Here is a 144,179-nt window from a genome sequence, read left to right as displayed (position 1 = left end):
AAGAGAATAAAATTGAAATGCGTCGGTCAGGCCCTATGACCTGTTCCACTAAGTGATGTTTGTGCTACGACTGTCATATGTTTATGTGTGGGAGTACATCGTCGTGCAAACATGAGGTTGTGGAACCAGGCCAAGGGACCCCTGGAGATCCGGATGAATAACAGGTCTTCAGTAACCCATGCTTGCGGTAAGAGGCAACTACTCGACTTGTGCTTTCAGACTCATCAGACAGTTGAGCCTTCAGCTGGAGTTGCTCCTATTTCTAAAGGACTTTTGAAGAATGGCCACTGGTCTATATGCTTGTCATAAGAGGCGACTTGCGACTGACAGCATCGGATGGTCAGGTTCTCGGACTTGGTTGATGCATGTCATTGTATCCCAGTTGTGTAGAACAATACTCATAATGTCAATCACAGGATTGTCCGTTCCAGACTTGATTATTTACAGACTGCCTCCCTATGGCTGGAATATTGCGAGTATTGCGTAAAACAACACACAAAACCTAGCCATGGCTGACGAGCCATTGTACCGACCACATGGATGACCAGTGGTTGTTAACCTGTGATGTAGCTGGAATATCGCAGACTGTGACCCTAAACAACACTCACTTAAGAATATTAAATAGCATATAATAAATCATGTGTTTTCTGAAACTCACACCCAGTTACAAAATGAAATAGCACAAAACCAATGTTATACATTTTTACAATTTATTTGAAGCAAAATGTGTTGACAAGATATGTAAAATAGCAAATACATCATTATATCTGATAACAGAAAAGCTTTGCATAATATATATGCATGCACTGCTAGAAGTGTTTGACTTACTCTGTGGTCCAGTGGCTAGAGCCTCATTCTGAAACGGAAGGTTGGTGTTTCTATTCCCTGGCCACCTCATACCAAAATATGTTTAAAGATTGCACTTCTTGTTACCCTGCCTGGTGCTCATTATCAAGAGGAAAAAAACAATGGATGGTAGGCTCGGCGTTGGTACATTGTCAGTATGGTATCCACGTTAAACTGCAGCAGGTATCTCAGTTGGCTAGCACCATAAAACTGGTGTAATCCTGGACAAATACAAGCAGCCACAAACACACACGTTGATATATAAGTGAAATAATCTTGAACACAACATGAAATCCCATTTCACCTCACTTGTAGAAATGTTACGTGTTTCAAATTATTATTATCACCTGCATGGTGACAAAATGATGAACATCACCAGCAGTTCTACCAGTGCATGCATACATATTGAATCAATGTCATAATACTGAAAATATTGCTGAAGTTGATGGACACTGAAAATACTTTATGGACATTTATTAGCAAGTTGATATTGATTGAATTACCATAATCACTGTCGAAAGACTTCTTATTAAGCTGCTTACCCTTATTTAGTATTGTGTATTTGCTTGTTGGAATGAACATATGCTTATTTCACAACACAGATTGCTGATCACTATCTTCTACGATATCCATATCATCATGTGTCAAAACATTACACAACACATACACTGAAGTTCCCATTCTTGAATGTTCAACGCAGATAATCTCCTGAACAGACACAGAAAATTGAATACACTCCAGTGAAAAAGAGACATTTTTTACTTCCAAACAGTTCTTTTAGGCTAGACGTTCTCATTGTTATGAAATCAGTAAAAAGAAATTAAAAACTTCTAGAAACAGCAATTCTGTAATGACCCTAAGAAAGTCTTGGGTCAATTCCTCTTGTCAGAATTGCGTAGTCAAGTAACGATCCCTATGAAAGTTGTATGGCCTTATTGTACATGTATTCAGCTTGGTTTACAGATCAGCCGACTTTCAAAATAAAAACTACAGGAAAAACATAAAATCAGAATGCTTTTTTTAAATGTATCACCAACGGTAAAGATCACTTTGACAAAACCAAAAATTCAAGGGAATTTTATATGACCAAAACAGAAAAACAATATATGTGTCATTACAAGTCCTACTTTAGATTTATTACATTTATAAAAACCAAAAAAAAGGCCAAAACATTTTTATCACCTACTGCCCCCAATCAAATTTTGAGACAAAAAACATCCTGTGCAATGCATTATATTTATTCATTTATTTCAATCTACAACCAAAGTTTTCACTATCAAAATCTGTAAACCCACTAAAACATATACAACTGACAGTTTTTAAATCTGGATAAAATTAGAATTTAGTTAAACTTATAATTAATATCAATGGAGAAAATGATTAAATAATGTCATGATACTACCAAATTACCTAAATATGAAAAGATTGACAATCCCCAAAAGACTAAAATCAGGTATACGTTTATGAAAAGAAATATCAGGAACATGTAATTCTTTCATATAGATTTAACTTACCATAACATTATATGTATGATTCTTAATTCTATTATTACTATTATCATTTATTCAGTTATGAATCAGATATTATATAAATGTTATAACACCCACCATTCAGTGTGTAGACAAGTATGCAATTACAAAAATATTCAATAACGTGTGCAATTAAGTGGAGTCGATCATAGCTTCAAAGGATACTGACAATAATTTATACATGTCTACAACATCAAAATTGTTTCGGAATGTACAATAATGAAAACATTTTCCATGATTACAAAAAAAGGATAAAAAAGTAACCAGTTCTTTAAGAGACCAAAAAGTCTTTGATAGGCATTTAGAAGTTGGTAGAACATGAATATATTCTACTTTCCATGGATAACAACTTAACTTGTTATCAATAAAAACTTAAAATAATCAGTAATAATATTTTGAAAGCAACATGGCTTTCAGTGAAATAGATTTGAGATGACAATTCCTGTGGAGACAAAGTTAATCATGAGCACTGAAACATCTTCCAAGTCATCCACATCAAACTCATGAAATTTGTCTCCACAGGAATAACACTTCGCTCTCTCCACCATTTCCAAGATATTTGTTTTAGGGGCCTCACTTGACAATTCAAAACACCTCAGACATCACCTTCACGATACAAGGATAGTGAAGTAATATTAAAATTGATCATAATCTAGGCATGGCTATAAAGACGATTATCATCCTTGTTTCAGAGCTGTTCATTAGTATGCTAATACCTTGCATAACTGCCTAGTGGAATCTTCTCAAACTGTTCCGGTATTCGCCATACTAAGTGCCCTACTCCAACAACCCCCATCTAACCAACTTCTGGACCTGTCTATAAATATTCTTTATAAGTGTCCCTTAAGACCTAAAATTTACCTGACAGTTCTTGTGTGTAACAGTTCTTTTTCAGAAAATAGCAGCATACCGCAAAGCATATTGCAGGTACTGTAAATCTGGAAATTAATGCGTCTCCAAATTAATACGACTGCTGACCCCTTGCCAAAAATGCGACACAATATCAATGCGACTCAATATCAATGCAACTATACTGATCAATCTCTGAAAACTTATTTAAATTGTTGTGGTGGTTTTAATACGCACCCCTCTTTCTCAATATTAGCATCCAGGGCACTTATTATGGCGATTATGGTAAGTCTTTTCAGGCATCACATTAACAATACAATGCCAGCCAAGTGATATGGTGTTTGAAAATAGTGTTAGAATTGCTTTAAGAGGATAAGTCAGGGATTTATCCAGAATTCCAGACTGTCCATGACAGTAAAAAAATGGTTATTTAGTTAATATTTTCTTCAAATCTGAGGTATTTTATTCTAACTCACAAGAATTCCATAATGCATAACAAGGCATTAATACATGTTCCTCCTTATTGGCCCTGTTATCAGTGAAGTATCACTACAAAACAGAAATTTAGAAATGTTTAATTTGGGAATTTGAACTGACCTATGCTGCTAACTGTCATCGTTTGAGCACATCTAGAAAAATCCCTGTCATAACCTTTGTTTCAAAGCTGTACATTAGGCTCCTAACACCTTACACAACCGTGTTGCAGAATCATCACCAAGTGTTACCTAATACCTGAAGACTGGTTTGACTGGTGTCACATAGATCAGGGACACTTAATGGAGGAGGATTCAAGAAAAACAAGACAAGAAAGACAAAATAAACAGACAGGCACACTGTTATGTTCACAGTACTGGCTTTGGCATTGACAAAATATATGTACAGATTGGTTTTTCTAGACTGATGAAAATCACAATGGTTTGTTAAAAATTCCAACACCCCAAGCACTGACCAGCATATATACCTCATGTAACCATAGCAACATCCATAAATGATATCACATTGTTCTGGAATTGCTCAACATTTATTAAGTCATTCTCAAAAGCAAGTTAAGTAAAATGTCCTGTACATACAACCCTTGAAGTAATAAATAATTCTCATCTTTCCTCCAGGGCAATGCAAGGTTGACACTATTTTCAAAGGGACCACAATGCCAAATAATGCCACATTATTTTCCACCTAAAAACAAAACGATATATATAGCATTTGGGTAAAACCATTATACACTTGTAGAGTTTAAAATAATCACATCCTGGAAGAACATTTTGTGATGTTTTCCTCATAGTTAACCCTTGTTGATCCAGAAAGTGCTGTACCTGTAAACTGTCCCTTCCTCTAAAGGATTGCTAGAGTTACATCCCTTTAATAACATACAGCCATTCCCAAGAGTAACATAGAACCTATAATCAGGCTTCACAACAGATTTATTACTATTTCTTAACCATTTCCTTTTGTAAGGCAGACCCATGAAAAATATAAAAAAAAAAAGTGTGGCTGATTTGGAAACTAGGCGCAGATGTGTACATTCGGCATTTCCTGAATACATGAAGTATAAACCTGATTGCAGACTTGTCCATCAAACCCATCTTAAAAACCAGTGCTTACAATTCTCATCAAACCAACGCCAATAACATAAGCAGAACTTGATGTCATCCATGACCAACCACGAGATCCAACCGTGATCAAGAGTGAAGAAACTGTGACGAGATCCGAGGGAAACAACTCAAGGTAAAAGAGATGTAAAAACAGTAACATGTACGTCAACAATACTGTATATATATAAAAACAGTTATGCTCAGGAGAACTAAATCTGCTTACGTTGATTCACAAATGTTAACAGTTTGAAAATAAAATCTCCGTGAGAACATTACCTTGAATCACCAAAATAATGCTATCATAATCTAACATTGAGCACCATCCAGCCAATCACCTAATCTTGATTATGATCGAGATTACAGGACTATGTACAAGTTCCTTCCCACAATAGTAAAGAAATACTGAAAAACAGGTTTGTCCATCACCTTAACCATTTATACTTAAGCCGATGGCTAAGTTTCTAAAGTCTACATCTACCACCAAGGGCAGAAATTACAAATTTAAGTTGATTACGAATGATTCGTTAGACTACTTTTTCTAGTGATTATTGCACTGATTACAAATTATACATTTCTCTACATGGCAAGAGGTTTGCACTGACAATAGTGGTTGCAAGGCCAGGTTTCCTGCATGTTTTACATGAGATTGCTAATAACTTTCAGATCTTGTTAGAATCCGGCAGCGATGTATCGGTGTGATCAAAGTTCATTCTGGCCCTAAAGAAGCATTGTGGTTCCCAATCCCTGACTTGTATTTGGTTTTAAACATCATCAAACATTGTTTTGAGGTTCAAATGTGTAAACACTTTCGACAAAACATAACCGTCAGAAATGCAATTTTTTTTTAAAGAAATTATTTGTCAGTTAAGTTTCAATAGCTGTTCAATAAACATAGAAACCCTTTCTGCAAGCAAGAGAGCTTCTAAGTTCTCTTTAATTGGATGTCTAACCCATGTCTAACATTAGTCGACAAATTTCATTATTGTTTTTCAACTACCAAATCAAAATCAACAAGATCTTTCATTAATAATTGTCCTCATTGAATAATGCAAGAATCAAATAGATAGTGAAACACTAACGAACAGGCTATACAAGAAAACTGCTTCTTTGTCTTATACCTGAAGACTCAGGGCTCCACATTTATTGTGTCTGAATTTAGAAAAAAAGAAAAAATTCTTTTAAGCACTTTTAATTTTAGGTAGATGGCAACTCTGTAGCAGATCATTCTTATGGGCTAACCCTGAGATTATACTTATTAAAGTGTAGTGCAAACATATGTTGTCTACACTCTTCTCACTCATAAAAATCAGTTAATGGAACCACAATGTTATCCAAGTCTTGTTGTCGAGATATCAAACACCTTATATTACAAACATACCAACTATAGCCTCCATGACTGCTCTCAAATTTTCAAGAAAATCATTCCTTCTACGCCAGAATCCTATCCTTAACAAGTGGACACTCTGTAGACAAGGGAGTCTATTTCCTCCATGAAAACAGTAGAATTAAGACACAAGTAGAGAACACGACACCAATTCGTTGTTATTTTTTTTTTCAAGGAAGCTTTGCAAAAATGACCGGGATACAGATCAACTTATTACACTGATACCCAAGCAGTTGTAATTCAATGCCGTCACTGGAGTTTCCAAGGACCATACTGCTATTACAACCGAACAGATGAACACTATGCTTTCATCTTCATCCTTAATCATTGACCAGTTAACCTTTGCTTGTTACACCTCGACTAATGATTGTTTTAACATGTAAGCAAATCAGGTTCATACTTCAGTACTGGTTTTGGTTGTAACCATAGCTTCCTTGACCCTGATTTGGCGGCATTTGACCCGGCATAGGTCCACCTTGCATTTGCCCTTGAGGCATATTTCCACTCATTTGTCCCTGAGGGGGCATGGACTGTATCTGACCCCCCATCCCCTGGCCCTGGGAGGACATCTGCCCACTCATCTGGCTATTCATTGGGCTCCCCTGCATTGGAGAGTTGGGGGCCATGTTACCCTGGGGTCTGTTGAAAGGATTATAACGCTGCTGGGGTGGTCCCTGACCCTGGTAGTTGGCATATTGTCCCTGTGGGGGCATGTTGGGGGCCTGGGAGTAGCCTGGCTGTTGAGGGAAGGATTGTTGTCCCTGGGGCTGGGAGTAAGGCTGCTGACCACTGAACGGTTGTTGGGGGTAACCCCCCTGGCCCGGTGGCTGGCTGTACTGCTGGCCTGTGAAAGAAGAGAGATACAACATAAGACATACTTAAAGTCATGTGGTGCTGATATCTGTGAGTAGAAAATATTATCACACATGTAAGAATTATTATGAAACATTTTCATTGAATAAAATATTCTGAAAAAAAAGATCATCCAAGGCTCTTTATGAAACTGAAATAAAATGATCAACTCATGAAATATTAAACACACCATTCAGAAAAAAAATTACTGCATTAATTAGTTGTAGATTAATTCAACATTCAAGGGAACATCTTTGGATAAGATTTACTGCAAACATGTCCAGCTGGGATGAAATGAACAAGACATGTACATGTCAATGACGATAAGAGCATAAAATCTACAACTAATCAATACAGGCATAGTAGGAAATATACATCCTCAACAGCGCTACTAACATCAGCATAACAAGGTTTGAATAAGCAACCACAACATGTCAAGACAGTCTGCAACAACCCACAATGATTAAATGTCAACATTAAAAAAATGATAAACCCTCAGGCTGTGAATCAAATTTTTAAAAACAAACCAAATAGAACTGCCATTCTCGTGATATCTTCACTGTTGTCAGCACTAATTTGACCTACTACTGAAATTGTAGTTATTATTTGTCAAATTAATTGACATTTTATTCACAGAAGTTGTTTCCTAACTTAAAACTCCATGCTATTTATGGGACCTGTCACTAATTACACAGGGATGCGAATGTTAGAAAAAACTATATGACGATGAGTACATTGTAATAGCATGTATTGCAATGGTGACCCTTGATGTAATGAAATCAGCAGAATTCAGCAGAGTTCTCACCCCTGATTATAGGTCGTGGGTTGCCTTGAGAGTATGTGACAGGGGTACCTTATTTTGCTTTCATGAGCTCTAGTGTTCATTCTTGACACTTGACTGCAAAGGTTAGGGCCATTCAGAGAATCTGAAGAATCATTCAGTTGATTTCTGATTACATTTGTACATGAAACCTTTCACAGTGAGTTGGGTTTGATTTAAAGCCACTCTGACAGTTTTTCAGTATCACATGTCAGTATTATGCGGGAGGATAGCCTGAAGTGATGCAGGTAAGGTTTACTATTTTGGTAAAGCCTATGAGCACAGGTATTGCACTGACAAACTTGTATCAGGGCAAACCGCGATTCGAACCCACAAACAACTGTGCACTGTGAGTTCTGGCGCCTAAAGACGACTGTGCCACCACAGGTATTTTAACATGGCTTTGTAAAAACCCTTCTGTATTGTTCCTGTCATAAATCAAATACACGTCAACCCTGCAGTCATTGTATCAGTCATAACAATGATAGCATGAATTCAGAAATTTCATGTTCAATTTTTGAATTTGTTTCAGAGGTAGATTTAACAACAAATATGTATATATCCAGCGAGGCTTGTTACTTTAAAATTACTGTCCCTTCTCCAAACTAGTTGGCCTACAACTAAATGGTGGAACCTGAGGTCTTGTAGCCACCTTGCGGGGCTCTGGAAAGTTAAGAACTCTCACCCCCAAAACACCTCTTCCTGCACTGGGATTAAAGTGTTGTTGCACACAACATAAAAAAATGGCGGCCAGTTGTCATTCTACCAAGATGATCAACATGTATCTTTCTTTAAGTTAACCATACACATGACCTCATCCCTCCTACAGATTTTCCCATTGAAATTACATGATTCACAAGCAGTGTCCCATAAATACAATTAAACATACACAGTGAAGGGGTGAAGTTCTGACTAGCCAGATGGGTCATCTACTTTACATTTCAGCAAGCCCTTTGTAACTTTAACTGGCCATGGGCCAATGGGCCAGCACTTAAATCAACCCCTGTTGTTACTCACATTCACCGAGACTCAAGGCCACAGTAAGTATCTTGAATGTGTTCCTTTTTTCAAAAATACAAGCAGAAATGGTGCAATGGCAGAGTTCATAATGAACTCAGATACTCAAAAGTACATTCATCTTCCCATGCCATTCCATTTTAGAGTCTACCATGACATGGTAGAACCCTGCATTCTGATTGGTCTGTCATTGCAATGAATAAGCATTAGACTACCACATCAGCAGTTTAAATATAGTACCAATTTACCAAACAGATGTTACGAAATAGTGTGTTGTTGGGTTGTGGGCCCTTGACTATTTATGGCAAGTGTGGCGATATATTTTTACAAGACCTTATTACCTGTAAAGTTTTCATATTCAAAGCCACACAATAAGTTATCTGCTGAATAAATGAATGATTAAAAGTTTAAAAATTCATTTCTTCACAACTGTAATTATGTGTTTAAAGTAAAGTTTAAGGACGGGTAGAACAGTATTTTAGTTCCAAAAACTAATTATGTGTTAAAGGTAAAGTTAAATGACGAGTAGAACAGTATTTCAGTTCTATCATGGTGTGACATCTGGATGTGAGAGGAAAGGACCAGCTTATGCAGGCCTCAGACGTTTACAGATTTGATGAAACCATCACACATGGGTCCTGTACTGAGAAACAAACAAAAATGATTGGGAGAAATTAGGATTCAAACCCATGCTCATAGGTTATGGCACACCTCTGTGATGCAACTCTGCACAGAGAAGTAGATGACTGGGCCACTCAGGACCCCCTTTTTCTGTTACTAAGGATAATCCTACCTTGCTGTGTAATAATGATGTGCACCATGGAAATAGCCAAGTTATATTTTCCTCATTTAGACAATGATCCTGAAATATATCATTTGTGCTATGTCTTCAAAAAAATGCAATTCTGTTTGAATTCATGCAGTACTAACAGGAAAATATCCCCACGAAGACAGTCTTTTTTTTTTACCAACCAAAAAAAATAAATTAAAAATTTAACACCAGGTTGGCATATTTTTCATACAATGAAAAAAACGGCCACCAACCAATGCCAAATTTTCATATTCATAGCCAGAGTTTTTAATTGTCTACATTATACCAATGTAACCATATTAATGTACACTGACACAATGAACTGTTACCATGGTTATCTGGGATAATGAACCTGAACCAAACTGCACTTTGCACAACACCATGAATACAGGGGAGAGAAGAAAAGCTGTCCCAGTATGACCATAGACTAGAATCTGACTTCAGGACACAACACCAAGGCGGACCAGAGAGGAAAGACTGGTCAGCCATTCACGAGTACATTCAACACTCAATCAGAAATATATACAGAGAAAAGTCAACTCAAAAGGAATATCAATATTGTCAGACACCAGGATCAAAAGGGTCTACACGGGTTGAGAGTTCAACACACAAAAACCAAAAATCTGGACTGTTTCCAAGATTATTCATTCACAAATAGATACTAATTCATGGCTATGCATACAATGGGCATCTTGTAGATGTAGAATAATGTCACACAGAAAATGAATAAAATCATGCAGGTTTCTCACAGACACAGAGTAGGGGAGGAACCAAATTGGAAATTTTGGTACAAGGTGGGAAATGGTCAATTTACATCAGCTCATTTGATACAAACGCTTTTCTATTGTGAGAGTACCACCACTGGAAAGAATACTAATGTGAAGTGATTGTAAGACAAGAGAATGTGATGCATGATCGTTAATAGAATACATCTGGTATTAATTCTGTTAATACAAAATAGCCCTCAATTTTAAGAAGGAATTCAGAATTTGTAGCATACCCATCTGCATTTCCCACTGAACATTATTATCTGAAATACAATACCTTGCTTTAGAGATTCTGTAATTTCAAAGAACAGAGGACAACCAGCATGACCAGTGAATAGAAAGGTACAAAATGTTAGCATGTCTAAAACAGCATCATCTGATAACAAGATTAAAGGACATTCAAATAGACTTTAGGGATGTTTTGACAGTTTGGTTCAGTGAATGATCAACACCTTTTCAACTGAATGAGATGGATTCTGAAAGAAAAGCAGTTTTGTACAACATGATGTGGTCAATCAACACATACTACCAATACAAACACTGGAACCTTGAAATCTTTGTCAAACAGTTTTTCGTAATTTGTAAGCTACAACAAAACCTGAGAATACCTTTGTCTCACCCAAATCCTGATCAGTTTCAAATTAATGGTTGCGATCCATGGTCCGAGTTTTATCCTGGTTGTAAACTATGTATATTCCACTGGGACTCAGGCAATGACTTTGAAAAAGGGATAACAGAAGCTTAACGTTCAGTAAGAAAATTAGTCGTTGTTTTTTCTAAACCAGAAATTGAATTCTTTAGTTTATTGCAGATAATCAATGCCTGAGAACCAAGTACGTATTTTAACCCTATGCCCGGTTGATGAATGGGTTTAAAAGATATTTAGGATGGGGGTGTATATTTGAGTTACAAGTCAGTGTTCGAAACTAAGGGGATCCAAAGTTTTGCCTCATAAACAGGGTTATGACAAGTGCCCTTTGAATTTAATTTGATTAATTTCGAACACTGTGAGTAAAGGAGCATTTAACATGGATAAAACTCAGATGCAGAATCTCTGCTCTGTGAGTGGACATGGCGATCTCAGGTTTCCACTGAATCTACTTTGTCTAGAACTATCTTGTTGCCAGATGAGCATGCCTCAGTCAGACTAACACAGACCCAAACTGCACCAGCGTTGGAGGGAGGGGAAGTCCGCCACTACATGCCAGCCCGCCAGCTATCTGACTGACTGACCGACGCTTAGTACAGTTAGGGCAGAGATGATTAGTTAGCTCTTTAGAGAACAAATACACCAGAATCAGACAGTCATGTCCCAAGCATGATTAGTCTTGTTGGAAAAGGATTAATAGAAATCGGCGAGGTCCCATGTTCTTTGGTCGGCATGCTCAGTTGCAGTGAGCAGTAAGAGAGCAGTTCAAGTCTGCCTTAGTGAGACTGGGCAGGCCTCGTGGACAAAGAAAACACTTGCCCGACAGTAAACACTGGCTGTGACTGGATGGGAGGAGGACAGGGGGCTATGGGTTGGGTCCATGTGGCCACACGTTCCACACGCTCACTGGATGACTTAGTCACGGCTACCGGCACAGCAGATTCGCCATTGGTAGTGGTAGTAGTGGTAGTAGGGTTACTGGAACTCTTGGCTGTGGTGCCCCCACTGCTGGGTTCTTTGGTAGTATTGCTACGAGAGGCCTTATCAGCCGCTTTCCTTTCCCTGCGCCGACGAGACTGCTCTTGGCGGCCCCGCATGTCCTCCCAACGCTCGGGGGACCAACCGCGACAGATGTCACAAGTGTTTGACTGTGTGCAAGTCAGACAGGTGGGACACTCGTCATGCTCGTCCTCCGGGCTAAGAAAATGGCCACGAGAGTCTCGTCTAACTGGGGGGGAGGAGTTAGTGTTGGAAACTGAAACTAGAAAACATGCTGAAACATTTTCAAAAGAACACTGTCTGCATTGCCCACTTTCTTGTTACAATGATCGTTTTGGTTACTATGTTAGCTGCGATAACCCACCAACATTAATGATTAGCAATATCCTGGCATGGTTAAGAGTAGGTTAAAGTTATGTATCTACAGGTAAACCCTCAACCTGATTAATTGAAAGAAGTAATATGAAAAGTGGTTCAACCATGACAGAGTTCCTTCGAGTGGAATTGGAAATAAAAAATCCCCCGAAACGAGATCAAACATTTATAAATAACATTTCCCCCGAATACTTAGCATTCTGAAAAGTGCAACCGTAAATAAGCCATAACTTGACCCTTTTGATCCATGTCTTCAACCTCAATGAACACCAAACAAACAAACATCAAAACAAACAAACTGCCATGCTACCAGACAAGAAAATTTCACAAACCATGAATGCAAACAGCCCTATACAGTGCATCCTCTAAATCTGAATCTATATGAGCCTAGGGTACACTACGTAAGGAGGGCATTGTCACTGACCATGCAAACTACAGTAGTCATAATACCGAAGTAATTTGATGCAAGGCATTTGCAGTCATCAAAGTATAAATACTGATTCAACGGGCAGCTAGATCTATGAACTATTCAATAGCAGACACAAAAAGGACATGATAAATAGTTGAGGATGCACTGTCGGCTTAATGTGAAGTTGATAATCACCTTGCGGAGACCGCCGGTAGGATGATGGAGGCATCTGGCCCCTTGGTCCGCCCATAATGGAATTACTCTGAATCCCACTCTGGTTGTTCATCATCATCTGGCTGCTGCTGCTCTGTGACATCAGCGGCTGTTGTCCCTGGGACATCATCGGCTGTTGTTGGGACATCATCGGTTGTTGCTGGGACATCATAGGCTGAGGCTGCGTCATCATCGGCTGAGGTTGAGACATCATGGGCTGTTGCTGGGACATCATGGGCTGTTGCTGACTGGGGTAGCCACCAGGAGGTTGTTGCTGTTGCTGGGGAGGCAGTGTGTACGTCTGGTTGCCCATGCTCCCATTCTGATTAGTCATCCCCTGACCTTGAAAAAAAAGGGTCAACTTTACATTAATAACAATAATAATAATAATCATCCATTTATATGGGGCTGTACTCCTTGCATAAAGATGCACAAAGTGCTTAGACATTATTACTCCTTCTTGGAATAATGGAATAACTGCCCTTCTCAAGGTTCTTCTCTCATAACAGGCGTCTTGATTTACATCAGGATCGATTAGTTCAAATGTGTTAGAAAGTATGCTTTTCAAACGAAATGCACTGCAATATTTTTTTCTATGTTCGGGTATAATGGGTAAAAAGATATAACAAGTTTCGTTATTATTTGCATTGTTTAACCTAACATAGACACAGAAATTCATTCACAAAGTATGTTTCCCTTCAAAATTGATTACCAAAAAAGCAGATATGCAGAAGCAATTTCACTATCACTTTGTTATCTCCCCTGCATTCATGGCTACAAAATGGCAGTGACTGACCATGCTGACTGGTTGCTATAGGATCTGCAGACAATCAGTGTCAATCACAGTCAAACACTTTAGCTCCTAGTATATCCAGCGTTAGAAATTGGCGCTAGTCCTGTAGTCCTTGCCAAACTGCCCAATAGTTAAGGTATCATAAGGACTAGTAGAAATTTGCCATTTTTAAGGGTTTTGCTAAATGTTATCATTATAAGGACTAGTGGACTAAATATGTTAGTTTCTACCCCTGATATTGCAATACAGATACCTATATCGCAATATATTGCAATACAATTGTTTTGCCAATACACAGCCCTAGCTAATGGTCATTACCTTGAGGCAACATGTTGCCCTTGGCTTGCTGCTGAGCTGATTGTTGCGGACCCATCTGAGGCCGGGGGAATCCGGAGGTGCCACCAGATTGCTGGGAATTTCCCATAGGAGCAGAGAAGCCGGCCTGACTGCTGACTGGGGGCATGCCTGGCCCTGCCTGGCTCATCTGGTTACCGCCTTGCATTGAACCGGCTAAAATAAGACACATCAATGAGGAAGATGTTACTCCATCTTTTGTAATATTCTAGTTAACACTAGGGGAACACCGAAATGGGCCTCATGGGGACAGCAAAAGCCATTCTTTCTTTTAGTTGAAGCTGGTGCAATTCTAGAGGGACCAGTTGTTTTCTTCCAAAATCTGTTTTTTAATACACAAACCACTTGTGTGAAATGAGCTACAACTAGTGGGGTATGACCTAAGGAGTCTATTCCAGGGTCTGCTTTACACATAACAATTGTACAAGCATGTGTGTACAACTTGAAGAATTTCTACAACAGACTTTGTTTCAGCCCATGAATGGCTGGTCTTATTCAAACACGACAGAGCTCTTTACCTTGTGTCATGGGGTTGGGCATATTCCCCGGGGCCCTCATCTGCGTCATCTGGGGGGTCGGCTGAGGCATGGAGCCAGGGGCCTGACTTCCCTGACCAGGGGCCTGCAAAATTAGCGAGGTTCACCATTCCATATCAACATGATCAAAACTATACATGAAATGATGGAGATATGACACTTTTAATGTTATAAACACTACTTGTCGCTGTAATCTTGCTAATTTTATAAACACAACACATAATTTAAGTAATTCTAATGAAAAGGTGGGCACACAAAACCTCATATAACCTGCAACATATTGATAACTCATAAATATACCACTGACACATCACACACAAGCTGCTCACACTGAAGGTGTTTGTGGTTCACACGTCATTATTTATATTGTGTTCCCTGTAATAATCATAAAATATCTAGGGATGAGAATAGATATTTTCCTTTTACGCTGAAATGTCTTTTCAATGGAGCGCGGTCCATAATTTGGGGGTGTTTATAGGAGGTTATCAAAATTTAACAAATTTGTGTTCAAGATTCTCATCCATGAATATCAAAGAAGGCCACTTATAAACACCACACACAACTAGCTAAAATTGTAGCCATCTATCAGAAGTAATAAAGAAACTTCAAACGCCAGTGAATCTAAAACCTTCTAAAAACAGTAATATACCCCATTCTGAGCTGCTCTTTTCTGGGAAAACAACTATAATACACCCAATAAAATATAGACTAGCATGTACAATTTTGGTGTTAGTAGGAGGCACTCATAAAGAGTACATAGAGACTGGTCTAGAAGTTGGTCAGGGGCCCTTATAGGAACAGAGCGTTCAATACAGCAAATATGGTAAATCATTTAATCTGGTGTCTTTCCATGGAATTAAAAGCAAATATATTTCCTTATGAATGCCGTATTCGACGTAACAAGCGCCCCGCTCTAATAAGCGCCCACAGCGATATTTGCTAATATATTGGCTAGTAAACAATCCCAATTAGCACCCTTTCGATTGATCAATGCACACAGGACTTATTTATTCGTGTATAATACGCACTTGTGTGTCATATGCCCCTAATTACGGGCAATTAAATTCTGGAAAAATATATCTGTCGTGTGTAATAAGCACAGACTTTTCTTTTGTATCATTTCAGGCTGTCAGCATAAAGCACGAAATTTACAATCTCTCAACACTTTCACCAAAATTATATTCAAATAAGAGCCCCCTATTTCTAATTTTGAGAGCGCACTGGGCGCTTATTACGTCGAATACAGTATCTTGTAGTCCGAAAAATGGGTAACAGGGGTGGGCGGTTATACGTATAGTTGGATGTTTACTCAGTCATAATCCCAAACTAAATGAACGTAGGAAACAAGACAAATAGGGAGGGTTGAGCATGTCGGGGGAACTGGTGAGGCTTAACGTCACGTTAAAGAATATTTCACTTATATAGTAACATGTATGCATGTGTATGTGTGGCTGATTGTACTAATCTGGACTAATGTCCATTTTATTGTGCTTAATACCAGTTTCATAGTGCCAGCCCACTGAGATAACATGGATACCCTACTCAGATGTTCATAACAGAATCGTCCGAAAATTAGAATTTCTGTATTAACAGGGTCCAGACTAAAAAGGTTTCACTGTATCCTTTATGTCTCCCTAAAAGGACAACAAGCACTCACTGGCAGCAATGCGTGCACATTCTGATTAGCATCTGCAATTGTAGCCAAATAGACCAAGTTCCGGTGCAGTATCTGTTGGTATCTGAAACAGAAATATTCATTGTCAAGTCTTGGTAACTTCGGAAGGTATTACTATTACATAAAAAAAAAAAAAAAAAATGTTTCTACTAGCCCTTAGGATAAAAAAGGTATCTTAAGGGCTAGTTGAAACATATTATTTTGAACAATAACAAAACTGGTCTGGGCTCAAGCTAATTTATACCCCTTATTTCTGATGAATGTCTAATGCTGTGTTTTTGTTATAAAGATTCATATGAAAAATCTCATTGTTGTACTCTCAATTCTTGAATTGCCCAACATTCTTAACATATCTTTGGAGTACATGTACCGGGTATATGGCAACTCATATCAAGACAATCAAACATGTGCTTCCTTTCGTATTTCCTTCTTCTTAACATCTGAATGATAATCTTAGCAAAGCAGTCCTTGTTCCCTGGACTTTGTTGGCATACTCATTATTTCAGTCGATAGATCTTAAGAGCAACAATCACGGCCATGTTGCTTTAAAGATATCTTTGTCATTTTCAGAGTACAGAAGTAACGATACAGTGGGGTCGCAATACGATACGTATCCCGATACTAGGGGTGCGATAAGAGGTATCCCAATATAGTTGTTTTACTTCACAAGTTGATATTCATTCTTTTTTGCAAGTGAATCACGCCCCTAAAACACTTGGTAACAAATTTCAGAGATCAGTTACTGTAGGGCAGAAATATATTGGCTAAAGGGCACTGTGAATGTTGTGCTTTTTATGTCCAATTATGAAATTCTACAGAATCTGCATAAGCTGGAGGTTGAACAGTTTCTCTTCTTATTCCCAAGTTTGTACACCAACATAACTTCCCATGAAATGTATTGTATGTATCGAGATGCAGGGTCAATAAATTGATGTACATATGTCTCGTAACACAATACAACAATGTATCACTATACCGTTACACAACTATTTCAGTGATAATGCTACCAACGGTGCATTAACAAATTGATACAATACCCTCACACACTGTTTACTGAAATTTCAATTGACTGGTAATTGTATATTCAGTACCAACCACACTACCACAAATGTCTTATCTCAATCCTATTGTTAGGGATGTTCATATTACAACATCAATGTCTCAAGCTAGAAAACATTGAGGAGTGGGGGGAAGAGATTAATGGGTGACCTTGTTAACAAATGAGCAACAGAGCTCCGGATAACTTTGAGGCCTGACCTGGGCGAAAAACATAACAGGTCCCAAGTAACAAGAATTCTGACTGTGGCTTTAAACTTTCACCCACTCATGAGAAAATTAAAAAATGTGACAATTATGTATTGTAGTATGCAAGCAAGAATACTGCAGACATGAGAACCTTCTCTAACAGTTCTGTAGAGTGAGTGAGTTGGGTTTAACGCCGCTTTTAACAGTATTACGGATATATCGTGGCATGTCGGCTTAATATTGGAGGAAAGTCCAAAGTGATGCAGGTCTCGGACGTTTACCACTTCGGTGAAACCCACGAGCATGGGTATGGTGCTGACAACCTAGAAACATAATTGGGGCGAACCGGGACTCGAACCCACAATCATAGGTTTCTGGCGTGCCCAAGGGATGCAACAATGCACAGCAAATTGCAGCGCCTTAGACTACTGGGCCACCAGTGCCCCAAAAATTCTTTAGAGAGTAAGTGTGGATTTATGCTGCATTTAGCAATATTCCATCAATATCACGACAGGGAACGCCAGAAATGGTCTACACACATTGTACCCAGGTGCAAAATCGAAACCTGGGTTTTTGGGGGGGTGTGACAGGCGAACACTTTAACCATAAGGCTACCCCCACCACCTCTTGTGCACAAAACAGGGCAGTGATTAATTGTCATCATGGTCAGGTCAAGTTCCCTTTCACCAGCAAAAAATCATGCCTGTCCTCAGCGTTCAACACTTAGTCGGTTACACTAGGAAAAGATAACTTACTGCATACATTCTTGAGCTTTCCCACTGTTTTGATAATCAATTATTGTCTGTATTAGTTGATTGTTTTCATCCAACATCTGCAATGGAAGAGAAAAAAATCATTAGAGATTGGTACTTGGAGTTGGATCACAAGTACATATAATATGTTTTTTCCCAATGTTTGTATGAGCTATGAAACACCATATTTATCAGTCGTTGTGTTCAAAAGAAACAGGGTTTTGTGTCTTGTTGACCAACTCAAGGCAATCGGTGCACAGGTCAGTCTGAAAACAAAGCTTCGGTCTCATGCACTACAAATATTAGGTTCCCTTGTCAATTCCCTCAATCTGTATGAATGAGGTCGGCTGGCGAGCTGACCTTACAACGGTCTACTATCAACGGCGTGACTATGTACACAGTTCGTATTGGACATTTGCCTAATCAAATAATGTCGACCCAAGGGGAGATCCGGTCATCTGACATAATAATGCATTATTCCTGATTTATATGAAAGTATAGCAAGGAGTTTATGGCAAGTAGAGACCGATGACAGCCACGATCTAAGAATCTCTGTTGAACAAAGGATGGGTTCTTCGTTGCCGTATGTTTGCAGAAACCCACATTCCTCTTGCAAACCCGAGGCAACCATATTTGATCGATAACTTACTTTCTGAATCGTGGTTTGATTTGGAGGTTGCCCTTTTTGCTTCTGTTGGGGTGGCACGAACGCGAGTGACATCTTGGTAGTTGATCACTGCGAAGTCCCAAACCGAATGATAATATCGGCAAAATGTGATGTGGGAGAGCGAGAGACAAAGGCCTGTCTCTCCAGTCCGCGCACTCGTTCGTCTGCAGTCAAATTTGATCGAGACCTAATTGGATGGAAGCATGCATAAATATATAATGTTTCTATAAGACAAAATAAATGTTAATAATTCAGAATTTTTAAAAATGCGTACAATATGCAGGATGAATATGCAGAAAAATAAAAGCACATTTGTTTTAGAAAAAAAAAATATTCAGTGCGAGCTGAAATTCACCTACTTCCTGTGAAACAGCAAAACTGAAAAACTAAGCATGTCGTCGAGATACGATAGAGCCATTACCGTTTTCTCACCCGATGGACATTTGTTTCAAGTAGAATATGCCCAAGAAGCAGTAAAGAAGGGCTCTACAGCGGTATTTTTCTTTATGTTTTGCTGTTTTTGTCGTGAAATTGTTATTTTAGGCGTATGTGTTCATAAAGCGCAATGAGAAGGCGATGACAAATCATAATGATTATCACGATCGCATTTTTTTTCATATTGTTTTCAACTGACGGAATCATTCATATATGGTTTTGGACTTACTTAAGCATAACATTTAACAACCGTTTTCACAGCAAAATTGTGTGTTTTCAGGTTGGTGTTCGGGGTAAGAACATCGTTGTTCTTGGTGTTGAGAAGAAAGCGGTTGCAAAATTACAGGAGGAACGGACAGTGAGAAAGATAGCATTGTTGGATGATCATGTCGCACTGGCATTTGCAGGTTGGTTGATACTCAACATGAGATTGCCTCTTGGTTTGCATAGGGCGCAGTCGCCTGTCATCTTGCTTGAAACAAAGGTATAACTTTGATATTAATTCAATATTCACTAATTTCCCAAAACATGCAGTCTGTGCGAAAAACTTTTGAGTCTACTAGCTTCATCTGTACCCATTGAGATTCTTAACCTCAGAAAATGGCTAACTCATAGCGAAAATTCCTCTCTGATTCAAACCTGATTTGGAGCATTCATACTTCATTTGGATGACAAGTACACAAATTTGGATTGCCTGTACACACATTTGGAGGATTCATAGCCATTTCATTTCATATTTGTTGCAATTGTAACAAGTCAGGCACATCCCTAACTTCACATATATATACCATGTATACCAGTTTACAGTTTGGGCACTTTTAATTCACTACACTCTTATAGACACTTTCATAGCAATCATTATGTATTCATAGCACTATTTTCACAAATACAAACATTTTGAGCACTTCAATAATCCCCATACAGTCATTCATTATACATTTCAAACATTCAATCACTCATGATGTTGATTGGGATAATTGGAGATTATCCCCAGAATAAGAGCCAATTAACACATTCATTGTCTCTCACAAGCAGTTCACACGTACTGACCGGTGGTCTTAGTCCTCTTTCTATGGCCTTGTTATCCGAGTCACTGCTTATTGCGACATTGTAGATAAACATATGTATGCTAATCCCTCAACCTGCAAATTATGACCTGGTTACGTGTTTCCCTTCCGCAGGTCTCACAGCAGATGCAAGGATACTGATCAATCGTGCAAGGATCGAGTGTCAGAGTCACAAGCTGACAGTAGAGGACCCAGTCACATGTGAATACATCACACGGCATATTGCACAACTGAAACAGGCAAGTTTCCCCCTCTTGTCAGACAGGATTCCATTCTAGAATATGTCCCCAACAACCTAGGCTTGTTAACAGACTAAATGGATCGGTGGTCATGTTTAGTGACTTGGTTGATTGTGTGTGTCATTGTACCCCAATGATGTGGGACGTTGTTCATGTAAGTCTTTGGTTTTTCCTGTCCAGATTATGTTATTTACAGGCCGAAGTGATATAGCTGGAATCTTGCTGAGTGTCATGTTAAACAACAAACAATCAAACCAGAAGAACTTTGCAGACCAAATGTTTGACATACTGAAAACTTTATCTCGAACTTACTGTGTTTGAAAAAAAACTTAGCTATGATCGAAATTTCTTTCGTTATGACTGTTAAATTGTCAACGTCATTGTGTTATTTTTGCAGAAATATACACAGAGCAATGGCAGAAGACCATTTGGTTTGTCAGCACTGATTATTGGCTTTGACTATGATGGGACTGCCCATCTTTACCAGACAGATCCATCAGGAACATATCATGAATGGAAGGTATGTACTAGCAGATTCTATAATGAAGATTATATCTATCTGTATTATTTATTGCATTGCCATTGAAATTGTTGGAATATTGCTACCCACTCTCCTACTCTTCGCCTGCATCAGAAAAATTATGACGGTTTGGAGATGTTCTGACTGTCTAGACTGGCACCGCCCTCCCTCACCTACTTCATGGAAACACCGGACTCTATCATTAGTGTCAGTTCAACCTGTTGCTCAAGACAATTGCCATCTTATTAATGTTCAAGATCTGGAATATTACCCCACTCGAAATGGACATTATCAAGGGAATGAAGATCGACTGGATCGTGGGCCAAATTGTTCCCAATGCGATCGACAGAGATTTGACGATTTAGTCATTTTCTGACTTATTTACATGCAACAGATATCCCGAAGATTATCTTGCTGATGCACTTGTCACGTCAGGCATTCTACAAGCATCTGACTGCCTCTACTCGATTATTCTTCGGAACTCGCATCACCGCTTCATGCGTCTACCATACAGTTCAAGCTGGATTGTCATGTGATGGGTTTTGTGTGTGTGGAGCTTTTTGACCATGTGTTCGGCAATACTGCAGTATTTCCTGGCCCTGCACAAGGGTGATTAACATACCACGCGCCAAGATTTCTCTGCTTTTGTAAACAAAACCGATTATGCTGGAATTGGAACAGATGAATCTAATGCGAGCCGTGAGGTGCATTTATAGTCATATTTTTCGATGGCTGCTCGTTAAGTCATTTACACATACGAACCTCCCTTTGTCATTGCCTCAATTGAAGATCGGGAGTTGGTGTATATAGTCACTTTGATTTGGCATGTGTTCCTGATCTAATCACCCGCCTGGTCCCAATCACCCTTCTTCGTATGATCATTCAATCAGAGAATTATATATAATCAGCCTCGATCTTGAAGATACAGCTTTGACTTTATAATACTTGACCAACGATCGAGAGCGCACTTATTAGATCTATTGGGCGTCGATCTGCAGACTAATGCATCTCCACATCAACAACTAGAAAATTAAAAAAAGTGGTGTTATACAGGCCCGAGATCCTTCATGCTTTACTGCTCATGATCCAGTCAGACAATCTCTCAGTCGTCTGGTACATCAACAAGATTGGCTCCTCCAAGTCGACGTCCACATTGTTACTGACCCTCAACTTCTTCCTCTGGTTGATCGACTGCCTGAACATAAAGGTCTGAGCAGGGCAATTTCCCGGGATCCACATTGTCGCCAAATGTTATCTCAGTGGGCTAGGACTGTAAAATCGGCATAAGTCCCAGTACAAGGTGAGAGAGGGAGAGAGTGAAACACATGCAGGCACGCACGCCGGCACACACACACGTCGCTATATAAGTGCAATAATCTTGAAAGTGACATTAAACCCTATTCCACCTAACCTTACCTTTTATGGTCTTGTTATATTGCTGAGTGAAACATTAATGAATATTCAGTCATTCTCATTTTTCTTGATTCCAGGCCAACACAATTGGAAGGAGTGCTAAAACCGTGAGAGAATTCCTCGAGAAACACTACACAGACGAGCTGACACAAAATGAAGATGAATGTATCAAGTTGACACTCAAGGCTCTGTTGGAGGTGGTTCAGTCAGGTGGCAAGAACATGGAGGTGGCAGTCATGAGGCGGGGCCAACCACTCAAGGTACAACCACACTGACCATTTTTTATCTAGTTTCAGCCGTAAATGTGACAGTCAGAAACAGACGAGGAAATGAATACTGTAAATTATGAAATTAATGAGTCACCAAATTATTGTGAGTGTCAACCCCTGGTCTAAAATTCATGAAATTAATGCGAGTAGCCCTACCATTGAACTTTTAAATAGTAACACCAAGACTGTAGTCTTAGAATTCCAATCTGCAGTGGCTATGAATGACAGCTGTTTGTTTGTTTGTTTGTTTGTTTGTTTGTTTGTTGTAACACCCCACTCGGCAATATTCAAGCTATGTGACAGTGGTCTGTAAATGATCAAGTCTGGACCAGACTATCCAGTGATTGACATCATGAGCATCGATCTATGCAATTGGGATACGATGACCTGCATCAACCAAGTCAGGGAGCCTGACCACCCGATCCAATAGTAGCCTCTTACGACAAGCATAGACCCTTTTTACAGCAAGCATGGGTTGCTGAAGACCTATTCCAAAACAGATCTTCAAGGGTGAATGATAGCTGACGAACGTTGAGACTTACGAAAGAAAGAGCTTGTGCACTTTCCTTACCCATATGGCAGGAAGGTTTCAGTAAAATGCATTCTTACAAAGTGTAGCTTGAAATGTTGGCCTCATATTTGTTGAACTCTTTTCAGATGCTAGATTCTGAGGAAATAGAGAAGTATATAACAGAGATTGAGAAGGAAAAAGAGGAAGAAGCAGAAAAGAAGAAGCAGAAGAAATAAACAGATGTTTATTAAATAAATTCGCATTCCCATACTCTGGCCAGATGATCCATTCTTCACACATTTGTTACAGCTGACAAGAGTGGTAGGAGGAACAAAGGCTATAATACCGAGCAAATAAAACCTGCATGTTGCAATGACCAAAATTGTCCCAGCCTTAGCAGTTAGTAGGGATGTCACGATACATATCGCAATACTTAATTTACGGCAGTGTTGCGTGAATTTTACATTTCAGATGGCATAAACACTAGTAAGAAGGCTTGAAATAGCAGAAGTTGCTCAAACAAAAAGAGCTTCAATACTCACGTTTCAGTGATTGTGATGCTGCTTTAAATTTTCCTTGTGTGAAAACAATACAGGATTAAAATATGATCCATGTGAGTATGCATCGTGTATCATAACAGCTGAGAATATTATCAGTGCATTGGTGAATCGTGACATCCCTATTAGTTAGTGACATTTCAGTTTATGAATAGTGTGCACTACTTCACAGGTTTGTGAACTCTACGTACCTCCATCACCTGTGAATATGTAAACTGCTTTGTGTTGTGGTAGTGGCACGTAAAGCCTACAGTTGCCTGATACAAGAGCATTGAAAGAGCATATGACCGCAAGGCTATGGCACATGGTGAACGAGAAGTATGGCTGTATGTTCGATGTAATCTGGGCATTCACTGGTCTGAGGACGTTCTGGTTTCCCAGGCCCTGTCGTGATTCCTTAGTTAAAAATAGCAACTACTTTACAACTTACTTTACATTATGTAACCACAGGTGATAGAGAAACCTGTGAAGTATGGACGACAAGTTTCATAAGCAAGGCTCTTTTCATGTAAGAAGATAAGTTATTTTAATTGGGCCATGTTCTTTAGCTTAAGGAGTCAGCAATGTTGTGTAAGTCACCTGAAACTGTACAAGAAGTGGAGGCCATTGTCTTGTTGTAGCGGAAGTGTGAAAGAGTGAGTTCAGTCTATCTGATATGCTTGGCTAAGGGTGTGGCGATGGATAGGGATCTGCATCAAATGTGCTCTAACATTTCACATTTTCACAATGAACATCAATTTGTTGTATTATACTTAAAGCAAAAATAAAGCATTCATTGAAAATAGAACTTGGTATGTTGTAATTGTTTGGGTTTTTTTATCTTATACACCGAATGTAAAGAACCCTTCTTCACCAACTTATGTGATTTTGCTGAATCCACAGAATCCTGTGCTTGTCAAGAGCAAACTAAATTCAGGATGTGAAAGTTGCAGGACTGACTCGCTTTGCAATATTTCTTAGCAGACCTACATCACTCGAAAAATATCAATTTTGATAACACCTTTTGGTGAGAAAAACAGTGCATTTGACTGGTGCTGATTTATCCAGCCAGTCTTAGAGACTGATGTTCAGCCCTTAGTAATATGAAATGTTTGTGAAAGTTCCCAAATTTTATTTCCAAATTACAAAGCATGTGAACAGCCAAATAGCCGTCGACAGATATTTTCTACGTCTTTTTAGGTGTTTATTCAAAGTGCTAAAGTGGTTTGATGCAGTTTGCAAGGTAAGTTGGTTGGATGGTTTGTTGTTTAACGCCGCACTCAGCAATATTACAGCTACGGTATTTGACGGCGGTCTGTAAATAATCGAGTCTGGACCAGACAATCTAGTGATTAATATCATGAGCATCGATCCACGAAATTGGGATAGATGACATGCATCAATCAAGTCAGTGAGCCTGACCACCCGATCCCGTTATTTGCCTCTTATGACAAGCATAATCGCCTTTTACGGCAAGCTTGGGTTGCTGAAGACCTATTCTACCCCAGATCTTCACTGGTCAAAACTGAAAAGGATTGTCAGTAGAGGGAAAGTTAAGACTTAAAGTAAGACTCTTGTTGTTACAATATAGATCTTTAGTATCAATCAGATCATCTTGACTGGGTGCCACCATTTTGTTTGAGGCAAATGCAGAGATGTGAGAGGTTGAATCTGATTGGTCAATAGGAGGGACATGGAAGGGATATAACTTATTATAGCCACTGGTGGAACTCTGATTGAGCCACAAAATTCCAGCCTATTTCGGCAAGGGTGGAAACTGGACTTTCATCTTGTTAACTCCCTTACCTAGGGAAGACGTTTTTCAAAGAATCAGCTATGAATGGAACTCAAAACGATAATGATACCAAAAATGTAAGGAGGAATATTTCTTCTATTTACTGCCACACTTTGTCAATGAAACAGTTGCATAATTAAATCAATAGTCTCCGCATCCTTTTTTCTTAATTACACTGTCACTCAGTGTCAATAGTCTGATCAGGATGGTTCACTGACCTGCCACATTTCATCAATTAGCTTACAGTAGTCCAGACATATGCCAGCCAGTCTATACTGTTTGATAAACACGCTACTCCAACCTCCCTTGTCAACTACAGCAACACTCCAGCTTCCTGCGTGGCAATCTCAGGGAAGTTTACAGGGCAAAAATACATTTTGAGAGAATTTAAGAACATGGCGAAAAGTCAAAGCTTGACACAAGGTCAAAATTCATGATATGGCAAAAAAAACATGAAATGCATCTCACTACTAGACTGAACCAATCATACCATTTTTCATTACATTTTGAATAAAAAATAGCTGAAAAATGGCCTTAAATAGAATTTTCAATATAGTTCCTGTAGCAGTCATTTTGATAATATGTGGTCAGATTCAAACCTCTTGAACAAATCGGAGTGTCATCATTGGTGGGAAGAGGCCTTCAAGGTTCAGCGTCATCAGGCCAGTGGTTTCTGAGATGTTTATGCCAGACATGAAAAAGGGCCACATGACTTTCAGTAAGGTCCTTTGGCCAGTGGTTACTGAAATGTTTATGCCAGACATGAAAAAGGGACGATTGACTTTCAGTAAGGTCCTTTGGCCAGTGGTTTCTGAGGTGTTTATGCCAGCCATGATTAAGGGCCACATGACTTTCAGTAAGGTCCTTTGGCCAGTGGTTACTGAAATGTTTTTGCCAGACATGAAAAAGGGACGATTGACTTTCAGTAAGGTCCTTTGGCCAGTGGTTTCTGAGGTGTTTATGCCAGCCATGATTAAGGGCCATATGACTTTCAGTAAGGTCCTTAGGCCAGTGTTTCTGAAATGTTTATGCCAGACATAAAAATGGGCCACATGACTTTCAGTAAGGTCCTTTGGCCAGTGTTTCTGAAATGTCTATGCCAGACATGATCAAGGACCTCATGACTTTCAGTAAGGTCCTTTGGCCAGTGTTTCTGAAATGTCTATGCCAGACATGATCAAGGACCTCATGACTTTCATTAAGGTCCTTTGGCCAGTGGTTTCTGAGATGTTTATGCCAGACATGATCAAGGGCCACATGACTTTCAGTAAGGTCCTTTGGCCAGTGTTTCTGAAATGTCTATGCCAGACATGATCAAGGACCTCATGACTTTCAGTAAGGTCCTTTGGCCAGTGGTTTCTGAGATGTTTATGCCAGACATGATCAAGGACCTCATGACTTTCAGTAAGGTCCTTTGGCCAGTGGTTTCTGAGATGTTTATGCCAGACATGATCAAGGACCTCATGACTTTCAGTAAGGTCCTTTGGCCAGTGGTTTCTGAGGTGTTTATGCCAGACATGATCAAGGGCCACATGACTTTCAGTAAGGTCCTTTGGCCAGTGTTTTCTGAGATGTTTATGCCAGCCATGATCAAGGGCCACATGACTTTCAGTAAGGTCTTTTGGCCAGTGTTTCTGAAATGTCTATGCCAGACATGAAAAAGGGCCTGAGATTCATGGGTTGTGTGTAATGGGGGACCCAAAGCGATGTTTGTGTGACAAGTGACCAAAGGCTGTGTGTGTGATGGGTAATCTAAAGCTGTATAATTGCAATGACTGACCCACAGGTGTGTATGTGTGATATTAAAGTGAGCTAAATCTGTGTATATGTGACATTAAAGTGACCAAAAGATGTGTATGTGATATTAGAGTGACCAAAAGCTGTGTATGTGATATTAAAGTGACCAAAAGCTGTGTAACAGTGTTTGTATGATATTAAAGTGAGCTAAAGCTGTGTATGTATGATATTAACGTGACTAATAGTTGAGTATGTGATATTAAAGTGAGCTCAATCTCTGTATGCGTGATATTAAAGTGAGCTAAATCTGTGTATGTGTGATATTAAAGTGAGCTAATTATGTGTATGTGTGATATTAAAGTGAGATAAAGCTGTGTATGTGATATTAGAGTGAGCTAAAGCTGTGTATGTGATATTAAAGTGATCTAAATCTGTGTATGTGTGATATTAAAGTGAGCTAAATCTGTGTATGTGTGATATTAAAGTGAGCTAATTATGTGTATGTGTGATATTAAAGTGACCTAATGCTGAGTATGTGTGATATTAAAGTGACCTAATGCTGTGTATGTGATATTAAAGTGGGCTAAATCTGTGTATGTGTGATATTAAAAGTGACCAAAAGCTGAGTATGTGATATTAAAGTGAGCTAAATCTGTGTATGTGTGATATTAAAGTGAGCTAAATCTGTGTATGTGTGATATTAAAGTGAGCTAAATCTGTGTATGTGTGATATTAAAGTGACCTAATGCTGTGTATGTGATATTAAAGTGAGCTAAAGCTGTGTGTGTGATATTAAAGCGACCCATAACTGTGTATGTGAATTTTGTTTGCCACAGTCATCTATATTCCATCTGTCACAGCTGCCTGCATACATAATCATTCTTGATATGTGACATGTTAGACTCATGTGGATTGTGATGGTGTTGAAATAGGGTCTGACATCATGTGGATGGCTGGGATTTTGTACTACAGTTACAATACTATATATTTTTAAAATTAAAACTACGATCCTGATATAAAAAAAAGAAAAACACCTTGCAACAACATCACATTTTGGGCGGGCAATTTATTTTCTTTTTCAAAAGAATTTGAAGGGATAAATCTGTTTTGAGAGATAAACCCCCGAATATCCCTAATACCAGTTATACCCCACTCAGACATAGTATACGGACTATGAGCCAACCAGTCCTTGTTTTATCCCCTTTATGCCAAACGCCAGGCAGGGTAACAAGTACCATCTATTAAAGGCTTTTAGTGTGACACAGCCAGGGGATGGAACCACCAACCTTCCCCTCACTGGGCAGACGCTCTATCCACTACACCATGGAGGTTGTGAGGGGATGGAACCACCAACCGTTCCCTCTCTGGGCAGACATTCTATCCACTACACCATGGAGGTTGTCAGGGGATGGAACCACCAACCTTCCCCTCTCAGGGCAGACACTCTATCCACTACACCATGGAGGTTGTCGGGATGGAACCACCAACCTTCCCCTCTCTGGGCAGACGCTCTATCCGCTACACCATGGAGGTTGTCAGGGGATGGAACCACCAACCTTCCCCTCTCTGGGCAGACGCTCTATCCGCTACACCATGGAGGTTGTCAGGGGATGGAACCACCATCCTTCCCCTCTCTGGGCAGACGCTCTATCCGCTACACCATGGAGGTTGTCAGGGGATGGAACCACCAACCTTCCCCTCTCTGGGCAGACGCTCTATCCGCTACACCATGGAGGTTGTCAGGAGATGGAACCACCAACCTTCCCCTCTCTGGGCAGACGCTCTATCCACTATACCATGGAGGTTGTCAGGTGATGGAACCACCAACCTTCCCCTCTCTGGGCAGACGCTCTATCCACTACACCATGAAGGTTGTCAGGGGATGGAACCACCAACCTTCCCCTCTCTGGGCAGACGCTCTATCCATAACACCATGGAGTTGGTCTACACCAAATATATCTCCCCCCAGTCTGGTGCAATTCAGAAATGGAGTTTGGCTACTTCTGGTTCACTGCCATTGGATGGATACATTCAGTTCAGTGAAGAAAGAATTTATGCTGGTCAGTATTTTTCAAAATCCCAAATCATCAAAAGGCACCAGTTCACCACTAGACTGATATGTATAGCAAGTTTCATCCAGAAATATTTAAAAGTTTTGGAGTTCTGCTCTGGAAACAAGCACTACCCTCAGTTTCAGTGTTTCAGTCAATAAAAAAAAGCACTAAAAAAATCCAAATCATAAAAAAAAAACAGTTCCCAACTAGACTGATCTATATAGCAAGTTTCAACACTAAGTTCTTAACTGTTTTAGATTTCTGCTCCAGGAAGGAAACAGATGGCTGACAGACGGGCGGTTGGCAAAACATCACACTCAGTAAAAATATACATAATAGCAGAAATAAGAACTTGGGAAATAAGTAATATACTCAAAGAAAGATATTGATGTCAAAATGATGTCCATGAAACATGAATTCATCACGACAGTGTCAACACATGTCCTCTGTAAACGTCATCTCTGAAAGTTGCGTGGGGTCAATTGTCAGTTCACAAGTCAGTATCAGGTATGAAAACCATTAACAGTGACTCAAGTTTGTCAAATGATTTGTTTGTTTGTTGTTTAACACCGCACTCAGCCATATACCAGCTATATGACCGCGGTCCATAAATAATCGAGTCTGGACCAAACAATCCAGTGATTGACATCATGAGCATCGATCCACGCAGTTGGGATACAATGACATGCATCAACCAAGTCAGCGAGGCCGGACCACCCGATCCCGTAAGTCGCCTCTTGTGACAAGCAGTCACCTTTTATTTGCCTCATTGACACAAGATGGTTGTGGGGGGTTGTGGGATGTTATTCCAGATCTGGACCAATGCCTGTCACATTCGGACTAACGATGATTCAGAAGTCAACGTAAATGATCGTTTCATCCCACACATGTTGGATGGGCAACAGATCTGTGGCCACACTTGAAACGTGAGGGCATGCATTGTCCTGCTGTTAAGGGCTGTATGAAGGAATGGGAGGATGGATAACTTGGTGATGGTACCGTACACCTCTCAAATTGCCATCAATGACCACAAGAGTGGTCTTGTGATGTGCAGTGATGTGTCCCAACACAATTACGCTCCCACACCCGAATGCAGAACATTTAACACAAGAGCTGAAACCTGATCTCATCTGTGAAGTGGACCAACTTGAACCTCAGATGCTGCCTTGACCATGCCAGACTTCGATTTCGATGGCGTGGCAGCAAAATTGGACCTACAGCTTGACGTCATTGTTGTACGTTATGCTCTCATAATCAATTTCGCAGGTGAACCAGATAGATATGATTATGTCATCGATGTGATGTTACTCGTGGTTGGTCACTTGTGTTGCCAGTCAGTTGGTACAGACCCCAGAGTGACAGTATGGCGTTACTATGAACACCAGAATTCCTAGCAAGGTTTTGTGTAATTCTGGCTTCAGTCATTCCAAATGTACACAACTGCTTCTTTTTCAGATGGGAGTGGCATAACATTTGTGAGTTTGGAAGTCCACAAAGTTGCTTTTCACGAAGGTTTACTGTTTGAATTGACTCACTCCCTCGTTTACTGTGAATGTCTAATTTCTAATGCCGATTTTTAGTGCTAGCCCACTGAGATACCATGCCTTGGTTTAACATGAATATCCCACTCAGACACACAGTATACTGACTCCGAGCCGGCCAGTCTTTGTTTTAGCCCCTTAATACCAAGCTCCAGGCAAGGCAACAACAAGTACAATCTTTTACCATCTTTTGGTGTGATGCCTCTGGGGATTAAACCCCCAACCTTCCACTCTCCAGGTGGACGCTCTACCAGTAGGCCACGGAGGCGGTCTATTAAGAAAAGTGAGTGAGTGAGTTTATGCTTTACGTCACATCGGCAATATTTCAGTCATATTGTGACGATATTAAGAAAAGAGGACTGGAAATCACAACATTAACGCATATGAAAAACAGATCAAGGTTTATTCGTAAGCACTGTATAACACTGAAGATTACGCGTGGACACCAGCACTGGACAACAGCCAAAGGATCGGCTACCCACCCAGCCTCCTGTGCGAACTTTCCTTCATCTGTCCCAAGGCAGGGATGAACAGGCAGAAGGACCAATTAAACTTAAAGAGGGACTATGCTCTGTCAATCGGAAGTCCCAGTTCAATTCAAATCACCACACACTTTATGAAATAGTATGTAACATTTAACAATGACCAAAAATCAACAATGTTTCAGTTTTACACAATGGCACTAGTACAACATCTAGACCTGGTCTGGGGATGGGAACAGACTGCGGAGCAAAGTCCCCCTTTAATAGTTCTGACACTCAGTGGTTTGTCAGCCTATGGTTCTACGTTCTTAGTATTCAATGTTTTTACGGCCTGTCACCCAAATCATGTTTTGCAAAAGGCTCATTATATTCATACTTCAATGGTGGAGGTATGATTTGATATACACTGCAGCTTGGTTTGTATTATCCCTAGGGAGCTGAGAATGAAATTTGAGTGCAGACTGATCCATTGGTCAGGTGATAATAATATAGTGCCACAGGCATTCAGTTTGAGAATGGAATTTGGCACATAATAAATGGACAGAATTTAATCGTTAATTAGTCTGGTGAATTTAATCGTCTTCTCTGTCACTTTCCTTAACCAATTCATGATTTATGCTGCCTTATTAGAGGAAAGCAAATTTTGGTTCAATCTGTGAAACAGAAATCACAACAAAAACTTCCTATTATATATGTGTCACTTGCTCAGCTTGTAAACTAAATACTAAGGAGTCTGGGAGTCTGAACAGTTTTATCTAATGGCTATGATCATGATGAAATACAGATAAGATTCAAACATGATAATAATCATAAGTTCAAAATTTAAGGATTAATTTCAAAAAGATTAGAAAAGAACCTGAACACACAAGCAGTGAAATCTATCATGAACAATGTATTTTACATCATAGAAAACAAAACTATGTGGCAAAATTTCTTGTGGTGTGCATGAAATTGTCCAGACAAGACATAATTGAACAAAGATGGAAGGTGGAAACCTATGATTGTAAATTAGATAAATGAAATTCAGTCTAAATTGCTTTTGTACTGAACCAATTGTGAAAAGAAAAAATGATTCAAATTCAATATATAACGAGCAAAGATTTTATCAATATAATCTGTTGTGTATTTTCATGGTCAGTTCTGAAAACAAGAACCCCTTTATCCTTTTCTCCGTGTCATCTTTGGGAAAGATGAGACATTAACATAACTTCTTCATCAAGAATATTCAATGGAGCTGGTGTATCAATGTCACACAATCTAACTAACAAAAACAATTAATCTTATGAATATATATTTTGTTATATTCTTAAACTTGATCCACTCTTTTATATTTCACCTCTCTCCATATATCTGGTCTCCATTACTTCTGACATGAAATAGAGGAGCAACATTATCCAGGTCTTACTACTATTGTAATCCCAACAAAATCATATATTTCGCCTGCATTACACTATTATGTGGCGGGAAGTGCTACAAGAAGATAGTGGAATCAACTGTATATGATACTTTTTAAATGATTATGTACGGAAATTTATTAAAAACAAAGAACAAACAGGTCAGGCCTCAACAGGAAATTAATGCATATCCAAGTAAATCTGACTTGACCCACATTTGCTTTCAAAAGAAGCAATGAACATATACCCAATAATACAGAGGCAGATGCGCAGTAGATGTGCAAGATTGACAGTGACAAGCAGATTGATACAACAAACTCCATACAGAGCCGCTGAAAACACCCATGAACTGCCCTTGCCACACTCATAAGACTAAACATAAAAAACAAAACAAATTACATCACGTTTCCATGGTGATGGTACAGAGATACAGACATTATATTTTGAATTCCTGGATACAGAAGCTGGAGGCTGTAGATGTAGAGGAGGCTGTAGATGTAGAGGAGGATGTAGAGGTTGCTGGCTGTCACTGTCCTGTCCATCAGAAGTGGGCAAATCACAATCGGGACGTTTCAAAGTTTTGTACACATTTACATATCACGCCGGTTGCAGCGCGTATGTGTTATTGTCAGTTTCTGGATACATCAACATCATCAAAGAGTTATAGATCGTGAAGAACTAATCGGAATATTTCCTTAGCGATAAAAATACGGCTTTCCTTCTGTGCCAGAACAAATGAATGCACAAATCCTAGTGGGGGGTCTTGATCAACCTGAAACAAAGGACAAGACATATGTAATATTTATCAACCCAGATCAACCTAGAATTCCTTCAGAAGCATGGCATTTTGAATGAGATATGAAGGGCAGTATACATGATATTGTGCAGTTGTAACTTTTTAGTATTTAACTTTACAACAAAATTTCCTTTCCATTCTACATTATTTGGCTTTATGTTACTGCAACTAAACTTTCAAACATACATTTTTTCGCATTTTCAGTTTATATAACAAAATATTTTATATTTGTGGGTAAATAAACGAAATACAATGTACCAACATCTACATTACATGAAGCAGCAGGCTCTGGAAAATATCACCTGGCAATCAGACATTCCATGGACCATTTCTCACTCAATTTCTCACATCTATGTTTTGTTTGTTTGTTTGTTGTTCAACGCCGCACTCAGCAATATTCCAGCTATGTGAGGGGGGCCAGACAATTCAGTGACTGACATCATGAGCATTGATCCACAGAATTGAGATACGATGACATGCATCAACCAAGTCAGCAAGCCTGAACCTGACCCTGTTAGTTGCCTCTTACGACAAGCATAGTTGCCTTTAATGGCAAGCATAGGTTGCTGAAGACCTATTCTAACCCGGATCTATTATCCTTAATATTAACATAATTCTCCAAAGAAGTTAATAGGTGCCAAAAATAAACATCAAATAGCAGGTAACTAGTATATAATAAGTATATCAAAACAATATAACTGCCACAATGTGGTGATTGAAAATTAAACTTTCTTTTACTTCGTGTTTTATTTTTTACATCAACTTAACAGCAGGGAATGTCCATGTATCGATCATGACGACTAACAATCCCGCCACGCCCATGTGATTTTTTTCTTATGGATATGCAAAGCTGAGAGTTTTAGAAGGCCTAGTACGGCCAGGGTGGAAATTCCCTGTGCAGAGTGGCGTCCCTAGGCCACGCCAGAACCCTATGATTATGGGTTCGAATCCCGGTTCACTATCTTATTATTATTATGTATCTTGGTTTGTCAGGTGCATAACTTTGGGCTTTCCTCACACATTAAGCTGACATGCCATGACATATCTGGAATACTGTTCAAAGTGGCGTTAATCCCAACTTACTCACTCACTCTAAACACTATCTCCAAAAGGTTATCGTTGTGATACTTTTCTAAAAAAAATTGTATGAATTACGGAAGAAATCATATTTTCATATGATATACTGAACAAACAATGTCAGGGACCATGAATATTGTTGCAGATATTTTTATGAAACTGTGTGCTCAGTCTTCACAACTAAAAAATATCCCCAAAAATATTCATGATCCCTAACTTTTTCTCTTCAGTATAGTTGCAAATTCGTACCAAGTATGAAAACTTCAGGACAGTTGGCAGCTATGTGAAACCAATCAATCATTCGATACATTTAATAAATTGGAACAACCCTGTTTGACTACACAAGTTCTTGTAACCCAGGTGGATGTAGGGAATGTTCGAGGCCACACCCAGGACAGCAACACTCACCTTCTGCTGGCCCATGATGTTCACCAGGAGGTAGCCATTCTCTATAATGAGGGCATCCACGGCAGAACACATTCTTGCCATGTTACCTGGCAGGATCTGAAATTGCAGTTGTAAGTAACATTAAATTCCTCAATACAACACATATCTCAGAATTTAAGAATCTCATTCAAATCAGATCTTTTATTCCGATACGATATGTCTCTGCGTCAAGATCTGAGGACATGTAAGGTCGCGTCAGGTTGGTTGGTTTGTTGTTTAACACCGCACTCAGCAATATTCCAGATATATGACGGCGGTCTGTGAATAATCGTGTCTGGACCAGACAATCAAGTGATTAATATCATGAGCATCGATCCACGCTATTGGGATCGATGACATGCATCAACCAAGGCAGTGAGCCTGACCACCCGATTCCCGTAAGTCACCTCTTACGACAAGCACAGCCGCCTTTTACGGCAAGCATGGGTTGTTGAAGACCCTGTTCTACCCTGAATCTTCACGGGTCTCGCGTCAGGTGAACTAATCTAACTAAAGCATGCATCGTTTCTTGAGCAATTCGAATGTCAGCTTTCAAAACGATTCAGCTTCTTTATCACTGATTCGCAAATTTCAATCTACGCTCTTTTCATGTAGATGCCATGGCACTCAGAAACGACAGAATGTATACAATATCCCCCCAAAAATGTCTTAATCCTTTTGCTATTGGAATTCCCAAATTATATTCATTTTTTGAGATATAGAAATCAGATATACTTGTCTGAATGATTCACTCACTCATACTGACAAAAGAAGCCTCAACAGTGATTGGCTGATCAGAAAGTTTACCCCGACGCGACCATCTATGGACGTGTCCTCAGATCTTCACGAGATATAGATTCGAGTTAAAGATCTGATTTTAACAAGAATGATAATTTAACAAATTTGGATTATCCGCTACAAAGTTGCCATGTAGCTAATGGAAAAAGTGGTAGTCCACAAGGAAACATCACTAGTCCTTCCGTAATCATATTCATTATACTTGTCACTAACAAGTCATTTCTTACCCTGCAACATGTGCAAATGATATCTATTATCATGGCTAGCTATTACAGTTCACTGCAGTTAAAAATCTTATTCATCACTTATGCTAGATTATGATGGATACAAATTACATTTTAATGATTTATAAACCCATATTAGACATACCAAATGCTGTTTCTCACTAATACCGGTTTTAAAGCACTAGCCCACGGAGATATCTTGCTGCAGTTTAACATGGACAACCTAGGCTACTCAGACACAGCATACTTGCTCGGTCAAGCAGTCCTTGTTTGACCCATTAATGAAAACCTGATTAAACATGACCTTGTACAAAGCAACATGCAAATATAAACTGCATTTTGAGCAGAGACGTCTGGACAAGTGCAGTATATAAATATAACAACATGTATTCAGATTACCATTAATTTCTCCATGACAGCTTGTTTTCCTGTGTACAATTGTCCTTCATACATCATCTGGGTTTCATCCTGAAAACAAATTTGTTCTCAAACACATCAACACTTCACGGGTTCGTATACACTACATTCCTTCATTACCTATATGGCCACAATGCAGTGCAATGTGTCTACTTTAGGCTAGTTGGCTACAGAAAGGCTGTTCATGTTCATTGACTGAGGCTGCATTCAGCAATTTTCTAGCTATATGACGGCAGCCTGTAAATCATCAAGTCCTGGACAGACATCCAATGATACCATTAGCAACGATCAAAACTGTCTAAAATAATTAGCAAACACTTCTCCATAGGCACTATCACAAATAAATAGTGCTCTTGCACCAAGTGATCAGCACCCATTTGTTTACCTTGTTGCTCATACACGGTTGCCATATTTCTCTGTTAAAAGGCAAAACTTGATTTTTAAAAAATGAAGAATTTCCTCAAATTACAGGGTAAGAAATTGGCACTAGTCCTGTAGTCCTTGCCAAACTGCCCAATAGTTAAGGTATCATAAGGACTAGTAGAAATTTGCCATTTTAAAGGGTTTTGCTATATGTTATCATTATAAGGACTATTGGTCCAAAAATGTTAGTTTCTACCGCTGAATTACATTAGATCATTTGTAAAAATAGTTACACAAATACCCTAATTCATAACTATCCCTAAGGAGGTACACATGCATTATACCGGACACCAATCCGCCATGTTAATTTGTTTGAGGATACTAATAATGTATTGTGTATCTACTTTGGTAATTAAAGATTTCACAAAAGCATTTAATTCAAGCTTGAATGGGGGGCAAGCCCCCCTAACCCCCTGTTAGCGGGGCGACAGAAATGGCACCTGAAATACAGAAACAGTTACTAAGGAATGAGCTTGTGCACATCCTTACCAAAATGGCGGAAGGTGTCCGGTATACAGCATTCTTATTCCTAAGGATTGTAAGAGGGTACCTGACCCTAAGGATTGTAAAAGATGTTTGGGTGTCTAACCCTCAGGATTGTGGAGGGTGTTTCTAGAAAGCGGTACCTAAACCTTATGATCTTAAAGGGGGTCAAAGGATAGAGTTTAGGGTTAACCTGCCCTAACCCTGCGGACTGCAGCTGGAACCACACTGGCACTATAAGATGCACTCTGTAAACCGCAGTCCTGCCTTAGTTCTAAAGTTGTAACATAGCATTGGGGGGAAATGGGGAGACAAATATTATGGCAAAACTACCAATCACATCCAGCAATCTGACGAGGGAGTTAGGATTTAGTAACATCGACAGTACTTCATCCATATCGTGACTAAACAATCTGACGAGACTCAACTGACATTTAACTGTCAACATATTCATTTGGCCAAAAGTTGATAGAGAAAGTGAATGGCAAGTATTCATGTGAACAATGATGTAGGTCAAGACATCGACAATGAATAACACCTTTAGGCTTTTATTCTAACAAATCCCTGTATGCTATAAACCCACGTCATTTCAAAACATGCATCACCTAAAACAAGTAACCGGCAATATTTAATGACTTGAGTTCGCCTAAAGTGGACCTCTGCAATGGAGACGGGACTGCAGTGCGAATGTTTCGCCGTTGTTTGACATACCGTGTAAACATGAGTCAGATTTTGTCGTAGTCCGATCTTATCTAATGTTTCATAGTAGTTTTGAACGAACTGGTGGGCAATGACTTTACATTGTTCCATTTCCCCCATTTTGCGATCGTGAGCACCTTGCGGTGATTTTCGAAATGCACGTTTGCCAGTCTCGTGAACTACATTCGGAGCAGCTCGGCTTAAGACGATCCGGTACGCAATTCAGTTTTGGTGAAGTACAATGCGAATGTTCCGATTGCAATGATGGCGCGATTTAGCGAGATTGGGTTCTACCATCTTAAGGATTCTGTAAAAGAACGAATCTGTACACGTTAAACGTTTCTAAAAAGACTGTTCAGAAAATAGCATTTTTATATTGGTATGAAAACAAAATGAGAAGCCTTTTCGGCGGTAGATAACAGAATTCGTCTACATTTTAAAACAAAATTAACCTAATTCCGGATTAACTGTAAACACGGTTTTAACATAAATCCGGAAAGCAAATTTACAGGCGGTATTTTCAAGATGTTATGATTGTAAAAAGGTATATTACATATTCTCAGATGAAATCTAATTTCTTACAGGTTCATAGAGTATAATTTACATGGCGTACGCTAACTGGTTCATTGGTCTACTATCTTTAGTCATGGAAGTGTGTCCCTGGAAGAAAGATGTGGCAAGGGTGATTTTGTTGGCTACCAAAGTTTTCTTGGTAATTTCGTAGACTGTTATTGTGTATGACTATGAGTAAGTCAATAAACACATAGACGGCCCAAAGGGTGGCATTTTAACGACACTAAAGTCAGTATTGACTTAGTTGATGCATGTCACATTGAATGAACATTCAAAACCAACAAGTCAAAACTCATTAACACAATATATATATTCAATCTGACTGTTTGATTAAACTCAGTTGGACGGTGTAAGTTTATGTTATGGAATAGAAGTTTCTAAAAATTGGAAATTCTTCAAACAATTAACTGCACAACATTCTTAGTAAACTGTAAGGGGACAACTCGATAAATATATCATTTTCATAATGTTCATGAATACTATGAATATATGGCTGATGGGTGTGAGTTTCATTTGATCTCGACAAAACCATATCTCCTATGAAAGCCAATTTTGATTAATTTCAATAGCAGCTAAAATGTGCACTATTCTGATATTGGACAAAATGTGCACTATTCTGATATTGTCTAGTTATCACGATATGAGACATATGGCGGTCATACTTTTTTGAAGTGATGTTCCAATTTCATATGTGAAACTTTGCATGCTTAAATACCAGTAATCAATATAGATATCTCACACATTGGTAAGTTCTGGAAATATAAAATACAGCAGAAATAATGAATTTAATATGTTTTTTATTTATAAGGAAAATGTCGTCAAAACACACTCCGCGAAACTTGATCCAACAATATGCTGACAATGTGGCGACAGAGAAAAGCACGCATCCAGCACGGAAGAGAAGGCCTGTATCTCAATCACCAACAGTTGGCTCATCTTCCAAACCTGTATCAAAGAGACAGAGAGCTGCCATTGAAGAGGACTTGACACCAAGACACCTTGTATGTTAAAGGGTTTTGAAATTGAACACAAATACTTTATGTAACAATCTTTCATGCACCTCACACCCACTCACACCCTATAATGAATTACCAGTCCATAATGATGTTAGTAATTAATGCATGTCTTTATAAGGTCATGTATATGAAAAGTCGACCCGCGAAGATCCGGGTTAGAATCGGTCTTCAGCAACCCATGCTTGTCGTAAAAGGCAACTATGCTTGTTGTGAGAGGCGACTAACAGGATCGGGTGATGAGGCTTGCTGACGTTGTTGATGCATGTCATCTATCCCAATCCAGACTCGATTATTTACAGACCTCCGTCATATATGGAATATTGCTGAGTGCAACTTTAAACAGCAAACAATTATTGTTCAGAATTCAGTACACATTTTTACAAGAACTATGATAGTGAGGGGCGGTCAGGTAGCCTAGTGGTTAAAGCGTTAGCTAGTCACGCCGAAGACCTGGTTTCGATTCCCGACATGGGTACAATGTGTGAAGCCCATTTCTGGTGTCCTCCGCCGTGATATTGCTGGAATATTGCTAAAAGCGGCGTAAAACCTCACTCACTCACTCACTCACTATGATAGTGAAGCTGAAATGAAACATACATTTGCAGACAGGTTTTCCAACAATATTTCAGATACAAGGTTTTATTGATACACAAGACACTGCCATTCCATCGACACGAAAGAGCAAGAGAGTTGGAGAGTTACCTCCTCCTTCTTCCACCAAGGTTAAAAAGTCACGACGGCGATCCTCTCTCGGGATTCCATCTATGGAGAAAGTTGTTAATCAGTTTACACCCAGAACAATGATCACTGGCTTGTTGGATCAAGGTGGGTGTTGTTGCTTTTCTTTGGAGTGTACTGTGAAATTAGGTTACTCATTGTTTCATATTTTTAAGGAACAATATCTTGACAGCTTCAACTGCACCATTTTGTAAGATGAAAAAATAATAATCAGTATCTGAAATAATTCTTCCTCCTAGAAAGGCAGCTGGACTGGTGACTCATAAATGTAACTAGCCTGTCTTAAAAGTTGCAGGCCTGCTTTTGTAAATACTCTGAGTTGGTAATCGGCTGCAGAAAATTAGATGTCCAGTTCAGCTGAAGCTTCCTGTCTCGTCAATGTTTGTTGTGATCATGATCTCGCTCTTTCTTTTCCTTCTCATTGCCTCTGTTGTCTTTGTCATAAATTGTGAAAACAGTCTAAAACAGGGACCTAGCAAAATCATGCTTAAAAAAATAACAGTGACTGCCATATCAATATTTTGTTAGAGGGAATTCATCGATTGTACAGTGATTTTTACTCAAAAAGCTGTATATGTCAATGATTTGGACCCAAGAAATAATAAGTCCATGGCAAAAAAGTCAAGTCAACAAAAATGGTGGATGAACCGTAACAACGAATCATTGCAAAACCGTTCAGCAGAGATAATACACTAAATATTACACTTGATATACATGTCAAAGATTATACAATTGACATAATCAGCAAAGATAGTACACTAAAGATTACACTTGATAGATTCAGCAAGGATAATACACTTGATATATTCAGCAAGGATATTACACTTTGGTATATTCAGCAAGGATCATACACCTGATATATGCAGCAAAGATAAAACACTTGATATATTCGTCAAAGATGATATACTTGATATATTCGTCAAAGATAATACACTTGCCATAATACACCTGATATATGCAGCAAAGATAAAACATTTTATATATTCGTCAAAGATAATATACTTGCCATATTCGTCAAAGATATTAATATACTTGATATTTTCAGCAAAGATAATATACACATATGTTCGTCAACGATAGTAAATTGATATATTCGTCAAAGATAGTACACTTGATATATTCATCAAAGATAGTACACTTGATATATTCGTCAAAGATAGTACACTTGATATATTCGTCAAAGATAGTACACTTTATATATTCGTCAAAGATAGTACACTTTATATATTCGTCAAAGATAGTACACTTGATATATTCGTCAAAGATAGTACACTTGATATATTCGTCAAAGATGGTACACTTGATTTATTCGTCAAAGATAGTACACTTGATATATTCGTCAAAGATGGTACACTTGATATATTCGTCAAAGATGGTACACTTGATATATTCGTCAAAGATAGTACACTTGATATATTCAGCAATGACACTTTTAATTGTAGGTGTGGAGCAAACACCAGAATTTCGAGCTGCCAAGGGAGATAAATCTGTTGCACGTTCTAGTTTGGGAGATCTTCCCAATAATGAAATCAGCTTCCAACCTGTTGAAGCCAGGTAACTACCAGAGACATCTAAGTTAACTAAGTATACAGTGTTAGACATTAACTCGGATTGGACTAGTCCTTATGTATTATGGAGGACATAGGTTACTATTTGGTAGCACAGTCTTCTAAGGTGTCCCAATTTTACTGTGCAGAGTTGCTTTCTTTAGTCATGCCAGAATCTGATGATGTTGGGTTCAAATGGCATCCTCACTTGTCCAGGCTATGATACCTCCATTTTATTATGATATATTCCCTGGACCCATAGCTTCGTCTTGGAAATAACATCACCATTTCAAAATTTCATATCACAAACTTATATCCAAATTTCTCTCATTCCCTCCAAACGGGGGCTGCTGATTGTGTTTGCTCAATTGCAGTTCATCCATTGCTTATGACAGACTTCATGCCCGATATACCTCCTATGTGCCCGGCCGGTGAAGACCGGGGTAGAATAGGTCTTCAGCAACCCATGCTTGCCGTAAAAGGCGACTATGCTTGTTGTAAGAGGCGACTAAAAGGATCGGATGGTCAGGCTCGCTGACTTGGTTGATGCATGTCATCTATCCCAATTACGTGGATCGATGCTCATGATATTAATCACTGGATTGTCTGGTCCAGACCCGATTATTTACAGACCGCCGTCACATAGCTGTAATATTGCTGAGTGCGGCGTTAAACAACAAACAAACAAACCTATGTACCCTGGGGCAGTTTTCTGACACATGGTTAATGACCTGGAAGGTCAAGGTTGCTTTGAAGGTCATTATTCATGAAATGTCTTGTAAATAGTCTTATTCAGGAAATATTGTTTGTAGGGTTTGGAGACTTATTATTTGTAACACAACCACAGTTTGCAACAAGTCGTGTTCATACATGTGATTCGATCATGTTGAAGGTCAAGGTCAGTCATGAAGTAGACATTCCGAAAACCTTCTGTATGCACAATAACTATTTGTTATTGTAGTTTGTTGAAACATTACATAAGTGATCTTTAAGCAGTTCATAGCTAAGATTGAAGGTCAAGGTCATTAATCAGGAAGTGCTTGTAACTTTGTTATATACTCAACAACAAAAGTTTCTGTGACACCAATATTTTAGTGTATTTTTCAAACAAGTAAAGTTTGGTTTTCAATATTGTAGTACAAACACAACTGCTACAGAAAAACGTGCATTCCATGCAAAAGTTGACTTTCATGCAAGCCCCATGCATTTCACTACCCAAAAATGGGTGTAAAAACATGTGCGTTAACGGGATTCCATATGCATTGTTTAGCATCGTGCTGACAACAACCACTCCGAAAAATAACAAAATTATGCAATTATTCAACATTACGAAATGCCACGCCTGTCTGAAAAAGAGCGTATGCGAGCCATTGGTATGCTTGAAGCAGGATCGAGTCAATGTGATGTTGCAAGACAATTTAACGTCCACAGAAACACCATTAGGTATTTATGGCAACGTTGACAACAGACGAATGCAGTCAGAGACCATCCTCGGAGTGGCAGGCCTTGCGTAACCAATAATCGACAAGACAACTGGATTCGAACAACACACCAGCCAGCAACAGTGACTGCAAGAAACATCCCTGGCCTTTGACGAATATCTTCACAAACCGTACTTCGTCGCCTCAGATGTGCAGGGATTGTTGCCAGAAGACCTGCCAGACGTCCCATTTTGACAGGAAACCATCGTCAAGCACATTTACAGTGGTGCAGAACGCTGGACGGCCATGCAGTGGGGACAAGTTCTATTCACTGACGAGTCTCGTTTTCACCTCAGCCACAGCGATGGACGGTTTGAGTGTACCGACGTCGAGATGAACATTACGTCAATCATTGTGTCATGGAAGAAGATCGGTTCGGGGGCGGCAGCATTATGGTATGGGGTAGGATTACAGCAAGACAGACGACCCGTTTGATAGTGGTAGAGGGAAATCTCAATGGACAGCGCTACCGCGACAACATCATCGGCCCTGTTGTTCTACCGTTTTTGCGTCGTCATGGCCCAGGCATTACCTTTAAACATGACAACGCCCGGCCTCATATTGCTCGACTTGTTCAGGATTCCCTTCAACAAAACAACGTGAAGTCATCCCCTGGCCGGCTCGCTGCCCTGATCTCTCACCAATTGAGCACATGTGGGATGAGATTGATCGGCACCTTCGACGTCAACCATGTGTTCTACAGACACTCCAGGAACTTCAAAGCATGCTCCAATAGATATGGACAGATATCCCACAGGACTCTGTGCGATGCCTGGTCCATTCCATGAGACAAAGATGTGTTGCTTGCATCGCAACCCGAGGTGGACACACACGCTATTGATTTGTAAATTGACATTTTGGCATGTTCATGGTTTTTTTGAAATCACACATTTTCTGAAGTCAGTATGGTAAATTAAACTATTTGAACACTAATAGGAGTCTTTTATCTGTTGCAAACCGAATTGTTTCAGATTTGGTAAAAAACATAACTTTGCATTAAATCTTATTCAATGTCACAGGAACTTTTGTTGTTCAGTATATTAGTAGCTACAGGTAGAGGAATTTCTGTTTCAAAGTTGAACTGCATTGGGCATGTGTTTTCCCAAACGGGATGTGATATTATTAGCCCAGAAGTGCTTATAACCTTATTTATGAAGTGGCTAGAGGCATAAGACTTTCTGTTTCAAAGCTCTACTGAATTGGTCATGTATTTTTAAAGACCAGAAGTGATGCTATTAAACAAAAAATGCAATGTGAGGAACATACTTGGGATATAATGAACAAATAAAAAAAACACCTTGTAGTTCATTATGACCCTGTTTTCTTAATTCCAGTTTCCATGAGAATAAGCTGACCAAGCAAAGTCAGAAGACCCGTGGTGGCAGGCAGAGGCTGCCTATCAACATCGTTCGCCGTAGAAGTGATAAACTCGCCAAACAGCAGAGGACAGGGAAAGAGTTGGAATTCTCAACTGATGAAGAAGAGGAGTATAGTGCAGAGGAACAGGTATATCATGATAAGATCCAACACTAAATCTTGCTGTTTTTATCATTCCAATAAGGATGTCAAGACATTGTTTTTTGGAAGTTTGCCTAATTTCTCCAGAAGGAGGAGTGTGGACTTAAAATTCTTCATGCATGGAAATGGGCGGTCGGGCAGCCTAGTGGTTAAAGCGTTCGCTCGTCATGCCGAGGACCCGGGTTAGATTCCTGACATTGGTACAATGTGTGAAGCCAAATTTCTGGTGTCCCCAGCCGTGATATTGCTGGAATATTGCTAAAAGCGGCGTAAAACCAAACTCACTCACTCACTCACTCACTCACTCACTCACTCACTCACTCACTCACTCACTCACTCACTCACTCACTCACTCACTCACTCACTCACTCACTCACTCATGCATGGATATGACATTTAAGTGTTCTGGCCTCAGTGCTGTAAGTAACAGGATGAATGAGTAATTGTTTGAATCAAGTCCTTTAAATATCCAATATTATGATGTTCATCAATCAAGCAGTCAATGATTACTTTTGTACCCAGAGATAATGCTCAGTTTGGCATAAACTCTCACTCACTCACTCACTTACACATTCATTTTTTTGAAAACTATGTGATTTGTTTCTCGATCCAATGAATGTCCTTTTTGACAGAGTGAGTTATATAATTGCGAGGGTTTATCCAGGATTTAAATTCAGGGCCCATTGTGGGCAAATTGAGATAAAACGATTTTGAAATGTTTTTAAGGTTCATATATTTTTACATTTAAATAGTTCAGAGGTATCTTAGAATTACATTCAGTTCTATAATGTTAATCTCTGTCACATATTCCAGGCAAAAAGACATTAAGTTAGAATGTATGGTAACCTGAATTGGAATATCTATGATTCCAATATGTTGGATTATCCCTGTTTGATCTTGCTTCTTGTTGCATATTTACAGACTGCCGTCATATAGCTGGAATAATGCTAAGTGCGACATTTAACAACAAACAGATAAAACAAAGCATTCAGCATCACCAGTGCTATTCACAGCAACTGCCCAGTGTATAAGCACATTCATTTCTAAATATTGTCACCGCCAAAAGAAACGCGAACCATTGATACATATAGAGAACTATTTACATTAAGAAGAGTTTCCAATGTGTAGCACTTAATGACAAAACTAACAATCAGCAAAGTGTTACCACAGTGTCCTTATTCTTATTGCGATATGCTGCACGTGATTTCCAAACTTTACATGCTAATCCTGCACGAGACAAGTCGTGCATCTAGAGTTATAGGTCTTTGTGATGCGTTCATGAGCGTTGGTTCATGAAACACAATAGTATGGTCATTTGTGGATCGAACCAATCTAATATCTCTTGAATGTGAGTAATTCTTAACATATTAACCAACATGTATGGTATTCGCATTTCTTTTGGCGGTGAGTATAGTATGTGAAGCATTGCTCTTCTTCAATGTTCAGACCGTGGAGATAGGCAGAGATGCTAACAGATCAAGGAGAAAGAGTGCGCACAGTTCATTACAAGATGTTTCCGACACATCGGCCAAGGATGACACATCTGCTGCGGAATCACCAAGAAAGTCACTGTCCCGAAGCAGAGTCACACCATCCAAAAGACTGTCCATGGCTTCTTTGAAGAATGCTTCTCGTGTTACACCCAGTAGGAGTTTGTCCATGTCTCGTGTTTCTGACGCTCACCTCTCTCCAGGTAGGATTCCTAAGTTGAGGACACCTAGGACGACCAGATCACCAAGGACAGGCACTCCGAGAAGCAACAGACGATCAGGCAATGTGTCTCTGTCTCCCCGACCCACAGTCAGTAAAAGCAAAGTCAAAAGTGCAAATGCCACAGAGCGAGCAGGAGGGGACATGATAGCAGATGTAGAGGAGGATATAGACTCTGTGGATGAAGGATCTTTTGTTGCTGAAGACAGAAGCGCATCCAAATCGAAATCACGAATAGACGATGATGTGCAATTGGACTCGGCTGATGCGCCGTATCCAACCGATTCCAAGTTGAGAAGAGATGATTCGTTGGACAGTGCTTCAAGCAAACATGATGAAAGTAGTAGGCCAGCTTCAAGGGCAAGCTTCTCAAGATCAAGGTCAAGAGTTGAAGAGGAGGGTCATTCGTCTCCAAGTCGAGGTGATGCATCTGTTTCCGGATTGGGTTCCAATTCAAAATCTAATTTGAGTGTAAAGGAAAGACCAACTCCCAAGTCTAGGTCAATGTCAAAATCAAAGTTGGCCAAAGGATCAGATAATGAAGATGGAGGTAAGTTATTTCTATATTTATTTTCAGGTTATAATTTATGCCTGAAAGATGAAACGTCTTACTTTCTGATACTCTATTGTTCCTTTCACCACTTGTCAGATCTCTGATGATGGGATTTCTGTCAAGAAACCATACTTAGTCAGCTGGTGAGGATTGGGTGGTTACAGCTAGTGTATGACCTAGATGGTTGTATGCCAGTGGTTATTTGGGTATTTTACCCAGGGGTTTGATTTTATTGGGTATCCACAATTTTTTGAGGGTATTCAAATTTTTTACCCACCTGTTTCTCATGTTTTTTGACATTTGGTTATTTTAACTTAAAACCTGTTTCCCTGTAAAACCCTGTAAATCTTTTAAGACTATGCCTGTCTCCAGGAAGCCATTTTTGTTTGCAAAACCTAGCATTGTAGGAAAGGCGATATTTCTTGAATCACCAATCAGCAACTGATTAAGAAACTACATGTACATTAACTGGGCACAATGTGCTTTTAAGTATCAGTATGTTTGTCGGACAAGCTTTTCCGAATGTAACTGTTGGTATGTGAATTTTGTGATCGGCTGATACACAATAATTTTATCTAACAGTTGTAGTATACATGGTATACGCAATGGTTTTATCTAATAGGTGTTATATGCATACATTTTATTTCAATAACGTATTTATAGTTTTTTCTGCATATTTGATACGCTTGTATTTGATTTGTCTCCATATTTCAGTTTATTTAATGCATATGGTCAAGCTCTGGTACCCCAACATAGGGATTTTTGCTTATTGAATCAACTTGTCATTTGTCTACCAGGACTCAGTTATTTACAGGTCGCCATGATAAAGTTGGTATATTGTTGACACTTGTTCGTTACTTGTGTGATGTTGTGTAGTTTGCCTGTTGGGCTTGTAGCCAGAGTACTGTCTCCTTCTTAGAGAAGTTCAACTGAATTATGTCAGAAACTATACATGCTATGGTTCACACTGTGTCACCAATTGATCTGTCCTTCATTGGTAGCACAGTGACCTTGGAAGTGTCTGCTTGCAGTGCAGAGTTGCTTCCCTTTACCTTGCCAGGATCAGCAGGTCATGGGTTTGAATTCCATAGTTGCCTGATGATAATCCTTTGTTTATCAGAAGCATTCCGGGATTATCTGGGATGTTTATTTTGGGAGTCCAAGTGACTCAAAGACATTAATTGTTGGGGGTCCCAAGCTACAAAATGGGGGTCCATAATAAATACAATGCTCTATCTTACGTGACGTCAGTTGGTTAAACATAGATATGAAGTACCCCAAGTGAAACAAACCTGGCAGCTCTAGAAAGAAAATCATGAAGCATTCATGTTCTGTTGATTTTACCTTACCTGATGCTACATAGTACTTTAGCTTCCCTACCTTTACAAACAGACAGTACTTGAACAGAGAGATAGTTGAACAAACAATAGCACGGGCCCCGATACCCAGGAGTAATCTACCTTTGCCCGTACTCCCTCGTATTCTTCTGTCTGCCTACTCGACAGACGTTCTTACACTACAGTGAACTGAGATTTACTTCCGATACTTCTAAGTCGATTCCTCACGGGTGTATGGTGGTTTTCGATGAGTATGTCCTTTCTCTGACATATATTCCGCTTCTATGCAGTATATTTCTACTTTCTGCTGTGTTTTTGTTTTCGCAAAAACTGGTTACCAAGAACTTGAGCACTTTTTCACACCAAGGTCACTAATTTGTATATCGAAAAGCCAATCTTGTGGCTTGCATTGAACACTCTATTCGTGTTTTTGCTATAGTTTTCAGGAACTAATAGTAGTTCTCTCATTTATTTTCTTGTAAATGACTTTTTGTTCACATATTTCCTATTATATAGGTGGAGTATGATTGTTGCCTGGTTTGCACTCTCCAGACTGAGGCGGTGTTTGGGTGCATGGTTCCACAAGCTGAGACATTGTTACCGTTTTTGCAGTATTTGACTGGTAATATCAACCAAGTCAGGGAACGACCCCCATCGACCTTTTCATCACTGCAGTCCTCTATGTAGTTTTGACACTAGATGTCTTGTATATTCTACCTTATCTATAAAGGATTTTGCCAGGAACCAAATGGGCAAGGTTGCCAGCGGCAAGGATCATTTCATCGCCTGTGCTTCTTCTGAGACGTCCTCCCACCAGTCTACTGGATTCCATCACTGATCGAGATAGCCTGGATGGTCGCCCTGTCATCTGTCAGTAGAGCCATCACCAGCAGTCGCCTGATGGTCACCAGTGCAGAGACACCTGCACCACACCTCCTCCACCACTTGCACCCTGGCGTCAGGAACCTCAGACCCGCCTTGCTCATCCAGAGCGCCAGAGACGACCTCGCCACTAGTCATGAGCCACCGTAATTGCTGCCACTCTGATGATGAACCGGGGTTGCTGATCATCTGCTCTGCGCTTCGCCAAGGCGTCTTCCCACAGTGACTTCAGTGATGTTTCTCCTGCCACGCAACCCATTGGTCGCCGACATCTTGTACTCCTTAGGTGACGCTTTTGCTATTCTTTTTCTGTTGGACTATCCCATCGCAGACGCCTCTCCAGCTGATGATGACATTGTGTGTTTGCTGGTTGTGACTTCCAAGCCATTGTCATCTATCCCAATGTCAGACTCTCATATCTTCTGCATGGTCTCTACTCTCTGCCAGTCTCTCCACCCATTATCAGTGGCCGCATTCGCCTACTTGGCTATCCAGGATTTCATGGACATGAATCCTTCGTACGCCAATCAGCAGCACCAGTTACTTAACCTCGCCATCTATATCCAGTCACTCAAATCACCATGATGCCAAAAATTGGGAGGCAATTATGCAGCAGTTTCCACTCCTCAACAATATGGAGTATCTGTTTTCGTCAGCACTCTTCCAGGACAGGAATCCTACTTCGGCAAGAGACCAAGCTTTGCCGGACATGGTTCTTCATTTTGCTCATGGCGCCAATCCCCCGGGAAGATACGGAACCCCAAGCGGGAAGAGTGCTCCCATTTGAAATTCTTGGCGCCGGTGGTTACTGTAAATCTGGAAAGTTATACATCATGAAATTATTGCCAGTGTCTAGCTCTAACCTTAACTGTGTCTGGAAATTTTGCGATGCCCTCATGATGTGATTACTGAAGATCAAAGCTATACTTTTGCACATGCTACTTTTTATAAGTAGGAAGCTGTGTGATGAAAACTCAGTGTCAGTCAGTGATTTAACTATAGATGTATATGTTGTAGTTGACAACGAAGGTTGGAGGGGCATGTTTATCTAACAGGAGTTTTATACGGCTGGTGTACATCTAGACTACGCAGTGGTATGTAAGCAATTTGACCAGATGTGACAGATTGGTGAACATTCATGATTAGGCTATTGACACTTGAGTGACAATGTGTAATTAAGGAAACAGGATGAGAAGGATTCTATATTTAATTATACACTAGCTGGCTGACAATGTGTGGAAGTGACTAAAAGAAATATGCCTCCTTCTGCTTTTTGTTCCTTGTTTGTCTGCAAAAATATCTGCATCATGATACTATTGTGAGTGTTTTTGCACTCCTTTCCAGATTTACAGTTTTCAACGCATAACCCAGTTTCTTACACCGGAGAGTGATTTGTTTAGATGCCTTCATAGCTACTACATCCTCATCCATTGTGTTCCACAGGCCCTGTCTCTTCAGAGGGGCTCGACCTTCTCCTCCATCATCTGGGCTGGATAATCAACTAAGAGGAATCCAATCACCTTTCTACCATATCATCTTCACTGGTGGCCTTTTTTCATGACTGTGTCACTGTAGAAGTGACCCGCAACAAGAGATTCCAGTTGGCATCCTTCGTGATTATCATCAAGCTGGCTCACTACCCATATGAGATTCGAGCCCTGTCGTCAGCGATGGCCTTTCATGCCAACATCTCTGCCCAGACCATCATAGAAGGATGCTTCTGGTTGTCACAAATGTCTTCACCAGCCATTACCTCCACCAGATCTCTGTAGAAAACATCGAGGGCACACACAGCTTTTGGCCCCTGGTCCTGGCCCTGCAGCTGTCCAACCCCTGATGTCTACAATCGTGCCCTGACAGAGGAACAGTGACGCCTACTGAACCGTGCAGGCGGCCTCTAACAAGGTCAGGAAACACCTTGTTATCCCCCGCCGGGCCAGAATGGCCGAAGGGGGATTATGTCGTGGCGCAGTCCGTCCGTCCATCCCACAGAGAGTACTTGTGAAATCAACTCCTCCTACAGTTTCCAGAGAATATCCCTGAAACTCTACACACAAGATGTCAACATGTTGATGATACTCATATCGGAGTCCCTTTTCGTTTCGACTAATCTTGACAGAGGTACTGCCCCTATTTTACGGAGTTTCATTTGCCTTATTGTGAGAGAGGGTACTAAGCTTGTGAAATCAACTCCTACAGTTTCCAGAGAATATCCCTGACACTCTACACACAAGATGTTGACATGTTGATGATACTCATATTGCAGTCCCTTTTCATTTCGACTAATTTTGACAGAGTTACTGCCCCTGTTTTACGGAGCTTCATTTGCCTAATTGTGAGAGAGGGTACTAAGCTTGTGAAATCAACTCCTCCTACAGTTTCCAAAGAATATCCCTGACACTCTACACACAAGATGTTGACATGTTGATGATACGCATATCGCAGTCCCGTTTCATTTTGACTAATTTTGACAGAGTTACTGCCCCTATTTTACGGAGCTTCATTTGCCTTATTGTGAGAGAGGGTACTAAGCTTGTGAAATCAACTCCTACAGTTTCCAGAGAATATCCCTGAAACTCTACACACAAGATGTCGACATGTTGATTATATGCATATCGCAGTCCCGTTTCATTTCGGATAATTTTGACAGAGTTACTGCCCTTGTTTTACGGAGCTTCATTTGACTCGTTAAATGCGGGGGATGTTGTGCTCTCAGAGCACTCTTGTGTTAGTTGTCTTTGAACATTCTGGGATGCTGAGAACTATTCCGTCAGAACCCCTTAAGGTACAGGTATGGTCATCTCCCTCTCATGAGCTGGATGTGAAACGCCTTGCTCGAGCCCACTGTCAAGCAAGGATCTATCTTCGTTAGCTCTTGCCCTGACCAGAGAGAACTCATCCCCAGTTTCTGACATGAATGGTGATGCTGCTGCATAGCTGTTAACTGATGGGAACCTTGCCTGACACTTTTGCTGTTCTTCCTCAGCATAACTTATCATGTAAGCCGGACTTCCATGTCAGTCAAATAAGGCAGTGTGTAGTGTCAGGTTAGGTAAAACATGAGCATTTCGGGATAAATGCAATGTTTTTATACATACATGACACTAGACCTGTAGTCCTACCCGGACTTTTTCGCCTCCACCGCCTGTCCAAACTGTGCCTGCCGCCATACACTGAAGAATATGAGGGAGTACAGGGGGAAGTGGATTGCTTGTGGGTATCGGGGCACAGGCTATAATGTGTCAACTGTCTCTCTGTTCCATTACTGTCTGTTTTATAAAGGTAGGAAAGCTAATGCACTGTGTAGTGTATAAAACCCTGGCATTTATCCCGAAATACTTACTTTTTGTATGATTGCGTACAGAAATTAATTTTAAGTGTTAACTAATTATCAAATATGCAGCAATTATTCCCTTACATGCATACAAATTTTCTGCATCCAAGAGGGTGTACTCTGTATTGTTTTACATCTGTTTCAATTTGTATGCATACTGGATGCAGGATGTCACTTCCAGTGTATGCCTGTGCATACACATGCTCCCGAGTTTCACCAAAGTGATAAACATATGTGACCATCGTTTGGGCCTGTACTCCTACCAGCGGTAGAAACTAAGTTTCAGTCCACTAGTCCTTATAATGATAGCATATAGCAGAACCTTTAAAAATGTCAAAATTCTACTAGTCCTTAGGATACCTTTACTATTGGGCAGTTTGGCAAGGACTATAGGACTAGTGCCAATTTCTAACCCTGCCTACGTTTTGCTAACATGATGTCCTATAACTGAAACAATGTTTTAAACAGTGTTGACCCTAGCCAACTCACGTACAACTGCTTACACTTAAGATACAGAGAATGATGACCAGTCGTCACACATGGCAGAGGACACTGGCTATGCTCCGTATGCCCCGACCCAAGACGAGCCTCGTAGTGGCCGGTCCTCTCCCAGATACACAACAGGACTTGTGGACAATGTCTACGACTTTCATGATGATAGTCCATCCAAGAGGATCATTGGAAAATTAGTGCAGACTTTGCAACAGTCTGCATCAGCAGGTAAGCAGCGTTAGAAATTAAAAGGAGTCGTGGGGTCTTTGACGTTTGCACCTACAGTATTCAAATGGGGAACCCCCAATATCTTTATCTTTTAGTGTGCCTATGACAAGGAACCCTTGACTTTCATTCTTAATTTCAGACATAGGATAAACCAGAGATATAAATATATGTTGAAAGTTCATTGTTTTCTAAACGTTAATATCCTTATAATGTATTGGCAAACACATCTGTTTTTTCTGACGAGAGTTTGAAACTTAAGGTAGCCAATTGAATGAATGTGACCTCCAAATATGCTTTCCTACCTTAAACCTTTCAGAAAGATTATGTTATATTGTCTTATGTGTAGTCAGTTTCTGCTATGCACACTTTTTGTCATCAAGAGTAAGTTTGTTCTATTAATTTGAACTACACGTCTATTTTATGGCATATTTAAGTTTTGATATCTGAAGAAATCTTGCAGAAACATTGATTTTTAATTTTACAAATACTATTTTTATTTTCATAGACTACAAAACTGCCATTCATGATCTATTTGCTGATAAGAAATGTAGGTAACATGTCACCTTGCCTGTCTGCACCTGTCAGGTGACCGTGGTCAAGCCGGGGAGGAGGATATCTCTGACCAGGAGGAAGAGTCTCGCCAGGCACGGGACCACCATGCAGGGACTTACCACAACGTGGAGGAGGTACTGTCGTACAGCCCTTCAGCTGGCCCCCATTTCACACCTAATTGTGTGTTTGATGACTGACTTATCATGGAATCTCCTAGAACTGTATTCATTTCATACATACCTCTTGATAAACATTGCCTTGCAACTGAAGAAATCTAGACTTGCCAAAGCATTGTAGATATTTTGTCTCCATGTTTGTTTGTTGGTTTGTCATCTCATGATCACTGGATTGTCTGGTCCAGACTTGTTTATTTAGAATCGCCTTCATATAGCTGGAATATTGCTGAGTGCAGTGTTAAACAAAACAAACAAACACTATGACTCACAACCTTTTCTCGATGCTTATAGGGAGGAATATTGGATAATGTCAGTTATTTTTTTACTATGTTGTTTTATGATTTTGATTCTATTTGTAGTCTGATGATGAATATGATGATGATGACTTTCATGGTGAGCCGGAGGAGAGCATTATCCCTGCAGCAGATGGGTAGGTCATAGGACACAAACCTGATATGCTGTGGGTTTAGATCTGATGACCTTTGGAGATGTGGGGTCACTCAGAGGTCAAATTAGAAATTACAGGTTGATCCTGAAGAATATTCGATTTTCCTTCATGAGAGAACAAACCATTCTTCATTCAGTGAACATAAACTATACTCTTTCCCTGTTATCTATCTGAAATGTGTCAAAGGTCAAGGTCGGTATTTAGTGCCGGGTAGACATATGTTTGTTATTAAGTTATCTGGAGGCATTGTATGTTCTAATTTTCAATCTTACTGCAGTATGCATGTCAGCATTTCCTTTCTCCAGTATCTATCAGATATAGATCAGTAAAAGATGGCTTGGAGCGGTACATTCAAGGATTGTCAGTGCCTTTGTTCAGTAGAAATATGGTATACCTTTTGACACTTGACCCTTCAGTATACTCTCAGCTGTTAGTATTTATTATGAAAGTAAAATAAACATGCTGGGATTTCTCTTAAAAAAATAAACATCATTCATAAAGGTATATAATATGGCCATTGGTCACTTTGCTTCCATTGGGGTAGTTTATCTGAGGTCAAACACTATGCCGACATCAGACTCGGCTACCAGTGGACACGATTGTTGAGCATGGCTACTGTCAGTGTTTATTTTGGCACTATTTGAGAAGGACATGCCATCCTGATTGCTGTATTTCATGTGTATCCTTTGTATTTAGATCAGACTTGAAGAGACAAAAGTCAGGTTAGCTAGCTTTTACCAAATGTGGTTGTGATACTTCTTAAAGGAAGAATGTGTTTTTAACATTAAATGTCCAAAGTCATATATCATGAGTTTGTGGTCATTAAGAAAACATGTCAAAGGGCCTGTTCCCATTTTTCCTTTTCCTTTTTTGATCAGTGTTATAAATGTTGGAGTTTTTTCCCCGGCAGAGAAACTCATGAATACTACACCCCACTGCGAACTCCCCACTTGAAGAAGAAACAGAGCTCAAGGAAGCCATTGCCTGTAGTCACTTCAACACCTAAACCTGGGTCTGTGCAGCAAGGTGAACAAGCGAAGTAAGGCCACACATAGATTAAAATTAGTGAAGTTCTTGGGCTATATTACCGTATTCGACGTAATAAGAGCCCGCTCTAACAAGCGCCCATATTTGCTAATATTTTAGCCCGGGAACAATCCCAATTAGCACCCCTTCCGATTGATCAATGTAAACAAGATTGTATGATATGCACTCCTGTGTTATATGCACCCTTAATTATGGTCAATTAAATTATGGAAAAATATATCTGTCGTATATATAAACATTTCAGCATAAACCACGAAATTTACGATCTTTCACCAGAATAATATTCTAATAAGAGCCCCTATTTCTAATTTTGAGATTACCCTGGGTGCTTATTATGCTGAATACGGTATGTTGTTGAATTAGTTTTATTGATTCCAAAACGAATTCCTTTTGCATCTAACAGGACTCTCAGTTCTCTGTATTTGGTTCTTTATTCTTATTTGTTGAACGCAGTAGAACACAATACCTTTTTTACCCTGCATGTTTGTTATTTGTTTGTTGTTTAACGTCGCACTCAGCAGTATTTCAGCTATATGACTGCAATCAGTAAATAATCAAGTCTGGAACAGATAATTCAGATTGTCATCACGAACATCGATCTTCACAATTGGGATACGATGACATGCATCAATCGAGTCAGAGTCTGACCACCCAAAATAGCATGTCGTCCTGTTTCGCTATGATGACACAGATTGTACATTATAAGTTGTTAACCGATCTCGAGGGGCATATGGTGTCATGTACCCTGTTTGTGAGCCTATGTACCCTGAGCCGTCTTTCTGACATTCATTCATGCAGGATATATACTCTGCAAAATAAGAAATGCAATAGTAGTAAAATCATAAATATCTTACAAAGTGTTGCTGACATCCATACAAAATTAATACCAAAAAGAAATTGGTCATTTCTGTATGAATTGGGATTGATTTGTGTCAAAAGAATGAGGTACTGCAGAAATTTGGTGAAAAGATGGAAAAATCGCAAAAACATGTGAGAGCCAAGCGCTGAAACACGAAAAACAGGAGAATCATCTTCAGCTGGAACCAGATTTTTTCCACATAGCACAAAGCACCATTACAAGACTGTGGAACCGTTATAAGACACATGAGACAACACGTGACTTTCCCAGATCAGGTTGACTATGTATCACTACTAGAGCAGAGGACAGATTCATACGGCTACGCCACTTACGTGAAAGATCCACCACGGCCACCTCTACAACTGTGGCAATACCATGATTGCATAGAATATCAGCCCTGACAGTAAGGAAATGCTGAACCAGTTCAGGTGTCATTTGGACAGACCTGGGTCGTCGGCTGCGACGTCAATGGTGTCAAGGTCACAGAGGTCACACGGAGACAAGTTTGGTTTAGTGATGAGTCACGTTTTATGCTTTGTCGTGTTGATGGTAGACATCGTGTTTACAGGCATCACAGGGAATATGATTTGGTGGTGGTGGTGGTGTGATGATGTGGGCAGTCATCTCCTACACTGGTAGAACAGACTTGGTGCAAGTCCTGGGGAATTTAACGGCACAACGTTACGCGGATGAGATTCTTTGGCCACACATCCTTCCCATTATGCAACAAGCAAATGTCATTTTCCAGCAAGACAACACCCGACCTCACACGGCAAGACTGACAACAGCCTTTTTCAGAAATCACAACATCCAGGTCTCCAGGATTTAAATTCAATCGAACATTTATGGGATGCACTGGATCAACTACTGCAAGCACGTCAGCAACAACCACAGCACCTCTGACAGGCAGATTGTGTGAACATTTGGGATCTCATTGCTTCCATGGGATGACAATGCCATTTAGTTTTGGACTCTAATGGTGGCCATACAAGATATTGAGAACAGATGGCCTTCACCTTGAAAATCTACTTTTCAATGTGTGTCATATGGACTCTGGGTCAATGACAATGATTACCAGCTGTTTGTTATTTATATGATATTAAAAATATACTTCTAAAATCACTTTTTCGTTTCTTTCCTTGTAGAGTATGTGTCCTCAGTTTCACTGAATCGGCAAAACTTGTAGCAGAAGATGCAAAAAAACTGAGTTACTTCCCTTTACCCAATGCATTCGGATAAACATCAGTTCATTTCAACTCAATACTTATTCGAGATATGCAAGTTACCTACAAGGTGTTCCGATTGATTTCTCAGCAGGTTGCATGAGCTGGCTACTTGAGCGAGCTACTTAAGCAGGCTACATGGAAAATAACTGCCCGCTCCTTAACCAATCAGAAGCTAGTATTTTAATGTAGCATGATGTCCTGTAGTAACATGTTGACACTGGTTGTACATAGCATTATGACAAGCATGGGTTGCTGAAGACCTTCTCTAACCCGCACCTTTATGGGGCACCCTGTATGTAATACCACTGTTACAGTAGTTAAAATGACCCAACAATTCAAGCCCAAAACCTTTCTTGTAGGCAGAAGGGCAGAAAGAAGCCTGCCCAGCAGAAGAAACTGAGCAGTAGCTACATGCCAACTAGTGTGGTTAAAGGACTCTTTTCTCACTTTTGTCCAGCCAAAGTCTCCAAAGATGCCATTGCTGAAGTGGAAAAGGCGTAAGTCGTATTACGTTCACCTTATTAATATCGACATAGGAAATCAAAATCGTACCTGTCATATTAAATGTTTGGTAAATCAGTGTATTTATGATTGAAATACATTTTATTGGGGGAGTGTTTGCCACAATGTGATTGGTTGAACAAATGTTGGGGATTTGAAACCGTGTTTCAAATGAAATTTCCAGTGTATACTCAATAACATGTGTAATTCAGGAAAAAGTAAAATTTCTTAGGGGTGAAATGATGAATGAATCGTAAGTTTTCATTTGATGATACGATACACTATACATTTTTTGTGTCGATCCAAGACAATACACTTTCTAAAATAAATTATGTTGCCATTGCAAGAATGCCGGTAGTGTTTCATTGTTACAAATGTTTGTTTGTGCCAGAATCTAATTTGTGTAAGAAGGACATTGATGTGAGGGCTAAATAGTGAGTTATGTCTTTAGCTTATCTTGGTCTCGATATGAGATGTTTGTGGCATTAGAGGATTCCCAATCTGATGACATAATCCCAGTTATTGGGAGATTTTCACTCTGTACTTGTGTTTTTCATCTGAGGGGTAGATGTCTAAGACCTGCGTCACTTAAGCTTTCCTTCAACATGGTGCTTGCATATTGTGATATCAATAATTGAAATGCTAACACTCAACACCCTCATTATAATCCTTGAAGTCTGTTGTCAATTCATAGTAGATTTTGTGAGTTTGTGGTGTTTTTTGCAATCGCTAAATTTTGTCGTGTACAATAGGTAGATAGACATTATGATTACCATGATCGCATGTAATAAAAAGTCAAATGTTGAAAAAATTGATTATTCAACAGATCTGCTCAGTTTTGGGAAAATGCAGCCAAAGACTTGGAGTCCTATGCTCTTCATGCACACCGCAAGACTATTGAAGAAGCTGATGTAGAACTGCTGATGAAGAGGTAGTTTCAGTTTGTTAATTTTTCAATATCATTATCAGTGTATTAGTTTGATAACTAAGTTCATTCTTGAGACCATCTTGAAATTATAAGGGTGCACAACCTTGCAATAAGATATCAAATTATTTCCTATCCTGATACACGTTGGAAGACAAATTCCCTCCTCCCTACCTCGCCTGGAATACCTCACTGTGCTTCTGATAGAGGGTAATTGCATGTGTAGTTTCACCAAAGTGGTAAACGTCTAAGACCTGCATAACTTCAGGCTTTCCTCCCATGTCAAGCTGGCACTCCATGATACAACTAGAATACTATACAAAAGTGGGGTTACTCCCAATTACTACCATAAATTTGGAAAATACTTGCTAACACCAAAGAGTTCACATTTTATTTTATCCTGGTAGAATGGAGATAAAACGCTAATTTTCACATTTTAAACCTCACGTTGCACTTTCGGGTCCAAATTCAATTTAGCAGGGTTAAATCTACAGGTAACCTAGCTTTACATTGAAAACACAGTGTGTTTATCTCCAAACTCATTCACTCACTGTAAGTCTGTGAAGCCGATTTCATTATTCGTTTTCCTTTTTCCTCATTTGTTGAATGTAATAGTACCATATCTAGGATGCTCATTTTATAAAAGTACAGCTGAAACAGGAGATATTGAATTTTTTTAGTTCATTAATTTAAAATGCCAAGTTAAAACAATATTTCTTTTTTGTGTGTAGAAAATGGTAAATTGGTCAAGAGTTTGATCAATCTCATTAAAATCAGATCTCAGTTCTCGCTACAGCTAAACAAAGATCTGAGGACATCCCATTACGGGTCCATCAGACCAACCTTGCGCGAACATTGACCAACCAATGGAATGACCAATCAGAAGGCCGCTTTCTCATGCTTTACGGCACTAATTTCAAATTGGCAACCACGGTTCGAAACATATTTTGGCAAATTCTTGATTACAAATTTGAAACCTGAACAAAAGAACATTCTGGAATGGCTAACAGATGGTCTAGATTGTATGGATTCAGTCGTTAAACTCGTAACTATCGTTCAGGGTTAGAGTTTTCGAGGTTGCATGATTAGAAATCACATTCCGCCTGTCACTTTCATAATCTGGTAAGCGATGCTCTGATTGGTCGGATGAAAGGTTGTTCTGACGTGACCCCTAATGGGATGTCCTCAGATCTTTGTTTGAGGTCTGATTTTAATGAGATTGGAGTTTGATCTGTTGGTAAATACTGGGCCTACCTTTAGAATACAGTACCACAAACTTTTCAAACACGTGACAATACCCTATGACATAATTTGTAGTATTCTTTTTCCAGTCACACCGGCGAAACAATGCCCTGTGACGTCAGGGGTCATCGAGTGTGCATAAGCTCCTCCCAGTGATCTATCATCTCTACACAAAATGTCATTGAATACGCCAAGCGCTGTGGAGAGTTTTGAATATTTGTTTACTGAATATAGCCTGCGGTGGCGCATTTTATAGCAAGCGCTAGTTTACGAAATCACTTTTATTTTTTATATATTTATTTCGTTTTTCCCGTAATTCAAGTGGCTAAAAGGGTTATAAATGGGAACTAATATACATATATTTTTTTTTCGGTGCATTAATTTCCATTATTATGCACAAGAATGCAGTTTATTAGGGATATTATATTGGCGCTGAACACATCCTTAGCCCTTGGATCCCCTTTACGATCAATCATCCCTTTACGATCAATCATCCCTTTATGATCAATAGAGTTAGGTACCCGTTTAGTGGCTATTAGATTACCCGAACTCTGTCCTTAGCCCTTGGATCCCCTTTACGATTAATCATCCCTTCACGATCATTAGGGTTCGGTAAATCTACCCGTTTAGTTTCTATTATAGATTCTATAGCGGCTCCCAATATTCTTCACACAAAAACATCGAGTAAAAAGAATTAAATGGTTTTGTGTCGAATACTTTGGCTACTGGAAACTGTCCTGGAACATTCACACAAGCCACTTTCACCGGCTACATTTTTTCAGTACTGATTCAAAAGCGAACTCACCGTTGTGTCGTCACTAGCCATGCACATGCCTCCCTTGTTCCTTAATATTATCCACATCATCGTTACAGTGTTCCCTACCACCCTTTTCTGTCACAAAATCCACCCAACGAATTATTAAATAACACGTCATTCATGAGTACTCGCGAGTTCGACGTCTGACGTCTGACGCCTCGAGCCGTTTTCAGTTCGCGCCATATCAGATCATTCCTCGCCACTCGGTATCTTGTAGATTACGGAATGGGATGAGTGTGCCAAATGGCATCGGGATCATTCGTAAGTGTCGATAGTCTAAAGTCACGAGACACCATGCCTACCCGTAACCTTCATAAGGGTCCGTCACCTATTCGACCTTTTTCGTTCAGTTCCGTAACGTCGTAGGCATGACTAGGTAAATTTTCACTTTGTTTCACAGTGTGGACGTAGCTCAGTCTGTTAGCTGTCTGGCTAACAATCTGAAGGTCGCGTCAGACGGATTCTCACAAAAACTGGTTGCTTGTCTTTGAGACATGTGACCTACGGCAGAGACCGTCCTCACGAGAGGTTGTGGTACTGTATCCTAAAGGTGCTCCAAATACTGCTAGTCATGAGATAGGTTGACGTTCTTCAATGAACTTTTATCGTCACTGTGCTATGATATGACTCAATCACATCCTCCCTTACTAAAGAGTTAGGTATTTTCACAATTTCCATATCACCCTGCACAGTGATGAAGTCTTATTATTTATATTAAAACCTGTATTTGTGTCCATATGTGAAGCTTTGTAATATAGTAATATCAACGAGCCTCTGTTATTTTTTGCAGGCAGAAGTTTGTCACCCCAAAGGAGTCCCTGTATTGTCTGGTGGAAAAATATCTTCCTTTGGAGCTGAGACAGGAGATAATCCCCATATCTCGATCAGGCAATAAGCTGGAGCTGAAATAAGTTACCACGAGGACATCTTCCTTTGAAGAAGACTTGCAAAATAAACATGTGAAGTTGTGCGCTAAACTGCTTTCACTTTACTGTATCCGGCACCCATGACTTGGAAGTCAAACTGATAGGGTATCAAGTGTCCTATGCTTTTTCTATGTTAGAAAATTATTTTCTATCTACTTGATATATGGGGGAGATGTGGTAGCCTAGTTATAGCATTCAATCGACATGCTGAAGGCCCAGGCTGCAGGTTTGATTCCCCACATGGATACAATATGTGAAGCCCATTTCTGGTGTCCCCTCCATGATATTTGTGAAATATTGCTGAAAGCAGCATTAAACCGACACCGTACCCTCTCACTGTTTGATTTCTTGATCTGTAAATTTGAAATTATGATTCAATGATTTCCGTTTTCCCACAGTGAGTTAATATCCTACAAAGTGGATCATTACAGGAAGAGAAGTCAGTGTTTTTAAGGTTTCATTCCCTTCAAATAGTAACTTTCTCTTTCTCTCTTCTGACAATACTTTTCAGTTTTGACCCGTGAAGATCTGGGGTAGAATAGGTCTTCAGCAACCCATGCTTGCCGTAAAAGGTGACTATGCTTGTCGTAAGAGGCAACTAACAGGATTGAGTGGTCAGGCTCGCTGACTGGGTTGATGCATATCATCTATCCCAATTGCGTGGATCGATGCTCATGATGTATATCACTGGATTGTCTGGTTCAGACTCGATTATTTACAGACTTTGTCATATAGCTGGAATATTGCTGAGTGCAACAAAGGAACAAACTTTTAAGTTTTAATCAAGAAGAAAAGTATGTTTGGCATTTGTATTGATTTTTTAACATTGACATCGCACTCATGCTCATGCTTGTGTACGTCTCACGGTTGTAGCCTTAGGCTAGGGTGTCTGCACCCCACCATCCAACCATGGGACAAATGCATAGTGGGAGATAGTTTAAGTTTTAAAATATTTATATTTTACATCAAATTGTAGATTTACAAAACTTAGCCCATCTCACAGGCCCTCCCAATCATCCCTGCATCACAGATCCTCTAGCCTATTTGCTCTAAGAAAGAGTATGATTTGAGCTTGTGCCTGGCCCTATTGTTTGGGTGGTGACCATGGGATGTGTTCAGGTGAATTTGTTTTAGAAGCTGGAAAGAACCTAAAGATGAAAGAAATGCATAGTGTGAGATAGGAAAAGTACTATAAATATGTAATTTTACAATTACATAAAGGTCTTATGGCTGTTGAATAAATATAAAATTAGAGTTGGCTACAGAAATGGAGATAATCAGATACATATAATCCCAACCTTAATTTGTGCTTTCATTATGTAGGGAGGTCATCTCATTGTAGTGACTTGTAATTTAAGATCGCATTGGCAATATATAATCATATAGGGATATTACATTGTAAATAATGTCATAACAATATAGGTGCCAAGTATGCAATAAATTTATTATGTATTTATTTCTGTAAATATTTCTTCATTGATTCGTTAATAGCGTGTATGGACCTCTGGCAGTTGGACTTTTACAATTTAAAACTGGCAGATTAAGTATTCCAAGGGGTCAAGGTGTTAGCTCACCATACCAAAGACCCAGTGTTATTCCTCACATGATGACAGTGTGTGAAGCTCCTTGGTAATGCTGGGCAATATTACTGAAGTTTTGCTACAAGTCAGAAAAGTGTAAACCCTGCTCAGTCAATTCAATGAATTGGTGTTGTGGTCAATGTTGTCACGTACATCCACTCATTTAGGAAAAGGAGAGGTTCTCATTACTTTGTTTCCTTGCATACAATTCACACTTTTTAAGACACGTGAAGATCCTTTTAGAATAGGTCTTCAGCAACCCATGCTTGCCATAAAAGGCAACAATGCTTGTTGTAGGAGGCGACTATCAAGTTTGGGTGGTTCTAATTGCTGATTTGGTTGATGCATGTCATCGTATCCATGTTGCGTGAATAGATACTCATGATGTCAATCACTGGATTGTCTGATCCAGACTCGATTATTTACAGACCGCTGTCATATATATTGAATATTGCTGAATGAGGTGTTAAACATGTTCAACAACAAATGACCAAACAAACACACATTTTAAAGAGACCTGTACCCTAGAATGGGTGTGTGAGTGAGTTGGGTTTAATGCCGCTTTTAACAGTATTCCAGTTATATTGTGGCTCCCTAGAATGGGTGTTGTACTTAAGTGTGTATTATACAGTAACTTATCCTTGTTGCAATGTTGATTTTGGGGGCACAAAGTTTCTGAGTTTGGCCAGTTTTACAGGTGTTCTCACCATCTCCTTATTTTACAGGCTGTTGTGATTGTCAGTTTGCAGAATGCTTTTGGCAGAACAAAACAATGGTCTATGGATTGTTAAGGGGCGGTGGGGTAGCCTAGTGGCTAAAGCTTTTTGCTCGTCACACCGAAGACCCGGGTTCGATTCCCCACATGGGTAGTGTGTGAAGCACATTTCTGGTGTCTCCGGCTGTGATACTGATGGAATGTTGCTGAAAGCGGCGTAAAACCATTCTCACTTAAGATTGTTGCCAAATGTATTAAAATACATTAATTAATACATTTATGTTGAATTCAAAATGTTCTGTTCAATGTAGCAAGTACATATGTGATAAAACTCTGTTTGTGTATGTTGTTACCAGTTATGTTAATTTTTATGTATACACATGATATATGCATTGTTTGAAATGAAGCATATAAATCAAGGTCATTGTCATAGCCCCAATGGTAAAAGTTCAAGATGTCTGGGGTCCCTACATTCAAATACTAAATGGACAACCTCAAGGACCGTGAGATTCCTGTTCATTTCCAACACTGTATGTGTATGGCAACTTTCCTCTTTTCAGTGTAACTCCTTACACTCACAACATGAAAGATATTTATGAAACAGCAGTACTTTTTAAGTTGTTACTAATGTGCAACACCAATAAACATATATATATGATCAGTATCAGTGACAGTTTGTCTGCGTTCCCTTGCTGATAGGTCAGTGTTGGCCAGGATTTAGACTTGTGACCGATGACTGGTCAGTTTGTATGTGTGTTCATACGTATGTACATGTAAGGTGGATGATGCTGGGGTCAGTGACCATCTGTGAGGACCCCTTATCCAGACACTGTGACTGTCCCCTGGTGAGATTCAGACGCAGAGCTGGTTCCTAGCATCCTATGCTTGTTGTAGGAGCCACCTCTTTAAGATTTGGTGGTTACTATGTGACATACAAATAACTACTCTTGACGAGGTCAATATGCGAAAACACGACCCCGAGGACAGGACCCGACCTCTGAGGTGGACTGACTGGATTAACCAATGGAATTGCAACAGTCCTAACAGAGGTATAACCATAGGTATTGTTATATCTCTATTAAGAATAGAGCAACGTACCATGTGACCAAACAATACATTTCAATGTAGACCCTCAAATCATGTGACTGACACTGACCTGTCACGTGATGAATATTGACTCGTCTTCGGTCTGACCACCTCAGGGGTCGGTTCCTCTGGTCTTTGTTTCTGCATATTGACCTTGTCAAGAGTAATTATATGTATATATTGTGCGTCGTATGTCCCAGAGATGTGGGGTGTTGTTCATGCTGTCAACACAGGGTGACCTGAGCCTGACTTGATGTTCCAACTAAATGTGGGAGGAAAGGCCAATACACTTCAGTGAAACCCACAAGCATGGGTTGGTGCTAATAAATCAAGAATAAAAATTTAGAAATGGAACCCATTGTCATGATAACCTGACATGGCAATCCTACGGCCGCTATAGAACACTGAGCCACATCCAGCTCTGCACACGGTCAAGACATGCTTAAGTGTTAGAAGATAGTACCGGTAGTTGCTTTTGTAATGTAAGTGTTTCTAAAGGGCATGGTGTGGCTAAGTAAGTCACTGAGAGTGCATGAGCAAGTTTAATTATATCACAGCATGTCCACTTAATGTTGGATGATAATGCTGAAATGCTGGTGAAACCCACGAGCACGAGCACACGTATGGGGTTTACAAATCAAGATAATCAAAGCAAGTCTAGGATTCGAAACCATGATCATAACATTCTGGCACTCCAAAATGACACTTTTACACAGCAAATTGTGGTGCCTTAGACAGAGTGGTCCTGACTTGCCCTAATAGAATACAGGCATGTGATAGTACAAAAAATGTTTGTTTGGGCTTAAAAAATATAATAATTGGTTCTCAGGCAATGGCTTTAGAAAATATAGTGTTTTTTTTTTTTCTTAGTTCAAACTAGTATATAAGCAAATAAAAAGTTGTGTAACCAAATACAATCAACCTGGGAAAGGACCTCCCTACATAAATGTATTCTTTGATGAGTAAAATACTGAAATACAGTATTTGACTACCGTTGGACTTGGAAAATTTAAGGATTTTATTGGGATTTTTTTTAATGGAAATAAAAATGAAACGTGCGGCTAACTTTATGATGATGCGGGCGGTGCCTGAGAACCAAGACTATTATTTTCTTTAGCCTTTGATTGAGATATTTTAATAGCTGTTATAGCCAAAGTAGTTTAAATATTTCAGAATAACCCCTAATTACCATACAGATTCTCTGTACCGGGTACATGTGTCTGAAGTATGTCCATGTATTTCTGGTTCATGTATAGAGTAGTCAACATAAGGTTTTATATCATTATTTTCAGAATTGTTTTATTCATTATTTTGATTGTATTCTCATATTATCTGATTTGATACACACAACAATATGAACATTCTCGTGTTTGATATTTCACAATATTGTAAGCAATTAATTTCCAAATTAATAATCTACTTTATATATAAAACCGCAGAAAAATCTGAAAACATGAGCACTCGTTTTATCTATCAGTGGTATCATCATCAGAGTCAGTTAAATCATCATCAGAATCATCATCTCTTGTACCACCTCTTTCTGTATTGTCACCAAAATCATGAAACGCTTCATAACGATAATAATCAGGAACCGTGTAATCAATTTTTGTTATTTTGGCTTTTTTCTTCAACATATTCTTTGTTCTCAAAAACTTTTCATAGTCAGGTGCTTGCACTGGTTTGACAGTGCCTTCACTTTTTGATTCAATTCCAAGTGTCCTTTCCGAACTTCGATGCTTTGTCTTGTGTTTTTTAAGAAGCAGTCTGTTCATTATTTCCTCATGGTTTAGTCCATACAAATCACTTCGGAAATTTAAATCAGGCACAGGATCCTTTTCATCTTCCATCATCTTGCTGACATCCTCAGGAACAAGATCAGTCTTCTCATCCACAGCAATAATATGTCTGCCATGTTTGGTATCCACAAAGTCCAGAGAAAGCTTCTGAAGCTGCTCAGATATGTCTGCATCTGAGGGTGTAGTCTCTGCCTGGGGCAGGGTTCGAATACTGCTTCCCAGGGGACCAGGTATGAAATCAGGGCCAAAATCGGCTATTCTCAGTAATTTCTCGACTTCTGCATACCGACCTGCCGTCTTGTCTTGTACAAACGTAACTTGGGGAATAGTTCCGACAATACGGTAGGATATAAGTATAGACCTGTGTGAAACAAAGACAAAAATATGAATACCACTCACATCAACACCCATAGCCATGCACCGATCCTTGTTTGTCCAGTGCATCTATCTCCATTCTATTATGATATACTTTAAATCATGAAACTAATGTGTCACCAAATTATTCTGAGTGTCAAAACCTGGCCTAAAATACATCATAAACTAAATGTGTACTCGTAGCCGTGCCTTTGAACTATAAAAATTTGAAATTTCATGTTATAGTATTTGGAAATAGCAGTTCGATTGAATGATATCATTTGTTATGTTCACAAACTTCACTTCACCTGGTTGATACGAAATATAAGCAGGAGATTCCAATAGCGCAAATTAAAAGGAGAAAGGTCGGGTCACCAACAAAGATTGTACAGACCTCAATTACATTGTTTATAATGGGAGTTGTTTCTAATATATGTCATTGTTTCCGGCCATGTGCATTGAACCTGATAAGACAATATACTTCAATATGTCCAGATAAAATTGTGAGCAAGGGTCCTTGTGTTAATTTCTTGCTCACATTGATTTCAAGATTTGCAGTATACCCTGGGCCCATTAGCCACGATTGGTTCTCAAAGTGGCATCACCAGCTCCATTTCTCTATCTCCCGAGTGGGCAAGCGGTGAGAGCCAGGTGCCGAGATCCCACTAGTGATCAGGTTGTTATTCAACCTTGGGACCAACGTTTCCGTTTCTTTACAGTGTTGTCACTACACCTAGTGTACAGTACATTCACCCTGTGCACTCAAAAGACCCCCTCGTCTGTTGGTAGATGACCAGATGGTGGCTACATGAATACGTACAGACCCCAAAAACATAAGGTCCAAACTTGTGGTGTCACCCTGGGCAAGTGACTGTTCACATAGCAGGGAATGAGTATGAGTGGTGACCCATAGATTACTGGCGCCTTTATACCCCTGCCCCAGCTTGTATTTGTCCTTGCCAGAGCATGGTGAACTGTTACCTGAGTTTAGCTTCATGTTTCTTCAGCTCAATTTCAAGTTCATCATCTTTCTCCAAGCCATGACTCAGCCAGTAGATGTTCACTGCACTGAAGTCTGGGGTCACCTTCACCTGCATACAAAATAGTATTACATGACCGATGCTATTACCGGAAGATCCAGGGTAGAATAGGTCTTCAGCAACCCATGCATGCCCTATGAGGCGACTAACGGGATTGGGTGGTTAGGCTTGCTGACTTTGTTGATTGCGTGGATCGATGCTCATGATATCAATGACTGGAGTGTCTGGTCCAGACTCGATTATTTACAGACCGCCGTCATAAAGCTGGAATATTGCTGAGTGCGGCGTTAAACAAACAAAAACAAAACCTACATAAAAAGCAGATTTCACTTGAAGATTCAATTTAAGAGTTGTGTACCTACCAAGTTCTCAAACACCTAGACAGGACTGGAAAAACCAAAATATTTGGCTCCACATAACGATGAAGAACGCCAATCTGCGCTAGGGACCAACAACGGAAAAAAATGCAAGGCCACAGTTGGCAATATTCCAGCTATATGATGAAGAACCTGTAACTAATCAGGCCTGGACCAATCAAACCAGTGATTAATATCATGAGCAACATCACACTCTGTTGGGTTATGATGACATTTAATCAAGCAAGTCACCAAGTCTGATGACATGGTCGCCTTGTAGGACCAACAGTTGCTGAGGACCTATTCTAACCTGGAACCCCCTAGGGGAATCAGAACTGACAAGTTGGAGAAAGACGATTGTGTCACATACCCGGTTGATGTCGACTGCCATGTCAGCTAGTGTTGGTGAGAGCTCTCCAGAGTCTATGATGCTTGTGATGTAGTTGTATAGCACTGTGCTCACCTGTTCTGCACGTCTACGCTGTCCATCACTCACACCCCTACTTGTAGTCGTTGATGTCGTCATCTTGGAGAAATAAGGAATTTTTGAAGAGTAAGGGAGGAGATGTTATGTTATTGGTTTAGACGTTCAGCACATCCTAAAAAAATGAGAGAAAAAATCCAATATTTCTTTTTTTTCCCACCTAATGCAAACCTCAGACTTCACCACAAAATAAAAACTGCAAAAAATGCATTAAACCATGAAAACTGCAAGACAATTTGAGAAACAAAGTGACGAGCACTGCACATATTGCAACATATTCAAATACATGTCACTTTTTGAAGAACTAAACAAATGTCTGAAATATATACATATATTTTTTCCCACGTACTGACCATTAAGCCAACTAAAAGTCTGGCCTGACATAAAGGCAAGTTCACACACCAAATTGTACAAGTTTTTGCTCCATGCATCAAGCAGTTCTGGAGGAGCCTGAACAAAGGGGCAGCTTCTCCCAGCCATTCGGGACCAACTCGTGTTATTCCGGGACAAGCCGAAGAATGACTCATGCCCATCTCGCGCAAATGGGCATTGCTAAAAGAACTGTCAACTCGTTGCATAATGATTCACGTATATTTTCCCCATATATCATACATATTTCGGACACTATTGAATCCACATCCAAACTTATAGTATTATTTAGTATGATTGACACATTGAACTGTATCTTGGGTATATTTTTAAATGCAAGACATGTAAAATCAATAATTATTCCTGAGGCATTCTTTGACCGAAGTACTTGAAGTCGTATGCACATTCTGATTGGTTTGTGGTATTTTCACACATAACATTCACCGATAAGAGGAACAGTCTTCTTGCAGGTTACGGAAAGGGGCGACTAGTGACTAATAACTCTGAGCATGCTTTCACAATGCTATTTGTGATACTAAGATTGGAACACCATTTCATAACATAGTCATAACAGCAAGTTACATTTAACCACATAACATAACCTTGAAAGCATATCGGTACTGTAAATGTGACAGAAAACAAAAGTGATGCAGATCTTCGATGTGAACCATGTGCAACCAGTGAGCGCTGGCTTGGTGCCAACAGACCAAAGATCATGAAGAGTGTGCATCAGGGTTCGAACCCATGAGTATGTGATGTGTGCATTGTGTGAAATAGTCTCAAAATCTTTTGAGCCCAGGTGGGCTAGCTGGCATTAAATGTTACTAGCCAGTTTCAATTTTCACAAGTTTACAAATGTGACTTGTTTGACATGGGTAGTCAAAGTTTGTTATGTAACACAGCTTGTGATTGGTTAAACTACAAATTACAACCAATCAAAACATGTTTGTTATGCATACTGTTACAGTGACAAACAAAATAAAGGAGGATAACTCTAATCTTGCAACAATTTGCTCTGGATATTAATTTGATTAATTTTGATTATTGATAGTTGTATCGATCTACAGGAATAGGAGAATTTTCAAAAATTTAAATCATCTATGAGGTGTGCATAAAAAGATCCCTATTATAATTTCCACAGCCATTTCCTTTAGCCCAACCATATTTTTGCTATCCACGGTCTAGCAGTCAGATGGCTATGTTACACACAGGATTAGTGGCATATAGTAAGAGATAGTGTATGCAACTCGATACTAGGGATCCAGGCAGGGTTGGGCTTTGACACAAGGCCTTCTATGTTGTTTTTCAGTTGTTTTATGCCACGGTCAGCAATATTCAAGCTGAATGATGGCGGCCCTTATACCATGTATAACACTGGGCCATCTGTGACCCCTTTTTCATTTAGACTAATGTGACAGAAATACTGTTGAGTCGATCCCTGTCATATTTCTCTCAATGCAAACATATTCATGTTATTTCGAAGGTAAATGTCAAATGTCAACATACCGCTGGATTTTTGTGCCACTTCTTTCTGCAAAAAGAAAGAACATTAATCAAAATCAGTACACAAAACATTCACAGGCAACTTCAATTTCCGAGGTATTGAGATCAGATGGTACATCCTTTGGAAAATATAGAGTTCGCCAATGAGTGTTCTGATAATGGAACCCTGACTGGCACTTGGCATTACATCTTCCTGAGACAAGGGAGTTAACTCGAAACTCGACTTTTATAATCAGTTAACATGGTTAACTCCCTTGCCTCAGGAAAATGTTGGCATAAGGGATTAAAACAAGATTATCGCATTGGAATCAATAGACACACACAGACAGACACATCAAGAACACATCAAATGTGTTTACTGGCTGTTTCTTAAAATATTAAGAGTGTCCAAATCATTAAACTTGACTCTTTGGTATTTACAGGTTCATAACTATTGCATTACTACTTATATTTTCACTTGGGATAATTGGTGTATTTTAAAGATGGCTTTGCAACTAGGGGTATTAACAATTCCACAATATGCTTGAATATTGTAATCTGACTGCTTGTAAAGGTCCCTGTAAAATCAGCAGTGGACTTTATTAGAGTGAGTGAGTGAGTTAAAATTTAACGTCGCATCGACGTTATTTCTGCCATATAGCGACGAAAATAACTGATGAATTAATTGCAGCTGTGAGTATCCATAGATATCAGAGCGTAAAAGTGGTGCAGTACATGTACATACAGCTACGATTTTGTACCAGTGATAAAGCCTGTCCACACGATCCCCATTTTAGTCAGCTTATACCACAAGCATTGAGGTCCTTGAAACTTGTTCTGACCTAGAAATCCAAATTTGTGTTGTTTGCAAGTCAACAAGTCAAAGAAGCACAGGATGACGCATAGCTTTCAACATGTTCAAATTCAATGTCAGTGTGCACTATGTACACTGATATCTATCAACTGGATTTTCCACATATTTAGCAATGCATACTTAAACAGGCCCATTTTTAATTTAAGTCATTTTTTCTCTTCTAAATTCTAGGTTCATCAATTAGATCTAACTTACTTTGGACTTCTATCAACTAACTTCTTGAGTTGTTTGACCATTTTGATTTTACTTGCTTCTCTTCTCTGTAGCACACATACTGTGTTACAATTATTCCCAAATAACATTCGGCTCGCGAGACGAATCATATTATGTCAGATGTAGTTATTCCAATAATCATGTGAAATTCGTGGAGGCAGCCATATTGTAATTCTGCACAAAATTTCAACAAACCTCTTGTTTGATAAACTCGATAGATCCGTTCCACGTTTTTCAAAACGTGCATGAAATATTTAAAAACTAGTTGGGCTCTATCTTGAATTTGTTTTACAGCGGAGAATTTGTTTCTCGCAATATAGACTCTAGTACCGGAGTTAATGTATCTTCACTTCCGGTTGTGAAAGCAGACAGCTTTCGTCGTGGAAACTTATGCTTTCGAAAACCTGTGGTTAAAAGTTAATTGTTTCGTTGTATCATGTCAAGCAGAGCTTTAAGGAGACTTCAGGGCGACGGCGATATACTCAGTGCCGTCCCAGTCGAACTCATAGTCGACTCTGATTCCGCCGATGAAGCTGAATTTCAAGAAGTGAAAAGCAAAAAGAAACATAAACGAAGGAAACCTGCCTTTAACCCCTTTGAACTGGTATGTCTTTGGTCATAGGTTGAACATGCGTAAACAACTCACATCATATATATCGTTGATGATATCCATGTTCGTTTCCAAATATTGTACAAGGAAAGTATTTAGTATTTCCGTTCTGTAAAGGACAAAAAATAACTGCTATAAAACTGTATTGCTCTCACAAGCAGCTCAGAGTAATATGGCGGAAAATATATACCGTTGTTGAATCCATTTATATACCTTGCAATTTCACATTGTCATTAATGCCATGGAGATTCAAGGTTAGAAAAGGTCCCCAACATACTATGCTGGTCTGTAAGAGGCAACCAAATTGATCGGGTGGTCAGACTTGGTAACTTTGTTGATTGCGTATCCCAACGTACGCTGATGTCATTATACTGCGATGTCATGGATTGTTGCTCAATTGTTATCAATCACTGGATTGTCTGTTTCAGGCATTAAACAAGACAACAACAAAATAACACCATTCAGCGGTAGAAACTAACAGTTTCCGTCCACTAGTCCTTATAATAACACATAGCAAAACCTTTAAAAATGCCAAATTTCTACTAGTCCTTAGGATACCTTTACTATTGGGCAGTTTGGCAAGGACTATAGGACTAGTGCCAATTTCTAACCCTGCTATTGTCCTAAATGAAAATAAAACAGACCCAAAATTGATAGTGTATGAATATATGTTGTTGGAAATTGAAATACAAGTAGCACAGTTTGTGAGAATCTATCTCCATGTCAAAAATGACTATTTTTGACTTTCAATTTCAGCTGAATGAGGATGTAGAGGAGTCTGAGCCGATCATAGTTGCACCTGTTAAACCAGCAGAGGCTAATGACGAAGTCGATGTGAAACAAGATAAAGAGAATGAGGATAAACAGAAAAATGAAAATCCTGTGGAAGAGGGCGAGGAAAATTCCCCAAAAGCTGTCACAAAAAAGAAGAAAAAGAAAAAAAAGAAAAAGGGAAAAGAAAATGATAACAACACAGCTGTACAGACTGGAGATGTAAGGTTCTTTCAATTATTAGTTGGAAGTGCCCCCTCCATTAGAGTTTGCTGCAGCATGCCATTAAGGTCATTTATGAAAGCGGGGTGTTGAGATTAAGGGGGCATCATGAAAAAGGCGTCATAAAAAAATGACCGGTGAAGATCCGGGGTAGAATAGGTCATCAGCAACCCATGCTTGCCGTAAAAGGCAACTATGCTTGTCGTAAGAGGTGACTAACGGGATCAGGTGGTCAGGCTCGCTGACTTGGTTGATGCATGTCATTGATTCCAATAGCATGGATCGATGCTCATGATATCAATCACTGGATTATCTGGTCCGGTCTCGATTATTTACAGACCGCCATCATATAGCTGGAATACTGCTGAGTGCGGTGTTAAACAACCAACTAACCAACCAATCATGACAAAATGACACAGCAAAGGAGGGGTAGATCGCCAAAATTTATCACAACCATACACAACTCAGGTAAAGTTTTGACCCAATGTTTTTGTCAACTGATGTGATTGATGCATTTTGACAGATGGAAATTAACCAAAGAAAGTGTCTGACTTATCTTTCAGAACTGAGGTTATCTCCTGCACTATTTGAATCAAGGGACCCCCTGAATCTTTAACATTTAACATAGGGGTTTGACAAGGGCACTTGACTTTCATGTTTAATTTCAAATAAAAATATCACCTGATTTCTTTGTTAATTGATCAGTAGAGACTGTTTAGTGTATTGGAAAGACTATCACAGTACATTTTGAGGTGATAGACATGACCACTAGTCCGTAAGTCTGAGACTAGTGATGGTTTAGAGGGACTAGTTGTCTTCTCCCCAAATCTAGTTATGTTACATAAGCTACGGTACTTGTCCAAAATAACAAGATTCTTAGCATCATTTGAGGTAGAATTTTCTGTTATTGTATATACTATTATTAGCTCAGCAAGTTTGACGAAACACATTTTTACTAGACTTGGGCTTTGGGCTAGTGGCGAATGTCTTAGACTGGTTAGATGTTGTTTTCTTTCTCTGATGTTTCACCGTTTGACTGCAGGGTGAAGATGAGATTGATGCAGGTATACGAGAGGTGAATCGTATCCTGGGTATAACGGACCAGACAGCAGGGGGTGGCATGGTGGTAGACACAATAACCAGCGACATGCGGGCACTGCTGAATGTGGAACACAGGTAAAGAGACATTTAGGACATGTGGGACAACGTGTGGATTCCAGGGCGGAATAGGCCCATCGCATCCCATGTTTGTCAAGATGGCCGATCAGAGCAATGACAGGGTGGTGCCAATGTGTAATCTGGCTGATGAAATCATTTTCAGACAGATGGATTGTTGCTGATGCTATCAGTCACTGGTTTGCCAGGCCCAGACTTGATTGTGTTCAGACTGTTGTGTTATTGGTTGAATGCCGGTACTGAGATATCAAATGACATTCACTCACTCAGGGCTTCACATTCTAGAAAAGAAAATGCCCTGTGAAGATTTGGGTTAGAATAGGTCCTCAGCAACCCATACTTGTTGTAAGAGGCGACTATGCTTGTCGTAAGAGGCAACTAATGGGATCCGGGTGTCAAGATCGCTGACTTGTTGATGCATGTCATTGTGTCCCAATGGTGTGATTAGTTGCTCATGACATCAATCATTGGATTGTCTGGCCCAGATATGATTATTTACAGACCGCTGTCATAACGCTGGAATATTGCTGAGTGAGGCGTTTAACAACAAACTTTTCAGTTTTAATTAAGAAGAAAAGTATGTTTGGCATTTCTAGAAATAAGATACTAGCCAATATGTCTTGTACACAAAGAAACTGCTGGCAAAGTTTGAATATCACTAACCCAATGCACAAAATATTTCAGTTGTCAGATAAAGCATGTGCACTAATTTACATGGTTACCCGTGCGGATTCTGGGTAAGCTTGTAGGTCCCCAGCAACCTATGCTTGTTGTAAGAGACGACTAAATGGATCGGGTGGTAAGGCTCAGTGACTTGGTTGATCGCATGTCATTGTATCCCAATTATGTTGATTGATGCTCATGATGGTCTGTAACTCATATAATTGTACCAGCAATCCAGTGATTGGCATCATTAGCATCGATCTACGCAATTGGAATATGATGACATGCATGAGCCAGTCACCGAGCCTGACCATCCAATCCTGTTAGTCGCCTCTTATGACAAGCATGGGTTGCTGAAGATTAATTCTAATCCGGATTTTCATGGGACTTGTTACAGAGATATCTCCTAGAGTTTTGGATGATAAATATATAGTTTGTTCCCTGTCCAGTAGATCCGTATGCATTCAAGTTATCATTCTCAACTCCCTTGGAAGTATACTTCTATATGTCCAAGGCGCCGCATTCACTGTGCAGAGTTGCGTCCCTTGGGCACACCAGAAACCTATGATTGTGGTTTCAAATCCTGGTTCGCCCCGATTATGTTTCTAGGTTTGTCAGCACCATACCCGTGCTTGTGGGTTTCACCGAAGTGGTAAACGTCTGAGACCTGCATCACTTCAGGCTTTCCTCCCAATTTAAACTGACACGCTGTAAAAGAACTGGAATACTGTTAAAAGCAGCGTTTAACACAACTCACTCACTCACTCGCTCACTCACTACATATACACATATAAATAATATGATGTGATATAACCTCATTGACTGAATATAATTATCATTGATTGTGCTTTTTTCTTTTGTCAATAGGAATCTAAATCCTGACAATGAAATGAGGAGGATATTTGGTTCCAGGGTAGTCCAACAAGAAACTAAGTGAGTCAAATAGTTTTATCTGGTATTCATATACCATGAGAAAAACCCTCACCTCAAACAGAATAGTTTTCATTTCTTTTGCAAACTAATAACCTCAATTTTCTCAAAAATGTACATAGATGCTTGTGAACACAGGAGATTTAAATGATATTAATATTATTTTTGTGTCTCTCTTCAATTTTAAGTCGGCACAGAGGACGACATAGAACTTTCCATCGAGGAACGAAGCTTGTTCAGCCTCGGGACAACTGGCCAGCGATTGGAAGAACTGGTAAATATGACTGGACAATGAAGTAATGCTTCACAGTAACAACTTACAGCGGTACCCTTGGCCATTGAAGATGCATTAGTTTGTGAAAAATGCATTCCTATCAGTTTTGAACTTGATCAATTAGTATCCAGTTAAAACAATAATGAGTTACTCACTCTATATTAAAACTGCTTGGTTCTATTAGCTTGAAGTACACCTCTTAAGTAGGTGTTTGTCTTAACATATTGTTTATCGTAAGTTGACCTTACTTGAGCAAAACATATTTTAGGGATTTCTATTTTAACAAAGGAAAACCAACACAGAAGACCAATATTTTATTCTATTGTACTCCCTTTTTTATGTAGATTTCATGACGCTCAGGGTGTCTTAATATCCACAACAATATGATAATGTGGCCTTTATTCTTTAAATTAGGAACTGGCCATATAACTTTGTATTTGAGATCAGAAAGCAGACTTTTATGCGGGTCTCTATGCCCACTCGTACCTGGAATTTAGAAGCCTAAATGCTGAGTGGCTGATTAGAAAGTTCACTTCATGCAACCTTGAGGAGTTGTCAGATCTTTGCATGTCATGAGGTGTCGTATCGACATGAAAGATCTGATTTTTTATGATATTCGGTAAAGACATGGGCTGTGGTCCCACATAAGAATATCTATGATGGTATGCTAGGGCAAACTGCCCTGGATTGCTCCAGTTACTGTATGGTGGGTCATAAATGTCTGTGTATTACCATACAGCGGTAGAAACTAACAGTTGTAGCCCTTATCATGCTAAAAATATTAACATATAGCAAAACCCCTAAGAAGGGCAAATTTCTACTAGTCCTTAGGATACCTTAGCTATTGGGCAGTTTGGTAAGGACTACAGGACTAGTGCTCATTTCTAACGCTGCCATATGATATGAATCGACTGTCCGTAATACGCTCAAATCCGCCCACGTCATATATCAGAACCAGAGGGCCACTACAGGATTTGAGCGTGATTGCATTCCCCACAATGCAGTCATAACAAGGTGATAGACTGTGACATCATTTACTGTAATATTTGGAAACATGTAGTTTAGGTTGTCAATTAATTCATATGCCATAAAATTGGTGTGTTGGGCCACTATAATATGTTTCGACCTATAACAAGGCCAACATGAAGACACCCATTTAATGACATAATGATATTGTTATCTGTTTTCAGGTTTGTCAATGTCACTTCTTGACAATCGTCCAAACTGTCAGATGTTTACATTTGAACATAATCATCAGTACCAACAGACAGAGTTCAAGTTCCTGGAAGCAGTGGAATCTCTCAACCCACAGAACATTGCTGTAAGTCAGCAGGCATCATGGTGGTGAGGGGGAGAGAGAATGGAGGTGGTCAATTGACAGTGTTCAAAACTAGGCATGAAAGTCAAGGGGTCCTTTTCATTACCCTCATGTTAAAAGTTATTAGTTCATGGGTCCCTAGATTCAAGAATGAACGGAGAAGCTTCAAGAACACAGGGCTCCCTTAATCTTGAACAGTGTAGGACCTTGTTAGTCTATTACCCGCACCTTCCTGGTTATAAGGAGCCGGAATGAGACTTTGACTTTGACTGTATCATGATTGTCTGAATGGCTGAGTTTTTGTACTACTGGTACCCCGATTCAGCCCTTCATCATTTGGAGGAAAAAACTAAGTTGATCATCGTAGCGCTAAGATCGGTTTGTGAAACGGGGCTTAGGTTATATTTTGGTCCCTTCATATGATGACCACAGTTACTGTCATGGCTTCTGGAAGAAACTACCATGAATTGCATTTCGTTTTGATAGTAACTTTCAACCTGTCACTCTCCCAAATAGATTTTTGTATATGTCATTGTTCTTTTGACAGGAATCCAGGTCAGATAGATGATTTTCCAAGGGGGTCCATGTTTAAGAATTTCACTGATCTGAATATATCGGGCCGGTCATAGATTGACTTATTTCCTTTATAAAAGGGTGTCAAGGTGTCACTAAGGCTTCATTTCTAAAGTGGACAATCCAAGTATTTGCTTCAAATATGTTACAGTACATTATGTTAGTCACTCAGTAGTTGTCTCAGTATAATCACTGCTCATTGAGAAAGTGAATGTGAGATGGATGTTTTTGTTTGTTCAGAATTTGCTGCAGATGCACCCCTATCACATCAATGGACTCATTCAGCTAAGTGATGTCTTTAAGATGAGTGAAGATATGCAGATGGCCGCTGAACTTGTTGGTAAGATAATTCAAGTTATTAAGTAATGTAGGTTTGTTGTTTGTTTTACATAGTCAGCAATATTTTAATTTCATGTATATCACAGTGGTCTGTAATGATGTGCATTATTTTGACACTTTACTGTTCATTACAGAGAGAACCCTCTATGCATTTGAACACACATTCCATCCGTCCTTCAGTATGACAACAGGCACCTGCAGGCTTGACTACAGGAGACAGGAGAACAGGTACCACAAATAAGACTCACACTTAGAATGTCTTTATAAAGCCAGAATTTGCTTTCAAACATTTGTATGTATGTACTGACATCCTAAACGACTGTATATGGTGTTTGTATGTCTATGAAGTGATCTGTATGATGTATGTCAACTGAACCATATGTGTGAACATATATATACTGAACAAGCTGTGATGTGATATTTGTATGTCTACTGAACAAGGTATGTGATATTTGTATGTCTACTGAACAAGGTATGTCATGTTTGTATTCTACTGAACAAGGTATGTGATATTTGTATGTCTACTGAACAAGGTATGTGATGTTTGTATGTCTACTGAACAAGCTATAGCATGTTTGTATGTCTACTCTACTGAACAAGCTATAGCATGTTTGTGTGACTACCGACCAAGCTATAGGCGTTTGATTGTCTACTGAACGATCTATATGATGTTTGTATATCTACTAAACAAGCTAGAAGATGTTTGATTGTCTACTGAAAAAGCTATAGGGTGCTTGATTGCCTATTGAACGATCTATATGATGTTTGTATGTCTACTTAACAAGCTAGAAGATGTTTGTCTCCTGAACAAGCTATAGGGTGTTTGATTATCTATTGAACAAGCTATATGATGTTTGTATGTCTACTGAATGGGCTGTATGGTGTTTGCCAGTCTACTGAACAAGCTATGTGATGTGTATATGTTTGTATGTCTACAGGGCAATGTACCTGTGCCTGTTCCGACATCTGTCATCAGTTGGACAGAGGGGATGCTACAGGACTGCTCTGGAGTTCTGTAAACTTCTACTCAGGTAGGTGTTGCTCTGAGTCAGAAAGGGTTCTTATCAGATATGAACAGGCACCATTGAAGCACCCAGATTTTTTTACCATGATGTATATTGCACACACAAAGTACTGCAAGATTGTGCTTTTTTGCACTTAGTTGAACATCAAATGCTTTGTGTTATACAAATGCAACACAATGATTTTTTGTTGTAAATATTAAGGCTGTTTTGTAGGTAGGACATTTATCAATTAAACTTAAAAGATTTCTGTAAAGTTGTATACATTGCCCCTTATATTATATAGGATTTGATATGTATTTGTATTATGTACCTTGCTCCCGTGGGGATTCCAGGTTAGAATTGGTCCTGAGCTATCCATGCTTGTCATACAAGGAACCTTAAAGGATTGGTTGGTCAGGCTGTGTGACATTGTTCATAGTATGTCAACATACCCGACAGTGTGGATTGTTTGCTCATAATATGAGGCTTAATGTCATTAGATATTTTGTCTTCTCTAGACTCCATTATTTACAAGCCGCTCTTATGTAGCTGGAAAATGGCTGAGAGCAGCATTAAACAACCAAACAAATTTACCTTGAAAAATAAAACTAATATGTGTTTTTTAATTAAGATTCTTTTTCTTTCACTGTTAATTGAAAGATGGTACACATGATATTCCAGCTTGGACCCCGATGGTGACCCCATGTGTGTGCTGCTGATGATTGACTTCTATGCACTACGAGCTGAACAGTTCAGCTTCCTCATCAGGATGTACCACGAATGGGAGGTGAGATCAGGCAGGACATCCTATGATGTAATATGTTTAAGGAGGCCGGAAACAAACTGGATTGTTTTCTGAATAGGTTTCATCATTTCAATTTGTTAAAGACCAGTTGATTTCGCTCAAGTTTCACACAGTTTTCTAATGAAGATGACCGTTTAATTTTATTTTTTAAAAATGTCCTTTAATGTAATTTGATAACTGTTATAACTATCAATAACTGTACTTAATTTTGATTTATTACTTTAGTAAATAACACTTGTAGACACGATTACGAGTGCCCCCCCACCCCCCATCTCTGGTGTTTGACATAATTTTTTATTTATTTTTTATTTTTATTTATTTATTTTTTTTATTTTTTTTTATTCAGGGTTCAGAATACATTGTACACGATATAATGCACATTAATGCATTAACTGTTTGCACATCATTTGTAATGTGATGATTGATATTACTAGTGATAATAAATGATTTAATGCATAATATATATGTATCACATGATGGAAACTCCTTTTTTTATCATAAAAACAACAGCCATTCACACTTCTCCTACAAACACCATTTACACGCTTTCACACAGGGACACATACATACACACATACATATCCTAAAATTCAAAAAGGTTATTGAACATCATCCAGTCTTTGTTAAATCCAAACCTCTGTTTGTGGACAAAAAACATCTTTTCTCTATCTTATAGCGAAATTTGAGTTCACTCTTTAAAAACTATATTCAGTAGTATATTTTGAACTCTACATCTGTAGATAAAGTATTTTGTGAACAGTATGATAAAATCAAACACTTTATCAGTAATAAGATTTTTTTAAAGCCAAAAATAATAAATTCTGCTGAAAGATTTAGATTATAAATGTGTCCACATTTGTCATTTATCCAGCTCATAAACTGTTTCCAAAAATTCTGTACAATATCACACTCCCACAAGAGATGGACGATCGTCTCTCTATCATCACTGCAAAAAGTACATCGATCACTGTCCACATTCTTGATATAAAATAGAAATGAGTTTGTTGTAAGTATCCTATGAATTATCACCGAAGCTTTGTATCTTTGGTTATTTTGAAAGGTTTTATAAAAATGGATTTCCAGTTTAATTCACCAAAAATAAATTCCCATTTCTGTCTGGCTTTCCAACTCACCAAAGGTCCCAAAAGTGTATAGTAGGCATGTTTGGAAACTTTCTTTAATGAGAAAAGTTTAGTCAATAATAAACTGTAATCTAAAGGTCTTATGGTGTTCTCCATTTTTATGTTTGCCTTCTTAATATAGTTTGAAACTGCAGAAACTATACTATTAAACTGCATGATTGGCAGTGTGAACTCATGTTTTCTACAAAAGTCATTGTATGACAAAAAACAACCGTTTATATCTAATAAATCGCAAATTCTATACACTCTTGCATCAACCCACTGTTTCCAAAAAAGAGTTTGTTTGTCAATCTTGATATCCGGATTATAAAATAGAGGTGTGCTTACCAGTGCATCAAAAGTGTCAATTGTAGCCTTATTAGAGAGTTCATAAAAAGCCTCCAAACAGTCTTTCCAAAAAGGATTGAGAGTTTGATTACTCAATTTCTGGATAAAAGAGGACCCTTATTTGTGCATAGTGGATAGTTTTGGATGACAAGACAATTTGACATAATATTAATAAGCACCCAGGGGGCTCCCAAAATTGAGTTGAAAAATTGTAAACTTTGTGGTTTATCCTGAAGTTATACTAAAGAAAAGTCGGTGTTGACTGCAACTTTTGTTCATGGATGTCTTTGTTGACATTTCAAGATACCCAGGTGAGCTACAGTGCCATGGCATTATTGTGGAATGTGTGATTTACAGGCACACCGGAACCTCACACAGTTGCCCAACTTTGCATTCTCTGTTCCACTGGCAATGTTCCATCTGGCCAATCAGAACCAAGAAAGTACTGATGCTGCAGATAATCTGGTGAGTGATGTACAGTGGGATAGGAATAATCTACACAGCATTTACATTTTTCTCTATATTTGTGAGTATTAGAGATCCAAGGCATGAGTGAGTGAGTGAGTATGGTTTTATGCCGCTTCTAGCAATATTCCAGCAATATCATGGCGGGGGACACCAGAAATGAGCTTCACACATTGTACCCATGTCGGGAATCAAACCCGGGTCTTCGGCGTGACGAGCGAACGCTTTAACCACTAGGCTACCTGATCGCCCCAGATCCAAGGCATGAATGTGGTTGGATGTGGTAGCAGGTGGTCCTGTCTACGTACAGTGCACAAGCCACCAATCAGGTGAAGCTCTACATTGATTACGGAGAGTACCGGGTAATTTGATGGCTGACCGTTTTCATCAGCTTGACCCCTGAGAGCTTCTAGAGCTTCATAAATGAACAAAAATCAAAGCTGTACTTTAAGAGTAAGCGGTTTCAAAAGCTCAAAATGTCGTGATTTTTCGATTCTGAGCAAAATCCCTGCTCAGAAATTGTACCTCTAACTTACCGATTTTTTTGCATATTGGATCATGTACACAAACACCATGCACCAAACACGCTGAATCTATGGATTTGGGGGGTCAGACTCACTGACTTGGTTGATGCATGTCATCGATCCCAATTGCGTGGATGATGCTCATGATATCAATCACTGGATATTTCGATTATTTACAGACCGCTGTCATATAGCTGGAATATTGCTGAGTGCGACATTAAACAACAAATCAACCAACCAACTAAACATCTTAATGAGTCAGTATACTGTGTCTGAGTTGGGTATCCATGTTGAATTTGATCAAATTGTATACCATGATACAGTGATTTACATTGGTCTGTATACTAGTATATGCTGGTCCTTCGGACTCTCAGTAACAAATGGCTGGGGTCACAGGTGTTATGATTCAGGCCCTAGGATTACCACTTTCTACAGGAAATAAAATACAAAGTATGTGTGGTGCTGTGTGCTTATTATAGATTGAGTGTAGAATATTTGATATGGACTGTCAGAAATATGTGATAAATCTTACATACATGATTCAATTTTAAGCGGTTCAATCATTACAGCATCAATACTCTTTGCATCCAGCGGGACCAGAAGTGGATATTATTTACATCCATTCCTCCATTTTTTGTGTGTATACAATATTATGCGTCTGGTAATACCCTGAGTGGTTTTATACTTTTTATCAAGATGTTTAGAAATATAGAAATGTGTGGTTGTCTGCAGCTCCAGTCCAGCCTGATCATGTTCCCCGGGACGTTGATGCCGCTGCTGGACAAGTGCAGTGTCAGTCCAGATGCTGCTGTCACATCACATCCATTCTTCGGACCCGCTTCACAGAACAGGTGAGTAGTTCATGGCAGGTACTGTATAAAGCAGGTACTGCATGAGGCAGGTACTGCATGAGGCAGGCACTGTATGAGGCAGGTACTGTATGAGGCAGGTACTGTACGAGGCAGGTACTCTACGAGGTAGGTACTCTACAAGGCAGGCACTCTAGGAGGCAGGCACTGTTTTACAAGGTTCATTCAGGCTTGGAAAAGTTCTTGAAAATTTCCAAAATAGCTTGAAAACCCTTGAATTTGAACAAAATGAAATATACTTGTTAGCAGGGGCCCGGAAAAAATAAAATCCCAATCAGACATTTGCATTTAGGCCACGCCCCCTCAAATAGCGTATTTTCGTACGACTTTTCACACACATTACAAGTTGTTATTGAGTGCTTCGGTTATAGCGAAGTAAAGCATGGCTCCCAAAATTTACTAACATTTTTAGTAAACTCAAGTTTTCCAATGACACGATGTTTTCCCACGTCTCAGAAAACATTATCAGCTGATCACCGCGATCACGTAACACCGGAAATACAAGATAACAAATCGGAACTGAAGAACGCAATTTAAGGCCGAATTTAATCCTATCATTACAATATCTGGTAATAAAAAAAATTGTTCACTGTTTATCTGGACTAGAGTTTGCAATATATTTGATTAAAATTATTCAATATTTCATTCAATAATTATTATAATGTTTACAATAATTTCGGCGAAATCGTATTCGAAGTGATCGGTAGATCTCACAACTCACCGTTAGTTACAGCAACCACGGTCAGATTACTGCTATTGACGCCTTGAAACAATCTTTAGTTGCAAAAGAATGGATACACATATCTTAAATGCAGTACCATGACTCGCTAAAAGTCAGATTTGAGGCAGTATGACTATTAAATGTCAACATAACGTTTTCTCAATCGAAATGCATGTAGCGCGAGAAGTCCCTACGGTGACTGGTCAAAATCGTCCATACGTCAAAAAATATATCCTGCATACGATCTGTACCAAAGTGCTACGCTTATGGTTCTTATAATTTTAAGTATTTATGGTGGAAGCTGCAACTAAAATAACACGATATTGGAATATATTCTTCCTGATAAAATAATAATTTCAGATACAATTTCTTCCCACCATTGCATCAAAATCCTTTAAAGTGGTATCACTGGGTACGTTTTATCTGAATCACCGGTAGATTGGGAGCTGATTGCTATTTCCGGCTTAGTTTCGGTAATCGTAATCTCTGCATATAAAACAATGCCTTGGAGAGCAGGAAATACATTTTAAATGGTAAAATCATCATGTCTAGTGATGTTTTATATCAAATTTCATACTTTTATTGACCAAGTTTGTTATGCCAGTTTATTCACCTGAAGTTGAAGGGATACGATAACGCTCATCAATAATTTGGACCCTGAAGGTAGCGTTGTTTGTTTTTTAAAATGTCCGGACAAAAAAATTTAAATGTCCGGTAAGCAATATTTTAAACCGGACATTTGAGATTCCCAATCTGACATGTCCGGGGCATATGACCGTTTCCTGACCCCTGCTTGTTGTTTTTAGCTCTTACAACTCATTCATTGTATATTGGATTGAAAACAACATTGACAGACTAACGCTAATAACCCAACTAAACAAGCCTTGAAAATGGCAATTGAAAGCCTTGAAAAGGCCTTGAAGTTTAGTGTTCCATATCTGTATGAACCTTGAACAAACTTACAAAGATGCCAGACAATAGCGTAGATGGGGAACATGTATGTCCCCGCGATCCAGTGAGTCACCGAGTACAAGAAAAATTCTAGTACGGACTCCCATTGGGGATGATATATCTGAGATAGACATAACAATGATTATCCTTCTATTTGACAGTCAGACGGAGGCGCTGAAGCAGCTGATAGCTCTGTACATTGGGCGCAGCTTTCCCTGCTGGAAGGAGCCTGATGCGATGGCCTGGTTGGAGAAGAACGTGAAGGAGGTGCTGGCTAGGGTGGACAGGAAGGACCCACTTGTTGAGGATGCCAGGCAAAAGTAAGCCATTGCTTCATGTAAGAAATAAGCAGCAAGGGGGAGTAGGGAGAATAAACCATGAGGGGCATGCAGCCTTGTTCTTCACTGTTATTTATCGAGTAGCTGGGGTCAACAGTATTGGAGCAGTACTGCAGTGACCGTACCCAGTATTCGCTATATTAAGCTACCTTGGAGCTTTGAAAATTGACATTGGGGGTCACTTGGAGCTTAGAAAATTGACATTGGGGGTCACGTGGAGCTTAGGAAATAGACATTGGGGGTCACTTGGAGCTTAGAAAATTTACATTGGGGGTCACTTAAACCTTAAATGAGTAAAATTTAGTTTCAGAGAACCAGCGAGAGTGGACAAACAGTTCAAAAGTCAATGAAGCTAAAACTTTAGACGAATACTTAGTCTCTGAAAATATATAATTTTGATAGAAACAAATAACTCAATTTAAATTGAAAAGGAACCCCAGTGAGATGAATGATTTGAACCTGAGGAAAACATAGACTTGCTCCATTTAGGGCTTTTACATTAAGGAAAAGGGTGGGCGGAAGGGGAAATAATATGGTTCAGGGACTGTGAGACAGACTTATACTCCTTCTATGTTTCTGTTTCTGTAAAAGATTGCTTACAGATGGGTCTGGAAGTGGGTCAGGGGGTGCTTACTGGAGCAGGGCGCTTACCGGTAATATGATGAATACGGTATGTCATGGCATAATGGGGTAGGAAGGCCCAAGGTGATGTTTGTCCTAGTAGGATTACTACCTTAAACTTAAGAGTATAGAGGTACAGTGCTGACAAACCAAGAATCATAGTCAGAGTGAAATCTTGGATTCAAACCCGCAGTCATAGGATTCTGATATGCCTAAGGGATGCAACTCTGCTCAATGAATTGCAGCACCTTATCTCAACCCCCTGTTATATTATTACGGGCATTGCTATATATAAGCAACCATGGCAACCACAACTCCACTGCTTGTGTGATGTGTGTTCTTCAATTTCACTTGTGATCAATGAAAATTACCTTTGATGAAATATTTATTTCTGAAAAGTAAATCAGAATGATAATTGAAAGGTATGAATAGTTATATATAAATTAGACTGAAATGTAATACACTTCTAAAATTACCCAAACAATAAAAGCAACTGGTGTTTTGTTTCAAAAATATTATTCATGCATTCAAAAATGCATGTATTCCAAGAAATAATTTATAGTATTTAGATATAATTTGAAAGCCAAGTATGTTTGCAGTTGTATTAATTAAATGTCAAAAGTCACCATTCTGTTCAAAGATACTTGTAAAAATATCATGTTAAAAAAAAAAAAATTCAGCCCCCAGTGAGGATCGAACTCACGACCCCTGGTTTACAAGACCAGTGCTCTATCCACTGAGCTATGGAGGCTTGCATTAGTTTGTCAAGATGTTTCTGTAGTCATGACAAGCCTTTCCGAGAGTCAGGAGACCTGGTAAACAAACACAATACCTGTATTGATTATTTGTGAAACTGGCAACACCTGTCCCAGTGCTGTTCACACTGACTCTAACACAAACTGATCCAGGAACTGGTATCAATAACTGTTGTACCATCTGTGTATGAATAATCTACAGTGTATTGTAGAGGGTAGGAGTGTTGTGGGAATGCTATTATTATAAAAGGGCAGGGGTATAAATAGTTATAACAAGGAATTCTGTCTGTCCGTCCATCCGTCCTTCCAAGGACATTTTTGTGTTCAACCTATAACTTGAAAACAACTGCACAGATTTTAAACTTGGGGAACCCTTTTTATACCTATTGGAGAGGTGCAGTGCAAAGTTTGATTCAGTATTTGGATCTTCTGAACAAATACAGCTATTTTTCATTTTTTTTACTTAGAATTCTTTTACTGCAACATTTGTGCGACCTATTACTTGATAACTTGAAAAGTACTTCATGGATTCTTTTCCAATTGGGGTTACAGTTTCTATATCAATAGGAGAGGTGCAGTGCAAAGTTTGTTTTCAATACTTAAATTTCCTGAAAAAATACAGCTATTTTGCAATTAAAAGTTTTTTACTGAAACATTTGCGCAACCTGTAACTAGAAAACTACTTCATGGATTCTTTTCAAATTTAGAGAATAGTTTCCATAATAACAGAAGAGGTGCAGTGCAAAATTTAATTTTGATATGTGTATTTTCTGAAAAAAATAGGATTTTTTCATGTTTTGACTATTTTTTCACTGTAGTTTGTTTGACTTTTGAAATCTGTGAAAGATTGTCTCTTAGATCCAAGCAAAACCAGCAAGTTAAACAACCCTGTGTGGTTGTGGTTACCTTCTTGACACGTTTGTCATTCCAATTACGCCCACTCAGTTTTTGTATGAACATGATTAAGTACATGTATCTGCGATTGAAAACCTGTTTTGGTCAGCACCATTGAGTGTGTAGAGATTGAACAGGACCAGTAGATACTTGCATGTGCTGTTCCGTTGGACCACTGGCAAATTTTAGTCAGGGTCAAACACTGTATAAAGATAATATCTAATATTATGATCAACAGGCGAAGTATCCGGTACCAAGGCACACCACGCAACATCTTCCGTCACATCATTGTGTCTGAGATCAAGGATGCCACAGCTGCACTACCACCGGTAAGTTCTTTCAGTGGACCGAGAGACAGAGAAGGGTGTCCTCCCACATGTCACACCTAAGTATTATAGTTGACTAACTGCCTGTCTGTCACCTTTTTGTACATGGCCTGTCCATATACTGTTTGACCACAGTGGATTATGGGTCAGCACTGTTCTCCAGCAACCCATACTGGTTGTAAGAGGCTACGGAATGGGTCAGGCTTAGTGACTTGGTGATTGAATGACTTCGTACCTATTTGGCATGGATCGTTGGTCATAATATCAATCACTGGATTGTCTGGTATGGACTTGATTATTTACAGGTTTCCATTCATTCATTCATTCATTCATTCATTCATTCATTCATTCATTCATTCATTCATTCATTTGTGGAGTTAAAACTTGAATCACTTATAGTGATGTAGACATGGAATTTATATATAAAACATTTTTTATTGAGGGTCTATATCACTTTTGGAAGATATAATAATAATAATAATAGTAATTATTTTTAATTTCCCTCTTTCCTGACTGCTTTTCAATAGGGGCAGGAGGCCCGTGAATCGAAAAATAAAAATGTGTGGCCTGAAGGTACCAGTAGTAAGCCAGGCCAAGGTACACGACAATATGAAGCTGAAAAGTATTATAATAATCATCAACAAAGTAAATTTCCCCTATGGTCATTTCATCCTATAGTAATATTGTTGATAGAAAACTGCCTACTCAAACAATTAATAGGTTGTTTCATTATGGAAGCTGGGTACAGGCTCTCCTCATTCAAGGGGGAGGGACACAGGAGGTAGGAGCTCCCGGTGCTGAGATCGTATTCCGCTAGGAACCAGGTTGTTATTCAGCCTATGGAGTATGCTTACAGGTCTTTATGGGGTTGTCACTACCTTTAGTGTATAGTACTTTCACCTTGTGTACTCAAAAGAACCCACTCATCCGATTGTAGATGATGAGATGGAAACATGAATACACCCGAAACCGAATTATCAAAACGTGTGGTGTCACCCTGGGCAAGTGACTTAGTCCCATCAGGGAATGTGTACCTGATGTGTAGGATTGATGTAAAAACCCTCCAGCGCCCATAGGCATGGGTTGTATACTCCCCAAGGAGTTGAGAATGATACCTGGAATGCATATAAATCCACTGGTCAGAGAACAGCTGACATCACAACTGATGTCTTCCAATGTCTTAATTACATAGCCATGTGATGTCATTGTTTCAGTAGGGCCGACCTTGAATATCATAGGGCAGAAAGGGGACATTGGCAATTCATTTTCACAGGGCTTTACTTCATTCCAAGTGTATTAAAAATTGATTCATCTCCATGTTTGCAGGAGCTGACGACATCTCCAATTCTAAGTTACGACCCCCTGCCTCCTCATGATGCTGTAGCAACCTATGACCGCCCAGTCAGGTGAGCTAACAACTTATCATGTCAAGTACGGTACACATTATTATTATATAATATAATTCGGATGACTATAGAGTTGGAACTGTAAGTACGGTAGAGCTAATGTGGCTGTGTTTTCAGTTGGTGACATAAGGACAAGGGACATTTATTTCCAATGTTGTCTGATGTTAGTATCATTACATGCTTTTAACAGTTTAAGCATTTAAAGATTTGATACTGATTTACCACAAATTCCGTTTTGGTGTAGCATACTGGTAAACTGTTTTGACTCATCTCTTGAACTTGTCATGAGTCGGTGACTTACAGAGTATACAACTTTTTCCTACTCTGTGGCAGTCATACCAAGCATTCCCATGTTGTATGTATGTTTTAGAGCCTGACATTAACAGTATTAGGACCGACCACATTACTCCACAAGAGCATACACTGTTTGCAGCTCTAAAGTGGCTTAAGATAGACATTGAATAGATAACAGAATTGCAACATGGTTGTAAAATTATGACAGGTTTGGGTGAGAAGCATGAAAAGCATTATACACCCTTTGCATTCTTTGAGGAAAGTTAGATTTAACTGTTGAAAGTTTTTTTGTATTTGTATAAGTGCTTAAACTGTGAACAGATATTTTCTGAGAATTAACCTCAGTGATGGAAAAGTATTCCTACCTGTTTCAGGGGCCGGCGAGGGGAGCAGGGAGGCAGCTCACTTTCCCTCTTCCTCAGGTCCTTGCTGCCCAACTACAACCCCAATGTAAGTGGATGTGTGGCTACTTCAGAAAGTAGTTATGTTTATATTGGACAATCTCATTAAAATCAGATCTTTGTGTAGCGGTAGCGAGGACGGACTCCCATTAAAGGTCATGTCAGAACAACCTTTTATCTGACCAATCACAGCGTTGCTTACCAGATGAGGAAAGTGACCCTAATGGGATGTCCTTAAATCTTTGTTTAGCGGTAGCAAGAACTAAGATCTGATTTAATGATTTACTACTGCCAAGTGAATAGTGCTATAACTGAAATACTGTTCAAAGCAGCACAGGACAAAAGTCTCATTTACACACTCATCGTGCTCACACTCACAGACACTTTGTTCCAGGATCCTGATCCAGCACCAGCAGCAGTTGCAGCCCAAGAGGGAGCCGCAGGGGGAGATAACCCCGAAGGGAACAATTTGCGAAGAGGCATTGGGGTGTTGATGGATGCCATGCGAGACTTGTTGAACAACATCCAGCCTGTGGAGCCGCCAGTAGAGAACAGGCAGGATGAAGATGGGGAGGAGAGGGATGAGGAGGAGTGGGACTAAGGAGAAACAGGGGAAAGGGACTTTGAGACCAGGATTGGATTGGTGGTAAAATGAGAAGTTTGGAGAGAAGAGCTGAGAAGGTTAACGAAGGAAATTGGGGATGGGTGGTTAAATGAGGGGGTATGGGATAAGATCTGAAGGGGTAATAAATAGGAGGGGAATATGATACCAGGGTGGGGGATAAAATGAGGGGGTATGGGATAAGCTCTGAGGGGGTAATAAATAGGAGGGGAATATGATACCAGAGTGGGGTGGATGGTAAAATGAAGGAGAATGGGATAAGGTCTGAGGGGGAATGGTCATAAGGAGAGGGGTGAGGGAAGAGTTCTGAAGGGGTGAACTGGGATTGTGATTTTGATGAAGCAGAGACAGGAATCTAAGGCAAGGTGTAAGGGCTTATGAAGCCAAGAGAGTTGTTGGAAGGGAGATGGGTTGATCAGGGGGATGGTATGTAGATGAGCTTGCCACAATCTCTTCAAAATCAGATCTTTTAATCCAGTACAATACTTCTCTGCATTAAGATGAGAGGACACCTCTAACAGAGGTCACGTCAGAGAAATCCAGAGCAGACTTTGACCAATAAATCTAAATGAAGAAGTAGGTTCTTCAGCTAATCATCATGATAATGTCAGCTTTGTGGAACAATTCGGTTTCAGGCGTAACCGCCTTTATTCAGAAATTCAATCTTAACATAAGAAAACCCATACACAATGACAGGGGATATCCACTACATGTACAGCATGGAATATATTATTAACCAATCAAAATGATCATTATGTATATACGGAAATCAGATATGCTGGCCAGAATTGCAAGAATTTGGAGGCCTTTGCTCAAACTGGCTGATGAGAAAATTTTCCTGATGTGACCTGTAGAGTGTTTGTCATGCATCTATATGTTGACATGAAAACTTAGTTGCACCAGACAGAATCAGGTCGTTGTGTGGAGGGTTTGTCATGCATCTATATGTTGACATGAAAACTTAGTTGCACCAGACAGAACTAGGTTGTTGTGTGGAAACGTAAGGCTTAGTCAGAAGTCAAATTTGAATTTTTTTAACATGTCATGTAGACATGTAGGTTGCATTTTTCAATAATAGGTTGCACTGGTGCAAGTTTTATATAGTTAAATCAAGCTTTGAGAGGTATTATTTTGGAGATGAAGATCTGATTTTAATTAGATTAAACTGATTAAGGAATCTAAAGATATACATGGGATTAATGAATTGGGTCTTTACCCAGAACAGCAGGTGCAGAGGAATATGTATCAGATCTTGTGATGGTGCTATGAATATATTTTATGTTCAAGAGAAGGGATGCCTTGAGATGATGAGCCCTAGAATAGATTGCTATGGATGGATATGTTGAACTATGTTACAATCTTGAAGACACCTACAATACATGTGGGGACCAAACACCCTGATGTACCTTGTGTCTGATTGTATTCACTGCTATTATCATCTTGTGGAATGTGGTTACGGGAAACGTAATCAGTCTTTGTGTTGTTACATGGTTTATAATGTTCGCAAAACCATTAGGTTGAATCATTATCTGGCATTGCATTTACCAATTCTCATCAACTTTGTTGTTAGTGTAGCAGGGCGTGGAGTCATCCCACACATGACATCCTTACCTTGTCAGCTTGCTGACGGGGTTAACCTCTTTGGTCATGTGGACAAGGCGTCCGACCTCTGATCAGATGGTTCGTGGTTCAAATCCCATCACAGGACTCAGACATTTTATGGCCGCTACATTGGCGCCCAACGTGGGGCTGAGCACGTTCATATAAAATTTGAGCAAAATAAGCCTCAGTACCCTACTATGAGGTCCGGGACGTGCCTTCTGTTGATGGGAGAGTATGTAGCAGGGCGTGGAGTCATCCCACACATGACATCCTTACCTTGTCAGCTTGCTGACGGGGTTAACCTCTTTGGTCATGTGGACAAGGCATCCGACCTCGGATTAGAAGGTCCATGGCTCGAATCCCATCACGGGACTCGGACATTTTATGGCCGCTACATTAGCGACCCACACTGGTAGTTTAATTTAGTCATGTATTTTTAATATTTACTCAAAACCATAATTACACCGAAATCTATGTTTAGAACAGTCAGTTTACTTGAAAAGTAACACGGCAAATTCAAATGGTTACATTTCAGTGTAAAATCTTCAAAAAATATATATTTAATGCAATTAAGATTGTAAGGAGTATTGGGATCAGGGCCACACCGCTACACCCTTCCTGGAGCAGGGTCAGGCCCTGAAGATGCCCCTCATGGGCATGGCGCCACACCCACACTGGACCCCCATGTGGAGCATCATCTGGACCTGAACCTGGTCCAGGGTGTGGTGCCATGCCCTGTTCCCTATACTACTATCATACAACATATCTCCATATTGAAGCATGCTTGATCCCTGTATAGCCATGGATGCTTGACATAATTTGTTTTGTTGTTATTCTGACTTGATGTATTTACATGCAGTGTTGGATATTCTGGAGCAGGATGTACATGGCAATGAGAAGTCTGTTTTTCTGAATTTAGAAACTTAAGAAACAAATTGTTCATGAAGTGATAGCTATCTAAAGAATGCATATGTGCCATGCTGAACATTGCTGAACATGACTCTGATTGAATGCATTAAGATTGCATGAATCATGCATAATTATGTGTATTTAGCTGAAATATTAATTATTTATTAATTAACTAACTTAAAGGTTGGTGTTGGGTAGTGTGCATTATTTATGACTAGCAAGACTACCTTACACTTTTTCACCAAGTATTTGCAATGAAGTGATGTCCCAATGAAAGCTGTACGCTTTTCAAAGACATGATCTCTCATATAAAAATTCCATGCATGTAAACCTGAGTATTATTGATTACTAATAAAGATTTCACTGTTTGCATAGTTTGAATATTACATTGTCAAAGTAGGAATTTTAGGCTAAAAAAAAATCAGGCACAGCCCACATCATTATAAGGTCTTCTGCATGTTTCGTTTTTGTTTCCATTTATTAATACTTAAAAACAATCCTAATACTTAAAAACAATGCAATCCAATATAGCATGCAATTACTTCCCTTCACATGCGCACTGCTTTACTGCGCATCTTGTGTTATGGTATACATTTGAAAGTCATTGCCTGAGAATCATTTCTTTCATTTTTTTAAGCCTTACATTTACAGTGTAGTTGACTGAGAATTAACTGGTTGGGTAATGTCTACAATAGACAATAATGTCTACAATAAGTCCCTTATCATCTTCTCATTACAAGTCAGTCATACCCACAACTCTTGATGGTCAAAATGTGACAAAAATAACTGTTATGATCTAGTCAATCTAAGTTTTCAAATCACAATAACAACCTTTGACTAAAACTGCTGATTTGGCATCTGTATTATCATAGAAACTAACATTCATAGGCAATTTACCAGTCAATCATGTTCTGTTAGCAGTTTCAAATAATGATATCAGCAAATGTAGATTGCAAAATGTTGAGTTGTAGCACGTATGGATCAATTCAACATTATGTTGGGCCTTGCATATTTTAACTTGGGTTTAAGTATGCCCTAACAGTAAAAATTGTTTTGATGATAGGAATAATATCAACATGATCACAATATTCAGCATTGACTGAAGGCCTGAAATGAAACTGTCTTAAGTGCATTTTTTTAATACCAGAAACAATATTGAAATTTAAAAACTCACCTGTCAAATTCAGGATATTATTTTAAGAACCAGAACCAGGGAGACCAGACCTCTTTACTTCCAACTACCAACAGAACTAGATCTCAAACATCATGCCGAAAGTATTTTATTTTAATTTTTCATGACCAAGTCATAAAAACAAAAACACCTGGCCTTCTGAATGATATAATCTCCGCAAGGCCCCTTTTTTGTGTTAATTTTATTATCTGTGTGCATGCATGTGTGTAATAATTTTGCTTATCGAGTATAATATATAATTGTTGATTAAAGCTGTCTGTGGTCGCTCTGTCACAAATCAATGATAGCACTATGCCTGATAATCCACTATGCAAAAGTATGAATACAAGGCAACACAGTTGCTCTCTGCAAGTGCTGCTTGTTTTACAAGCTACCTTTGTATTGCACATGTCTCAATGAATTTGACAGTACATTATGTACATTTTGGTATTGATGACCTTTTCAAACCCAGGTAGCTCCTGTCTTGTGTCAGGGTAGAGTCAGTATGTGATAATGTTAGAAGAGGGGCTTGGGTGGCAAAGGGGTCAAGGTTGCCTTATAATGTGAGTTACCTCCCTTAGGCATGCCAGGATCCACTGATCATGGGTTTGAATCCTAGCTACACCATGATTATCAAGACCCTTGGTTGTGGGTTTCATAAGAGTGCATCATTATGGTCTTTCCCACCCCCAACCCACCCACATCAAGCTGATGCACCATGATATTACTGAAATACTGATCAAAGAAGCATTTTACTCAATGAATGGTGACTAGTGGGGGGATTGTCAGAGGCTCAACATGATATAATTTACAACCATATGACTTTAAAACAAAATTACTTTCTCCTTTGCTGCCAAAGGAAAACCAGATTGAGTCTTTAATTCAAATGAAACAATTATCAGTTATCACTATTGCTACTGTGAAACAATGATCAATTATTACTTGCTACTGTAAAAATATTATTAGTTATCACTGTTGCTACTGTGAAACAATTATCAATTATCTCTTGCTACTGTAAAACAATTATCAGTTACCACTGTTGCTACTGTGAAACAATCATCAATTATCACTTGCTACTGTGAAACAATTATCAATTATCACTTGCTACTGTAAAACAATTATCAGTTACCACTGTTGCTACTGTGAAACAATCATCAATTATCACTTGCTACTGTCAAACAATTATCAATTATCACTTGCTACTGTGAAACAATCATCAATTATCACTTGCTACTGTCAAACAATTATCAGTTATCACTGTTGCTACTGTAAAACAATTATCAAATATCACTGCTGCTGCTATGAAATGATTAGCTCAGAAAGCAATGTTGACAAGGTGTAATAGAACACAGATTGTTCATAGATATATGTTCATGAATATTCTATATAATCATGATTTATTAATGAGGCAAATTGAGTCTTGCTATTTGGTCATTCATAATGCTATTCAATACTACAACTAGCACTTTAGAGTACCTTTCACAGGCCATACATCTGGAATATAGTCAGATCTTTTTCAATTAATCAATCTCAGAAGATTGATCAACACTCTCTACAGTTGACAAACTCTAAGTGTCTTCTTGAAAAATCTAAGCATGGGATTCTACACAGATGGTCTAACATTAAATTAATTTTGATTGACTAAGGAATAAGATGGTTTATTTAGTAAAATGTTTTCTGCATCAAATGCTTGAGTGCATGTAATCTGTTTCAAGTAGATGCAAGTGGTTTTCATGGATTAAGATGCCATACATGAAGACGAATTATTTATGGGTGGTTGCAAGCATGAATATTTAAAGTGTGTAAGATTATTTTGTAAATAAATATTCATTACTAGATCTATGTGTATTTGTTTATCATTGCTTATGACCTCGGGGAGAACATCCCTCGTGAAAGATCCGGGTTAGAATAGGTCTTCAGCAACCCATGCTTGTCATAAGAGGTGACTAACGGAATCGGGTGGCCAGACTCGCTGACTTTGTTGATGCATGTCATCATGTCCCATTTGCGTGGATCAATGTTCATGACATGAAACGCTGGATTGTCTGTTCCAGACTCAATTACTTACACACACCCATCATATAGCTGGAATATTGCTTTGTCCGGTGTTAAAACAAACAAACTTGACTTGGGACTTTAATCCAACATTACTATACACTACAAACTGTGACTTAATGTGATTGACTGATTTTATGTTATATGAATAACTGAACAGAATATATATGTGCAGTTATATTATAAGTATATTATCATTTTGAAAGTTGTGTCATATGCTGTTAACTGCGCTTTTACAAGATTTTACTCCTTTGTTTGTTTATTTGTTGTTTAACGCAACACTCAGCAATATTTCAGCTATATGACAGAGGCATGTAATTAATCAAGTCTGGACCAGACAGTAAGTGATCAATATTGTGACTAACGATCCACTTGTTGGGGTACAAGGATGTTCTTTCAACCAAGTCACTGAGTGTGACTGCCTGCTTAAAGTTGCTTCTTATGACTCCTATTTATCAAAGTCATGTAGAAACTAGGCTTTGATACAGACTAGCGGATACGCTTGCCCCTGGAACATGGATCAGTCAAGGACGTACATCTATGTTTGTTTGTTGTTTTACGCCACACTCAGCAATACTCCAGCCATATGACGGCGGTCTGTAACTAATCGAGTCTGGACCAGACAATCCAGTGATTGACATAATGAGTATCGATTCTTGCAATTGGGATCAATGACATGCATGGGTTGCTGAAGACCTATTCTACCTATATTTTACTCAGCTAGTGTGGAAAATAGCTACTAGCCTTGACCTTATTTTGACCTCACATATTTGAGTGTTCATCTAACTTGAGAATCCTGGTATCGGTTAGTAACCATGGGCTTCCGGAGAGTTACCCAGATATCCTTTGTAGTTTTGGTTTGGTTTGTTGTTTTACGCCGCACTCAGCAATATTCCAGCTATATGACGGCGGTCTGTAAATAATCGAGTCTGGACCAGACAATCCGGTGATTAATATCATGAGCATCGATCAACGCAATTGGGGTCGATAACCTGCATCAACTAAGTCAGCGAGCCTGACAACTCGATCCCGTTAGTCGCCTTTTTTGTAGATTACCTGGGTTGAATTTGAGGTGGCAAGATCCTTCGTGATAGGACTGTCAGCTGCTCACTTTTGTTTGATAGTGACTGTTTACTGTGTACAAAACCCTAGCTCCACCACACAGCTATGCATTGTATTCATAAAACAAACAATGAATGATGGCAGTTGATTTCCAAAATATTTATTCAAAGATATAAATATCCAATATAACAAAAATATGTTGCCTCCATATACATGATATATAAACCACAAAACAATATAAAACAAGCACAACAGCATATAAAGCCAGATGGAAAATTCAATTCAATGGAATGATTTAAACCAGAATGATCTTAATCTCATTAAAATCCTGTCTTTATGCCAGTACAATATCCCTCTGTGTGATGATCTGATAACCCCTCCATTGGTCATGTCAGATGAACCCTGACCAAATTTTGACTGCCCAATCTAAAATATGGATAAGTAGGTTCTTACTTCTATAATTTAAATATGATTCTGTTTCATTTCTTTACCACCTCAATTTGGAAATTTTAGATTTTAACAAAAAAGTCCCACACAGAACAAGAATATTCCTTCAGTGGTACGATATGCCATATTCTCAGAAACGACAGTGTAAAAAATCGTTACCAATATACCGTGTGGCCTTTATTATTTATATTAGGAACTGACCAAGTTCATTTTCGAGATACAGAAATCATATATGGTGCTCTGACTGCTTAGCTAACTTGTACCATTGTGTAAAATACCCGTCTGTCTGACTGTCCTAGATGGCCTGTTTTGCTAAGAGATGGTCAGTTTTGAAAACTTGTTAAAGTTACTAAGATGGCACTCAACAAGTTCATGGCTATTTGCTATGAACTAACATTAAACAGTACTATATCAACCCGGAAGATCCAGGGTAGAATTGGTCTTCAGCAACCCATGCTTGCCGTAAAAGGTGACTGCTTGTCATAAGAGGCGACTAACGGGATCGGGTGGTCAGGCTCGCTGACTTGGTTGATGCATATCTCCCACAGAGAGGTATCAAAGCATCCCATGGAGAGGTATCATATCATCCCACAGAGAGGTATCATATCATCCAACAGAGAGGTATCATATCTTCCCACAGAGAGGTTTCATATCATCCCACAGAGAGTAAAACATCTGATTGTAATGAGGTTGATAAAGACCTATAATCCCTGTAATCTGCACCTTACCATACAACCAGTTGTGGTCACTACTGCCACAAAGCGTAATCCTAACATCAACAAAAACCAGGGATTTAGCTCGGTCTATCTGTGAGTCATGGGGACTTGTAACAAGTGAGTCCCAATATGCCGACAGATCTACTGGACATCTATAGGTTGGCAACAAGTGGCACACCTGACTTCTTGAGTTTTATGCAGTCACGATATGTTGGTCTGAAACCCATGGGCAGTGATTTCAGTGCAGAATATGGGAAATGGACGGTCAGCAATGGTCAGTTAGACTTCGTGTACATGCTACAATTAAATCAGTTTGATTGATTCAAACAGACACGCTTTTTGCATATCATGCGGCCCCCAGTCCATATTATTGGCATCCATTCATATCTTGTGCATATTGGATGCAATATTTGATGTCTGGTTACCATGGGAACACCCTGAAAATATTCAAGCTACAAGTCAAACTATGTCTTGTTACGTCAAACTGTCTGTGTCCCCAAATTTCTGAATTAATGAGTCCATGAACGATGAATGACACTTTTGATACTGTAAGGTTTCCAGCAGTAAATCTGAGGAAATATCACTTTCTGGACTAACAGTAATTATCTGAACATAAAACACATGGGTACCCTTGCAATGATATACTCAACAAATCAAGAGCATCCCCATCCTTCATTAAGCATCCTGCCACGCAAGCTACAGATGTAGCAAAAAGCTTCCCCCAACAAACCATCAGTGATCAGTAACCTGACGGGTTAAATGGACTGGCATAAAGCAGTGCCAAAACACTGTCGTAAGTGTAAGGTCCTTAGGGACCAGTTGAAAAGTTCAATGTAGGATAAAACATGACAAAAAGTGAGCAGGGCTCACCAATACCCTGACTTCGACTCCAACATAGTTAAAAAACAAAAAAAGAAATATATTCTCAGAAAATCAAACTTTGCTCTGCTCCTTCTATTCGTATGGAAACTGTTCCCTAAATTTGACAAGAATCCATGCAGTAGCTTTCAAGTTATAGGTAGCACAAATGTTTCAGTAAAAATGAATCTAAGTAAAAGAATTTTTAAAAAGCTGTATTTTTTCAGAAAATCCAAATATTGATATCAAACTTTCAGTCCACCTCTCCTATAGGTATAAAAAGTGTTCACCAGGTTGGAAAAGAATCTATTTAGTAGTTTTCAAGTAGTAGGTCGCACACATAAAAAGTCCTTGGTATAACTTTATACAACAGCCCTTTTAGGTCTTCCTTAATTAAGCTTTGAGACACACACAACCCCAAAATAAAAGAAAAGACATTAAAAAGAAGAAAACAGAAGAAAACAAACAAAAACAAACCAACATAATCCTCAAAAATGTTGTATTCCCTTTAGTACTAAAAATCATGCTGTCATGAAGAATGACAAATACATTTTTTGACAAGTCCTCGCATATGCCCGGTGCATCCTATTGCACTATATAGGATGGGAGTTTTTCTTAGTTGAGAAAAGTTGATTTTGTCGGGCCATTAAAATCCCCATTGCTAAACTTAACAAATTAAGATTTTTATCCAAAATCAAATTTTTGCACGGGTCTGTAAGTTAGTCATAAAAGGATAATGTTGAAATACATCTTAGTGTTAAATTAAATTGACTGCTTTAACATAAATCCTAAAAAATGACAATAAACCAAAATTAGACTCAGCACAGTTGGCCCTACTTGATGTATTGTACTATTGTAAATAATAACACCCAAAAAGGTGGTTTAATAGTGCAAGATGTTTCTTAAACATTAACTCTATGAAAAAGAATCATAAAAAAAATAATAAACATTGCCATGTTCAACCATTTACTGTAAGTAAGGTCTAAAAACATTTGAGACCATTTTACAGTCTAAGTAATAATATCATTACATGCCATCTCATTGAGATCAGATCTTATTTCTCACTTCCGCTAAATAAAGATCTGAGGACATTCCATTACCAGATCGGGAAAGTCGGATGTGTTTTCTAATCACGCATCCTCGAAAAGGTTAACACAGGGTATTCCGAACGACAGTTACTTGCTGTACGACTGAATCCATCAAAATCATCGTCTACTCTCGCTTCAAGGGATAAACATTTGAATGGAAGAGACTTTGTATAGCCTGTTGCTATACAATCTAGGCCGTCTATTAGAAATTACAGAATGTTCTTTTGTTCAATTTTCAAATTTTGAATCAATATTTTTCAAAGCGTAGTATGGAAAGGAAGTCACCAGTTTGAAACTAGTGCCATAAAGCTCGAGAGAGAGCTGCTTTCTTATTGGCCAATGTCGACTTCTAGTGAATCATTACAATGGTCAGTCAAAGTTCATGAAAGGTTCTAATGGATGTCCTCAGATGCTTGTTTAGCGGTAGTGAGCACTAATCCTGACATGCTGACCCAGAACAAATGACCACTCCTATCAGACCCCTCCTGAAGTCCGCCTCCTTGTTGGTCAGGGTGGTGGTCAGAAGCAAAGACTTGCAAATGAATTCATGTACTAATAAAAAATGAAGCATCCTTTGATTGGACTGTGCATGATATAGGTTTTCAGGAAGGTGTCAATTGAGTTAAATCTCTAAAAAAATGCCATTTCAACGTCTTGAGAGACACAAACTAAAGGGTATAATTAAAATAGCCTCTATTTCCATGTTAAGTACTGATATTCTCATATAACTTGCTGACTACAAGTTGGTAAATAGAAAATACAAACCAAGTAGTTCATACCTCAAGTAGACCCAGTTTGAGATAATAATGTCAAGTTGAACTGATTTGTACAATGTAAATACAATATGCAAATACAAAACAAAATTGTTACCCAAGCTATAAAACAGTTGCTAAAAATATCAAATTCATAATCATGAAATGATAATGTAATGCTTTAGATGTGTAAATTCCAAATCAAAATGTTCACCAAGTGATGAAATACCGATAGTTTCTAAAACAATTCAATTAATAATCATGAAAAGGAAATGTACAATCATTGCTTTAATACAAATTCGGCCAGGATACATTTCTGCATACAGGTGCCTTGGATACATTGTTGTTGTTTACATGTCCCCTTCAGCCTCCATACTGCACAGGACAACATATACACCTTGAAAAAGGTTTAGCATCACTTCTATATAGTCATATATCCCTGTGAATCTATAGGAAATATCTACAAAGGATGTTGGTATCATGGTGATAAATGACAAAGATACTACGGATATCTGTGGACTAAGATGATACAAGAACACAACAACCTCTGTATCTTCCTCCAGATGGTTGCAAGGACTGAGTCATCTAATACAATGCAAAGTTTTGTTTGTTTGTTTGTTGTTTAACGCATACTCAGCAATATTCCAGCTACATGTATATGACATTGGTCAGTAAATAATCAAGTCTGGACCAGACAATAAAGTGATTGACATCATGAGCATCGATCTACATAATTGGGATTCGTAAACATGCATCAACCATGTCAGCCAGCCTGACCACCCGATCCTGTTAGTCGCCTCTTATGACAAGCATAGTCGCCTTTAACGTCAAACATAGTCGTTTTTCACAGCAAACGAAGCAAAGAAACAGAGGAAGCAAGAGAAAGATAATCAAGTAAGAGTGATGGAATACGTCAATCAAATATTGATATCAGTTTCTGGATTTCAAAATGTGTATAATGTTGTATGAAAACACATAACGAATGGTGCTTAATTTTTTTCAGATAAATAATTGAATACACTTGTCATCTTGTACAATGGCCGACAAGCATAAATGGCCCACTTGCATAAAAATCATGCATCCAATAACAAGAACATACCATTATATAGTTTTCATAGAACATAATGATAATAATAATGATAATAACAACAACAAGAAAATCGCGTTATCACTATTCGCTGTCATGGGACACATTAGAATTCTGTTTGTTCATATAGTAGCGAATATAAGCTATTGAAAGAGACCCATCAAGCCGTAGGAAGAAATAGGTACTTGGACTGCTTTATGTCAACAGAAAAAATGATTAAATGTGAAATTATAACATACAAAAGGTCCCTTCTCTGGAATAAATTACTCAGTCTTGATAAGGATCTCTTAGATAAGCTAACTTCAGCACATGCATCAAGTAAAATAATATGGATCAAGGGCTGTAACTCTGTAAAGAAATTACTTACAGCACCAATTTTCGAACTCCCCCAGTCTCGACAAGTATCTCTTAGGCAAGCATGCAAACTTTCAGTCAAGTAACTTAGTAGTTTTTGAGGAAATTGTCCCCATTACAAACACTATGCACAATGTAAAATAACATGGATCAAGGGCAAGAACTCTGTAAAATACAATTGACAGCACCAATTTTCAAACTCAGTCTTGACAAGTATCTCTTAGATACGTATGCAAACTTTCATTCATATAACTTCAGTAGTTTCTGAGAAAACTTGTTCCCATTTTATGTTGCATGCTCTAATTGAAAAGCAAGGAGCAAGGCCCATAACTCTGTAAAAGATGAATTTACAACACCAATTTTTGAACTTATTTGAGATCATGACCAGTAGCATCAGTGTGTAAAAATTTCATTTCTCCGACTTAAATAGTTTTTGAGAAAATTTGTCTACTTTGAGACACACTGACCTACATTTTAGCAATAATGTAACCTTAGAGGTATTATCCACCAACAAATAGTTCAGGAGTATTATTCAAAGTTTGCACACAAACATTTAGGCAGTTGAAGGGAAATTACATCATATTGCACGACATCACAGATTGTGTGTTTAACTTTCAGAGTTATGTTATTAAGGAAATTGTGATTGATTACACCACATTCTTGTCAAATTCTGACATTTTGCTTTTAATATGTGGTGCTCCAATCATTATCCCCATCAATCATTTTATTCTTTTGCTCATATGTGTCATCTGTTCATCAATCATAGAAAGCAGAACTCTAACTGAAACAGTCAGTCTAACAGTATCTAACTACATGCCTTGTAAGACATTTGTGGATTTTCTTCAACTGGTTGGGACAATGGCAAGATGAATATATATGAATAAAACATCCGATAGGCAAGAAAACATAAAGATAACGTGAGAACATTCTCAAAACAAAATACTCAACACCCAATAAGCCTTGAAGATATACAAGCATGATGATGTAAATATAACAGCATGCAAATCATGGGTATCTGGCACCAGACCCATCCTAGGTAAGCTAGGGTATTATATCACCATAATAATGTGACCCATTTGACACCATAGCTTCATTTTGTCCCATTCAAATTACATGATGCTAAAAATAACCATCCAATCAAATGACACCAATGAGCGAGTGAAATCCTGTGCTAAGAGAGCAATGGAGGTGTGACATCACTTCCTGCCTTATGGTGGCAAACCAGGGTATTCACCATATTACATTGGAGATATGATACACAAAATAATCGAGGTATAAGTGTAATACTTCAACTTAAAACAAATGAAAATACCAATCTCATTAAAATCAGATTTTTACTAACTCCTATATATGATACCTGCCTGTGCCAAAATTTGACTCCTCCATGGTAGGTGACAGGCGAACCCGGAGTGACCTTCCCGACCTATCAAAATGAAAGACAGGTGGGTTCTCAAGCTAATCAAATGCCAGCACCCCAAAACAATTTGGCAAAACTGCATCAATTCTGAAACTTCGATCTCTGCCGCGAAAAACAAATACATTCTCCATATTCCCGAAACCCTTTTGGGTAAACAGCCATAGAAACTAACTGTTTTAGTCTACAAGTCCTTATAATGAACATATAGCAAAACCCTTAAAAATGGCAAATTTCTACTAGTCCTTATGATACCTTAACTATTGGGCATTTTGGTAAGGACTATAGGACTAGTGCCAATTTCTAACACTGTGTAAAGATTCCATGGCTCTCACACATGACAGAATGTATAAAATAACAACATTACAATAGCATGGCTTCAAATTTTCGCATTTGGATTTCCTTGATAATATTTGTTTTCGAGATACAGAAATCAGATACTTTGGTCTGAATGATTTTCTAACATATACCAAGAATTTAGAAGCCTCGATGCTGATTGGCTGATTAGAAAGTTCACGACCTCTGGAGGTGTCTTCAGATCTTCACAGCAGGGAGGTATTGTATCAGATGTCAATGAGACTGTTGAAAATACATTTCACTTGTAAAATAAGTGTTACAATTCCAACAATTGGCAATAACATTCATCATACATAATTTTAAGTCATTGTCAAAACCTGTCTACACTAAATCCCTCCATCAACCGTGAATAAACACAGGGGTTTACAGACTCAGAAATGTGCATCTAGTATGCACAAATGTATAGAATGAACACAGAAAGATATAACTGCTTCCAGAGAATGCACAGTGATATTGATTGTATCATATTTTTGACAAGAAATATATAGTTCCTGTAATTTAAGTACCGTATTCGATGTAATAAGCGCCCCACTCTAATAAGCACCAACGGCGATATTTGCTAATATATTGGCTACTGAACAATCCCAATTAGCACCCCTTCCGATTGATCAATGTAAACAAGACTTACTTATTCGTGTATGATACACACTTGTATGTTATATCACCCTTAATTATGGGCAATTAAATTCTTGAAAAATATATCTGTCGTATGTAAACATTTCAGGCTGTTAGCATAAACCACGAATTTTACGATCATTCAACTCAAAATAATATTCTAATAAGCGCCCCCTATTTCTAATTTTGAGAGGGCGCTTATTACGTTGAATATGGTAATTATCAAATCTTACAGTACAGTACACTACACCATTTCACCACTTTACACAACCCTGTTAGGACTCTTGAAATTAATTACTAGGGGTCCCCTGAACCCTAGTTATGTAGGTCATGGTATAACCATTCTTTGCAGTGCAGTGATGCTATTTTCAATGAACGAATCAAGCAAAGTCCACACTTCCACAACAGAGAAGCAAGCGATGCTCAGACCAGTGAGTACTAACAGTAAGATTCACACAAATTTCATACATGGAGAAGCCTTTAAAATATTTAGGGGGTTCATTAATTGTTGATTAAGCCGGTAAACCATATCCAAATTTAAAAACAGAATTGGTTTATCTCCATTCTACCGTGACTAAAATGCGTTTTTTTTTATCAACTCTTTTTCTTTTGCATGTTTTCAGTGCAGGGATGTGTTATGAAGAGGTTATCATTTTACATGGTTTAATAACCACTTCAAATTTGTTTCAAATTCACCAATCAAATTACATCATATTTCAATGCATGGTAGAATTGACCTTCCATGAGTCATAAACGACCTCATCATATCAGTTTACTAACTATACACATTACTCCGCAGTATTCTTCGGCCCCAAAATCAAAATTCTGCGGTAAATGTTTGTAATTTCTGCAACGAAATTTGACCATTCTGGACACAATTCTGCAGATTTCAACCTTAGTTTTCATGACTATTTGTAGTTTTGACCTGAGGCAGGCATTTTCAAGACAAACTTATTCACGGCTAAAATAGCTCATGGAAGTGAATCTAGCGATCACTGGTGTACAGACATGCACTTTCAGTAAGCAATAATACAAAAGTCAACTTCACTTCAAAACAAAATAAATATCTGTTTACAAGTTTGAAACCAGCTTTTGACTCACATGATAAAATTCTGCAGTGCATTTGACAAATTCTGCAGCTGTTTAATGCAAGTTTCTGCACGAGTTCTGCACAAAAAGTGATTTGCTGCAAGATAGGTAGATTCCTGCACCAAGTGGGCATTTCTTCGAAATATTCCATGACCGCGGAATTGTTGAATACAACTGGGGCTGACTGGAAAGCGGCCGTGTGTACTCATTCATTGCATAGCGGCCATTTGTATTCATGCACTGCAGCGGCAATATGTATTCATGCACTGCATAACAACCATATGTATTCATGCACTGCATAGCGGCCATTTGTATTCATGCACTGCATAACAACTGTATGTATTCATGCACTGCATAGCGGCCATATGTATTCATGCACTGCATGGTGGCCATATGTATTCATGCACTGCATAGCGACCATATGTATTCATACACTGCACAGCGGCCATATGTATTCATGCACTGCATAGCGACCGTGTGTATTCATGCACTGCATAGTGGTCATATGTAATCACGCACTTCATAGGGAATATGTTTCACGCACTGCATGGCGACCATATATATTCACGGGTGATCATGGTGAGTGTTAAATGGTGTGTTGAATACGTCTAAGTCAACCTTATCCTTGCCTTCAAAGTGGGACTGAGGGTATCTGAATAAGCATGGTAATCTGCTAACTCTGGCTGTCAATGCTGTTCTGTAGAAGGTTATATAGGCGCCAGTAAAGTTCCTCTGATGGTTTTTGGACGGGGATACCATCTTCGGAGGTCTGACTGAAAGCACATTTGTCCAGGATTGATTTGAGTTGAGCCTTGATGGCACGAGGGGGATTCCTGAGTAGACCTCCGACGGAGTCCATGAGTTTGCCAAGGAACACATCCTGACACACACTCTGGAAAATAAAAGCAGAGCCATATTTACGATCTCACTGATGGCAACCAACATACCAGCTTTCATCACTTTATTGTCCATCAGGGACGGAGGGGTAGCCTAGTGGTAACAGCGTCATGCCAGAGAACTGGGTTTGATTCCCCACATGGGTATAATGTGTGTAGCCCATTTCTGGTATCCCCTGCCATGATATAGCTGGAATATTGCTAAAAGTGGCGTAAAACTATACTAACTCATTCACTATAGTCCATAATCAAGCACTTAACAGACACATCTTATTCACACTGGTAACTTATACACACTGGTACAAATATTAATCGTTAATATGTTTTTTGATAATAACCTTGAAATGAACCTATTACCCGGTACACCAAAGTGACCTTATAAGTTGTGGCAGTATCACTCCGGGTGTTTGTGCTTCTATATATCTTTTAGGTTTTATACCATGTGCCGGAGGCGAGGCAATGAGGGTCGCATAAAACATGATATACCGCGAGTGATACTGCTACAACAAATTTATCTTGGCGACATGTTTCAATCTGCCATTGTCAACAAATTCAAACATATTGAATGCTGTTTGATTCAGTTGAAGTCAACTTGTGCTGTGTCACATGAGTGAGTGAGTGAGTATGGTTTTACGCTGCTTTTAGCAATTTTCCAGCGATATCAACGCAGGGGACACCAGAAATGGGCTTCACACATTGTACCCGGGTCTTCGGTGTAACGAGCGAATGCTTTAACCCCTAGGCTACCCGACCGCCCCCTGTGTCACATGACTTTCATTGACTCGTAAACAATGTGCAGCTTCATGCTTCGTAGAGGGGTGCCAGAGATATTTTTGTCCCTGAGAAATCCATATGTAGCCGGTTTTCTTCGTGGCGGTGTATAAGGGATTTATTGTCCTGCACAGAAATATATTTTCCTCCCAGACAAGATACGTAGTATTTTATCAAAATCATGTGAACCAATCACATTCTGACACGGAGGCAAGATAATTATATTTATCAATATCATAATAATAGTTTGGGAGAGGCTTGGTTGGCATAACTGCAGTACACAATGTCAGTGATTTTATATTGTTCTGTTAATAATTAAATAAGAGTCTGTGAAGTTATTGTTGATAATATAGTTAATAATAAGAAATGTCTTTGGAGGTATAAGTGGGTGGGTGGGTGGGTGAGTGAGTGAGTGAGTGAGTGAGTGAGTGAGTGAGTGAGTGAGTGAGTGAGTGAGTGAGTGAGTGAGTGAGTGAGTGAGTGAGTGAGTGAGTGAGTGAGTGAGTGAGGTGAGTGAGTGAGTGAGTGAGTGAGAGTGAGTGTGTGTGTGTGGGGGGGGTGTGTTACGCCGCTTTTAACAGTATTCCGATTATATCGTGGCGTGTCAGCTTAATGTGAGAGGAAAGCCCCAAAGTGACGTGGGTCTCAGAGGTTTACCACTTCGGTCCCTAAATAAGCCGAACTGCTGTGATGCAAATGAAATACTGCTTGAAGCAGCGTTAAACTCAACAACTCTCTCTGTGAATAAGCACCACTCACCTGTAGGTTGTTGTTGATGCGCACCTTGGCGCACTGACCTGTCCCGGGATCACACCATCCACGGCAGTCAAAGAAGTCACACTCCTTGTTCCGGGAACAGTTCCCGAAGGCTAGCTCATCCATCATCTTACTGTCATAAAATACTGTGTCCGTGTCAATCAGTTTCACCTGACCAGTCTCCGAAACCCCAAAGTTCTCTCCCTTCACATCACACAAGTGTACAGGCTCATGCATATCCTCTTGGATCGACCATAAAATACCCAGAATGCTCTTGGCCACCTTGGCTCTATCAACCCAGGGGAGGTTCGTGAACTGAACATCATGCCCGAGCATCTCCCCTGGAGGGGCATACTCCATTAGATACAGCGGCCCACAGGTCCCATAGATGTGTGGCATGAACTGGTGTTCCTGATTAGCTCTCATCATCAAATACTCCCACTGACGAACCAATGACCATATTGATCTTGCTAGAGCAAACTGGCTGCTTTTATCATTTTTGTTATAATAGTCTAAATAATTGTCTTTCCACATGAATGCTATTGGGTCCGTCCCTTCTGGTAAGTTCATATGTAGGTCCATTTGCAAAGTGTCTTTAATCATGGTCTGCAGTTGATCAACTGATGGACCGTTTTTCTCTTGATCTTCTCTTTCGAAGGAGAATTCCTCGTTCAGAAAGTCAGAGAAGTTCTTGTGATTTGTTTTCAGGACAGCGCTTACTGTATCTCCTTCTTGACAGTAGTCATGGCAACGGACGATGAAAACTCGCTTTCCTTGACGATAGTTTGTGCATTGTTTATATTGTATTGTTCGGTCATTGTCACAAAGATGAGGGCACAGATCGCCAACTATACGCTTGTCGTGGTACATCTGACACTGAGGAAGATGGGAAGCAGGATAGTGATTATATAATGATATTATCCATGAGGGTAGAAACATTGAGTGTAATAATTTTCAGATATTTGTACATGTGCATATTGGTGATTTTGTACGCTGATTGCTAAGTTAAAGCAATATTCACACGGAATCATTGTTGACAACATTAGGGACTGGTCATTAATTATTGGGGGAAGTGGGTAAGAGGGAAACACGGGAGGGTCACTAAAAACTATAACAATTTCTTGGGGTGGGTCATAAAAAAATAATACATATATTTTTGAGGGTCATGAAAAAAATGGACAAAAAAAGCTGTGAATAAGTCATAAAAAAGCCTGCCACAATCAAAACACATGCAAAACTACTAAATTCACAAAAGCTTAAGCTTAAAAGTGTGCAGAATTGAGTGCAGAATTATCAAAATTTGGTTGCGGAATTTACAAAAATTGACTGCAGAATTTTTTATTTTATTTTTGTCCATGGAATACAGCAGTATTTATGATCAAAGCACCCAGTCAACAGATCAGTTAAATTCTGATAGTATTCTCTGCTCCCTGGGGGGCATACCAACCCAAACTACCCATCAACCATTCACCTACTATCCGTTGCCAGTTGTGCGTAATGTCTAAGATGTGAGTATGGTGTATCGTGAGACCTACATTATACTCACATACTGTTGAAGCACCTCCTTTGACTCCTGCTCGGAGCATTTCATGTCGCGGATGATCTCGTGGACGACCTGGGCTAAGTAGAAGCATCCTAGGAACAGCAGCAGCAGGACACAGATGATGAGAAAACGCTTCGGCCTTCTGCATCCCAATCCACACGTTGTCAAACGCATCCTACCATCAGCGATGTCCTTCTATCTTGTTGTCGTGGTGACTGGATCCAAGTTAAATTTCAAATTAAAAGATGAATAAATTATGCCTTTTAACATCATGATCAATTATTTGGTTTAAAAAATATCTGGCCCAAAATTAGTACAGCAGGTGGTTGTAAAATATGTTTCCAAAATTCATCTTTTAGATTAGTGTTGGTAGTCAATGGTTTGACACAAATATATTTCAGCAGATTCAGTCATTTTCAAACATTTGCAGAAAAATTGAGGAGACAATCAAAACATGTATCAATAAGGGTTTTGATTGGTTGCTAAACATGCTAAATTGGTTTCAGAACAATCTCATTCAAATCAGATCTAAGTTCTCGCTGCTGCTAAACAAAGATCTGAGGACATCCCATTACGGGTCACGTCAGAACGACCTTTCGTGAACTTTGACCAACCACTGAAATGACAAACATCAGCCAGTCAGAAAGCAGCTTTCTCGACGGTACTCGTTTCAACCTGGCAACATCCATTTCAGAATACGCTTGAAAAATATGTTGGCACAGTTCTCGATTAAAATTTTGAAAACTGAACAAATGAACATTCTGGAATGTCTAATATATGGTTGAAATTGTATGGCAGTGCTTCCTACGTACTGTGCAACGCCTCCTCCGTTCAAATGTTAGACCCACGGAAGCGCGAGATAAACGATAATTTTGACGGAATCAGTCATACGGGCCGTAACTGTCATTCAGAATACCCCGTTATAACGTTTTCGAGGTTGCATGATGAGAAAACACATTCTGACTGTCACTTTCATGATCTGGTAAGCGACGCTCTGATTGGTCGGATGAAAGGTTGTTCTGACGTGACCCGTAATGGGATATCCTCAGATCTTTGTTTAGCGATAGCGAGAACTAAGATCTGATATTAATGAGATTGGTTTCAGAAATGTTCATGAGTCATCAGCATGATCAGTGTTTAAACAGTACTGGTATTGTCCTCCAAAGAGATGAAAAGGACCTGATACTATGGCTTGGACGAGTTCAAATTTACTACCCGGGTACCCACAAACCCTATTACCCGACCCTACCCGGGTACCCGCTGTAGGTCTCAAGAGGTGTGTACAAAATGTCCGTTTGGGAATAGTTTGGCTGTAGCCCTGGAGAGAATGTATTTAGATACACATATAAAATGATCTGGACATGCAAACACTGAAGTTGACTGAAGTTACATCTTTATTCAAACATACAAGTCAGAAGGAATGGGTGCAGAGTCAGAAAGAAACATTAGTGACTGTAGTGTAACTATGGAGTTCTAGATATTTTTGTCATTAAACAATATATCACGTGACAGGTCATAGCAAAAACAGCACCAATTGGCAAAACGTAACCTCGCCTAAAGTGCAAACACTATTGCCCCGCGAAAACAGCAACTTATTTTTTTTAACCTTGGTACTGAAATACATGAAATTAAACTCACATTGTCACTTGGAAACACAAATAATTGTGAAATGATAAAACAAGATAACAGACCGTGTCCCGGCCCAAGGAAAACATATACTACAACTATCATAATAAAGCATGTTGCTACTACATAAATCGTTCTTATCGCTATTTAAAATGGAGGTGCCATTTTGGCCCGACAATTAGTTGCCATTTTCGCCAAATGGGGTGTCCTTTTCCCCTGAGAAATCGGCGACATGTTGCTGAGATGTCATTTTAGAGCCTGCACCCTACATGACTAACCACAGGTCCGGGTAGTCCTGTGGGTACCTGGGTCCTTCTCAGTACCCACCCGACCCGAGTACCCGAGTTACCCGTTCCAGCCCTAACTGATAGAAATATATAGGGTTCAAGATGCGACCCAGCAGTTTTAATTCCTGGTAAGCTAGAATACCCCCACATAGATCTATTGTTAAAGATAATAAGAAGAATGTCACGGATTTGTGATGTAAATTCATTTGAAGAAAAACAAGAGCCAGTCTACAAAGCAATCAGGATAAGAGAATCATTAAAATTACTTTTGAACATATTTTGCTTTTTGACTTGTTATTCAGACCCCTCAGGTACGTGTTCACACTTCCCACGTTATAAAGTAAACAAAACATGATTGAGGGAGCGTCAAATGTTGACACATGACTAAAGTGCCCCTAACCCCCCTGTAACCTCTAATACCACCCCACCCCGGCGAATTCACCGCATCTCGATTCTAAGATTTAGCATCACAAGACCCTATTCATAAAATCAATAGGACAAATTCATAACATAACTTATATTGTGGAAACAAGTGATTAAATTTGACTTACTTGTAAATAACACTTGAAAGCGACTGCGGATACAGTTGTGTAAATCAAACGTTTACAGTATCAAATCTATACCGAAGTATTTGAATCGGTAAAGTGTCGGAGAAACTGCAGAAAAAGACTACAACAGGGGTAGCTGAAAGTCTTGCTCAGTTTCAGTGATGTGTTTGACTGGCATGCATCGCAAGACCACTTTTGTCTTGAGATATTCCGACGAAACCTTGAAAGAGCATTGTGACAAACCTGCATACCGTTTCCATGGAATTCTCACACCTCGTGCACACGACCGGGCAGCTGTTTCCTCGCCTTTCACAACACTTCCTTATTTACATCGAGCACCAGGTATGAGAGTTATCTCCCCCTGAAGTAAAAGGGGCCCATCTGGACCTGCTAACCGCACTGCTAGACTAACATATAGTCTCTGAAATGAACATATCATACAGAAAAAAACAGTTGTTCAGTTATCTTAATAAAAATCTAATAAAAAGGGAGCCCAGTGATTCTCTTCATTTTCAGATACTGCAGTAATCTAGACTTGCCAAACATTATAGACTTGCATGGGCTGTAGTTGATATAAATGTATCAGGGTCTGTAAGACAGACTAACCGCACTGCTAACGAACAGCAAGTTTCGTTGGTTAATTTATCATAAAATTGTTTGGAGATGCAACAAAAAGAAATAACCAGCCTAACAATGTGAATAACACTGTGTCAATAATAGACAGGAAGCAGTCTGTTTCGAAAATATAAACATAATCGTTGAAATCCGAGTCATAATATATTTCTCATCCTGGGATTGTTCCAAATAGATCTACTAATGGAACAAAAAGAGACAATGTTTCTATTTTTTTCTCTTGCAGTTTGTTTCATTGTTACTGGCACTGCAAGACATTTAATCATATACTATTTATAACAAAATAGAGACTGTTAAGCGGACTTTATTGTGTTTGAGTTTAGCGCTATATAAGCTGCATTTTTATAAATATTGTCAAGATCATGATTTGTATCATTGTTTATTATCATTAAGTCTAGGCATTGTTAAATACCACTCACTGTGTGTTATAGTCTGTCGAAAAAATAGAAATAAAGAGCCCTTTAAAAAACGGCGTGGCATGTACACATCATCGCGTCAATTGACAATGTATAAAATGTACCTTTTGCCTAAACTGCTAATTTCAAGAAATGATGAAAATCAATTCAATTTGTAAAGAGGAAATATGGAAGTGAAATGTCTTGTCAACATTCGTGTTTTAGGAAAACAAATCCGTGACTCCATACATAACATTATGTATTGTGGAAACAAATTCCAAAGTCTCATGTTTGCCTAAGGTTTGCATTCACCATGTTCACTTTACCAGATTGAGGCAAGTGTAAATAAAGTGTAAAAAATTGTATTTGACTGTTAGACTCTGTTCTATACATTACTGTTAACTATCATGATATTTCTATTACCTTCATTCCCTGTATGTGTGTAGCAGAATGTAAATAGTGTGTATTTTAACATGCGTATTTTAAACTTAGTTAAATAATAGTTCCTTAAACTAACCCGAGCACTCTCTACTAATCCTTAGGTACAATATGGGGTATATATAGTTATGTAAGGTCTTTAGTGATATGGTCCAGTCACAGCTTGGCCATTCCGTGAAGATTCCGGGCTAGAATAGGTCTTCAGCAACCCATGTTTGTCGTAAAAGGCAACTATGCTTGTCGTAGGAGGCGACTAACGGGATCGGGTGGTCAGGTTCGCTGACTTGGTTGATGCATGTCATGGCATCCCAATTGTGTGGATCGATGCTCATGATATCAGTCACTGGATTGTCTAGACTCGATTATTTACAGACCGCCGTCATATAGCTGGAATATTGCTGAGTGCGGGGTTAAACAACAAACAGTAACACCATTAGTATCTCCAGTTTCAATTACGAAGTATCAATTGTTAGATTGTTATTGTCCCATCAACAATGCCCCTTCTAATGCATCTTCTTAATAGTAATGGCTTTCCTGCTTATCATTTAAACCATGTCAATCTATGTACCATAGACCATACAACGAGGTTAAATATATCACGGTATAGGGAACTTTAATAATTACTTAAAACCAACAACACACATTACACATCTGCACATAAATATATAACATAATAGCGAAAAAAAGTAACTGTGATTCATAGAGAGTGGCGTAAATGTTATGTTATTGATATAAACATAATATTTGGTCATAATGTTTCGTAACAAATGCAGTGATAAAACACATGCCAATAATCATATTTTCTGGTTCGCCCACGGAACGCATCACAGCAAAGCGAACATTTGAAAGCAATTTAAGGACAAAAGTAAGTAGCGATATCTTTTACTCCACCTGAATAGGAAACCAAACACATCCCTTAATAACAAATGCAGTAAACAAAAAGTAACGAGAAGTGTCATGTCAGACAATTTGTCTCACGTTGTTAAAATATCAAAGTGAAGAAATAATCTGGAAATAAAACGAACGAAAATAACATATAGTGTCAAGGATATTGAAGAAACAATGTATTAGCCATTAAATGCAAGGAAGCCTTGACGTCAGTGTGCAATGAATATATTATCAAGGATGCGTGAGGATATTTTCAGATTTCACGCCATCATGTATCAGAAGGTGTTATATAATTTGTAGCAGTATCATGAGGGGTAGATGTGGTTTTATTCGTCCTGCGTTAGGTGTCATGAGCCAGACGCATAAAAACGCCATGTACCCCGAGATATACTGCTACAACGCATTTGTCTTACTGACATGTTCTAATATGACATTGTAAAAGAATAAAAACAAATTCAAAATTATTAGAAAAACAGCTGTTCGATGGATCTGAGGGTAACTTTGTGCAATGTCACGTGACTTTTGTTGACTTGGAAAAGGCGTGCTTGTTACGACGTAAATTGTAATAAAAAGGTAAATTGTAATACTTGCAGCAAATTGTAATAATTTTGACGTAAATTGTAATAACAACGTAAATTGTAATAATATTTGACGTAAATTGAAATACGCAAATTGTAATAAAAATTGACGTAAATTGTAATAATCTCAACTTGCGGTAAAATGTAATAAATTTTTACGTAAATTGTAATAACCTTATGAGTTTAGTGTCAAAGGCGTTAAATGACTAGAACCTATCCTTGTCAGGGTTGGTACAGGGTTTATCGTACAATCGTCATTAAAGTATGGGTGTGGGGGAGGATTGAGGTCGTTATCGTACATAGTTGTATAATTATTTGTAAATATAAACGCATTGGAATTTCATTTCTATGGTTGTCCAGAAGAGGATTAATTACTAGAATGAACTTAGTTTTCTTATTTATTTGAGAAATACTCTGTGTGTTTTGCACTTAATTGTAATATATCCTATTGACGATTTTCATCATAATTGTTCATATTTAATCTAATGGAATCATATTTCAATTGGTAAAGTAGGTAGTAATATACACAATGAAATAATTATGACGTAACAAACTTACACAAATATATTGATGTGTAAATGTGGAAAGTCTGACATTTACTGACTGAAGCAAATTTATTTATTTTGCAACTGTATATTTGTACATATTTTATGCGGAGAGGGGCTACTAAGTTGCAAGAACTTGTCCCCAATACAATTCTCATTTTGTTCTGTGAATAAAATATGTTTAAACTAAACTAAACTAGCAAATGATTGACATGTCATTCTGCAGTAGTCTGTGTGCAAGCTGATTTATACATGTTCATATACATAATATCAATTTATTTAAACTTGAATAAAGTTTCAATTTTTTAACGTTGCTCGGAGGATGTAAAGCAAATAATGACAATGTCCTGGGCGATGTACATGTAGGTATGTGAACCCGCAAGGACTACCTTTATCAATTATTTTACGTGCAGCTTGTGTCATGTCTGTATTGTTAGAATGATACTCTAACAACTGTACACATCGAAATTTATGACTGAAAGATCCATCCTCGGGTTAAAAATGATGGATAACATTAGGTACGTCTATTCGACAAATAGGTTAATTGATTTATCATCCAATAGTAGCTTAGCTAGGAGTCCATTGCAATAACATTGAGTTACGAGTTACCGAAGAGAGCTCTGTGCAACCGGACCCTGAAATTATGTCGATTTGCATTGGAGGTTTACTTAATTTGATAAGGAGCACATGACCGTTTCCTTGAAACAAACGAGACAATTCAATCGTATTTATACATTATATTTTGACGAAGAATTAAAAAAATACAACAAATGAGTGACAGATCTCCTGTGCAATATCAAAGGGAAAAAAACAGTCGTCAGCAAATGCAGCATAGATTCCCCATGCATGGGAAAGGAGAATACTTAATACATAACATTATATACAATGTTTTTATTAATATCAAAAGAGGGGCGTGGATATTCTTTACCTACATTGCATATACTATTAGATATTGTGTATTCTCGATCTATGTGAACTTCTCACAGATAAAGAAATAATAATAAATAAATGCAAACCATGTTAACTTTTGCAATATTTGTAGCAATGTATGATTAACATATGGATCATTAATATAACATAAAATATTTCCTTTCATAGGAAGAAGTATATTTAATGAAATAAATGAATAAATGTAACTGTCTGGATTCCTTTCATATGTCATGTAGAACTAACAACAACTTACTGACAACTTTTGCTGGGATAATAACTCCTTGCCCCAACAACAAAAACAGAATCCCTCATGATAACGGCAAGAAATCATAATTCAAAGCATACACAATAATATCCGGTATCTTCGGGCATGTCTTGTTGAGTTTCAAAGAGCATCAGAATGTATAATAAATTTGTTGCAATCAATTATTGCTGAAATATATCTGTTTTTATCAAAATTGAAAGGATGGAAAATCTATAATGAAAACGTAAATATTCTCTTTGACCTTATACGAAGAGTATTCTAAAATCATTAAACTCGGCAATCGTTGGTGGATTGCGCCAAGCAACCTTGATACCAAATTTGGTACCTCACGTATAATGCGGTTCATAATTTTCGAAACAGATAATTACGTTTTTCATAAGTTATCACTAATTTGTGACATATATAGGGACAAAAATTACCTCAGAGGATAATGTATGTATGTATGTATGTATGTATGTATGTATGTATGTATGTATGTATGTATGTATGTATGTATGTATGTATGTATGTATGTATGTATGTATGTATGTATGTATGTATGTATGTGTGCGCGCATGTAGGTGTGTATGTAATGACAGTAAATATGAGCTCTATGTCATTGGTATAATAATCAGAAAGAAAAGCAATTTGCACTGGTGAACACATAAAAGCAAACATTCAACTGACTTGACATGTCCCCAACAAGTAACGGATAAAGTAAAGATGTATATATCAAAGTTTACTATTCAAGGTCCCTTTACATATCAATAGTTGTATAAGGATTACTGTTCACAAATATAATAACTGTGTGTGTCAAACATGCATGTTTTCTCACTGCATGACAAAAGTATCTCGAGCTATATTCGTACCGAACAATTATATATATAATTTTACGGTACGAATATAGCTCGATATATATAATTTTTCGGTACGAATATAGCATTTATCGTACAATCGTCATTAAATATGACTTAGTGGGGGGTGTGAGAACTTGAAACTTGATATATCGAACATTGTTGTATATATATTTAAACTCACTGGAATGTTATTTCTGTAGGTTAAGTACGTGGTTATCAACACAATGTATTTATATATAAAAATATATGTTTGGGATGCTTTCCTTGCATTTAAAGTGTGTTAGCAGTAGTTGAAAAGAGCGATTCAGCATGAAACCAAATTTGAAATGGGGTAAAACAGTTGTTACATAGTGTATGAAATACCCTCTGAAGACATATATTGCAGTCTCAAATTTAGAAGTTTTACCTCAATTTCAGTGATAAGGGTAGGCAATTAGAACTAGGTAAAAAAAAAATCGGATTTGACTTTTTGGTAAGTCACCAGTCATTTTATTGGAATTTTAAGAGGGTATGTTATTACAGTGCTTGATGTTAGCCCAAATTACTTTAATCCTCTTAATCTTTCAGAGGAGGTTATGTTTTCAGGGGATTATTGTATGTATATATTTCGTATCAATGTTTCTTGGCGCAATCCACCAACGACTGTCGAGTTTAATGATCTTCAAGTACGTTTCAAGGTCAAAGAGAAAATTTACTTTAGTGACAAACATATTTTCATTATAAAATTTTCAATTCCTTTCTATTTGGATACAAGCAGATATATTTCAGCAATTGATTGCAAGAAATTTATGATAATTCGTATACTCTTTGAAACTGTACAAGAGTTATCCGAAGATACCGGATGTTATTTGTGTATGCACGGGATCTGTCAACTCATTTGTTGTATTTGAATTCTTCGTCAAAATAAAATGAATTGTATAAATATGATTAAATTCCCTCGTTTGTTTCAAGAAAATGATCATGTACTCCTTATCAACTTGTATAGCATTTCTACTGCAAATCGACACACTGGTTGATCAGCCTGTTTTTGTACCCTTCGTCATCACTCGTTCAGTCGTGTCGAACTGGTCAACGTACTGTTGAAGCAAGTCATGCAAAAAACATCTTGAATAGCCTTATAAGAGTATTGACCAATATGTCACAATTAAGTTATTTGTCGAATATACGGTTGTATAACCCATCGTTTTGAACCCGTGGATGGACCTTTCAGTCATTTAAATTTATCGATGTAGACACCACCCTTTAATGACGATTGTACGATAAAGCCTATACCAACCATCCCTAACTTAACAGTTTTGTACGGTTGTCATCATACACAGTATTTCTCGAATTGTACATGTGAAACGCAAGCTCAACTGACAAAGATCATTTCTAGTCAATTGGCGTCTTGGACACTACGGTAGAAAGGTTTTTACAATTTACGTAAGAATTTATTACATTTTACCGCAAGTAGAGATTATTACAATTTACGTCAATTTTTATTACAATTTGCGTATTACAATTTACGTCAAATATTATTACAATTAACGTTGTTATTACAATTTACGTCAAAATTATTACAATTTGCTGCAAGTATTACAATTTACCTTTTTATTACAATTTACGTCGTAACAGTGCGTCTTTTTGCTTTGAAGCGGGATCTGTGTCACTTTCACGTACACATTTATCCAAAAATGAGACACAATAAGCCCACAATGGCGAAAACAGTGAAACATACAAAGAAAACACAATCCAGCTTTCTGTCCAGTGAAGGGATTCTCTTTTTTGAGTAATTCATTGTCTCCCCATGTTTGCGATCCGTATGCACGGTAGGGGTCTCAGCAGTGATAGGTCTAGCCATGGCATTCTGGAGGCAATCCTGAGGCACAACCTGTGTTATCTTTGCACCGCTCTCCTTCCTGTTCATCTGGCAGTGGTAAACGTTCTGTACCAAGATGGTGGCAGCGACGGCGAGAAAACCTTCGATTTGGATTGCGACGAGGTAGAGAGAGAGGTTAGAAACTGTATCAGACGTTGACGGCATGGAATCGTGGATCAGATTGAGGAACAGTGCGTTTGACACAAACACAGCCATGAGAAAGCCCATCTTCTCCCCCGAGCTAGCAGGCAGAAGGAAAACGAAGCTGTTCAGGAAAGACAGTAGGCACATTGGGAAAACCAGGTTCAAGATGTGGAATAAGTATTTTCTGGACAGATGAACGTAGAATATTGCACCCTGGAATGTACCTCCATTGGCAAAGGTTGATGTTGAGGACGTAACGTTGACAGTCTCCCACTCTCCATTAGTGTCTACCTTCAAACCATGAGTTAAAAAATTGACGAATGGATGCAGGATTATGTCATATCCCATTCCTGGGGTAAATGTCATTGGACAAATCTGGCTATCAAATGGATATCTTGAGAGGAAGGTCTTGCATATCACTGAAATCGTCATGACATTGTGCCAAGACAGTGAGCCGTCACTTGTCAACTGAATGGGCATTGTGGTCCGTAAGGGACCGTCATCAAAAGCCTTGTTCGCCAAAACCACATTAGGCTGCCATACCTTGTCTGGAGATATCTCTATTTTACTGATGTCCGAATAGTCAGATGTATTCCAAACTAGAGCCATATCTTTCCAATGCATTATCACATTGGCTCCCAGTGTGAGAACTTGGGTTGTATCAACCAAATCATGAACCTGCACTGGCCCGATTGTAATAGCTACGTCAATAGCACTCGAATGTGGATTTATCGGTGGTAATTCTGGATCTAAAAGAGTCTCAAGATGAGACTTTAGGGTCTTCAGACTCTGCCTCCGGTCAGCTTCAACATCAGTAGCACTGAGTGACACAAGAGATGTAGCCATAAGGAATGCGAGTGTAATGCAGCTCATTTTCAACACAACCTCCGTCTGTATCACTCAAAATTACACGCAGTATTACCTAACCACACCTTGCATTGTGGACCGTTTCTTGGAGATGTGCACAAAGCTTATCCATGGAAGGACGAACTCCTATATTGAATATATATACTATTGTGAGGTTGGTCGGTGGCAGTCATTGTCCCATATATTAAAGAACCCACTTAACGCACTCCACTATCCATTTTTGATTTTGAAACGATTACCTGTACAAAAGGGGGAAATGGAATGTAAACATAATTAACTATCAATAAACTAGGTAATGCAACTGGTTTTAATGTGTAAGTCTCAATTACTATTAGAACGTATTTACATGGATTGTCCTGATTTTCAACGCTGATACCATTAGTTGATTAGACTGTATTGTCCCAAGGGGTGTTTTATAAGACTATTCATATACCGTGTAAATTGATCCAAATATGTGTATTTGTTTGGTTTGTTTGTTGTTTAATGCCACCCGCAGCAGTATTCACGCTTTCTTGTTTGATATTGTGTGCAATAGCTGATAGCACTGTGTTATCACTGAGATCCTGTGTATGCTGCAATCATAGGTGGAGTCATTCCTTCGTTATCGAGTTCATTACAACTTGCTTCACATCATCATTAAATGACCGCTTCCGTGGTCTAGTGGTCTGCCCGGAGAGCGGATGGTCCGGAGTTCGATCCTTGGCCGCGTCATACCAAAAGACGTTTAAAGATGGTACTTGTTGTTACCCTGTCTGGCACTCGGCATTAAGGTGCTAAAACAAGGACTGGTCGGCTCGGAGTCAGTATACTGTGTCTGAGTGGGGTATTCATGTTAAACTGCGGCATAGTATCTCAGTGAGTTAGCACACACACACACACACACACACACACACACACACACACACACACACACACACACACACACACACACACACACACACACACACACACACACACACACACACACACACACACACACACACACACACACACTCTCTCTCACTCACTCACTCACTCACTCACTAACACACGTGTCGCTATTATAAGTGCATAAATTTTGGACGCGACGTTAAACCCAATTTCACCTCAGCTCACCTCATCTTTAAATAGTTTGCTGTTATGTTTTTTAGTACCGTTAATGTTTTCTTGTGTCCATGCATGCATGCTATATGTATGATGTTTCTCTTGTCTTCATCAGTAGTAAAGCAAGCAATCTGGCATGGCTTCACTGATCTCTGTTTGAGTAAATTCTTCTCCAGTTACATTTTATATTTCTTGAACAAACAGCCCAGAACAGAAAACAACCCACCGTATCTGTCTTGTGCAACCAACAGCCATCTATCGATCCGTCAGGTTTCAGTTTTTCTAGCAATTGAAGCGCTACCTTTTCTTGTCGGAGGATTGGGTGTGTCACTGATTCCGAAAACTGCCCTTGCTTTATTTGTTCTGCAATTCGAGTTGTTTGGAAATCGTAATATACTTCAGAGACATAGATCAGGTGGAGATGATAACCAATTTTGCTTTCCTCCACTGGTTGCGGTTGCACTCGGTCAAATATAAAATTGTCACTGCAATGAGTCAGCACAAATGTTGGACTGATGTCATACTATGCTAAACGAGCTCCCTTGTAATACCAATTTGATGCAACTTTTGAATAGTTCTGGTTTCTGAAGAGCGAAAGCGAGTTTAGTATTTTACTTATTACTTGCCGTTTAAAACTTGTACGTCCAGGTATTGGGGAGTTATTGATAACCTTAGCCCTATGATATTTTTTTGGAAAGGAACCCTGAATTCTTAAGGTGGACGGTGCATGGTATTAAATTAATACGTGTCAACTTTTGACATGTTTGAAGTATTGTTTTGTTAAACTCAATTGGATTCTACTGTGACGTGGATCGCGAAGATATCTTCCTATATTCACACACGACATTGAAATTCTAAAAATAAAGGTTTTAGACGGCAAGTAATAAATCAAATACCTATTTAAATGCAACTCGTGAACTGAAGAAGCTGTCCAAAACAAACTGTTCAGCTCTGTCCACCAGTGCAAGTTTGTACCCCCTTTTTCTATACTGTGAACCGAGCACTAGAGCTGCTGTTGTTTTGCCTTCTCCTGAAGCACCACATGTGGTTACATTTCCAGGATATTTGTCCACACCGAGGAAGCTGAACTTTGGCATGTACGTTTCTCTTTATGATTACGGGGCACAGGTGTCCAAGTCGTCTAAGGCGCCGCGATTCGCTGTGCAGAGATGCGTATTTTTCGTAAATAACAAACAATTGCAACTTACCTATCGGGAGATGTGTCTTATCACAAGGGAGTGTATCGTTACAGCCATAACGAATTTACTATGATCATATCATTATGAATAAGGTCATATTGCCATCGGGTTTGGAACTAATATACCAGTGACAATGAATAGTAAATGAAAGGGTTCAACTTGGTGTGACACTATTATCGATGCATGTAGTAGTAATAATGTATGTGTATCTAATCACATGCATCTACTTAAAATATACAGCAGTGATAATTATTTTCAGATACATATAAGACGTGATTTAAACTCAAAGACAAGATTGTTTCTTTATATCCTGAATGTGTATCTTACTTCCAAAGAGTAAATAAAATTAATTTCTATTAGGCATGGCTTTGTGTCTTGTTAAATCATGAAAGTTTAACTAATCATATTATTGAGATTATAATGATGCCGTAAGCTTGTAGTCACATTATTTCATTAAAAGCTTTATTTTCGTTCTACATAATATCACATCGTCTTTTCGTCTTTCACATTGGTGTCCATGTAGGATTTAATGATATTTTGGCCCTTGCTAGAAATACAAATACCTACAAATAATAACTTTTTAAACAGTGGCTAGTCTTTTGTTATATTTTGAGTCATTTAAAAATAGAATGGAGTCAGACATCTCTGCGATACAGGTAATACTTAATGTTGGCTTCGGGTGTTTTACTCATGTTATATTTTAAAGTTAGTTATGGATTAAACTGGGTCATGAAACTCGGCTCATTTACTTATGCTGTGTTAGATGAAACGGTAAACACAATCGGGTTTGCGGTCAGCGAAATATCTTCTGAGGTGATGAGCTCCATCGTCTCTTCCTCAGGGTCATCCTCCTGTGTCAATGACACACTTGTGAGATCACTTGAACTGGCCATCTTAGCTTTAGTTATTTACATACCTATGCAGGGGTGATGTTGTCACTTTCAGGTCCACCTAAACAAACAAGCAATTTTCCATGTAACATATACATGGACCTATAGAAAATAATACAGTGCGACGGTGGCAGCGTCGGGATTGGCATCCGGTGGTCTTTACGGACGAAAACATGTTATGTTAGTATACAGTTTATGACAGACAACGTTTTTACCGTCGCAGAAGTGAACGGACAGCTGCTAGCTGCGTTCAAGAAGTCGTTCGGTGGAGGTGGCGTTAAAGTTTGGGGTGGAATTTGTGCAGACCAGACAACGCCACACGTCGCCATCAATGGAAAACTCAATGCGCAGCACTTTAGAGATGACATCCTACGTCCAGTAGTGCTGCCCTACCTCTAGCAACAACCCCGAGGTGTTCTGTACCAACACCACAACGCCAGGTCCCACACAGCTCGTATCGTAGTTGACGTCCTTGCCAACAACAACGTCAACGTCTTACCGTGGCCGGCATGTTCTCCTGACCTATCACACATAGAACACCTCTGGGACGTCTTGGACAGGCGAGTTAGAGTCCGACCACACCCTCCCGCCGACAGACAAGAGTTGATACAAGCGCTACAAGATGAATGGAACCGCTTGCCACGTGACCTGATCAGACTTTTGAGTCTTTGTATGTATGGAGGCACGGGGTGGCCACATTCGGTATTAAAGTGACATTTTTTGTGTCTGTGACAATTTCCGTGTTTGAATGAATTGCAGTGAAAATCTGGACGACTGAATTTTCAACTCCCACTGTTTGTCTTGTGTACAATATTTAACAACAAAATGTCAAGTTTGAGTTGTTCAATACTTTGTGGAATTGTTGGTTTATTAAATATACTTTACCTCAAACTTTTTTTATTTTTAGTTTATTAATTACAGTCACATCAATCTGCTGCAAAGTTTCTTTTGCCGTTCAGTTTATGTCAGTGCTAGCTGGTATACATAAGTCATATCTCTAGATAGTTAATAAAAGCTATCATTTAGTACACAAAATAAACTCAACTGAGCTTACATTGACCCTAATTTTGTACATTTGACAGGGGCCATGAATACTATGGAAATTATGAATGGCCTGAGCAAATACAGTCATCTCAAAAGTTCACTTTTCTAATTTTACATATTCTTTTAATGGAAAGTAAGAAATATACTTATATTTTTTATGGCTTTTTTTAAGTATGAACTCTATTGGTCTGTCACAAACAAATTTGTTAATATCTCAAGTACATGTAGACTAAAATGTCCACATCATAATATCAAAGTGATTAGCTATTTAAAAACAAATTATTGAATTACCTTTTACCGTGTATGTTTGTTTTGAAATTTTTATTTACTTTGATACATTGTTAACCTATTGGTATAGCATCAAAATTCATACTGCACTGAATGTAGTAGTTTTGGAAAGCCAAGACAAGTAATGGATCAAATGTCCGGATGTCGCAGTCATGGGAGCCGTTTCCTGAATGTAAACAAACGCACGTGCATATTGAATCGATCAACGAACATGGCCCTAGTAAGTAACAACATCAATTAATATAACACAATTCTGTTCTCCGTATACACTGTGGTGTGGAACTGACAATCTATATTTTTCCACATTTTATAAACAAAAGCGTATTCCAAAAATTAATATAAATACTTGGGATTATATTGATCGAAGTACCAATCCTGCCGCGCCTTCTGATTGGCTTGCAGCGTGTCGACGCATGGCGGCCTTCGAGAAGGGGACGAGCCTTGCTGTAGGTCACGGAAACAGGCGAGTGGAGACGCCCATCGTTCTGCCAGTGCACATATTGACGAAGGTACATAGGCACGCGGTATTTGTACCTACTCATTTTGTTAACTGAGGCCTCATTTTGTAAACTAAGGATACTCATGATATCAATCACTTGTCTAGTCCAGACTTGATTATTTACAGACCGCCGTCATATAGCTGGAATATTGCTGAGTGCGACGTAAAACAACAAACCAATGTTAACTAAGGTGGTTCAATGATATTTATAGTACAATAGGCATCAGTAACACCAGACCCGTGAAGATCCGGGGTAGAATAGGTCTTCAGCAACCCATGCTTGCCGTAAAAGGCGACTATGCTTGTCGTAAAAGGCGATTAACGGGATCGGGTGGTCAGGTTCGCTGACTTGGTTGATGCATGTCATCGATCCCAATTTCGTGGATCAATGTTCATGATGTCAATCACTGGATTGTCTGGACTCGATTATTTACAGACCGTCGTCATATAGCTGGAATATTGCTAAGTACGGGGTTAAACAACAAACACACAGTAACACCATTAGTATCTCCAGTTTCAATTACGAAGTATCAATTGTTAGATTGTTATTGTCCCATCAACAAAATCCATTTCTTATGCAACTTCTAAATGCACAGTAATGGCTTTCCTGCTTATCATTTAAACCATGTCAATTTATGTACCATAGACCATACAACGAGGTTAAATATATCACGGTATAGGGAACTTTAATAATTACTTAAAACCAACAACACACATTACACATCTGCACATAAATATATAACATAATAGCGAAAAAAGTAACTGTGATTCATAGAGAGTGGCGTAAATGTTATGTTATTGATATAAACATAATATTTGGTCTTAATGTTTCGTAACAAATGCAATGATAAAACACATGCCAATAATCATATTTTCTGGTTCTCCCACGGAACGCAACTCTGCAAAGCGAACATTTGAAAGCAATTTAAGGACAAAAGTAAGTAGCGATATCTTTTACTCCATCTGAATAGGAAACCAAACACTTCCCTTAATAACAAATGCAGTAAACAACAAGCAACGAGAAGTGTCATGTCAGACAATTTGTCTCACGTTGTTAAAATATCAAAGTGAAGAAATAATCTGGAAATAAAACAAACGAAAATAACATATAGTGTCAAGGATATTGAAGAAACAATGTATTAGCCATTAAATGCAAGGAAGCCTTGACGTCAGTGTGCAATGAATATATTATCAAGGATGCGTGAGGATATTTTCAGATTTCACGCCATCATGTATCCGAAGGTGTCATATAATTTGTAGCAGTATCATGAGGGGTAGATGTGGTTTTATTCGTCCTGCGTTAGGTGTCATGAGCCAGACGCATAAAAACGCCATGTACCCCGAGATATACTGCCACAACGCATTTGTCTTACTGACATGTTTTAATATGACATTGTAAAAGAATAAAAACAAATTCAAAATTGTTAGAAAACAGCTGTTCGATGGATCTGAGGGTAACTTTGTGCAATATCACGTGACTTTTGTTGACTTGAAAAAAGCGTGCGTCTTTTTGCTTTGAAGCGGGATCTGTGTCACTTTCACGTACACATTTATCCAAAAATGAGACACAATAAGCCTACAATGGCGAAAACAGTGAAACATACAAAGAAAACACAATCCAGCTTTCTGTCCAGTGAAGGGATTCTCTTATTTGAGCAATTCATTGTCTCCCCATGTTGGCGATCCGTATGCACGGTAGGGGTCTCAGCAGTGATAGGACTAGCCATGGCATTCTGGAGGCAATCCTGAGGCACAACCTGTGTCATCTTTGCACCGCTCTCCTTCCTGTTCATCTGGCAGTGGTAAACGTTCTGTACCAAGATGGTGGCAGCGATGGCGAGAAAACCTTCAATTTGGATTGCGACGAGGTAGAGAGAGAGGTTAGAAACTGTATCAGACGTTGACGGCATGGAAGCGTGGATCAGATTGAGGAACAGTGCGTTTGACACAAACACAGCCATGAGAAAGCCCATCTTCTCCCCCGAGCTAGCCGGCAGAAGGAAAACGAAGCTGTTCAGGAAAGATAGTAGGCACATTGGGAAAACCAGGTTCAAGATGTGGAACAAGTATTTTCTGGACAGATGAACGTAGAATATTGCACCCTGGAATGTACTTCCATCGGCATAGGGTGATGTTGAGGACGTAACGTTGACAGTCTCCCACTCTCCATTAGTGTCTACCTTCAAACCATGAGTGAAAAAAATGACGGATGGATGCAGGATTATGTCATATCCCTTTCCTGGGGTAAATGTCATTGGACAAATCTGGCTATCAAATGGATATCTTGAGAGGAAGGTCTTGCATATCACTGAAATCGTCATGACATTGTGCCAAGACAGTGAGCCGTCACTTTTCAACTGAATGGGCATCGTTGTCCGTAAGGGACCGTCATCAAAAGCCTTGCTCCCCAAAACCACATTAGGCTGCCATACCTTGTCTGGAGATATCTCTATTTTACTGATGTCCGAATAGTCAGATGTATTCCAAACTAGAGCCATATCTTTCCAATGCATTATCACATTGGTTCCCAGTGTGAGAACTTGGGTTGTATCAACCAAATCATGAACCTGCACTGGCCCGATTTTAATAGCTACGTCAATAGCATTCGAATGTGGATTTATCGGCGGTAATTCTGGATCTAAAAGAGTCTCAAGATGAGACTTGAGGGTCTTCAGACTCTGCCTCCGGTCAGCTTCAACATCAGTAGCACTGAGTGACACAAGAGATGTAGCCACAAGGAATACGAGTGTAATGCAGCTCATTTTCAACACAACCTCCGTCTGTTTAACTACAATGTACGTACAGAATTATATTTCCACATCAAGCATGATGGACTGTTTCGTGAAGATTACACAAAGCTGCTTGTCTTAAATCATTCGTGCCTCACATGAATTGACGAAATCAATCAGATAATGAATGTATAAGAATGTTGTAAGGTGGGTTTGGTCGGCGCCAATCAATTTCTCATATCCACATCCATGGTGAACTGTTTTGTGTAGATGTGCACAAAACTGAATTTCTTAAATTATTGATGCGCCACGTGAACCACAATCAATCAGATAATGAATGTTTTTTAATGCTATGAGGTTGGTCGGTGCCGATCATTATCCAGCATTGCATTGTCTTAAGCGAACAAACAAATTAACGCATTCCACTGGACACGTTTGCTGTTGAAATGGTTACCTGTACAAAAGGGGGAAATAGAATGTAAACATAACTATCAAGGAATTAGGCAATAGGAATTGTATCGTGTAATTGTCAATTGTTTATGTCTTCAAAGTGTAAATAGTGTTAAGTGCTAGAATGGGAAAACGTATTCACATGTATTTATAAATGCTGGTGCTAATAGGTTCCTTTTAAGTTTTGTTTCCCAAGGGATGGTAAAAATGAAAATGGTAATAACATATAAATATGTATATTTGTGTTTTTTGGTTATTGTTTAACGCCAAACTCAATGTGCCAGCTATATTTGTTGTTGGCAGTGGTGAAAAAAAGTTGTTTCTTCAAATTGTTCTTGCCAGTGAAGATGTATCAATATGTCGGTAAACGCTCCTCTGTGTCAATAGATCTATAGGTAACACGTTCATTCCTTCAGACTCGTTTTGTTCCAGAAGTAGCGCCATATCCTTCACTTCTTGACGATGCTCCCCAAATTCGTTTCAGACTGTCAGGCGGAACATCGGAGAGACTCTAGAGGTGCAACAACAACAACAACAACAACAAAAAGGAACGCCACCACCACAACAACAACAAGAAGGATCGCCACCCGGACACAGCGCATCTTTATCACTTGTATCTCTGCATGGGTACAAATGTCCCCACATTATATAGGTTCGTGGAGATTTTAAGGTGGATGCTATTATGTTCCTTCAATTAGTGTTTATGTCCAAAACTACCTTCTTTCTGTGGCTGATAATTCTGCAAATAATATTGTGTCTGTGCCACCTATAATGACGGAGAAGTTCATGAGCTAAAGCTTTGTGAAATTGTAAGCGGGGCTACATGATACAGATTTCAATGTTTATTTTGCATAAAATATACTCACACTCAAAAGAAACACAAGTCGAGTATGCAGTATACATGTTATTTATTTTCAACAGTAAAGACAAGAAATACTAATAGGGCAAGATTGACAAAAATTTGACCGAAGACAGTTTAATGGATTAAAAGGCAGATGACATAATTATTTTTTTCAAATGTTAAGGGCTTACACGGCATTTTAAGGTCAATACCCCAAATGTCAGTCAATACCTGGTGTGACCACCATTAACATTGATCACTGCCACACATCTCCTGTACATTGAGTGGATCAGACGATTTGTGAAGGCCCTAGGCATCCTCCTGCACACATCCAGAGCAGCTTTGCGTAGTTCATGGGCAGTTGTAGGGACTGGGCGCACATTGTGCAGACGCCTTTGAACCTCATCCCAGATCAGGCCTCAGGGCTGGCCACGGTAGAACACGGATGTTGTGTTGTTGCAGAAAGGCCATGGTAGCTCTGGCAACATGGGGACGAGCGTTGTCCTGCTTGAAAATGGGTCTGATCACTTGGTCGATATACCGCTGAGCAGTGACGCTGTGTCCCCGACCTTGACCAACATTCAGAAAGCACAGGGTTCCAAGTCCAATCCCTGCCCATATCATGACGCTAGGTCCACCCCATGGATCCCTTTCCACAACGTTTCTGTCAGCGAAACGATCACCTCGACGTCGCCAAATTCTGACTCTTCCGTCTGCATGGGTGACACAAAAGCGACTTTCATCAGAGAAGATGGCACGCCACCACTCACGATGACGCCAATTGCGATGACCCTGTGCCCACTGAAGTCGTGCTTGTCGATGCCGTGGTTGGAGATAGGACGACGTGCTGGTCGGCGACATCTGAGGTTGTTGGAACGGAGACGTCGGATCGCAGTGTCTGCCGAGGTGTGGTGACCCTAGGATGACCGCTCCGAGGAAGGTCATCTGTGGTCTGTGTAGCATTGTATCGATGCAGGAGACGGTAAATTGTCGTTATGTTAACGTTGAAATGACGGGCAACATCTTGGACAGACTCTCCAGCTTCCAAACGTCCGATAGCCTGGTTTCTCTGAATTTGAGTTAGGCGTGGCATTGTTGACCAAGGAGTGGTAGGTCCAAGAATCGGCCACACTTTTATACCCACTACAGTTCGTGACAGTTCGTGCATTTTTGATTTCGCGAGAAATGGGTGCATGATACCCATATATTCATTGAAATGGTGCATTTTGGCGATGTGTTTTTTATGTTGCGTTTTTACTCGGGGCTTCCAAAATGCAACATAAAATATTGATAACACCATCAGGCTTCACTACACTGCTAAAACTCGTTTCAATTTATGGTTCCGTGTTTGTTACCTATTTGCTTAAAACCACTTGCGTTTATTTTGTGTGTGAGTATAGTATCTACTACCCAAACTGATAACATGTACTGTCAGACTAACTTAAGGCATTACCAGAAATGATTTTTGTCACTATCAGGACATCGGTTATGCTGCATTTGTTGAATTTCACTAACAGCATAATTAAGTATACATCCAATTTCAATTAAGTATGCATCCAATTCCAAAAGCAAATTACAGGTAATGGAATCTATACGGAACTGATTGGGGATAACAGGTACAAGAGGCGCTTAATGACTCAAATGTTAACTTGAAAGGGTGACTGTTTTGCGATGCAGTCAACTATATTACATCTGAGCGGCCTCTAATAATTCAGAGTGAGTGAGTAATACACACGGGGATTACGATGAACGAAATAAAGACATAAAATAAAATAATGTTTATGGTGGCGTCACAGATGGATTATCATCTCCCTTGGGAGATGCACCTTTCACTTATCAGTGAGTGAGTTGGGTTTAACGCCGCTTTTTAACAGTATTCCAGTTATATCGCGGCGTGTCAGCCTAATGTGGGAGGAAAGCCCGAAGTGATGCAGGTCTCGGACGTTTACCACTTCGGTGAAACCCACGAGCACGGGTATGGTGCTGACAAACCTAGAAACATAATGGGGGCGAACCGGGATTCGAACCCACAATCATAGGTTTCTGGCGTGCCCAAGGGACGCAACTCTGCACAGCAAACCGCGGCGCCTTAGACGACTGGGCCACCCGTGCCCCCTTTCACTAATGACCAAGCCACAACATATTGATGTGTGTATGGTATCCAATTGTGTGAGTGAGTGGGTAAGTGGGGTTTAACGCCGCTTTTAACAGTATTCCAGTTATATCACGGCGTGTCAGCTTAATGTGGGAAGAAAGCGGTCTCAGACGTTTACCACTTCGGTGAAACCCACGAGCACGGGTATTGTGCTGACATACCTAGATACATAATCGGGGCGAACCGGGATTCGAACCCACAATCATAGGTTTCTGACATGACCAAGGGACGCAACTCTGCACAGCGAATCTCGGCGCCTTAAACGACTGGGCCACCCGTTCCCCCGTTCTTTGAATTGAGGGAAAGTGGTCGGGTGTATCACGCTCACATAGACCACATCTATCTGTAGTCACACATGGTAATCTCTGTTTGTTGCTTATAGTCGCACTCAGCAAAACTTCAGCTATGACGTCGTTCACATGGTAATGGAAATAGTTCATTTTGTCTGTAGCATCTCGATACATAACCAATATAGAATGCTAAGCGAATTTGACGCGTGTGAATATCTTGTTTGGTTTAATATACTGTTTGTAAATGTCTCTCGTTTTCGTGAGATTCCTTCAGTTCTAGCTCGTAGAAGTAAAATGTTGTAAAGTGAATGACGTTTCTGTGATTGTTTATGAATACAAAAGGTAGTCCCGATGCGACCGAGGTCACAGTTATCCAATCCAAACGAATTCAGCCTTGTACGGCACACGTGTAAGGTACAGACGTTGTATCTCACCACTTGTATCTTCACCACGTGGGCAAGTCCCAGGATCCAATATAGGGTTTTAGAAACCATCCAGATTATGCGTAGGAACCTTGAGTTCACACTTGTCACAGTGGAACAGAAATAGGTATACATCCATGTAGACAGGTAAAGGTATGAGGATACAGATATTAAAAGTGAAACACACTGTATGAATTAAGTGTACACATGGCACGTTGGAAAAAATTGACATAATTATAGAATGAGTACATTTGTAATATCCCATTTTATTCAATGCAATGTATTAAGCTTCAACAACCCAGGCTTGCCGTAAAAGGTGACTATATTCGTCGTAAGAGGTGCCTAACGGGATCGGGTGGTCAGGGTCGCTGACTTGGTTGATGCATGTCATCGCTTCCCAATTGCGTGGATCGATGTTCATGATGTCAGTCACTGGATTGTCTGGTCCAGACTCGATTATTCACAGACCGCCGTCATATAGCTTGAATATTGCTGTGAACGGCGTCAAACAACAAACAAATAAACAAGTGAAAGGCAAAATATAATTTACTGTTCATGGTGTTGCAAGTTGTAGGTCTACACCGCTCTTGTGGCTATTGTGAAGTCACGCAGATTATTGATACGGAAAAGATCAGATGTCTCAGCTGGATGTAGAAAAGCGCCAAATTTCAGACTCTAAAACGTATTATACATTCTCTTAGTCGATTTCTGTCCAGTTTTCTTCTGTGTTGAATTTTTAGTAACCGCTTGTCTGTATTTCGGAACATATAATTGAACATTCATATTTCAAAATGCATATCGACAATGATTGAGAAAGTTCCTTTCTTTAAAAAAGGTTTACTTCCGCGCTGAAGTGGTCTCTAAATCAACTAACTTTTTCAGCGGTTGTTATTGTGAATTGCAACCTTTGGTTGACCAGTCAGAATCCAGTTTTTCAAAATCATTGTAGAATGAATGTTAAACACCTGTAATTTCGACAGAATGAATTTCTATTGAAACACATACCGGTTATATATGTATATAAGTGACTTTATATGGATTTCCCAGATGTTAATTCAAGTAAAAAAAATATTAACGACGAAACGCTTATATATATAAGATTAGCTTGTTTTATGGTTGGTGTATTCTTGTCAGTTACGTAAATCATTAATTTAGGTTTAAGCGCCATACGGGAAAGTTGTCCTAAAGGTTTTGTTTGTGCGTGTTTCGCCCCACAGCAGCAACATTCCAGCAATATTACGATTATCTGTGATAAACAGAGACTAGGTCAGATAAAAACCTGCAGTTTAATTTTGGCCAAAGTCGGGGTCCGATGTCACGCAATCTACCAAGCCACCGAGTCTGACCACCCCATTAAATTAAGTTGCCTCTCACGACAAGCAGTAGGGAACCCATTCTAACCCGAGTTCGAGTCCACACGATTCGCTTAATGGTATATTTATATAAAACAAATTTCTATTAGATAATTTGAATACAAATCTGATAAAAGTCCCGATTTCAAAAGAAAATTATGTTGCTCTTAACATCCACTCTCAACCAACCATATCACGAGTGTGTTGATATATAAAGAAACGTAAGCAGGGTCAAGGATGGGTGCTCAAGTTTACTTTTAAATCCGATATATAATTAAGATACAATATGGGATAATTATATGTTTCCACTGGCTGCATGAACATCCATGACAGCCTATTGTAATAGTATGGCTTAGCGTTACCTTCAAGTCATATTAGGGGCGGTTGGGTAGCCTAGTGGTTAAAGTGTTCGCTCGTCACGTTGAAGACCTGTGTTCGATTCCCGACATGGGTACAACGTGTGAAGCCCATTTGTGGTGACCCCCGCCGTGATATTGCTGAAATATTGCTAAAAGCGGCGTAACACATCACTCACTCAAGTAATATAACATGTGTAGATTGTTTAACTTAATTACGTACGACAGGTTTAACTGTCTGCAAGAGAGAAAATCCTACCCTTGTATTATGGTGCACGGCCGCACGGGTGACCTAAATGTCTAAAGGCCCCGTTAGTCGCTGCGCAGAGACGACCCGTGAAGACTCGGGGTAGAATTGGTCTTCAGCAACCCATGCTTGTCGTAAAAGGCGACTAATGGGATCGGGTGGTCAGGCTCGCTGGCTTGGTTTGATGCATGTCATCAATCCCAATTGCGTTGATCGATGCTCATGATATTAATTACTGGATTGTCTGGTCCAGACTCGATTATTTACAGACCGCCGTCATGTAGATGGAATATTGCTGAGAGCCGCGTTAAACAACAAACCAGCCAACCAACCAACTGTGCAGAGACGCGTGTCCCTTGGGCGTGCCATATATTTATTATCAATGGTATTAATCCCAGATCTGCTTGATTATGTTTCTACGTTTGTCAGCACTATAGCTGTGCTCGCAGATTTCACAAAGCGGTAAACGTCTATATAAGACCTGCATCCCTTCACAGTTCACAAATCGAATGAGAAATCCATTAGCATCGCCCGGTAAATTGGCATAGGAAGTGGCTATTTAAAGTTTTGTGAAGACAATGAAAGCTTCTAACACAATTCATCGGCGATCTTTAAACATGAACTCAATTTAAAGAAACACTTGGCAGTTAAACAGATCTCAGTGTCATCTTCAGTAGGTGGTAAAGTAATCCATAGCCATCATTTATATGCGAATTCCTAAAACTTTATACTTCAGTTCTGTTTATGGAGGGATAGTTTTAAAATGTAGAGTGAAAGCGGCATTGCGCACACTGACGTGTACGTTTGTAACTCAATAGACGCCAACTTAATCAAATATTTTTGTGATAATTGATTCCGGGTAATCGGATAATAAATATACTCTCATCCTCGAGCCTTTTGATATCATATAAATAATCAATGTTTGATGAAGAAGAAAACATCCCAGTATTTTTCCTCTGTCAAATCACCCGTGAATAGGTCTTCAGCAACCCATGCTTGCTGTAAAAAGCGACTCTGCTTGTCGTAAGAGGCGACCAACGGGATCGGGTGGTCAGGCTCGCTGACTTGGTTGATGCATGTCATCGATGCCAATTTCGTGGATCGATGTTCATGATATCAATCCCTGGATTGTCTGGACTCGATTATTTACAGTCCGCCGTCATATAGCTTGGATATTGCAAAGTGCGGCGTTAAACAACAAGCAAACAGTAACACCATTAGTATCTCCAGTTTCAATTACGAAGTATCAATTGTTAGATTGTTATTGTCCCATCAACAATGCCCCTTCTAATGCAACTTCTTAATGCACAGTAATGGCTTTCCTGCTTATCATTTAAACCATGTCAATTTATGTACCATAGACCATACAACGAGGTTAAATATATCACGGTATAGGGAACTTTAATAATTACTTAAAACCAACAACACAAATTACACATCTGCACATAAATATATAACATAATAGCGAAAAAAGTTACTGTGATTCATAGAGAGTGGCGTAAATGTTATGTTATTGATATAAACATAATATTTGGTCTTAATGTTTCGTAACAAATGCAATGATAAAACACATGCCAATAATCATATTTTCTGGTTCCCCCACTGAACGCAACTCTGCAAAGCGAACATTTGAAAGCAATTTAAGGACAAAAGTAAGTAGCAATATCTTTTACTCCACCTGAATAGGAAACCAAACACATCCCTGAATAACAAATGCAGTTAACGAGAAGTGTCATGTCAGACAATATGTCTCACGTTGTTAAAATATCAAAGTGAAGAAATAATCTGGAAATAAAACAAACGAAAATAACATATAGTGTCAAGGATATTGAAGAAACAATGTAGTAGCCATTAAATGCAAGGAAGCCTTGACGTCAGTGTGCAATGAATATATTATCAAGGATGCGTGAGGATATTTTCAGATTTCACGCCATCATGTATCCGAAGGTGTCATATAATTTGTAGCAGTATCATGAGGGGTAGATGTGGTTTTATGCGTCCTGCGTTAGGTGTCATGAGCCAGACGCATAAAAACGCTATGTACCCCGAGATATACTGCTACAACGCATTTGTCTTACTGACATGTTCTAATATGACATTGTAAAAGAATAAAAACAAATTCAAAATTGTTAGAAAACAGCTGTTCGATGGATCTGAGGGTAACTTTGTGCAATATCACGTGACTTTTGTTGACTTGGAAAAAGCGTGCGTCTTTTTGCTTTGAAGCGGGATCTGTGTGACTTTCACGTACACATTTATCCAAAAATGAGACACAATAAGCCTACAATGGCGAAAACAGTGAAACACACAAAGAAAACACAATCCAGCTTTCTGTCCAGTGAAGGGATTCTCTTTTTTGAGCAATTCATTGTCTCCCCATGTTTGCGATCCGTATGCACGGTAGGGGTCTCAGCAGTGATAGGACTAGCCATGGCATTCTGGAGGCAATCCTGAGGCACAACCTGTGTCATCTTTGCACCGCTCTCCTTCCTGTTCATCTGGCAGTGGTAAACGTTCTGTACCAAGATGGTGGCAGCGATGGCGAGAAAACCTTCAATTTGGATTGCGACGAGGTAGAGAGAGAGGTTAGAAACAGTATCAGACGTTGACGGCATGGAAGCGTGGATCAGATTGAGGAACAGTGCGTTTGACACAAACACAGCCATGAGAAAGCCCATCTTCTCCCCCGAGCTAGCCGGCAGAAGGAAAACGAAGCTGTTCAGGAAAGATAGTAGGCACATTGGGAAAACCAGGTTCAAGATGTGGAACAAGTATTTTCTGGACAGATGAACATAGAATATTGCACCCTGGAATGTACTTCCATCGGCATAGGGTGATGTTGAGGACGTAACGTTGACAGTCTCCCACTCTCCATTGGTGTCTACCTTCAAACCACGAGTGAAAAAAGTGACGGATGGATGCAGGACTACGTCATATCCCATTCCTGGGGTAAATGTCATTGGACAAATCTGGCTATCAAATGGATATCTTGAGAGGAAGGTCTTGCATATCACTGAAATCGTCATGACGTTGTGCCAAGACAGTGAGCCGTCACTTTTCAGCTGAATGGGCATCGTTGTCCGTAAGGGACCGTCATCAAAAGCCTTGCTCCCCAAAACCACATTAGGCTGCCATACCTTGTCTGGAGATATCTCTATTTTACTGATGTCCGAATAGTCAGATGTATTCCAAACTAGAGCCATATCTTTCCAATGCATTATCACATTGGTTCCCAGTGTGAGAACTTGGGTTGTATCAACCAAATCATGAACCTGCACTGGCCCGATTGTAATAGCTACGTCAATAGCATTCGAATGTGGATTTATCGGCGGTAATTCTGGATCTAAAAGAGTCTCAAGATGAGACTTGAGGGTCTTCAGACTCTGCCTCCGGTCAGCTTCAACATCAGTAGCACTGAGTGACACAAGAGATGTAGCCATAAGGAATACGAGTGTACTGCAGCTCATTTTCAACACAACCTCCGTCTGTTTAACTACAATGTACGTACAGAATTATATTTCCACATCAAGCATGATGGACTGTTTCGTGAAGATTACACAAAGTTGCTTGTCTTAAATCATTCGTGCCTCACATGAATTGACGAAATCAATCAGATAATGAATGTATAAGAATGTTTTAAGGTGGGTTTGGTCGGTGCAAATCAATTTCTCATATCCACATCCATGGTGAACTGTTTGGTCTAGATGTGCACAAAACTGAATTTCTTAAATCATTAATGCGCCACGTGAACAAAAATCAATCAGAAAATGAATGTTTTTTAATGCTATGAGGTTGGTCGGTGCCGATCATTATCCAGCATTGCATTGTCTTAAGCGAACAAACAAATTAACGCATTCCACTGGACACGTTTGCTGTTGAAATGGTTACCTGTACAACAGGTGGAAATAGAATGTAAACATAACTATCACGGAATTAGGCAATGGGAATCGTATCGTGTAATTGTCAATTGTTTATGTCTTCAAAGTGTAAATAGTGTTAAGTGCTAGAATGGGAAAACGTATTCACATGTATTTTTAAATGCTGGTGCTAATATGTTCCTTTTAAGTTTTGTTTCCCAAGGGATGGTAAAAATGAAAATGGTAATAACATATAAAAATGTATATTTGTGTTTTTTGGTTATTGTTGTGTATTGTGTCTGTGCCACCTATAATTACGGAGAAGTTCATGTGCTAAAGCTTTGTGAAATTGTAAGTGGGGTTACATGATACAGATTTCATTGTTTATTTGGCATAAAATATACTCACACTCAAAAGAAACGTCGAGTGTGCAGTTTACATGTTATTTATTTTCAACAGTAAAGACAAGAAATACTAATAGGGCAAGATTGACAAAAAATTGACTGAAGACAGTATAATTGATTAAAAGGTAGATGACATAATTATTTTTTTCAAATGTTAAGGGCTTACACAGCATTTTAGGGTCAATACCCAAAATGTCAGTCAATACCTGGTGTGACCACCATTAACATTGATCACTGCCACACATCTCCTGTACATTGAGTGGATCAGACGATTTGTGAAGGCCCTAGGGATCCTCCTGCACACATCCAGAGCAGCTGTGCGTAGTTCATGGGCAGTTGTAGGGACTGGGCGCACATTGTGCAGACGCCTTTGAACCTCATCCAAGATCAGGCCTCAGGGCTGGCCACGGTAGAACACGGATGTTGTGTTGTTGCAGAAAGGCCATGGTAGCTCTGGCAACATGGGGACGAGCATTGTCCTGCTGGAAAATGGGTCTGATCACTTTGTCGATATACCGCTGAGCAGTGACGCTGTGTCCCCGACCTTGACCAACATTCAGAAAGCACAGGGTTCCAAGTCTCGCATTAAGTCCAATCCATGCCCATATCATGACGCTAGGTCCACCTCATGGATCCCTTTCAACAACGTTTCTGTCAGCGAAACGATCACCTCGACGTCGCCAAATTCTGACTCTTCCGTCTGCATGGGAGACACAAAAGCGATTTTCATCAGAGAAGATGACACGCCTCCACTTACGATGACGCCAATTGCAATGACCCTGTGCCCACTGAAGTCGTGCTTGTCGATGCCGTGGTTGGAGAACAGGACGACGTGCTGGTCGGCGACATCTGAGGTTGTTGGAACGGAGACGTCGGATCGCAGTGTCTGCCGATCTTGTCGAGGTGTGGTGACCCTAGGATGACCGCTCCGAGGAAGGTCATCTGTGGTCTGTGTAGCATTGTATCGATGCAGGAGACGGTAAATTGTGGTTATGTTAACGTTGAAATGACGGGCAACATCTTGGACAGACTCTCCAGCTTCCAAACGTCCGATAGCCTGGTTTCTCTGAATTTGAGTTAGGCGTGGCATTGTTAACCAAGGAGTGGTAGGTCCAAGAATCGGCCACACTTTTATACCCACTACAGTTCGTGACAGTTCGTGCATTTTTGATTTCGCGAGAAATGGGTGCATGATACCTATATATTCATTGAAATGGTGCATTTTGGCGATGTGTTTTTTATGTTGCGTTTTTACTCGGGGCTTCCAAAATGCAACCAAAAATATTGATAACACCATCAGGCTTCACTACATGCTAAAACTCGTTTCAATTTATGGTTCCGTGTTTGTTACCTATTTGCTTAAAACCACTTGCGTTTATTTTGTGTGTGAGTATAGTATCTACTACCCAAACTGATAACATGTACTGTCAGACTAACTTAAGGCATTACCAGAAATGATTTTTGTCACTATCAGGACATCGGTTATGTTGCATTTGTTGAATTTCACTAACAGCATAATTAAGGATACATCCAATTTTGAAAGGCAAATTACAGGTAATGGAATCTATACGGAACTGATTTGGGATAACAGGTATGAGAAGCGCTTAATGACTCAAATGTTAACTTGAAAGGGTGACTGTTTTGCGATGCAGTCAACTATATTATATCTGAGCGGCCTCTAATAATTCAGAGTGAGTGAGTGAGATTGATTTTACGCCGCTTTTAGCAATATTCCAGCAATATCACGGCGGGGGACACCAGAAATGGGCTTCACACATTGTTCCCATGTCGGGAATCGAACCCGGGTCTTCAACGTGACGAGCGAACGCTTTAACCACTAGGCTACCCGATTATTCAGATCAGGGATAGGCAATATAGTAGATAACAACGATCCGGACTCGACCGCACAATCAAACTGGTCGTACTCTGTAATCACATTATCCCTATAATTGTCGGCTCACGGGAGAAGCAGTTTGTGATGGGATCCATTCTGTCCCGGAATACACGCGGGGATTACGATGAACGAAATAAAGACATAAAATAAAATAATGTTTATGGTGGCGTCACAGATGGATGATCATCTCCCTTGGGAGATGCACCTTTCACTAATCAGTGAGTGAGTTGGGTTTAACGCCGCTTTTAACAGTATTCCAGTTATATCGCGGCGTGTCAGCTTAATGTGGGAGGAAAGCCCGAAGTGATGCAGGTCTCGGACGTTTACCACTTCGGTGAAACCCACGAGCACGGGTATGGTGCTGACAAACCTAGAAACATAATCGGGGCGAACCGGGATTCGAACCCACAATCATAGGTTTCTGGCGTGCCCAAGGGACGCAACTCTGCACAGCAAACCGCGGCGCCTTAGACGACTGGGCCACCCGTGCCCCCTTTCACTAATGACCAAGCCACAACATATTGATGTGTGTATGGTAGCCAATTGTGTGAGTGAGTGGGTGAGTTGGGTTTAACGCCGCTTTTAACAGTATTCCAGTTATATCACGGCGTGTCAGCTTAATGTGGGAAGAAAGCGGTCTCGGACGTTTACCACTTCGGTGAAACCCACGAGCACGGGTATGGTGCTGACAAACCTAGATACATAATCGGGGCGAACCGGGATTCGAACCCACAATCATAGGTTTGTTCATAGGTTCAATGACGAGGTTTGATGCATGTCATTCATCCCAATTGCGTTGATCGATGCTCATGATATTAATTACTGGATTGTCTGGTCCAGACTCGATTATTTACAGACCGCCGTCATGTAGATGGGATATTGCTGAGTGTCGCGTTAAACAACAAACCAGCCAACCAACCAACTGTGCAGAGACGCGTGTCCCTTGGGCGTGCCATATATTAATTATCCATGGTATTAATCCCAGGTCTGCTTGATTATGTTTCTAGGTTTGTCAGCACTTTAGCTGTGCTCGTAGATTTCACAAAGCGGTAAACGTCTAAGACCTGCATCCCTTCGGTCTTTCCACCCACAAGCTGACACGAATCTAATGATATACTAGTCAATGCGAACCCACTTACTAACTCTTTGGTTGTGATATATATTAAATGACATGGAATGAAACTCGCACTAACAGTTTAATACATATAGGTGTTATCCTGTTTCTGGACATATAAACCCATACATTTACATCAATACCTTTTTGCAACACAATTCACAATTCGAATGGGAATTCCCCCAGAATCTGGTTTCTAGACTATAACCCACATAAATATATACATGTTTTGCAACGCAATTCACAAATCGAATGAGAAATCCATCAGAATCGTGTTTCTAGACTTTAAACCACATAAATATATACATGTTTTGCAACGCAATTCACAAATCGAATGAGAAATCCATCAGAATCGTGTTTCTAGACTATAACCCACATAAATATATACATGTTTTGC

General features: G+C 39.2%; 10 protein-coding genes and 1 non-coding gene across 16 annotated transcripts; 3 read left to right on the top strand and 8 right to left on the bottom strand.

The window, feature by feature from the left end:
- Nucleotides 1-696: 696 nt before the first annotated feature.
- LOC124142581 (protein SSXT-like) lies at nt 697-19,298 on the bottom strand. Of its 3 annotated transcripts, none has more exons than XM_046511148.2 (8): nt 19,117-19,298; nt 18,471-18,547; nt 16,453-16,534; nt 14,778-14,880; nt 14,224-14,415; nt 13,095-13,454; nt 11,936-12,377; nt 6,708-7,044 (listed from the first exon to the last, which is right to left on the bottom strand). In XM_046511148.2, the coding sequence occupies exons 1-8, from the start codon at nt 19,186-19,188 to the stop codon at nt 6,852-6,854; spliced, it is 1,521 nt and encodes a 506-aa protein (XP_046367104.2). In that variant the 5' UTR covers nt 19,189-19,298; the 3' UTR covers nt 6,708-6,851. The 3 variants fall into 3 exon arrangements, with proteins under 3 accessions (XP_046367106.1, XP_046367104.2, XP_046367105.2); XM_046511149.2 differs by having other exon boundaries at nt 11,936-12,371; XM_046511150.2 differs by lacking the exon at nt 11,936-12,377 and having other exon boundaries at nt 697-7,044.
- A 186-nt stretch (nt 19,299-19,484) lies between these two features.
- LOC124142580 (proteasome subunit alpha type-7-like) lies at nt 19,485-24,926 on the top strand. The gene is made up of 6 exons (XM_046511147.2): nt 19,485-19,628; nt 19,850-19,976; nt 20,751-20,875; nt 21,273-21,395; nt 22,886-23,068; nt 23,735-24,926. Exons 1-6 carry the CDS (start codon nt 19,527-19,529, stop codon nt 23,822-23,824), a joined length of 750 nt encoding a protein of 249 aa, XP_046367103.1. The 5' UTR covers nt 19,485-19,526; the 3' UTR covers nt 23,825-24,926.
- Nucleotides 24,927-31,637: 6,711 nt separating this feature from the next.
- LOC124142579 (nuclear transport factor 2-like) lies at nt 31,638-38,674 on the bottom strand. Its single transcript, XM_046511146.2, has 4 exons — nt 38,483-38,674; nt 36,848-36,916; nt 35,409-35,504; nt 31,638-33,899 (listed from the first exon to the last, which is right to left on the bottom strand). Exons 1-4 carry the CDS (start codon nt 38,588-38,590, stop codon nt 33,789-33,791), a joined length of 384 nt encoding a protein of 127 aa, XP_046367102.1. The 5' UTR covers nt 38,591-38,674; the 3' UTR covers nt 31,638-33,788.
- Nucleotides 38,675-38,776: 102 nt separating this feature from the next.
- LOC124142578 (nucleolar protein dao-5-like) lies at nt 38,777-62,649 on the top strand. 2 transcript variants are annotated; one of them, XM_046511143.2, is made up of 13 exons: nt 38,777-39,014; nt 39,852-40,044; nt 40,689-40,884; nt 42,240-42,351; nt 45,160-45,331; nt 46,790-47,603; nt 53,670-53,879; nt 54,465-54,565; nt 54,967-55,037; nt 55,966-56,094; nt 58,547-58,684; nt 59,515-59,619; nt 62,463-62,649. In XM_046511143.2, exons 1-13 carry the CDS (start codon nt 39,001-39,003, stop codon nt 62,581-62,583), a joined length of 2,376 nt encoding a protein of 791 aa, XP_046367099.2. In that variant the 5' UTR covers nt 38,777-39,000; the 3' UTR covers nt 62,584-62,649. The 2 variants fall into 2 exon arrangements, with proteins under 2 accessions (XP_046367099.2, XP_046367101.2); XM_046511145.2 differs by lacking the exon at nt 38,777-39,014 and adding an exon at nt 39,071-39,182.
- Nucleotides 62,650-67,290: 4,641 nt separating this feature from the next.
- On the bottom strand, nt 67,291-73,116 carry LOC124142577. Its single transcript, XM_046511142.2, has 5 exons — nt 72,930-73,116; nt 71,885-71,909; nt 69,896-70,051; nt 69,111-69,220; nt 67,291-68,136 (listed from the first exon to the last, which is right to left on the bottom strand). Exons 1-5 carry the CDS (start codon nt 73,055-73,057, stop codon nt 67,446-67,448), a joined length of 1,110 nt encoding a protein of 369 aa, XP_046367098.2. The 5' UTR covers nt 73,058-73,116; the 3' UTR covers nt 67,291-67,445.
- Nucleotides 73,117-73,283: 167 nt separating this feature from the next.
- Nucleotides 73,284-92,427, top strand: LOC124142576 (transcription factor 25-like). The gene is made up of 17 exons (XM_046511141.2): nt 73,284-73,551; nt 74,314-74,550; nt 75,593-75,726; nt 77,257-77,322; nt 77,508-77,593; nt 78,784-78,914; nt 79,725-79,824; nt 79,958-80,051; nt 80,762-80,854; nt 81,509-81,614; nt 83,459-83,566; nt 84,823-84,941; nt 86,793-86,951; nt 89,478-89,568; nt 90,892-90,971; nt 91,640-91,715; nt 92,061-92,427. The coding sequence occupies exons 1-17, from the start codon at nt 73,384-73,386 to the stop codon at nt 92,265-92,267; spliced, it is 2,055 nt and encodes a 684-aa protein (XP_046367097.2). The 5' UTR covers nt 73,284-73,383; the 3' UTR covers nt 92,268-92,427.
- On the bottom strand, nt 88,269-88,341 carry Trnat-ugu. The gene has a single exon. It is a non-coding gene; the product is annotated as a tRNA-Thr (tRNA).
- A 13,302-nt stretch (nt 92,428-105,729) lies between the features above and the next one.
- LOC124142575 (divergent protein kinase domain 1C-like) lies at nt 105,730-114,629 on the bottom strand. 3 transcript variants are annotated; one of them, XM_046511140.2, is made up of 4 exons: nt 114,543-114,629; nt 111,834-112,045; nt 110,291-111,163; nt 105,730-108,756 (listed from the first exon to the last, which is right to left on the bottom strand). In XM_046511140.2, exons 2-4 carry the CDS (start codon nt 112,002-112,004, stop codon nt 108,538-108,540), a joined length of 1,263 nt encoding a protein of 420 aa, XP_046367096.2. In that variant the 5' UTR covers nt 112,005-112,045; nt 114,543-114,629; the 3' UTR covers nt 105,730-108,537. The 3 variants fall into 3 exon arrangements, with proteins under 3 accessions (XP_046367096.2, XP_046367094.2, XP_046367095.2); XM_046511138.2 differs by having other exon boundaries at nt 114,295-114,622; XM_046511139.2 differs by having other exon boundaries at nt 114,535-114,622.
- A 6,833-nt stretch (nt 114,630-121,462) lies between these two features.
- Nucleotides 121,463-122,647, bottom strand: LOC124142604 (acetylcholine receptor subunit delta-like). Its single transcript, XM_046511178.2, has one exon. It carries the CDS (start codon nt 122,645-122,647, stop codon nt 121,463-121,465), a length of 1,185 nt encoding a protein of 394 aa, XP_046367134.2.
- Nucleotides 122,648-129,221: 6,574 nt separating this feature from the next.
- LOC124142603 (acetylcholine receptor subunit delta-like) lies at nt 129,222-130,433 on the bottom strand. Its single transcript, XM_046511177.2, has one exon. The coding sequence runs from the start codon at nt 130,431-130,433 to the stop codon at nt 129,222-129,224; it is 1,212 nt and encodes a 403-aa protein (XP_046367133.2).
- Nucleotides 130,434-138,768: 8,335 nt separating this feature from the next.
- LOC124142602 (acetylcholine receptor subunit delta-like) lies at nt 138,769-139,953 on the bottom strand. The gene has a single exon (XM_046511176.2). The coding sequence runs from the start codon at nt 139,951-139,953 to the stop codon at nt 138,769-138,771; it is 1,185 nt and encodes a 394-aa protein (XP_046367132.2).
- Between the last annotated feature and the right edge of the window lie 4,226 nt (nt 139,954-144,179).

This window comes from Haliotis rufescens, unplaced genomic scaffold, assembly GCF_023055435.1.
Source record: "Haliotis rufescens isolate VD_foot unplaced genomic scaffold, xgHalRufe1.0.p SCAF_19, whole genome shotgun sequence".
Taxonomy (NCBI): Eukaryota; Metazoa; Mollusca; class Gastropoda; order Lepetellida; family Haliotidae; genus Haliotis; species Haliotis rufescens.
This window is presented reverse-complemented; position numbering and strand designations above follow the sequence as displayed.

What these genes read in the sequence shown, in the direction of transcription:
- LOC124142581 (XM_046511148.2), bottom strand. Translation starts at nt 19,188, where the DNA reads ATGTCACTCGCGTTCGTGCCACCCCAACAGAAGCAAAAAGGGCAACCT. An exon ending in CTACCGGCGGTCTCCGCAAG is followed by an intron (nt 12,378 to 13,094) that starts GTGATTATCAAC and finishes CATGTTTTCTAG; the next exon opens with TTTCAGTTTCCAACACTAAC. An exon ending in CAGCCAGTGTTTACTGTCGG is followed by an intron (nt 7,045 to 11,935) that starts GCAAGTGTTTTC and finishes CTTCTTTCACAG; the next exon opens with GCCAGCAGTACAGCCAGCCA.
- LOC124142577 (XM_046511142.2), bottom strand. Translation starts at nt 73,057, where the DNA reads ATGATTCGTCTCGCGAGCCGAATGTTATTTGGGAATAATTGTAACACA. An exon ending in TGGCAGTCGACATCAACCGG is followed by an intron (nt 69,221 to 69,895) that starts GTATGTGACACA and finishes TTTTGTATGCAG; the next exon opens with GTGAAGGTGACCCCAGACTT. An exon ending in AAACATGAAGCTAAACTCAG is followed by an intron (nt 68,137 to 69,110) that starts GTAACAGTTCAC and finishes TGTTTCACACAG; the next exon opens with GTCTATACTTATATCCTACC.
- LOC124142579 (XM_046511146.2), bottom strand. Translation starts at nt 38,590, where the DNA reads ATGGGGGAAATGGAACAATGTAAAGTCATTGCCCACCAGTTCGTTCAA. An exon ending in CTGTCATGGAGAAATTAATG is followed by an intron (nt 35,505 to 36,847) that starts GTAATCTGAATA and finishes CTGCAATTTCAG; the next exon opens with ATCCTGCCAGGTAACATGGC. An exon ending in ACATCATGGGCCAGCAGAAG is followed by an intron (nt 33,900 to 35,408) that starts GTGAGTGTTGCT and finishes CCTTTGTTTCAG; the next exon opens with GTTGATCAAGACCCCCCACT.
- LOC124142575 (XM_046511140.2), bottom strand. Translation starts at nt 112,004, where the DNA reads ATGCGTTTGACAACGTGTGGATTGGGATGCAGAAGGCCGAAGCGTTTT. An exon ending in AGGAGGTGCTTCAACAGTAT is followed by an intron (nt 111,164 to 111,833) that starts GTGAGTATAATG and finishes CATCTTCCTCAG; the next exon opens with TGTCAGATGTACCACGACAA. An exon ending in GCATCAACAACAACCTACAG is followed by an intron (nt 108,757 to 110,290) that starts GTGAGTGGTGCT and finishes TTTATTTTCCAG; the next exon opens with AGTGTGTGTCAGGATGTGTT.
- LOC124142576 (XM_046511141.2), top strand. Translation starts at nt 73,384, where the DNA reads ATGTCAAGCAGAGCTTTAAGGAGACTTCAGGGCGACGGCGATATACTC. An exon ending in GGATGTACCACGAATGGGAG is followed by an intron (nt 81,615 to 83,458) that starts GTGAGATCAGGC and finishes TGTGATTTACAG; the next exon opens with GCACACCGGAACCTCACACA. An exon ending in CCACAGCTGCACTACCACCG is followed by an intron (nt 89,569 to 90,891) that starts GTAAGTTCTTTC and finishes CCATGTTTGCAG; the next exon opens with GAGCTGACGACATCTCCAAT.
- LOC124142604 (XM_046511178.2), bottom strand. Translation starts at nt 122,647, where the DNA reads ATGGCTACATCTCTTGTGTCACTCAGTGCTACTGATGTTGAAGCTGAC.
- LOC124142603 (XM_046511177.2), bottom strand. Translation starts at nt 130,433, where the DNA reads ATGAGCTGCATTACACTCGTATTCCTTGTGGCTACATCTCTTGTGTCA.
- LOC124142580 (XM_046511147.2), top strand. Translation starts at nt 19,527, where the DNA reads ATGTCGTCGAGATACGATAGAGCCATTACCGTTTTCTCACCCGATGGA. An exon ending in TGTCGCACTGGCATTTGCAG is followed by an intron (nt 19,977 to 20,750) that starts GTTGGTTGATAC and finishes TCCCTTCCGCAG; the next exon opens with GTCTCACAGCAGATGCAAGG. An exon ending in GAACATATCATGAATGGAAG is followed by an intron (nt 21,396 to 22,885) that starts GTATGTACTAGC and finishes TCTTGATTCCAG; the next exon opens with GCCAACACAATTGGAAGGAG.
- LOC124142602 (XM_046511176.2), bottom strand. Translation starts at nt 139,953, where the DNA reads ATGGCTACATCTCTTGTGTCACTCAGTGCTACTGATGTTGAAGCTGAC.
- LOC124142578 (XM_046511143.2), top strand. An exon ending in CACTGGCTTGTTGGATCAAG is followed by an intron (nt 40,885 to 42,239) that starts GTGGGTGTTGTT and finishes TTTTAATTGTAG; the next exon opens with GTGTGGAGCAAACACCAGAA. An exon ending in TTCCAACCTGTTGAAGCCAG is followed by an intron (nt 42,352 to 45,159) that starts GTAACTACCAGA and finishes TCTTAATTCCAG; the next exon opens with TTTCCATGAGAATAAGCTGA.